Here is a 144,179-nt window from a genome sequence, read left to right as displayed (position 1 = left end):
AGTGTGGGCCTTGGACATTACTGTTAACCGAAAGTGTCCAATGGCTTTAACTTCGGTTACAAACTAAAAATCAGCTGTCGCAGTTTCTTGTTTAGGTTTTCAGATTAAGTTTTTTCAAATACTTCAAATGAAATGATATTTCACAAAAATTGTTGTTCTTGTCGATGAACTCTATAATCAATCTGTTTTCATACTAAAAAAATAAAATCTATACTAATTTCCTCACCAATTATGTGTGACACTTTATTGCAAAAAAAAAGAAGAAAAAAGAGAAGAAGTAACATACGTATACATCAGTAAATAATTACAACACAATAATACTTACGTATCCCTTGGCTTTATCGACTTCTTGGGTTGCCGGTCTACCTTGCTGCGCTTCATCTTTAAAAGGTTTACCGTAAACAACGGCCGCACACATCACCACGAGACACAATAACTCCACTCTTCTCATCTTGTTGTTTTACAAATAATCCTCACTGGCGGGAAATTCAAATCAACTTGACTTTAAAGCTGTATCGAGCTCCCTGCCTCTGTCACTTATGGTCTTAACACATGTTTGCTCACACTTTTTATACTTACCGAATGGGCGTGGTTTCTGGCTCCCCGTCGATGAATGTATCGCGTGAATACCTGTGCAGCTTATCGCAATGCAGTGACACAGCGTATAGGGGATGGTAAGGATGACGTCATGTCCCGAGCATAATATACCCTATATGGACTTCCGGGTAAAAGCCGTGTGTTACGTTTTGTTGCTTGTATTCAACGACGGCTGTTTCATTTATTCCATTTTAGTCAAACTTGTACTTTTAAACTTGTACTTTAAAATGTTCGTTATTGTGTGCAGATTCTCGATATTAATGGTAATTTAGTATAACCGATTCCAAAATCAGACTAAAGGATCTTGATTTAAAAAAGAAATGTTGGATTAAAAAAAAATTGGTTTATGGTTGATTATGGAGGTGGCCAAAGGTTGAAAAGAAAACTTGAATCATGCCAGCATTATCTCCTTATTGGATTGTTTTAAAATGTATTAAGGTTTACTCTAATGACGAATTAAAATGCTGCATTTTTTCCGAGGCCACTGAAGAATGAGCAATCTATAATGATTATCTTTAGTCATGTATTTTAAAGGATGTGATTCTGTGTTTTAGTAGTCAGGGTAGATATAATTGAAAACAAAGGTTTTATGAATTAAAAATTAAAAATTACATAACAATCCGGCAATGCACTTTCACTATAGGGTCACGTAATACATCAAACGACATTCTGATAAACGTCATGATTAACTTACCGGTGCAGTATAATAATAAAGCTTTACCATACCTATGTTAGATCTATGTGTCATTTTCTTTTTTAGAATGATCAACTTCCTATGAGGAACTATACGGACCTATATCCCTCCTTTGTAGTAGCTGTAATATCACATCTTGGTTTATCCCAAGAACCGAAATACTTGACTAAAGACCAACACATGAAATAACAACAAAACTTTCAGTTCCAATCGGTCATCTGATTCACTGAGAAAAGGTGACATCCCCACTAACTTGTCGGTTGTCGCTATTTATTTAAGAGTGTTTAAGAGTGGTTCGAATCCCGGTTGTGACACTTGTGTTCTTGAGCAAGATACTTTACTATAATTGCTTCTCTTCACCCAGGGGTATAAATGGGTACATGTGAAGGTAGATGTTGATATTGTGATTGAAAAAGCCTTTTGATCGATCGAAACGATTGCCCAGGTTGTATACTCCCAATGGAGCTGAGAAACATTCAAAGGGATGTTATTGGCCCTATGACCAGGGCACTATTTTAAAGCGCATTGATACGGTTATGTGAAATGCGCTATATAAGAATTTAATATTATTATTAAATTATTAATAGGCTAAAATATTTCAAGGGAAGTTTCCTCATTGAATATTTATAACATTTATACAGGTATAAATCTATGCAATATATTTTCAACCTTTTTAAATGTTCGCGTGCTGTCTTGAAAATATTTATAGCTATCCTGAACCAAAATAACTGCATTGGTGTAGGCCCCTATACAGTGCGTGAACTGTTAAATCTTTGTGATAAGTTGAAACAGAAAAAATGCAATTGATGAGCTACCTTTCATTGCACATCAACCGATGAGTCACAAAAAGTTAAACCCAAGTTGGGTTTTCTTCTCAGGATGATAAAGGCAAATGACTGTTGATCTGCATACAATACTGCTTCACCGCATTGTTTGTAATGCCGTTGACCATTTGTAACACCATTCGACCGCAACGGGTTCGTCTCAGAACTCGGTTAACCTCTCGTGCTTGATTTACTCTGCACGTGTTTTAACCCTAAGATATTATGTGGTATATTTTGTTTTTCAAATATTTTTGTGAAACTTCTAGAACTTCTGGGAAGCCTCGAGCAATATCATCGAAAACATTTTTTTTTGTCACAACATACACATTACATTTTGTTTTCTAAACATTCACTGTGACTTGTTCCTTCCATGGATGGAATTTGTCTGTTATGATGTACACCAGTACACTGTTCGTGGAAAGATGAATCAATTATGAAGAAAGAAACAACTACACATCTGTCTGAGTGTCTTTCTTTCAATAAAATTATGATTCTGCGTTTCCAGAATTTCTTTCACAATAGGCGAGTTTCATTCTTGTTTGAACAATATTCTAGAAACACATAAAATAGTTAACGGCTTCAAAGACCGTCACTGCACTACCGGTACCTTCTTGACCGTTTCTCGAACTTGATACTATTTTATGTTACACAATCTTTAATGACGTGTAAGCGAAGAATATGATTCTTTGTATTCGATATAACAGAGGTTTTTGTGGTCTGCTGAAGTAGACTTTAATCTTGAATGAAGTGGACTCACTGTTTTTACTGTTACAATAGCGTTATTTGTTTTGAGGGTTAACCTTTTTGTCATTAATGCACGGATTGTGTTCCTGTTTTATGAACGGACCTTTTTGTGATTGCGGACATAATATTGCGGATTAAGTACATGCGTGTGTAAATGATCTGTGCTTTATTGCACGTACCAAGAATTGCCAATGCCAGTAATTTTTAGTCATCCTAGTTTTATGTAAATGACACCATACCTGGAATGTCACACATTTCTTCCAAGGTGTTTCGCATAATGATTAAAACTGTGTTCTCTTTAACAATTGAGACAACACAAAAGAAAATGAAATACGTGGTTACAGTAAACCATACGTGGGAACAGAAAAAACCATTAGTTTGTTTTACCCTTCACGGAGAAGCGCTGTATACTCTACTTTCCCGACCTTTGTTTTGTCACGGAACATTTAAAGCAATGTATAATAATATAGACAGTACTTTATAGACATCGGTGTAAGGGTGGAAACAGGGTGGGAACTGTTCTTTGCCCTAATGCAAAACTATCATCTATTTAGCCAGTTTCAACTATTCTTAAATTACATATTTGGTTGATTTGTTTCCATTTGGAAGTCATTAGCCAAAATATAATTAGACAGATTTTAACAAATCTATACTTCCATTAAAATTGAACCATTGAACTCTGTAACGTCTGATGTTTTGACAATGGGTCGTCTGCGTGTTAAAGATACATCAGTGCAGCCAAACCGTAATCTTTACCACTAATGCAATGCAAAACCAACCTCTGTATTAAATTTTTTTAAAGTTCTTAAAGCCATTATACACTTTCGGAACAGGAAAACAAAAAATTCACAGATTTACAAATAACTTACAGGGTTTACAGAAGGTAGTGGTGAAAGATTTCTCTTGAAATATTATTCCATGAAATGCTTTACTTTTTGAGAAAACATTAAAAGATAAATTTTCGATATCGAGAATTACGGATTTATTTTAATAAACACATGTCATGACACGGCGTGCGGAAACAAGGGTGGGTTTTCACGTTATTTTCTCCCGACTCCATGACCGATTGAGCCTAAATTTTCACCGGTTTGTTATTTTATATATAAGTTGTGATACACGAAGTGTGGGCCTTGGACAATACTGTTCACCGAAAGTGTCCAATGGCTTTAAAACCTATATTTGGTTGCTTTATTTTCATTTGGAAGTCATTAATAGCCCAACTATAATTAGACATATTTTAACCAATTTTTACTTCCTTTAACATTGAACTCGGTAAAGTCTGATGTTTTGATAATAGGGTTCGTGTGAGTGTTAAAGTTATAAATGGTTGACTAGCCTGTGGCGATTGTAAGTCGACCTACATATGCGGTGTATAAAGCAAACACGTTATGATTAAGAACATGTTGTTCTAATTGATATGAGAGCAGGTGACCGGAACAAAGTGGTCTCTAAAATACCCTTCTAGGCAACTTCTGATGTGCTGTGGCTTAGCAAAGTGATACTAACTCTGGACGTTTTTTTGATTTACTAATTTACTAATACTGATACAAAGAAATACGTTTCTAAAATATAAAATATTTCGTTTCGCTTCGGACAAGATAATGTTAAAGCCACTGGACACTTATTGGTAATTGTCCACGACCAGTCTTCTCACTTGGTGTATCTCAATAACAAACCTGTGAAAATGTGAGCTCAATTGGTCGTCGTTGCGTGAGAATAATGGAAGAAAAAACGCCCTTGTTGCACAAGTTGTGTGCTTTTTTATATGCTTGATTTCGAGACCTCGAAACCAAGTTTTGAGGTTTAGAAATCAAATTAAAATAATTATTTTAGTGAGAAATTACTTCTTAAAAAAAAATACGTTACTTCAGAGGGAGCCGTTTCTCACAATGTATACTACCATCAGCTCTCCATTAATCGTAACCAAGTAAGGTTTTATGTAAATAATTATTTTGAGTAATTACCGATAGTGTCCGGTGCCATTAAGTGATTTTTTTTTTCAATTAATGTCACAAGAGGTTCCTATTACTTCTCTAGCAAAACGTGACAGTTTCCACAAACTGCAACTCCAAACTCAAAACATTTCGTTATGGTGCCCTTGCTCTTGAGTTTAAAGTGAACTTTCTGGTGGATTGTACCCTCTGATACGATTTTAATATTGCGACTGGTTTATCGTGGTTGGAATGCACCTGGTCATTGGCCTACTTACTATTGTTTCTAATATATAAAATCTGCTTGTTGAGTGGCAACGCTGTTGTTGAAAAATTGCTAAGTCAACCGTACAGTTAAGTACAGAACTAGATTTGTTCCGCTTTTATTTCAAAGTTTTATAATAAAGAGCATGTGTTATGCGCGCTTTTACAAAAGAGGCACTGTGAAGTAAAAACAGCAGGGCTTAGGTTACATTGTCATGGAAATATTACACTAGGAGTCGATGGTATTATTCAAGGATTCTAAGCAAACTGGCAAACGTCACATATTATGTTTTTTATGTAGGCCTATGTCCCTTTATAAAAGGTGGGTGTTATATGAGAGACGGTTTAATTTCATCTGTGATGGGATCTTGTTTTACTTTTAATACGGGGTCACACACACTAATAGTACAATGTAACTGCAACCATTGTGATAAGTAGGATTTATATCGAAAGAAACACAATTTGGCTTGTGTCCGCGTACTATTTATATGTGTTTGCAAAAATGTAGAGTATGTTAATAATTAAGTACTAGACCGGTGGTTCATTTAAAGGCAGTGGACACTATTGGTAATTACTCAAAATAATTATTAGAATAACACCTTAATTGGTAACAACTAATGGGGAGAGGTTGATAGTATAAAACATTGTGAGAAAAGGCTCCCTCTGAAGTGCCATAGTTTTCGAGAAAGAAGTAATTTTCCACGAATTTGATTTCGAGAACTCAGATTTAGAACTTGAGGTCTCGAAATCAACCATCTAAACGCACACAACTTCGTGTTATAGGGGTGTTTTTTCTTTCATTATTATCTCGCAAGTTCGATGACCGATTGGGCTCAAATTTTCACAGGCTTGTTTTCTTTATGCATATGTTGAGATACACCAACTGTGAAGGCTAGTCTTTAACCATTACCAATAGTGTCCACTGCCTTTAAACACGACACGTATTGCGATTGTTCTTTCTATGGCGGTGATGTGATTATTTGAGAAACTCGAACGAAGACTATGTTTCTTTCTGTCGAACTCTTGTGAAATTGGAATCTTTTATACAAAGCTACTCATAGTAAAAACATAATGTGTCAGGTGTACTTAATGGTCATTTTTGTTTAAGTCAATTTGGACAGCAACTCGCACAATCACTCAGAATTACGATCTTCTGAGTCAATGGGCAGTGTGTCCGACAACTGATGTCGACATTAAGTCCGATTGTACGACAGAACAGTTTGTCGACGAACCATTTCGTCAAACCCATTGTTGAAAATTATCATCGGTAAACATATCGTATGGGATGATATTTCGAAAGTATGGCTACAAAAGTTAAGTAATCTTTGAAGAAAAAACTTGCCAAAGTCATACCAGTAAAGAAAATGTACCCTGTGGTGGCGTAAACAGAAGTCAATGAAGTCACACATAAACTTGTCGTTGAGTTTTTTTAATCAGAAAAAGCTAATGGAAAAAAAGAAAACATAATGTGTGAAACTCATTTATTTGCAGCGCATGATACGTCAGGTTGATATCGCGTGTAAAATAAAGCAAAGTCATTGATTGTGATACGAGTTCTAAATATCCAGGGAACCCGTGATATAGCTGACTGGCGACGGGCAATTCGAAGTAAAACCACCCGAGGTCAGAGTCAGGCGGACCATCGAACCCGGACTTGCTGCTCGCGTCATGAGAGGCGACAGCTTTTAGGTATTCAATGATTGTTTGTTGTGTTCACATCTTAGGAATCAAGGATTTAAACAAAAAGAGGACTGATAACTCGAAAGTTAACGACCGTACAGTGATCTATATATCCACTGTGATCAAACTGTGTTTTAAATTCAAAAATTTTCTTTTTATTTATTATTATTATTTATTTTAAATCTTTAGACATACACAACAGCTACAAGTTGTACAGGGGCTGTCAAGGTTTAAACAAAAGTATAAAAATTGTCATCAAAAGATGTGTAAAACCAGACCCATCAACGATAAAAATATAATTATACAATATAAAAGGTGATTGCACTGAAACATTTAAAAATCACACAAAAGAAAACATTAAAACACAAGCAAAACCAGACTATTGAAAACAAAAAACTACACCCACAACAAAACACCACAACGATAAGAGGAAGGGACAACGATTTAAAATAAAAACCATCGAAACGGACTAAAAACCCTAAAAACAAACAAAATAAATTTGGCACAGAGTACACCCTCACAGATTCATGCCAAACCCACTGATAACTTCATCGGGATAAAGAATATTGGTTAGTTTTTTACCGCTGTACCAATACGTGAAAATCACTTGATACTCGATATTTCCGAGTCTTCTCTTGCGAACAGGAAAAAACATCTATCCATTCTGGAGCAACTGTCTCCACGTAGACCACCGAGCCTGTCCGGTCACCTAGTATGAATTATGTGGTTAGCAGTTGAGGAAAGTAGTTTGACCGATAGAAGGTTTATTATAATAACAAGTTAAAACAAAATAATAACCATTAAGCTTAAGGAACACGTTGCCTTGGATCGGTCGAGTTGGTCTTTGAAAAGCGTTTGTAACCGTTTGTTATAAAATGCATATGGTACGAAAGATGTTTAAAAAGTAGAAAATAATGATCCACACACATTTGCCTCGAAATTGCGTGGTTTTCCTTTTACTTTGCGATTTAACACGGTCGGCCATTTATGCGAGTCAAAAATTTGGCTCCCATAAATGGCCGACCATGTTTGTCGACGAGGATAAAAGGAAAATCACGCAGTTTCGAGTGATACTTGTGTGGATCATTATATTCTACTTTTAAAATATCTTTCTAATCATATACATTCTATAACAAACGGTTACAAGTGCTTTTCAAAGACCAACTCGGCCGATCCAAGGCAACGTGTTCATTTAAGCTAACATAACAAAGTATGATACATGTTCAAAATATTCAAAATGGCAAACAAAAACGAGTCTGGATATGACTTACAATTGAGGAGATTATGTTACGTAATTAATTAATTGTATTTATTAATATTTTTAAAGGAGGTCATAATAAGCTTATGGAATAGTTCATCTTGAACGATCAAATACACAACTGTAAAACCTCAAATTTACCCCTACTTGACGGTGGATAAATGACAAAATAGTTGTTGTCGATGCACATTGGAAAAAGTTTGTTAAACCGAATACCTGCAAATTCGAGGAAGTTGTGATCATCTTACCGCTGGGCCATTATGTTGTTGTTTTGATAAAGTATAAAATGGGTATTGAAAACCAACTTGTGAATAGCGCGAGAGGTTGGGCGTTTTGTTCCCTCATAAAATAGAAACTGTGATTTTACTATATAACTGTTATTTAGTTTATTCCTGCCCACAGGTCTGCACCTGGTTCACATCATTAGTAGAAAGAAAAAAATCAGCCAAAGAAAAGTTTGAGGTAAATCTTTATGAATGTGACAATTTCAGACGCCTCCCCGTGGCTATGTGATGGGGGTCAATGGTTGCACGTGCGAACCATAACCCCTTGTGTGATACCGTGGGTGATAACATAGGGAAAGGACAACCTCTAAGGTGATACACAGTTCACAAACTGGTTTGCCTTATACGATAGGTAGTCAGTATCTTAGATTATTGCAAAGTAGTGGTGGTCGATTATACATGCATTTGATGATTGCCCATTTATAACTGACGGCATTTCCCAATGAGATGAATATGATATGTCAAGAATAGCTCCGAAATAGTTATTTAGACCTTATGCATATGACGTCATTTCAGTAGGGCGCCCTCACCTAGAGGTCAAAAGGAGGTTGTTCATTGGCCAATACTGTGCGCCGCGCGTACAAATCTGTGTGTCTCGATTGTTTCGTCACCGTTTTTTCTCTAAGATGGCGGCTGGATGACATCAATGCATAAGGTCTATAGACAGAGGGGCAAGGCTTTGCATCAAAGCAATTGCACTCTACTTGTGATAGACTATAAGTTTAGCTTGAGACATGCGATTGAATCTGATGATATTAAAACAAAATTGCCTACTTTAAGTAGGCAACTTTAACCTGGGTCTTCTGATGATGAAAGACTCGATCGTCATCATCATCAGAAAACCACTCGCCCGAAGACGAGCAGAGTGTGGGTGGCCCCACCAGCCACACTGACCCTTCCAGAGCCATCACTCGTCCCAAAAAGATTTACACATGGTTGTCCCATGAAAATATTTTGTCCTCAAAATAGTTGTACTCGCAATTTTACAGTTAAACTTATTCAAAGTGACTAAGACTGAAGCACCGCACATCATTACTTGAGGCTGGAAGATAAAACATTGGCCTATTGATCCTCAAAATGTTGTATTTTTTAGTTACATAATGTGATCCTGGAACATGTACCAGGAGGCCTTGTGATCAATTTGGTCAGCGGCGGTGTACCCCCCCCCCCCCCAAAAAAAAAAAAAAAAAAAAAAAACAAAAAAACTGGGGAGTCTAATTTCGGTCAGTATTTTTTTCTTCATTATGGTCCTTCAAATTTAAACATGCCTTGAGCGAACTGCTTTGGCTTGGAAACTCTTTTGTTGAATCTCACTAGACATGGTAGTTCTTGGCTGGCAACCTTATTCTAGTAAGCATCATGTTGCATTAATTGTAAGTACATTTTGTGCTTAAAGGCAGTGGACACTATTGGTAATTACTCAAAATAATTGTTAGCATAAAACCTTACTTGGTAACGAGTAATGGGGAGCTGTTGCTAGTATAAAACATTGTGAGAAACGGCTCCCTCTGAAGTGAAGTAGTTCTCGAGAAAGAAGTAATCTTCCACGAATTTGATTTCGAGACCTCAGATTTATAATTTGAGGTCTCGAAATCAAGCATCTGAAAGCACACAACTTCGTGTGACAAGGGTGTTTTTTCTATCATTGTTATCTCGCAACTTCGATGACCAATTGAGCTCAAATTTTCACAGATTTGTTATGTTATGCATATGTTGAGGTACACCAAGTGAGAAGACTGGTCTTTGACAATTACCAATAGTGTCCAGTGTCTTTAAGCAGCTCGTTGAAATAAGACCAACATGTGAACACTATTTGGGGAACTTTCTTATTGAACAAACAAACAAACCTCTGGTGAGGCACCCCAATCGTTCGTGACTGTTTTAATTGGTAAACCATACAGATCAACAAGTTTGTCAAAAGTGCGCCCTGCGGCAGAATGATGTCTCCATGTTCCCCTTTTTTTAATGAGATCATATTTCCTCAGGATTATGAAAGTAAAATTCAGGAACCTCTGATCCGGATGTGATAACTGGAACTGACGTAGATTTGAAATGAAAGTCCACTGCCAGATGTTGGACTTTACATGTATATCATTCATGATGAGCTTCTGTATTCAAATAGCCAAGTTCCATAGTTGCTGACAAGCAGTAGACAATTCCCAACAACATACTAATAATGGGCGTTTGTTATGCGCCAAAACAATGCAATCTAACAAGATGTTTAAGGCGCAACAAAAAGCAAACAGGTGAACAACAACTATCAATGGGGGTGGGGAGGAGTATATGCAACAAGATGATTAAAAAGAAATTTATAAAAAACAGTCGTTTAAAAGAGAAAATAAAAATGTCAACAATCAAAATAGAAATTATAGAAATTCTATCTTGAACAAAAGAAACTTTTCTTATCACAACTCGTTATCCTTACCATTTTCTACTTTTTTGGAGCATTTGTAAGATCACTTTATACCGTTATAATCAGACTATTGATTAACTATAAATAGTGTTTACCTTCAAACCTTGGTTGTGTGTGTTTGGATTGAGGGAAAACGAAAAAAAACTGAGTTATTTGTTTACGGCACTGACTGCTTTTATTCTCAAATTGTAAAACATAATAAAATAAAGCCTGTAATTATTATAAGATTAATGTTTTATTACGAGGTTTTCTCACAATTGTAATTGAGTCACAAAAAACAACACGTTATACTCTCAGGGGTTTATTTATTTGCATCAAAGAACGACACAACGATGGAACCCTTGCTCTATTGTAGAACTAGGTTAAATTTCGTCAACCGAACAAGTGATCTATTTTGTACCGTGGGAATGTTTACTGTATGTCAGACACCAAACATGCCAAACATGGCATCGCTGTTTACAATACAGGTGTAACAATGACTTGTTAACCAACCACATTCTTGACGCGTAACTGCCAGGCGAGTCAGCAAACAGAGAATGGATTGGGCATTTCCCAGATTACAGAACATGATGTAATCGTTGCGATGTTAAGCCTATTGTGTTTTAAACTCGAAATAGGGATTGTAGTTTTGCATTGTGGTTTCGAAAGAGGTTTAGAAGGAAGGGTGGGGTATATGAGAGCAGACTCTTAGGTTAACCCCAGTCTTAGGTTAACCCCAGTCTTTGAGGATTGTATGCTTATTATTTCATTGACCACTTTATAATTGTGACGATCGATCATGCATGGTAGCTGTCCAGATTATTACAGGGATGTGGTTTGGCAACAACTCACTCCCTGTTAGGTTGTGGTCATAAGATTATTGCGTGCATGACCTACTTCTTTACGTAATGCCCATTTTCGGATTCCAAACTACATTGAAACTATCGTATAGGTGAACTACAGCCCAGATATCAGAGTTTTTATATTGATTAAATATCAACTGTAACTTACTCGCTCGGACTTCAGTTTTTAGAGTAGACAAAGACCAAATTGAGTATGGAATATGATTTGAACCCGCGACTGAGCCCTACCGAGCTATGGTATGAAGCTTTTGTGTTAACGGTCTCCCCATCGTCGTCTGTTTGTCGGGTTGTACTTACTACTAGATTATTGTATTACGGACTTTGTTTATAACAATTGGCAAGGTTGTTAAGTTAACCATGAGGTGTCTATAGCTGTTATTTATAGACCCATTACTCGTGTTTTCTTTACAAATACACATGGACAAAGGATAATGAAATGGGAAATATTCAAGATAGCCTACTTTATAGACTGATGCACCAAAATCACAGACTCTCGTCTCTAGCTGAAACATTTTGCACCAAGTTGCATTTTAATTAAGCTGCAAATCAAAGACTGGCCTTGACTTGTTTGAAAAGTGTACAATTTTGTGCTTTGGGATTGTTGACTATCCACATGGGGCTTTTGAGGGTCTGAACACTGGCTCTACTTTGTCCAAGAGGGCTTCCCCAGATGGAGCCTGGCCGGTTTACTCATTCAGGGGTTGGACGACCATAGGATCAAAGTTTTAATTGGTTACATCATCAATTTCGTAATCGGCGGGGAAATGCCCCATCCATTCTCTTGTTGCTGACTCGCCGCCGGGCAAGCGTCAAGCATGTGATTTTCAAACATTGGGGGAAAAAAAGAAAACTAGTTTAGTCAGCCATTGATTGTATTTCAATAGGCTTGCTTGGGAGTCTATTTATTTTTTAGGGTATGTGGGTTTAATAGGGGGGGGGGTATGATTTGGCAAACCCCAAAATGTCTACAGACATAGGGAGTGTTCACATCTCAACCCCTACCCACCCTCAAACATCCACAATCTTAATATAAATCAATTGCGTTTTTACCTTGGTATGTACTCGTACTGTAGAGGCATTGTCCTCAGCATTGTATGGGCGCTGTCCGTCACTCATTGAGGCAAAGAATCAGTCATTATGCCTCTATACAATGGGATTTTTATTTAAAGATCACAAACAACACATTGTCAACCGGGAATATAAATAGGTTGGGCCAATGTTTGGGCAAAACTTGCGGTTTTCTCACTCGTTCATCATCGTCCAGGGAAACTTATGGCTATAAGAATAGACGTCTGAAGCCATTTTGTGGTTTGTATTATTCGTTGATCTAGAGGTAATTGCTTGACAACTTGACGACGTAAACATGTTGTTTTGCTTACCGTGTGACATTTTTTGGACACTTCCTCTCTTATTAAATTTTAAATGGAACTGTTTTCACGAGGTCATCCTTAATAGCTGTGTGTACAGTTACAGGCACATTTTTGAACAATGTAGGTTAAATGCGGGGTATACCTTTGGTTTGTGGAACCGTTCGAGGGTTTGAATTCATAAATGCACAGGCCTACAATAAAACAACCTGTGAAAATTTAATTTCAAACCGTGATAGCGTTTTTGAGATATTGCCGAAAATCGTGAGCGATTATGTCGCAAACATGTACATAATGGAATACACATCTGAGAAAAGTTGCATGCAGAAACGTTTCTCATCGAAATGTTTTTGAATCCCTTTCTCTCAAACTACTTTCAAGGAAATTGTTTGCCAAATTGTTAAACATAGAATTGTTGAATCATCAACAGCTATCTGCAGTGCAATTCTTACCAAGTGTACGTTTGTATTATCATCAGTTATTAAGTAATGACCAGAGGTAATAAAAGGTGCGCTGAAGAGGAACAGGTCAGTGTGTCTATTTGTTTCCTGAACTTTGTATTAATTTGTCCCACGCGTGTAAAAATAAACTTAATGACTTCCGTGGGAAAATGCTCAGGCAGATCGGAAAGAAACCGAAAGAATAAGAAGTGTACGTCATTAAAACATCCCCCACCTTTTCTTCACACCAATTTGCTGTATTCATTATCGTGGGAAATAATTGTGTTGGTTAAAATGTCATTAAGCTGTTTAGCAGAAAATACTGTGTAGAGCATTTTTTCTGCTAAGCACTTGGGCCACCTAAGCGGAGAATACCACTTACTATAGTTAGAGAATAATTACTGAAGCAAAACTCCATGTTGGAACCAGTGGCAACAATGTATTATTTCCAACATTTTGGCAGGTAACATGTTTCAGCTAAACAAGATTTCTCTAGCTTTATTAGCCATTGTGCTTATCAGAGCCCCTGGGCGGTAAATCATGCGCAGTGACAATGCTATCACTAGCAAAATCATACACCGAGTTGAAAAACGTTAGTCGGATTGAAAATGTGCTTATTTTCTTGTATTTTTGTATTAACGAATCGTTATGAGTATGACGTGTCCTAGCTGCTTATGGTTTTCGATTACGCAACATCCATTGTTTTAATCCCGTCAATCAAATGCTGACTTGAATAGTTCCATAAATCTGTGAATTTTAAAATCATCTTTAAAAAGATACAATATATTAAGCATTTTTATTCCGAAATAAGTGCATAATGGTCTGTGTCATCATAAAAGTTCCAGAATGCGGAGTGGATTTTGAAGGTAATTTGGAAAAGATAATAATTTGTATGCCACCTTTACTTTCTCGAAAATGTAGTGACACAGAGGCAATGATTTTCTAAGTGATGATTCAACTTGTAACTTCATACAGTAATGCAGGAATGCCTTGCACGCAGTAATAGTTGAATGAACACTCTAGTGCATAAACCAACATGAATGAATGAGTCATAATGCTATAAGGAGTACCGGGAATGCACCCCATCGTGTATCTCACCCAAATATTATTAACAAGACAGACGACCACAAAACAATTCAATACACATTTAACCCGAAAACAAAACAAAAAACAGACGATACACCAATAAAGCCAGTCTTTGAAAAAAACATGTTTCAAATTACAATTTGATACGGTTCAGTTTATACTCTATCCTGAAATGGTCCAGGGTGGTGGTACATTGATGAATTGGTCCATTGATGAATTTTAATTCAAAATCAAAACTTAAAAGTTTTGATTATTTTGGGATAAAGCTTGACTTGAACCTGTGACCTCCGGATTAAAGGAATACGTTGCCTTGGATCGGTCGAGTTGGTCTTTGAAAAGCATTCTGTAACCGTTTGTTATAAAATGCACATGTGTAGAAGGATTTTGTAAAAGTAGAATATAATAATCCACACAAGTATCACTCAAAACTGCACGGTTTTCCTTTTTACGTCGCGAACTATCACGGTCGGCCATTTATGGGGGTCAAACTGTTGACTCCCATAAATGGCCGACCGTGTTAGTGGCCGACCGTGTTAGTGGACGCAATTTGCGAGGCATATTTGTGTGGATCATTTTATTCTACTTTTACAACATCTTTCTATAAACCATATGCATTTCATAACAAACGGTTTCAAACGCTTATTATAGACCAACTCGTCCGATCCAAGGCAACGTGTTCCTTTAACGTGACTTCGCTCTCGCCGGCGGTCTCCCTGCTTTGTTACATGTTCGGGAAATAAATTTGTCTTGGGTTGGAGCAAGTGTTTAGATGGTTAAACAATCGTGTACATTTGTTTTTTCTTCTTCAATGTTATCATATATTTTTTACACGTAAGGCTAGCTATAACTTATGTATTTAATTGGAAGTAAATGTGTGCTTTCTGATGCACTGCCATATTTTTGTAGTTTACCGTAAAAAAACACCTTGTGGCCTGACCTAGATTTATGGCAGGATTAAAACATGGTTAAATTTTCACGATAGTCTCCGTGTTGTGGCATGCCACTTTTACTTCTACTCGCACTTTCATGGTTCGTCACTTTAAAAACGATGCCTGGAAAAAAAGGTTTTTAAATTGTAACATTGCTTGTTTAGAAACACCCTTTTGTGTATAAAAACACCCTTTTGTAACTTGTTCAATGCTTAATACAACAATGACAGAAGTTGTCATAATCTGTGACTCAATTGTTAATTTCATGTTCACATCCTTTGACAGAAATTTATTTCTGAGTAGCTGCTAATGTCGCTCTATTACGTTTTCCAGCTTCATAAAGAAACCAAGCCGTAACGAACTGCATAATTGTTCAAAACTGTTTACTCACAAGCACTCGGTGTTATTTCATGTGTGCGTTTGAAAAACTAGATGATTGGAACGAGCGTCCTGTACAGTTTCCTTGAAGGTGCTCTCTCTCGTGTGTATTGCATTCGGTAGTCTTGGTCAAAGACTTCACTATCTCATACTCGTAGCGTAACGTAACGTAACGTAATTCAATGTAAGGTAACGTAACGCAACGAAACTAAACGAACGTGATAACCCGACAGAGGGCGCACTAATCTTCTTAGTTACATTTCGGAAGCTGGAAATCGAACCAAGAATAGACTTGCACAAAGCTAGCGGACGATTCGGCGCGCTGCCAATGCTATAGCGAGGCTGTGAAATAATCCGGTTATGCGAAGGTCTTGAAACCAAGACTATGCATTCGGTAACCCTGGGTACCGCTGGATTCTCGAGTTTGGACGAGTAACTCATCTATGAAAAGCATTTCAAACCGTTTTTTTTTTTTTTTTTAATATTCGATTATGTTTTAATAACGATCCACACAAACATGCCTCGAAAGTACATACGTGGTTTCCCTTTTACTTTGCGAACTATTCCGGTCGGCCATTTTAAGAAGTCAATAACTTGACTCCACAAAACGGAGTGCAATAACTTGACTCCAGAAAACGGCGTGCCATGTTTGTTCACGAAGTATATTAAGGAAAACCATGCAGTTTCGAGGCATATTTGTGTGGATCATTATATTCCACTTTTAAAACATCTTTCTAACCACGCATTTCATAACAAACGGTTTTAAACGCTTGTCATGGACCAACTCGACAAATTACTCGAGTATTAGAAAGAGTTCAGTGAAATCGACGGCTGCCAATCTCCATTTCTTCGATTTAATGGTCTTGCTAACAACTATCCTGCACTCAATTGAATTACTTTTTGAACCATTATGAATCGAACAGATCATTTTGTGCGCTGTTTCGACACCCGTTGCGCCACTGTGAGCTTTAAATATTGCGCACTTGGTGGCCCTAAGAGGGCCTTCAACAACAAATCGACGGCAAAAGTCGCATTTCACAGCTTGTAAAATTTGGTAAAAACTTGGTATTGAACCCAAATGAATCTCACTGAGGGCGCTATAACATTATCTCTCTCAGAGCCGTATATTCTCCCAGATGACAAACTTTGACGAGTCATACTCCCTACAAAATATAGAGAATTGTATTTGCTCTCTCTTGCCGAAACCAAACCAAAAAAGAGCGCGGTCCAAAGGTCGCGTTTACATTCCAAACTTTGTTATGTTTTGAAAAAAACAAAAATTGCGAATAGAAAGATTACCAATTCATTGAATTTAATTTGCAATTAAACACCTTGATACTAAACTAACTCCCTATGGTGTGTAACTACGAACAGCCTGCTGCTTTGGCACAGGAAGAGAGTGTAGTTTTATGTCAAAGAAACGAGTCATGGTCAACCGGACTTGCACTAAATAGTTCTTTTGTATATTAATGCTATTGTAATTTTGGAGGTCAGTATTTTTGGTATATGAAGCTATAGTAGGCGTTGGTCGGTTGGTTGTACCATATGTCATGGTACTATTGGCTGTGAAGCCGTGTTGACACCTGATAACGTTAACTATGGAGAGTTTTACTGCTGCTTTCAATTCTTCTACATGCCCGAACGACATCGTTTGTATTTTAGAAACTACTTTCGTTATTGTGGTAGCTTTTCTGACTTTGATATCAAATATTATGAATATAGTTGTTCTGTTGACGACACCGGCCCTTCGAAACAGCCACGGCTACTTCTTGCTGTCTCTCAGCGTGGCTGATTTAGGTATTGGTGCCGTTGCTGCTCTGTCTATCTACCCGTCCGCTACTCTCCAAAACAGTCCGGACTCCTGGCCGTACGGAGACACCGTTTGTTTGATCTCGACATACGCAATGCAGATTTGTCTCACAAACTCTGGACTCACATTGACTTTTATGAGTATTGAGCGGTACATAGCAGTCGCCCACCCACTCAAATACTCAAGACTAGTAACGAAAAGAAAAACACTCCTGGTTATCGCTATAGGATGGATAATCACAGTGTTGGTCTTCGGTGTCGGTGTTCGGAACCACATCTATTTCGGGTTTGTATACACATGCGTTCCACTACTGAAGGATGGATTTGTTGTTGTTTATATAGTTTTCTTTGTTGGAACCCTGCCTGGTCTTATAGTTATTGTCATAACCTCAGTGATTGTCAGAAAGAAATTGGAGAAGAACGCCAAACAGTTTGCGAACCCTTCACAATCCTCCTCGAGTCAAGACACCCATTCATCTCCTGGAACATCACCCAGGACCATCAAACTGTTCCGAATGGTAAGGATTATGGCAGTCGCTGTAGTAGTTTGCTGGTTTCCATTTTTCGGCTTACTTCTTATAAACATCTCCTTCGGTTTATATGTGCCCCAAGTAATCTACTTTCTAACATTCTGGATGCTGGTTTCCAACGGTTATGTCAACTCTTTCATCTATTTCGCCATGAACAAAACATTTCACAGCCGCGTTGAAGAGGTTTGGAAGCAACTTACTCCTTCGTGCTGTCGTCGATTGAACGAGTTGGAAAAAAACTTAGACTGTACTTCCTGTATCTGCAGCAAAGGCATACAAGTGGAACTGAATACATCTGGGAACAATACTAATAAGACACGAGACAACTATGTAAACTCTGTCGAACTTGTGAAAATAAAAGTACAGGGTGTCGACAACGAGGGATTTGGAAAGTGAACTTTGTGTCAACCGGACAACAACGGTTACTATAATGACACCAGGTGAAAATCAAACTTGTAAAAAACTCTAAAGACCGCACCCGTGGGTTGTCTTATTATAAGAGAAGACTATCTGTGTTTTGATGTTTTGATTGGTCCGAGGTGACTTTTGGCAACTGCACCTTTCGTTCGTCTGCATATGAAAGTAGGTGAAAGGTGAAGGTGGACGGGGATTGATCTGGGATTGAGGCTACTCTCTGGCGTAATTCACGAGCCTTGAAGTGCGACGTCAGGCTACTGTAATGAGGTTTGGTGTAAATCGAACGTATACAAAACTCCAACACCGCAACCGTGTCCTAGAAAATACTATCATCAATTGAACTCTTTGAAACTCAAAGCAGATACTTTTGTAAAAAAATAGCAGCATCTATATTAAGCTGATAATTTCATATTAATTTGAATAATTCAAGAAAAATCCTGTTTTGGTTTTATGTCATTGCTGTAATTTAAGAATAATTATATTCAAGGTTATTTCACGATCTTTTCGTGACACACGAAAAGTTGGGACGTAGGGTACACAACTAAAAGTAGTTCCTGTCGGCCTTCCCAACAAGCACCAACTCGATTCCATTAATGGGAAGAAGGCGCATAGCACGTCAGGTGCTCACACGAACTTGTATACTGCGCACATTTTGCAGGCAGCCTACTACACAAATTGAGCATTTTTAATGAAAAGGAAAACAACATTCTCAAAAGATTACAAGATTCGCACAGAGGAAAGCAAATGATGATATAAAATTATAACTACATCTAATTCAGTCTAACGTGAGAGGGGACAAATTTCCTCTTCGGACAGAAAACTCTAGCCGTGGGACAGCATCCCCTATGAATATTCTAACCCCCAGACCTAATTGCGGGGGACAGAATTCCCTGTGACACGGGCCACGTATTTGGCTCGCATGTTCTGCTGGATTCAAATCAGTGGTTTACTGCGTTTTAATCAAAGATTATAGAGCGCCGCGTCTTGTGCCTTGCGGCGCTTGATAACATTTGGTTTTAATGCATTTATTCTAATATCATCAATACATAAATGTATCATGACAAGTTTTAACATTCCCATGTTTCACGTAAGATGTTAGTGTTACACATGAACAGAATGAGTTGCTCAATATTCAACCGATTGTCAATAGCCATGCGGTTGGAATAAAGCTATACATGGAAAACACTTTCGCAATATCACATTTTAAACATTTAAAAAAATACTGTTTATCTCAGACTCAAATAATAAAATAATGCATTTGCAATAACTTTTGATCTCACATTTTATGTTTAAAGATCAACATTATAGATAATTTAACTGAATCAATAAAATTATGCTCATAGATTATGTTAACATTTCTGTAACAACTGATTGAATTTGTTTTATTCACACTAAAAGGCACTGACCACTATTGGTATTATTCAAAACAATTGTTAGCATAAAACCTTACTTGGTAACGAGTAATGGCGAGCTGTTCCCTCAGAATTATTAACGTAGGTTTTGAGAAGAGGTACATTTTCACAAAATACTTCATGCCTGAATAATTAGGCCTCTGAAAGCACAAACTTTGATGACCAATTGAGTCCAGCTATTCACTGATTCATTATTTTACGCATAATGTTGGGAGACTGGTCTTTGCCAATTAACGAAGATGTCCAGTGCCTTTAAACTTTGACCGACCTAAAAACGTCTATAGTCTGCGGTGAAAGACACATGGACACTATTGGTAATTGTCAAAGACCCGTCTTGTTCTCACTATGTGTATTTCATCATATGCACACAATAACAAACCTGTGAAAATTTGAGATCAGTTGGTCGTCGAAGTTCGAGATAATAATAAAACACCCTTGTCACACGACGTTGTGTGCTTTCAGGTGCTAGATTTTGAGACCTCAAAATCTAATTCTGAGGTCTCGAAAGCAATTCGTGGAAAATTACTTTGTTTTCTCAAAAAATACGTTACTTCAGAGGGAGCCGTTTCTCATAATGTTTTATACTATCAACAGTTCTCCACCACTCGTTACCAAGTAAAGTTTGATGTTAATATTTATTTGTAGTAATTACCATTAGTAATTACCAATAGTAATTACCAATACTGCCTTTAAATAGATTTTTAAAACCTTGGCAAGAGTGCCACTTCACTGTGCGTAAAATTGCTCCCTTATTGTCGAATGCAACCTATTTATTTTGTAATTACCTGAATTAATCTCCCCTCGTTAAAATGTTGGCTGCCACGGTGCTTGACATTGACTAGGGATTAACCGTCAATACAAAATGTACTAATTTACAGAAGATCAATGCGCCCTCATTGTTCTTTGGGTCGATGCACCTTTCAAATTCGTGGTATTTCCTTTTTCGAGTTTTCAAGTCAAATTCGACCTTTGGACCGCGGTCTTTTCTGATTTGATGTGGGCAGGAGAGAGCACATTATAACAATTATCTCTGAATTTTGGAAGGACCTTGGCTCGTTAAAGTTTGTCATCTAAAGAGAAAAAGATACGGTTCTGGGAGAGATAATGTTATAGCGCCCTCAGTGAGAGTCAATTGGGTTTATACCGAGTTTCTTTTACTAAGTTTCGCAAGTAGTCAAATGCGACGTTTGCCGTCGATTTATTGAAGTCCCTCTATAGGGCCACCATGTGGGCTGCGCACTATTTCAAACTTTTAGTATGTCAGAACCATGCAGCGGACGAGGGGCAGGGCAGAACCCTTGTCTACTCTTGCCTCTTTTTTTCCACCAATTTTGTAGCCTTGCTCAAGGCAGTTGAATTATTCACTCCGAAAAAAGACCGCCGCTGTATAAAAACCCACCCGTATTCACTGTGCGTAACATCGCACGACACGATGCCCCCGTACACTATCCGCATGCGGAGGCCGTCAGGCCGACAGCCTTGTAGGGTCTGTGTTGAAGCCACTGAACTCATTACTATAATAAGCGAAGAGTTCCCACGGTCAGCTCATTACCATAATGCCCGCGAAAGACGAGACATGTCTACATCACACACAACCACGCATGATAGGCATGCGTGATTGGACGTCAAAATGAATAATTCATTTGCTTCCCATCCTGTGTTGTCTGATAGGTCTGACGAAAGATATACATATTCATGAGCTGCATACTAGCATATCCGAGAGCCCCCCAATTTTTTCCACGTATGGAATTTTTTCAATACAACACATTAAACCCGGAAGTTACAGACCCGACAAGGCCTGACGGCCTCCGCATGCGGTTAGTGGTACGAGTGCGGATGACTGGTGTGCACAGTAGTCGTACGATGTGACAGTGTGTATACACGGGTTGGTCATGCGGTGTGATCGCACGCACCACGCACAGGGTATACGGGTGGGTTTACAGCGGCGTCTTTTCGGAGCGAATAATGCGACTGCCTTGAGCAAGGCTACCAATTTTGTCGAAACTATGCACACAATTTAACCTAACCGATTGTGTTACTACAATTTCACAATACAAAAGTAAAGATAAAAATATAAAACAAACTAAGTGTGCTGACGTATTTAAACAAAATGAAGCTTTTAACAAAATGAATCTTAGAATCTACATAAGTGTATAACGCGAGGATTTGCCTCTAAATATGCTCTGTTTATGGCGGGATAAACAAAATAATGCAAAATCTTTAGAGTTTTGGTTTATTAGATTACAGACACTGAACACTATTGGTTATTACTCAAAATAATTGTTAGCATAAAACCTTACTTGGTTAACAAGCAATGGAGAACTGTTGATAGTATAACACATTGTGAGAAACGGCTCCCTCTGAAGTAACGTAGTTTTCGAGAAATAAGTAATTTTCAGTTTTCCTCTCGATAATGGGTACAACTATTAATCACAGACTCTCCGTTTTGGGTCTTTAGAGGGCGCCAGCACGTTTATTCATAGCAATGGGTGAACGATGGATGAACCCGGGCTCTTTTCAAACAAGTACTATTTTTAACAGGTAGCTTGCAGGTAAAATAAGCATGTCAATGACACAGGTACTTTGTTTCCAGTACAATGTCTACCACCCCAAAAACAAATTATTGGAATGATCATTGTTTTCCTGTTTGGAGAGACTGTCTGGAACTGTTTGCCTGTAAATAGTCTCACGTGCACTTTATGTGTCCAGTACCAGCTTGCTGAGTTGTGTTCTTAAAGTTCCCAGCCCATGTGCTACATTCATGTTTGTTGTGTGTGTGTTTGTGTTTGTGTTTGTGTTTGGAATTCAGGGCCAACCCACATTGTCCATTCAAGGCCTTTTTTATCGGGACCTAACATTGGTCAGCTCATCACACACGTACAAAGCCGCTCGAGTTGTTGCCACAGTTCATCCACGATGACAGGCGAGGATTATTGTTACACGTTGTTATAAGCTTCTAGTCTGGACACCGTGGTTATATTAACCCATTTACCTTATTCCCTGCGAAGATTGAGATCCGTATGCCGTTATACTCGACCGTTTCAGTGAGTCCTTCTTTATATTATGACAAGGAATACGTCAGGAAAGCGTGATACTTGCACCCGAGAGTAGTGAATGACGGTTTTTGTAGTGACACTTTTTTTGAAGAAACGGCTTTCCTAGCAGAACGTAGAACATTTGGACATTGCTCCATTTCTCCCAAAGACGATCACATCATACTGATTCACTGATTGAAACGTCGAGTGTGTAATACACCACCGTCTCTTTTCAACTTCAGAGATATATACGTGATGTAAGAACAAAATCTCAATAGATCTGTAGTTATTCCTGCTCGATATTGTTTAAAGTTACCTGGAAGTGGTATTTTGTCAAAATAAAGTTTTTTTTTCACTAATATAGGCCCTATGTGTTTTGGCGAGCGAAATGTGAATTAACAGTTAACTAAGGTTCTAAAACAATTAGTTCTTATCTTATTTACAAATTTAAGAGTAGGCCCGACCCGAAATGGTGCTGTTTGTGACGTCAATCGAGGCGCGATATTAAAAGAGAAAATGCTGCACAGTGCTGAAAAAGACGTCGGACCGAACCACTATAGGCACTGTTGCTCTTGTGAGTCTTACCAATACCAGCCATCCATGCAGACTGACCCCATCTTTAGTTGTTTTGCTGCATCTTACACTTGGTCGGATGCAAGAACAACTTTTTTGAAAGTTGCACGTGTTTACTCTACGCATCAAGGCAAAGTCTGCCTCGATTGACGTCACAAAAGGGATAGGTTTTTTTTTACATATAAATCGGTACAAACAATACAGAAAAAAATTTGTATTGTTACTTAACATTATACTTTTATGTTTGAAAAAATTAAAATTCTATTTCCAGGTGACTTTAAAGGCAGTGGACACTATTGGTAATTGTCAAAGACTAGCCTTCACAATGGGTGTATCTCAACATATGCATAAAATAAGAAACCTGAGAAAATTTGAGCTCAATCGGTCGTCGAAGTTGCGAGATAAATGACAGAAAAAACACCCTTGTCACACGAAGTTGTGTGCGTTTAGATGGTTGATTTTGAGACCTCAAGTTCTAAACTTGAGGTCTTGAAATCAAATTCGTGGAAAATTACTTCTTTCTCGAAAACTATGGCACTTCAGAGGGAGCCGTTTCTCAAAATGTTTTATACCATCAACCTCTCCCCCTTACACGTCACCAAGAAAGGTTTTATGCTAATAATTATTTTGAGTAACTGCCAATAGTGTACACTGCCTTTAATGGTTGAGAATCATTGATTGGATTCTGCGGTTGCTATAATTGGTACATGTTTTGCTTAGCTGATCATTATGAATTACCATCTACGGGAATAATTTTGCATGGTGCAACAACACTAAAACGAGCAAAAATTCATTCGCTAAACTAAGTATAATGTTTTATAAAACCCACATGTTAAACCCACATGTTACCCTTGAATTATAACGTTTTGAGGTTCATGTAATTAATATATTGGGTAAATAAAGCAATATATCCCAACCTGAAGTCTATGTGCTTACGTTTGAGGCGACAGAGGCGTTGAAGTTCGTCCTATTTAGCTGGGAGTTTTGAAGAGTGCTTCGATGTTAGGATAATACAAACAAATAATTCTTCCTTTTTTCTAGGGTAATTAGAAAGAACTCCAAACGGCTGACCTACCAAATATTGAAAAGAAACCCGAAGTTTAGTTGTCTGTAAATTTATTTGATTGGTTTTCGAGAGGCTGTGAGACTTTAATCGTTTTGTGGGTAGTTTCGAACACCTGGCTATAATTTAGCATTGCTCGGTACGGGAGTTGATTTTGGTGTGTGCACCCCGAGTGCAGATATTTGGTATGACGCCCTCAATGTTGGGATGTATACTTGAAGGGTTGTAGTTTAGTGACCAATGTCCCAGTTATGTCAATCAAAACTAGATCAATGTGTTAAGTCAAAGATGAACAGGTGGGGTAGCAGGTCTTTAGTGATCGAGACACTTCCTCCTTGTCGGCTGGCGCTACTCTGCTAATGGCTGTTTACCCTCCATCCAATGTCCGGATTTGGATAGCAATTAGTTCTGGTGTGCGTGTGATATTTAACACTTCGCCCATAATGGGGTTTGACGTGTCAATTTTCGTGGGGGCATCGAGAGCGCCTCGCTAGTCCATATCAGGTCCCTCGCATACCTTGGCCTCGGTCTTGCACGTTGTTATTTCCTGTTTAACTTCTATCTTAGCCTTACAGTTTTCATATGGAGCCCTGTCTGGATTTTCGTTTTATATTTGAGAGGTATTTCTAAATTACTCGCCGCTTGATTTGTCCAATCTACAAAAGTGAACGGTTAATCTAATTGTGTTTCCGTTCAGTGAACCTTTGCACCACCCTGAAAAGAAAAACATCTCAAATCTTGAAATTGGAATATATTGATAATAATGATATCCTGTGATGTTTCGTTTCAGTGAGAATATCAATGTGGTCGGATTTGCATTGTGGTATCTTTCCCCACCTTCCACCTCTAGGACCCCGGTTCGAATCCCACTTGGGGCACTATGTGGATGTGGTTTTCAGTCCCCTGACTGCGGTGGGTATTGCTTTTTGTCTTCTTTTTTTATGCAAGTCGCCAGACACACAAGGCCTGAAGGCCGCTTTGAGGTAAGGGCTACAATTATTTTATTCCAGAGGTCGTTGCCACCTACTCCTAGGGCTGAAACAGGGTTACCCCCTTTAACAGTCCATCCGGATGTAGACTTGGGTATCATCAATCTGAAGCCTGGCCGGTAGAGCAGAAAGCACGTATACCTACCCAATTTTACGTAGCAAGTGTCACGACCGAGATTCGAACCCACACTCTGCTGATCAAACACCACATCTTGAATCCGATGAGTAATTTTCTGGGGCTGCCCTACCCACATATTTATACTGGAACGTCCTTCCATGTCTGCTCTCTCCATTGTGGTATGCTATATTATATAGAGTGATTCAGATTGCCTTTCTGAGAGTCATTAGCTTCACAGTCAGATTAAGTTTCTAATTCAATTTGTCACTCTTCACTATTTACAAGTAAACAAGTGACAAACAAATTCATGTGTGCTCTAAAAAACATTCAAGTTTATTGTACAATTAATTACAAATTATTGACCTATCACAAATATGTCAGGTACAGAAATAGTGTTAAACAATAATAGTTGAATGAAATGAATTTAATAGTTGAAATGATCGAGAGCAAACGGATACATCAAATCGATGCTACTTTTAAAATGAGGTTGAAGCTCATTTACCAACAAATATATTATATCTTCATCACTTTGTTGTAACAAGCCTGACGTATGTAGACCAAAGCTCATCATGTTCTGATCATAACAACATATTGAAATATTATTCCATTTCCGATCTTTTTCTCGAGCGGAGATTGATCTTAGAGTGGTGTATGCCCACCCCCCCCCCCCCCCCGATTACAGGAAGTTTGTCCCCTGAATGTTCTGTGTATTTTTATCAAAATATAATCATCAAATCGAAGTCGCATTAGCTGTGTAAAAACAATCAATGGATAAAAATGAACTGTGTGTTTTAATATTTTACAGCTGATCTTACATACTCAAAGGTTGGCCTAGAAGTAGAGATAAAAAAAAATACCCTACGAAAACCATCCAAATAAATACGTCAGTATTTCTTTAAAGGCAGTGCTTGGACACTATTAATAATTACTCAAAATAATTTGCAGCATAAAACCTTACTTGGTAACGAGTAATGGGGAGAGGTTGATAGTATAAAACATTGTGAGAAACGGCTCCCTCTGAAGTGAAGTAGTTTTCGAGGAAAAAAGTATTTTTCAACGACTTTTATTTCGAGCCCTCAAATTTAGAATTTGAGGTTTCAAAATCAAGCATCTGAAAGCACATAACTTCATGTGACAAGGATGTTTTTTTTTCATAACTATCTAACAATTTCGACGACCAATTGTCAATGAGCTCAAGTTTTCACAGGTTTGTTATTTTATGCAGATGTTGAGATATACAGCAAGTGAGAAGACTGGTCTTTACAATTACCAATAGCATCCACTGTCTTTAATAGCCTAATTATATTCTATTTATACAGGCGATATTTTGTTATCTAATGTTTTTGTCTATAAAAAATACCCTTTCTTATAGGAATCAAATATAAGTGGTAAATCCTGTCCTCGACAAACTGCATCAAAGAATAGGATATCACTCATTCCTGTGATGTCGACCAGTCTTATTTTTGACTCCACATCGCCTCGTGGCGAAACCAACCTTATTAATAGCCACATTGTGGTCTTAACGAACATTAATGGTGTACTGGTCTCGTGTTTTATGCTGGATGTTACAAATACCCTTTATTTTATAGAAATGCCCTAAGGCACCAACTCAATGAGTGCGTCATCAGCTACCTTCATCTGATTTCCGACTTGTTGACCTTCGGGAAAATCTGAAAAATTGTGCGTGTTAAGGCTGCACCGGACACTATTGGTAATATTGTCAAAGACTAGCCTTCACCGTTGGTGTATCTCAACATATGCATACAATAAAAAACCTGTGAAAATTTGAGCTCAATCGGTCATCGAAGTTGCGAGATAATAATGAAAGAAAAACAACCCTTGCAACACGAAGTTGTGTGCGTTTAGATGGTTGATTTCGAGACCTCAAGTTCTAAACTTGAGGTCTCGAAATCAAATTCGTGGAAAATTACTTCTTTCTCGAAAACTACGGCACTTCAGAGGGAGCCGTTTCTCACAATGTTTTATACCATCAACCTCTCCCCAGTACTCGTCACCTATAAAGGTTTTATGCCAATATTTATTTTGAGTAATTACCAATAGTGTCCACTGCCTTTAAAGGCTGCACCGGACACTATTGGTAATTGCAAAAAAAAACAAGGAAAAAAAACGGTTAGCATACAAACTTACTTGGTAACAAGCAATGGAGAGCTATTGATAGTATACAACATTGTGAAAAACTGCTCCCTCTGAAGTATATAGCTTTTGCGAAAGAGGTAATTTCTCACTTAAATATTAAAAGACTTCAGGCCTGAAGCCTAGGCATCTGAAAGCACACAACAAGGGTTATTTGTTTGTATTCATTATTCTCTTGCAACTTCACCGACCAATTGAGCCCAATTTTTCACAGATTTGTTATTTTTGATACACAAGTATGGACAGTTTATTTATATCATATACCAAAGGTCAGCCCTTGTATTAAAAAAAATGTCCCTACTTCCAAGGACCAAATATCATGCCTGCTTCATGAACCTGTTTTGTATTTAATTTTTGGGTTTTTTTCTTTTCCTTTTACAATTAACTGTGTATACACAGCTGGTTAACTTACGAATGATTGGAAGTGTCTAACAGGTGGTTTTCCACGATATAAACTGCGTCATTTTATACATCAAATAAGATGTTTTGAATTGTAAACACTTGAAGTATACGTTATATAATTGTTCTTGATCTGAGAGCAATACAAGAAACATGAATACATATTTTGATTATTAATTAACATTTAATATATGTTTTATTTGATTCATCTTTTAGATCGTGGAACTTGTTCAAGATAGTCACTTCAGTATTGGGAGATCTGGCAATCTACAAAAGGAGCACCAAGGCCGACAAACGGAATAATTGAATCTCAGCTCATTCGACCGTAAACTTAACCCGTATGTTTTGGAACCTTGGTTACTTTTTTTTTTACTCACGATTATATTTAGGACTTTGTTGCCATTGTGTTTTAATAATTGTATAATGTCCAAAATAAATACATATTTCCCTCAATCCATCGAAGATGATTGTAAAAGGAAATTGCGTCTGCTCCACTCATGCACTGTCAGCTCCTGTGTTCTAAATATATAGTAAATTGTTACCCGGCACAGTCATTGCCGAAACGTCGTATCGATCCTGTCCATTTGGTTTTCACAGCTTGGTTATGTCTGGTGAGTTGGTCTTGAGTATTATAATGTACATGCCCACAGGAAAACACACAATCGCTCACCCCAACAGCCAATCAAGTCAAACGGTCACAACGCTTATTTGCATAACCTACAGGTTGGCGAGTTTGAAGTTGAGCATGAAGATCGTCTTGGAGAAAGCGCCCATGTTGTGTCCCCCAAACGGCTCCCAACTGAACCCACGCTACGGGCACAGTGGTGTGAATGTGGGTGACATCTTGGGAGCTTGACAAGGTTCGTGGTGCTGGTGAAGTTGTTACCATCTTGATGATATCTTCACCGGCTACGGAGTCCTGTGGATGGTTCCTAGACGGACGGACACCAGGTAGCAGGACTACAACACGGTGTGTCATAACTTCAGTCCGCACCGCAAGATATCGCAGCTTCATAAAACCAGGCGGTAAGTCATGCTTTCTTCTGACCCATTTCTCACTGCGGTTTCTTGAGCACTGTTGTATCAGTGAGGAAGAACCTCCCTGGTTGTATATAGGCATACATGAACCTACATCCATCTCTGCCTGTTTTGAATATAACAAACTCTATTTGATATTATGTATTATTGTCAATTTGATATTATTATGTATTCGACACCGCCCCCCCCCCCCCCTCATTCCCCAGATCCGTACAACTAAGTTTAACCAAATGACCTAGGGTCCAAGGTCAGGCCGTGGGGGAAGAAATCCAAGGTTTAAACCAAACATAAACTAATCTGTTATTGTATTTCGGTAATTATTCATAAATCTAATAAATAAACGACACCGTGTCAAAAAAAGTCTTTGGTAACTGACATGCGAAGAAGTGCTTCATTAACAATTTACAGAAGTTACTGATTTGTCTTAAATGGCGCCTTCGTTGCCAGATGTTGTTTTGCCTCTGAACATTAACAGGGGAGTCATTCCCTAGTCGTGAAGTGATCTGTTGGGATGAGGGCCCCGTGTTGACAACTTGGCAAGATGCGTTTTTTTCTTCTTCTTTAGAGGGATCGTTTATGTAATGTAATCACTTCTCATCGGATGTGTTATCGAAGAAATCATTTGGATTGTATCCAACTTATGTACTTTTATAAATTGTGGGTAACATTTGAAGTGGCACTTTATTATTTGTTTTTGTTCAAAGGAGGGAGCTATTGTTTGCAAAGAATCTGGTGGATGATTTACTTTTAATTTTATATAATATTATTTTTGGTGGTTTTTACCACTGTGCGACGAACACTTCCTGAGTCTTTTAGGGAAACAAGTTCACGTGAATTATACTCGGATGAGATTCGAACCCTCAACCCGGCCATGCTGGGAATATTTGCTACAATCCCACTCAAGAAGTGTGCATGTAATCAAGGTTTTCTCTCAGAATTCGGGAAAACACAGAGCTCGTTGGTGTAAGGGTAAAAATAAAATAAAACTATTGTGTATCAACTTTATCACGAATGGTACCAGCTTTTGACTTCAAACGGCCCATATGCTTGCACCAATTCAAACAGGAAGTTACTGTGTACACCAATAGCGTGACACAATCCTTTCTTAACAGCTCGTCATTAGATCGATCACTATCATTTACCATATGTTCGTCGGGAAATGTCAATGTTTTTATCAATCAAACGGAGCATGCAACAGTCGTTTAATGACAGGTAGTTAAGCAAATGTAATTGTAAACATATCTCACCAGCTTGGGTTGTCATTAAATTATTTTTTTAATTGCTTGGCAAGGTTGATAAAAAAGACGTAATCGTATCAGACTGAAACAATAAGAATGTTGTTTTGACAACCGTAATTCTTGTCTTTGTAATGAATGTTTCGCTATCTCAGTCGGGTTTATGTTGTCTTATGAGCTTTGTAAATCTATTAAAGATGGAGCATGCTATAAAGCGGAATGCGAAGCCTTTTACGGCCTGGGGTCCGGGCCCGCCTAAGACACGGATCTATGACACAAGTTTTAGGGGGCAATTCTGTCAAAGAGTGGATGAGTGAGTGTGAGGTCTTTACGGCATGGGTCCGGTCCGGGCCCGTTTCAGGGCCCCGTTTCAGGGCCCGGAATTCTGCATTCTAGATGCTCTTTGGTGTAATCTTAGGCCAATAAGAAGCATAAAGTATGGAACAGAACATAAAGCCTAATGTGAGCAGCAGTATAACCTTTTGGGTTAACAGCATCTTCAGGTGCGGATGTATGACACAAGTTGTAGGGCGCAAATGTCAAAGAGTGAGCACGCGAGTGTGAAGCCTTTACGATGGGTCCATGCCCGCTTAAGGGCCCCGGAAAATTTCGCATTCCAAGAATTGGCCAGGGCCAACATACCCGGAACCGGATAAATTCTGACCATGGAGCAAGGAGCCAGATCGACTCTGACCCGTGAGTTATTAGGGTAAGCACAAATTTGGAGTGCACCTCAGATGCTTAATTGCGTGTGATGAGTGATGATATTAGGCCCAACAAAAGGGCGACTCGTCAGAAGTTCTGCTTTGTGGGGCCTTTTTCGAAGTTTGAGATATAGATGTCATTCTCCAAATGTCATGGTTCAGGTTTGTGAGTTGAGTCAGCACAGAGAGTTCATATCCTAGTGTCCACACTGTTGTTGTTTTTGTTCTGTTGGGATCCCTTCAACCATGCTTCAACTGGGTGTGTTTTCTACGTTGATTCCCTATTGGAAACTTGGAAGTCAATGGCAGAATTACTGATTGAGTATCACAGTTTCAAGAACGTACGGTTGTGTTTATATAGAGCAAGGACAGAGCAACAAAGTGATAGATCACCACGCTCTGTGATTGCCCACTGCCCTGCATTGTCCTCCATCATTGGTGCAGCGGTACATCGAATGACCAGATGGATTTGTAAAACTCTGATTGACGACCTGTAATATACCCACAATCCCCCAACCACATGAACCAAATGTATTATAAATATCTTAAATTAAAGCAATGAACACGCAATTCAACATTTCAAAAAAATGAGCAGTTAATGTGTCCAAGTTGAGTAAAGCTGCCGATCTTTCGATTAGAGTGGCAGCTCCTTATGCTAACTCTTTTCACAGTTGACAAAATAATTTGCCCAAAATCCAATGTTCTGTTAACACAAGTACGGTAATGTAAAATACAAGTTAATATGTAAAGATGATTCTTATCCGTACAGGTCAATATGTTTTTTTTAACACCTGCATATAGCGGAAAATAACTTCCATGTAGCTATCATAACACAGTGCAACGTTTGGGTTGAGGGATTTAAACCGGTAACAACTTTATTTCCCAAATGGTTTACCTTTTGATGAGTTACTGTAATGAAGTCCTGTCATCAATCCAGCTGGTTAGCAAATGGATCACGTATTGGGAAGCTGGGTATGTAATCGCTTCGATGCAGACCGTTTGAACGGAAGTGACCCTCTTGTCGAGGTCCGATCTGAGTAGGGCCAGGGGTCTTACTGGGTAAAATCTGGAACTCAGTGATCTATACTTCATGTCTGAATGGTTATAGAGGGTAGACTTTCAACCCGGAGGAGTTGAGGTCAAATGCATATGGAACTCTTGTGGAACATGAATGTTGTATATAATTTGCTTGTTACATGTTTTAAGGAGTTCACTATGACTCGAGAAAGCAGACAAGGAAACAAGTCTGTGTATGAGTCCTATATGCCTTTCTCGAGGCCTTCGTCTCTTGGACAGGTTCCATACAGCCGCGATCCAAGATCGGGGGTAGCGGCTCTATGAAACTGTCCAAGCCACGAAGGCCTTTGCGAAAGGCTATTTGACAGCGAAAATTAGTAATTATTTTGGTTTAAAGGCAGTGGACACTATTGGTAATTGCTCAAAATAACTATTAGCGTAAAACCTTTCTTGGTGACCAGTAGTGGGGAGAGGTTGATGGTATAAAACATTGTGAGAAACGACTCCCTCTGAAGTGAAGCGGTTTTCGAGAAAGAAGTAATTTTCCACGAATTTGATTTCGAGAGCTCAGATTTAGAACTTGAGGTCTCGAAATCAACCATCTAAACACACACAACTTCGTGTGACTAGGATGTTTTTTTCTTCCATTATTATCTCGCAACTTCGATGACCGATTGAGCTCAAATTTTCACAGGTTAGTTATGTCTTGCATATATTGAGATACACCAACTGTGAAGGCTAGTCTTTGAAAATTACCAATAGTGTCCACTACCTTATACACTGATATGCGGGGAACTTTATATCCCAGTTATCCCAGTGCCTCCCGACTATATTGCAGAAATTGAAATATGCTACAGGCAAATCATACTCCAAAATATTGCTTTTCATGATTATACTTTTAGTTTTTGAATTTGTTTCGAATGAAATGTAAGTTCATGAAGTACCAATACTTTTGGCTGATCATTAACAGCACTCTCATTTAAACAAATATTTGCCTAACTTGTCGACGGCTCACTACACTGTTTTACTGTAAACTGAGGCTGACAATCATTTCCGGATCGTGTACCTATATGATGAACGGAATTGGATTGAACATGCCAACCTTTAAGAACAATTAGAACACTTTCCAAAGATTTGTAAGAACGCCATGGTGTTAACATCGTTGTCAGGTTTGTGTCGATGGTATGTTTCCTGAAACGTAGTCGATAGAAGAGCGTTGTTCGGCAGTGTAATTTCTCTTAAAGGCAGTGGACACTATTGGTGATTACTCAAAATATTTATTAGCATAAAACCGTTCTTGGTGACGAGTAATGGGGAGAGGTAGCAGGTATAAAACATTGTGAGAAACGGCTCCATCTGAAGTGTCATAGTTTTCGAGAAAGAAGTAATTTTCCATGAATTTGATTTCGAGACCTCAGACTTAGAACTTGAGGTCTCGAAATCAACCATCTAAACACACACAACTTCGTGTGACAAGGGTGTTTTCTTCTTTCATTATTATCTCGCAACTTTGATGACCGATTGAGCTCAAATTTTCACAGGTTAGTTATTTTATGCATATGTTGAGATACACCAACTGTGAAGGCTAGTCCTTGACAATTACCAATAGTGTCCACTGCCTTTAAAGCCGCGTGTGTTTGTTTGTTTGTTTGTTTGTTTGTTTGTTTCGGTATGCTCAATATTTTGGATTTTATATTGAGCTATTGAGGAAGCGGTTTGAAATACAAGTCTTTAATTGGTACAGGCATAGAGAGGCTATCTTTCCGAACCGTAATGCAAGCAAAACTCTAGAGGGGAAAACACAATTTCCTGTGGTAAACAAGTCAGTGATGAGAGCAAAGAAGCTCAGATTAACCATGGATAAAATGACAGACGTAATTTCTGAATCTGAGCTTGCGAAGAAGCACAGTGTTTATGTTGCAGAGTGATTGGTCCAAGCAGATATGAGGTCACTCATCACCCTTCATATCTCAACCCCGCCTTCCCCACCCATTACCCATCTTATCGCCCCGTCCCTGACAGTTTCAACCCACATCCCCCAGTCCACCCCTTTACCCAACACTTTAAAACCAACAATATTAGTTTCAATTCTGCCTTGTCGATGACTGGCGGGTGTGACGAAATTCAAACGCGTCCAGTTTCCAAGTTAAGTCAAAAAGACTAAAGAGAAAGATCAATCACGCAATTAAGGGCTGTTTGAGTTTCAACTTGTAAAGCTTTAGTGTCAATTTGTTTAGCTTTAAAAACAAACTAATTTACATCAACCATGGCATCACAACGCGTCCTTGGAGGTAACTTTATTAACCACAGGGGCAATGATTCATGTATCTTTTCTGTATTAACGATGTACATGTATGTTTTCATGGACCTTTAAAGGCAGTGTTATTGTTAATAACTCAAAATAATTATCATCATAAAACGTTTCTTGATTACGAGTAATGGGGAAAGGTTGATAGTATAAAACATTGTTGGAAACAGTTCCCACTGAAGTGACGTAGTTTTCGAGAAATCAGTAAATTTCCACGAATTTGATTTCGAGACCTCAAGTTTAGAATTTGAGGTCTCGAAATCTAGCATCAGAAAGCACACAACTTGGTGTGACGGAGGGTGTTTTTTTCTTTCATTATTATCTCGCAACTTCAACGACCAATTGAGCTCAAACTTTCACGGGTTTGTTATTTTATGCATATGTTGAGACACCAACCGTGAAGACTAGTCCTTGAGAATTACCAATAGTGTCCACTGTCTTTAAACGTAAGTGTATTGGTGTGGTTTGAATGTTAAATGTAACGGCACGGTGGAGGGAAAATATCCCTGTACGAAACTGCGTGTCACGCGGTCTGGCGTATCAAACTCTCGGCTCTAACCTTTTTAGTGCGGGTTCGAATCCCGTTCATGACACTTGTGTCCGTGAGCAAAACATATAACCATAAATTGCTTCCCTTGACCTAGGTGAAGATTCCATAAAGAGTATCGAGGCACTGTTTGACTAACATCATAGCTCCATTATTTACGCAGATAAAAGCTAATGGAATGGGGCCTCGTGATCAGGGATAATATTGGAAGCACCTTCTAGTGATAGGATAGGATAAGGATCATTTTATTAGCAACTATAGTCGGGTTGGATTCGTTATAAACTACATCAAAAGTTACAAAATACATCACACAAGCTTTAAAACCAATCATTCACCTATTTTACAAAGTTGCACCTGATTGTAGAAAAAAGGAAACGTTATTATTAAAAAATTGCCAGGATGTTTTGCAAATAGGAAGTGACATTCGCTTTGTACACTTAACACTCATTTTGCTTTGCATCTTCTCAGCTGATAAGCTGTATTCTTCTCTTACTTGTCACACAGGAAACTAAGGGACATTCTTTAACCAAAAAAAAGTGCTAGAGGAAGTTGCAACTTAGCGAAGCTACATGTCTAATTTCAGTTCCATAAGACACAAAACTTTTGGTACAATCAATATTGGACAATTGAATTTAAAGAAGACAATTCGGGTCTTTCGCAAAGCTTTTTTTATGATTAACTAGATTAATCTGGAGCCTTATGCTTGATGTGGCGGGGCAGGTGTCACCATGGTGTCACGAACTAAAGCTGTCCAAGTTTAAAGTTAGAAGACAGTTTTTGGCAGTTGTCAAGGAACAGTACTCTCACTCGGTATATTCAATTGGTCATCGAAGTTGTAAGAGAATAATGGAAGGAAAAACACCCTTGTTGCACAATTAATTTGTGTGCTTTCAGATGTCTATATATAGAGGCTTCGGGCCTACAATATTTTATTATTTGAGATATATTATTAGTTACCTTTTTCTCAAACATTACGTTACTTCAGAGGGAACCGTTTCTCACAATGTTTTATAATATCAACAGCTCTCCGTTACTTGTTTCCAAGTAAGTTTTTAACACCGTGATAACCGATGGGTGTTTGCAAGGTCACACTCGCTGCTTGGTATCTCCCTTGGTGAAACAGCTGTAGACATTATATTAATTTTCTTGATTTATTTGACTCTGAGGCCAGTTTGAGAAAATAAAATTTTATTATGACTTTCTATGGTGGGTCACCAGACGTAAGTGCAAATATCTACCGAAGCTGTTGAAAGTGGGAACATTGTCATCAAACCTGCACAACATTATCAACTGGGATTTGGACAAGAAGGAGACCCGATATTGGGCGGAAATCAAGTAAGATTTCCTGCCTGGTTGCTCTCTAGTTCACCCGTTACCCCCTCTTCATGATTTGTAGTCCACCCGGCCCCCTGTTGACCGTCCCATGGGATGTGACACATGAACAGAGTGAGGAAACAGCCCTGGAACCCATGACATCATTAGTATCCCATGGTACCACGTGTCATATTCTTAAGTGGTTACGGTTCATCAGTCAGTTTACTCTATATGAAGTATTTGTTTACCGTGTTATATAGTTTTCTTGAGTCCACCTACTTACAGGTGAACCTAACCTAACCTCGAACCCGTATGGTTCCAAGTGTTCCTATCCTTCCTTTGTAATCCTAATTTCTGGTTGTGGTCTCCCGAGGCCCGCGAGGCTGTTATAGAAAGCGACCAGATAGAATGTTACAATCTGTTGAAACGGAAACAGCACCATGGAGGAAGCAAAGATGTAGAGAGGAGTACCTGGACGTGTTAAAGGTGTCATGCAATGGTTGCTAATGATCCCGAAGGTCGGTGACCTGACTTCAACGTGTGTTGCGAGTGGGCGGTCCAGCGTAAAAGACTTTAATAAATTGAATCATGAGTGTGGGTTCAATTCCCGGTCATTTAGTAAGACACCTAACCACAATTTGCTCTCTTAACAGAGGTGTATAAATGAGAAGCGAAGAGGGTTGAGAGTCACGGAATTGAGTTGAGGAGGCTCGAGGAGTGGCTGTTTGTCTGATGAGCAAGGCAAATAGCCTTACTGTAAAATAGTAACTAAGCGCCTTGCTCTGGTTAAGCCTTGTACACGCTTTTCCTGTACAATCGTTTTGGTAGTCGTGGTCCCAGACGTCACTCTCTCATACTCGTAACGTAATGTTATACGTAACGTTAAATAACGTACCGTAACGTAACGTAGCGTAATGACCCGACAGAGGGTGCGCTTATCTGCTTTAGTTCATTTCATTTGACGAATGTCTGTATTAACCTGCATGGAAATCGAACCAAAAAATAGACTTATACACCAAGCTAGCGGGCGATAGCGAGCTGCCCATGTAGTGAGGCTGATTGGAAATAATACATGCAAAGGTCTTGTAATCAAGACTGTACTTTGGAAACCAATTACGACCCTGCCCAATGAATGTCAGTAAATTGGTTGCCGTGTTACATCCTAGAGCCGCCAACCGGAACCCAGGAACGAAGTGACAGGGTGGGATTTGTGTGCAAAAGGGTTTACTTTAAATGAAGTGAGATGCTAATAGTTTAATTATAAGAACTGCGTTTTATTGTTTGAACATCCATGCTTTCCTAGTTGACCGTTGAAGTGCTCTTATTTTGGTGCAACTATCGAAAGGCACAACCATCGAAATAAGGGTTTATCTTTCATTTCTGCTCTCCTAAAATTGTTCAAGGAAGTGCCCGGTTTACAAAAATGACTCCGTCGCGGTGAACGACCGCTTGGTCATCACAATAAGTGATTTTAAATTAAATTGGCACGAGCGTTCTTCACCATGCATGAAAATACACTTGAAGACTAAACTGCAAATGGAAACTGTTATACGTTGCTCATGTTTTAGGCGCCAACGTTGATGAAAAGAACGTGCTTTATTGTGGTATACATGGTTTAAGAAATGATTAACACCACTCTGGTGCTACCGGTGTGGCTAACGAAAGCATATCGGCTGATTATAGCCATGTTAACGTTTGGCGGTAAACCTGATACAGTTTAAAGTAACCACGACGCGTAAAGTAAGTTTGCACACTTAAGAGTAAAGTTTAAAGGGTTCCTGGTGGATGTCCTCACCTGTTTTCAATCATCTGTCACAGTTTGAACGCAAATATAGAAACAGCGTATTTTTTTATATCTTTTTTTTTTTAGGTTATACTGTACAAACTGTACTGTTCGTTTAGGTGACATTTATCAATATTGCACAACATCTTTTGTTGTCAGTGACGTCGTTTGTAAACACTTTCCCTTCGGTAATTTTGAAGGCAAACCGACTCTGGCCAATGCATGACAGTTTTAACAGTTTGGTGCCGTGTTACATTCTAGCTGCCAACTAACCAAGGAACGAATTGCATTGTGGGGTCAAGTAGGGTGTGAATGGGTCACTTTATAAATCAGGTACACTATAAAAACTAAAGAGTTGCATACAACACTTGCGAGTTGGTCTATAAAAAGGGTTTGTAACCGTTTTTTTTAATAAAATGCATATGGTTGGAAAGATGTTTTAAAAGTAGAATACAATGATCCACACAAATTTGCCTCGAAATTGCGTGGTTTTCCTTTTACTGCGCGAACTAACACGGTCGGCCATTATGGGAGTCTCAAAAATTTGACTCCCATAAATGGCCGACCGTGTTAGTCGATGAGGTCAAAGGAAAACCGTGCAATTTAGAGGCATGTTTGTGTGGATCATTGTATTCTACTTTTACAACATCTTTCTACCCATATGCATTTTATAACAAACGGTTACAAACGCTTTTCAAAGACCAACTCGACCGATCCAAGGCAACGTGTTCCTTTAACATGGAACACTCATTCATATCAGCGACGTTATCTGAAAATAAGTTAAGGGCTCCATCATCTGACTGATCGTGAATGAAACCGAGAGGTCGAAAGCATCACAGCACGAATCGTACAGACTGATTAATATTGTTGATATTGATTGCATACACAGCTTCGTATTTGAGATTCACACCTGTTTCTAAGTTCTGAATTACAAAGACTTTAAAGGCAGTGGACACTTTTGGTAATTACTCAATATAATTATTAGCATAAAACCTTACTTGGTGACGAGTAATGGGAAGAGGTGATAGTGTAAAACATTGTGAGAAACGGCTCCCTCTGAAGTGACATAGTTTTCGAGAAAGAAGTCATTTTCCACGAATTTGATTTCGAGACCTTAGATTTAGAATTTGAGGTATCGAAATCAAGCATCGGTAAGCACACAACTTCATGTGACAAGGGTGTTTGTTTCTTTCATTATTATCTGGCAACTTCGACGACCAATTGAGCTCAAATTTTCACAGGTTTGTTATTTTGTGCATATGTTGAGGTACACCAAGTGAGAAGACTGGTCTTTGACAATTACCAATAGTGTCCACTGCCTTTAACATAACTCATGATCATGTGTTGCCACTTCCATACCCCTTGGGTCGTGTGGGGTTACTGTTTTAAATCCATTGCGGGGGTAGGGAAAATGTCTTTGCGTTCCCGTGTCTACCCTTTCGTCGCCAAACTGTCCTTTCTATGGTTCTATACTTCACAACAGGAAACTATATTATCTTCTCGAAACGAAACTCCCAGGTGCCTGACCAATTACCAGGGAGTCTTCGCACCATTTACTGACAACACGTAATTAATGCGATTCGTCCACAAGAAAACTAGACGCGTCTCGAAATAGACTTTGTGCTAAAAAAGCACAAAAGCCGCAAATCTGTCAAAGAGTATAGAATTTGCACTTGAATTTGTATTATATCCTTTCCTCCCTGATCCTAACTTTCACATTGTTACGATCGGATCCCATGAGATACCTTACTTGCAAAGAGATTAGTCGGAAATCCTTATTAGGTAGTAATCGTCCCAGTGTTGAAGTATAGGATAAATTATGTCTTTAGGTTATACTTATATAGCTTCAAAAGATGAAGTAATGTATTCAATATCCGATGTTGAAGTTTATGTCATCTGTCTGCACAGTAAGTGAGTGTGGGCGACAGTTATTCCTGGCGACTGTGATAAGATAGGAAGTAAAGGAGTACTGAAGTCTTTGATTGTGGCGGTCGTTGTACAACATTCATTGGAGACCCTCATTTCCATGGAGGTACTCTGTATTATCATGGAGGAAGGAAAGTCCCAATAGCACACCAAGTTCCAAAACACATCTGAGAGTGTTCTTGCAGGGCATTCTATCCCCCATACTTGGTGAGCGCCCTCTCGTGATTTGTTTCCTAACTAGTTCAACAATCGTGACGAGTAAATGGAACCAATTTGGAAATCAATGTCTACTGGTTGATAATTGTTTCAATCAGAAAAAAAAAACTCGAAGCTATCTGTTGGTTTAAATCACCCAACAAGCCTGTATCGATAGCCTCACGTCCCACTGATTTATAGGTAGGTTTCCTATCATTCCAGAGTTTACTCTAAACTAGTTTTAAGACTACTTACAATTCCACCAATTTCCGAAAGTTAAATATTACGGAACCTTTGTAAAATAATCTGGAGTTATTCGTTCCATTCTTTAGAAAACGTATAACCACCTCTGGATGTTACAGATGTTCACGTGCGAGTGTTTTTCCCTTCGGACGCTATAATAATTATGTTCACACTATACCTAAAATTTCCATGCGTCATACGTGTGCGTTGCAATTTACCGCACAAAATAAAAACATATACCTCAATATTTCCCGCCCGAACACGGATCCCTAACCTGTCGATTTTAATGGCCCAATAGACATTCTCAAAATTGCATCCTTGTTTCCAGTAGACACATATTTCCTTGAGGAGCACCCCAGTCTTTAGAAACTCCACGTGGAGACCTTTTATTTTCCATTTTTGTTTTTTCCATGATAATAATAATAATAATAATAATCCGTTTTTACATAGCGCTTTTCACACCCGGAGGGCGTCCCAAAGCGCTTCACATTATTACCCCTGGTCACTGGGCCTTAAATCACTCCTTAAACCCATCTCAGCTCCCTGGTGGGCAGTATACAGCCTTGTGCAACATTAATATGCGCTACTCGGCTAAATCAATCACAAGAACCATCTCTGCCCTCGCAGGTACCTATTTACCCCTGGGTGGAGAGAAGCAATTATAGATAAGTGTCTTGCTCAGGGACACAAGTTTCACGACCGAGATTCGAACCCACACTCTGCTGAACAGAAGCACCAGCGCTTGAGTTCGGTGTTCTTATCCACTCGGCCACGACATCCTACAGAAGGTCTCTGAAAATGAGCCCCAAATCACCTATTCGAGGTCATCACGCAGCCTCAAGTGAGGTTTCTAAGAGGCATTGGACACTATTGGTTATTACTCAAACAAACTTTTAGCATAGAAAAATACTTCGTAACGAGCATTTGAGAGCTGTTGATAGTAATAAACATTGTAAGGAACAGGCTCCTTCTGAAGTAATTTAGTTTTTGAGAAAGAGGTAAATTTTCTCAAATATTTAAAGACTGCAGACCTGAAGCCTTTTATTACATCAGGCGTCTGAAAGCATATACATTACATTTGTGCAACAAATGTGTTTTTTTCTTTCATTATTCTCGTGCAACTACGATGACCAATTTGTTACGTTATATGTTGGGATACACCAAAATAACTGGCTTTGGCAATTACCAAAGGTGTTCAGTGCCTTTAAAAACACCATACACCATGGCGCCACGACCTTGTTTTTTGTATATTTGTCTGCGTTTTGTTGTGGATACGGCCGCAAACTTATTAGGATACAAACATCATGTTTGCCCCCCCCCCCCAACCCGCAGTTTTTTCGACAATTCTATAAAAAGCTTGTCTGAGACAAGACACTCTCCAATAATAATCCAAAATGCCGGTTATCTTGTTGCTTCTGGCCGACTCAAGATATCTTTTATGAAGTTGTCTTTTTTATAGCAAAACAAAATTGTGTTCACATAAAATGGCTATAAATTAAGATGACTCTCTGTCTGATATCGTAAATCATGTCAGCTCATCTTAACGCAATGTCATGACATGATAGAAACAGAATCATTATAGGCTTAATCCCAGGACCCGTTGAGGGACAAATTGTGGGTCTTGACAGTGTTTTCGGCTCATGGCAATTTGGTGATAACTTGGGTCTCCTTTAAACACTCCAGTATAAATATCGGTGAGAAACTTGGACTTTGAGAAATTCTCAGTGGAGTGCGTAATCTTTGGTTAAATTCACCAATAAAGTTATGCATTTTCCTTGAGGTTTAAGGGCATACAATAAAGGCAAGTGAAACTATCCCGGAGGTTGGGAGGCATTCTCCAGGCATGATCGAGTATCAAACCAAGCAGGGACCACTAAACTCCTCCAGGGCGTGGAATAAAGCCCCCGTTGGTGCCGGAGTCAAACACCGCTTGCAGTTCATAGAACTCCACTCGGCTCTCTGTCTCCTATCAGCGGTATACCCTCTTGATACCCGTAGACAAGGCCGTGCCCTTGATATAGCTGCATTGAGGGTGTAATGGCCACATTAATGACTATCCAAATAAATACACTCTCTTCAAGTTGAATGTAACCCGACAGATCATCAGATTACTGGGAAACTGAAATCTCGTGTGAAGTGAACTTTCCTCTCTCGGATTTCATGAGACCTGGGGCTACAATGAACATTACACGGTGATATTGAACAGTTGGCTCAAGTTCAGCTATCTTAAAGACCTACTTGAACGAAAACGTCAACAGTCATCTTTGCTGAAATTCGTGTGTTAATCAATAAGAACATTGAGTTTACAAGTGACCAAACAGATTTAAGTGTGTAAAAAAAAACAATTATTTTGAATCTGTTAAGAAAGATACGCGAAAAGTCACGTTGTTACTTATGTTACGTCATATGTGTATATTAGCCGATTTGTTGCAGCATGGAGGTATAACAAAGTAACACCCTACAAATGACGTACAAATATTGAAATTTCGACGCACGTCGGCAACGGCAGAAGTATTTCTAGCTTTTCAAGTGACCTTGAGGTTGGGGCCTAAATTGTTGATCGATATTTTATGAAAATTGTAAAATGTGTTCAAAATTAAAATAAAATAAGATTAAATGTTATAATTAAACACAATATAATTTCATTCCCGTTTTAATGCATCGCTCAAGTATAGCTGTGTAGTTTTAAGAAACGTCCAAGATCAAGGGGCAATGATACGAATAAACTGAATTGGTTAGAATTCCTGAATTTTCAATGCACCTTTTAAGTAACACACGGCCAGTCTGTCCCAGTAAAAGCCAAAGTTTGACTTGGAGTCAAAATGTTTGTTTACCCTGTTTAATATCATCTTTAATTTATCTTCTTTTGAGCGTTAAAGGGGATACGGTGGTGTGACCGACCGAGTACGTACTCGAATCGGTTTGGTGAGTGTCTGTATGTGGGTGGTATTTCATCATGTGCACGAAACGATCTTGTTTCCGTCTGTCGGCATTTTCTGAGCTGATGGAATTTGTCCTGGAAAAAAGTTTAATGCAATCTTTCTTGGATATTTGAAAAGCTAAAGGGCCATTTGTTGTCTGCATATTGTGAGTGGTGGATAGCTTCGCTAGTCGATCTCGTGCATCTGCAGTATGTCTCTTGATATGGGAAATGGATTGGAAGATTATCTGTAATCATACCATCTTAGACGTGATCCTGAGCCAAGTGTAAATGCAGTCTCCTCTTTGGACAAGGTGAATGATTAAGACGTTTGGTTTGAGGTTCAAGGAGAGTTTATATTAGAGCTAAACACAACCAACATACGTAGTCGGTATGCACTTAATCACGCCAGAATGTCCAGTTTAAAAAAAAACACATGTCATTTCAATACCTTGCAGCCTACTTGGAAACTGTAAAAACCGACGTAATATGCTAGACAGTATTCTTGATACGCTCTTCACAAACTAGTTTTTGATATAAAAGCACATAATATATAAGCAAAATTGTCTGCTGAAACAACTTATGAAACTTACTGTTTTCGAAACCACGGCTCATGCTTTGTCTCCGGCTTAAACACCGGCCGCCTGGTTGGAAGTCCCACTGAAGTTACGAGGCTTTTTGGAACAAGTTATATGAGTTAATAGATGTTAAATTTGCATCGGGGATAAAGAATATTAATTTTTGGTTTTTACCCATACACCGATGTGTGTTAGCACTGTATACTCAGTACTTTCCCGAGTCCTGTGAAAAAATATCACAGGCATGTTATTCGGATGGGATTCGAACCCACGACCCTTGCAATTCTAGAGCAGTGTCTTGGAGTCTTGGAGTTAATATTCTTTATCCCCGATGCAAATTTAACATCTATTATATCGTTGCGGTACCCGCTGCCAAAACATAGGATTCGAACTGCCTCTAGCTGCCGGGCAACCTCGGTAGTCTAGTTGGTAAGACACTGCTCTAGAATTGCAAGGGTCGTGGGTTCGAATCCCATCCGAGTAACATGCCTGTGATATTTTTTCACAGGACTCGGGAAAGTACTGAGTATACAGTGCTAACACACATCGGTGTATGGGTAAAAACCAAAAATTAATATTCTTTATCCCCGATGCAAATTTAACATCTATTATATCGTTGCGGTACCCGCTGCCAAAACATAGGATTCGAACTGCCTCTAGCTGCCGGGCAACCTCGGTAGTCTAGTTGGTAAGACACTGCTCTAGAATTGCAAGGGTCGTGGGTTCGAATCCCATCCGAGTAACATGCCTGTGATATTTTTTCACAGGACTCGGGAAAGTACTGAGTATACAGTGCTAACACACATCGGTGTATGGGTAAAAACCAAAAATTAATAAGTTATATGAGCCCGAGCTTATGTCGAAGCCACTGTTTCGAAAAGAGCCAATGTTGAACCGTGCCTCTAGATAAGGATGACTATAGCTGAAGAATAAAATTAATACATCGACGCTGATTTTCAATTCAATAGCAAAAAGTTCAAACTTACCACAAGTTTAATTGTCGCTGCCTTTTCAAGTGTAAGGCACCATTTATCATACGCTATCGCTATGTTTAGAAAGCTATTATAGCAACAGTGGTCAACATAATTCACCACAATTTATATTATGGTGCGATGTGCGGGTAAACATACGTTATAGTAATCCAGTTAATTTCCTGATTTGTCAAGTCAATGTCATTACTGTGCAATGTCCATCCAGCACGCTTTATTTCAGAGATTTTATTTTAAAGTAGACTTTCTTGAAACAGAAAATAGAGTTTGCTGTTGAAACTGCTACCAATCGAGTGTAAACGTATAGCATGTCCTGACGTTTCGACCATAGCATGAGGGTCTTATTCGAAGCCTTCGAATTAGAATGGTGGTTTGTTAGCCGTATGATTTTAAAGGCAGTGGACACTATTGGTAATTACTCAATCATTATTAGCATAAAACCTTACTCGGTGACGAGTAATGGGGAGAGGTTGATGGTATAAAACATTGTGAGAAACGGCTCCCTCTGAGGTGACATAGTTTTCGAGAAAGAAGTAAATTTCCACGAATTTGATTTCGAGACCTCAGATTTAGAAAGTGAGGTCTCGAAATCAAGCATGTGAACGCACACAACTTCGTGTGACAAGGGCGATCTTTATTTCACTATTATCTCGCAACTTCGACGACCTATTGAGCTCAAATTTTCACGGGATTGTTATTCTAGCATATATGTTGAGATACACCAAGTGAGAAGACTGGTCTTTGACAATTGCCATTAGTGTCCAGTGTCATTAAAACAATCACATGAATTTGAAGTATTCCTCTAACATCATAAAAACATCAGCCATTGCTAAATTATGGTAAAGGGCCTCAATGGGACGAATAAGTCTAAGTTTTGGGTTTTTTTTTGGCCATCCTTGAAAAAATGTGTGCAGTACTTTAGTCGGGTGTTCTATTTTGGTTTATCTTATTTTCTACTTTTCTGTATGTGTCGTTACAGTGTTGTTGCTGTATTTTGTATTCGAATAGATCCACTCAATCAATCATAGAGTCGAAATGAAGATTCCTCCTTTTAAGGAGGAATCTTCAAAAAGCATTCGAAGAAGACTCCAATAAGGTTGTAATGTCACCAGACCACTAATTTGGTTCTGCACTCTTGAGACACAAAACAGCCGTTGTGTCAGACACAATGGATTTAATAATAAGATACGTGACGATACATACTCGCACGGATGATCAGAACCAACGCAAATTTTTAAGAACCTAATGACCTTCCATGTTCGACCCCCGGTCTGCTTTATTATAACACCGTCAACAAATCTGTTCACTGAATCTTTACCACCTGGGAAGGTCCGCTCAACCTCCCACCGATGGCCAAAAAACAAAGTTGACACTTTTGTTGCGATCACTCCGGTCTCAATTCAAAAACCTTTCAAGGGAAAATCTGTGTATTTATGTAGGGTTTTACCTTGGGCGGGATTTTAAAAACGAATCTTGCAGTCAATGAAGGATCCGAAATGTGGTGACTTAATTACATAATTGGCGTTTCAGGTTTGATTTCAACAAGTTAGACTTGCCACTAGTCACCTATCATAACTGTGTCATTTGGTAGATAAGCCAAGTCCCCCCAGCATGGGATCGTCTTCAATGTCACACAGTGAGGATGCAATGAATGCATCACCTTCAGCATCAGAGAGGACCATTGAAACTTACCACTAGGCAAAGGTTGATCTTTCAGTAAACTTTTGCACACGTATTATTATGCTCTGCACTGACTGCCGCTTGTGTAGTCCGTACAACACTGGGGGTTGAAGGACTGACTGCTCCGAGTCGTAGGAACAACCCGTCTGGGGTTTTGCGTGGTGAGCTGAGATCGTAAATGAAGTTATCGACAACTGTGTAACTGTAAGTTACTTTTGAAAAACTAGGTGAACATTTATTTAGCGAATGTCAGGTTCTTAATAGAAAGGTTTTGGATTTGTGATACTTCAACATTTAGTAATATTGGTTCAGCTTACACACCATTGGACACTGTTGGACACTATTGGTAATTTCTCAAAATTGTGTAGAGCTGTTGATATTATGAGACATTGCTCCCTCTAAAAGTAAGATTGGTTTTTTGTTGAGAAAAGTGCCTTTAAGGAGTTATATGGGTGTGGTCGACTTAATTTCTGTGGATGTTGAGTTCATGAATAGTTATAAGCAAGTTCAAAAATGTACATAGTATACAACATTTATCAAGCTCAGCTGGTTATCCAAACACAAGTGTTCCATGTTTTAAGCAAATTTGTTGCTAGCATGAAACATTTACCGTCGGATGTGTTGCCAGACATTTAACCTGAACTTAGGCCTGGTAGCTTGTGTTGGGTGGAAAAGTAATCACACGCCTTTGGTCGGAATATAGCTTGCGTATAGTCTGCTGATGCTTGCAAATCCAAACCAAATGTTTGCATTCAGGTCGAGAGTACTCGTGTTGCGAGCTCCTGTACGATGTGTGTTGCTCGTCAAGTCTTGTGAATACGCTGCTCAACGAAGCCGGTATTTCCAAACATTAAATTGCAACCGTTTAAATGGGGCCAAGACATGTTGGTAAGGACGGATGGTAGAAGGGGCATACTTTGAGACAACTGGTTCTGTTGCACTCGATGTGCAACTTTCTAATTGGGATCGTATGTTCACACTTTTTATTTGAAGTAAACTTAAAAACTTTAATGCTGTGATTTTTTAAATCGTGGGTACAGGGTTTACTTATGGTTCAAGGCAACGAACACGTGATTATTGTCAACGACCAGTGATCCTGAATCTTACTTGGTGTTTCCAAACATATGCATAACAGAGCAAATCTGTGAACATTTTGACAAAATGTTGAGTAATTTACCAATAGTGTCCAGTTCACTATATTCTGATATGAGGAAAGACAGTCACACAGCATTAATTTTGCCATCTTTATACTCGGATTGTCTGTTATAGTCCGATGCACACAGAAAGTTGTCCAATAAGAAGGAATTGTGTCTCTTGCACTAAAAAAGCCCAGCCCAAGGGCTGTTTCTCAAATCTTAGAAAAATTAGTTTACTGTCGATGAAAATTGGGTTTGAATGTTACCTTTGATTATGTACTCTGCAAATTATAGTGCATCTTTATAGCATTGGTCTGAGTAGCACAAGTCCGTGGACTGGCCTTCATATTTTTTATAGAACCACTGCATCGATGAATGCATTAAAATATTATTCATGTAAACGCTCGCTTCGATGACTGTAAATAATGTTACGAGACGTGAGTGACACCACAAGGTTAGCTCTTTGGCCCCCAAGGACAACTTGTTATCAAGAGTGGCGTAATAAATGTCTATCCACTGGCTATGTTGCTAAAAGTTCCTGCCCAGAATTGACAAGCTTCAATCATCATATCTCCATAATGCTTGTAATCACTTGTAGCTGTATTTTTGATAAGCCTCAAATAATTGATTAATGAGCAACGATGAACGTTTTCTGCAAAATCAAATAAAGACTGATAAGAAGTTGACCAGTAGGATGGAAAGAACCGTAAGGTTCAAGGGCGTTTTTGCATACTCAAATTGTAGTCAAAACATTTCACTTGGGATCCCGTTGTATTGGATTCGGCACACTTGGAATTTTGTAAAAGAGTCTGGTTCCCGAATCGTACCCCCAAAATGCCCCTATAACATTTTCCAGAAGTCCCACTAGTGTATATACGGAGGAGCATCAGTGGAGTCTAAAAACTGTTTGTGGGGAGATTCAAACACAAAAGGCACCACTTGGTAGTCGATTTTAAAGTATCGAGGTTAGGCAACTTGGGGGGGGGGGGGGGGGGGGAGGAGGGATAACACTGAGATGTGAATGCCCTGCACGATCGCTGACCTTCCCCGTGATATAATAATTCGGGCCATTGACTGACGATAGCGCATTTATGTCTGGTCTGGTTTACGGAATGAGAAACCGTATTCGTAGTACTACTTGGGGGTTGATTCTAATCCACATTGTGTATAGCAGAGGCGGGTGATTGCCCTGAGTACTGTTGCATGCTTGAACAGATGGCCTAAAAGCAGTTGTAACCGAGACTGAGTTGTGACATTTCATATATCAACAATATATTTGTTTGTTTCCCTTTGTCGTCTTGGAAAAGCGGAACTGTCTGTTGAGAAGTGACCTGATATGCGAGTTTTAGTTTACATAACAGGAATGGCAACATGGCCCTTAGGTAAAAAGGTAACATTGTAACATTATCACGAAAATTATCACGATTTACTAAAACGTTTACCAAAGACTGGTGGTATTTCACGTCTGGATGTTTCCAATTGGATCTTTTCAAATTGTCCAACCAACGTCCATTTGTAAGATCTACTGATAGCTAAAAGACAGTAGACACTATTGGTAATTGTCAAAGACCAGTCTTCTCACTAGGCGTATCTCAACATATGCATAAAATAACAAACCTGTGAAAATTTGAGCTCAATTGGTCGTCGAAGTTGCGAGATAATAATGAAAGAAAAAACAACAACCTTGTCACACGAAGTTGTGTGCTTTCAGATGCAAGTTGATTTGGAGACCTCATCTAAATCTGAGGTCTCGAAATCAAATTCGTAGAATATTACTTCTTTCGAAAACTACGTTACTTCAGAGGGAGTCGTTTCTCACAATGTTTTATACTATCAACCTCTCCCCATTTTTTGTTACCAAGTAATGTTTTATTCTTATAAATATTTTGAGTAATTACCAATAGTATCCACTGCCTTTAACCAATTTGAGGAACTACCCGGTAGCATGTTTGAAAAACACATCAATCCATTCTTCCTGAAGTATTTGAGCGAAGCGAAAGGTGTTTATACATTTTAGCAAGCCACGAAACAAATTTTACGCATGGTCTCTTAAGAAATCAAACTTTGACAACGAACAAAAGTGTGTGTAACCGTGCGGCAAGCTGAATAAACAAATGGGTAACAATACAAAAGAAACAGTATGACGTAAATCAACCACCACCCTCCCGAAAAGTCAGACCAAATGACAAATATTTTGTTTGGCCTAATTAAAAAGATCACTTATTGGTTAACATAAAGGTACTGGACACCTTTGGTATATGTCAAAGACAATATTGTCACTTGGTGTATCCCAATATGCATGATAATTCTTTGAAAGTTTGGGCTCGGTTCATAATCGACGTTGCAAGAGAACAATGAAGGAAACACCCTTGCACAGGTCTGTGTGTGTTGTCATATGCCTAGTAAAAATGCCTCGGGCCTGAAGTCGTTTTATATTTTAGTGAGAAATTACCTCTTCCTCAAAAACATAATAGTACTTCAGAGGGAGCCGTTTCTCATAATGTTGTACACTTAACTATCAACAGCTCCCCACTGCTCGTTACCAAGTAAGTTTTGATGCTAAGTTTGTATTACCAAATAGTGTCCAGTGCTTTTATTTAAACACAATAATATGTGCAGGCTGTGGAAACTTTAGGGGGCATGTCTCTTCAGCTCATTCCACACTGCAATCTTAATTTCCTCTTGTACGATAAATAGTTCCCTACCCTCTATTGACCTATCTGTCTTAAAGCAGTTTCCAAGGAAACCTGGCTGATCTTAAAAATGTTAAGAACAAAACATCAACAACACCAAATATAGCCAACGACGATCGTGATTGGTTGAAAGTAATGATAATGGAGCATGCGCAGTGACCTGTAGCCAACCTTGTCCAGAGCAGCGATCAAACATTGTGGGGTTATTTTGTTGACTGTTTCAACACTTGAATGGTTTATTTTCCCGTTTGGGTTCTATTAGGGGAGACATGGTGCTACTGGAGTTCCGATGGTCGATGCGGCATGCTGCCGTCGTCTTCACAGCGGCGTTCTGCTCCTTCGTACCCGTCGCGATGACGCTGTCGACGGGGGGAGGACAGTCATCTCACCGGGTAGTGTTGCCTAGATTGGACCTGGAAGAAAAGGTAGGTACCTAGTTTGCTGTTTTCCTTTTGTTCCATAATGTTAATCATCACATTTGGTGTCTCTTATTCTTATTGATGATGTTAAACTCAGTGTGGTGCCAATTATCCATTGCTTCATGGCTGAGACACATTAAGCCCATTTTACACGAGAGCAATTTACCAAGGGCAGTGGTGGAAAATTGTACAAAATGTACATCGCATGAAGGACAATATTTTAAATTTGTGTTTCCAGGGTCCTTGAAATTCTTCTCCAACATTCATGTGTATAAATATGCCTTACTGTGTTCGGACTGACACGATTTATTTTCCTGGAACTGTGAAACCAAAACAAACAAAATACCTATAGTGACCACTATACCCATTACACCGTCCCATATTGGAAAAGTCATTTCATTTCGGGGGTCCCAGTGGTGGTTTGCCCTTGACACGTCGTAGGCCTACCTACCCCTGGAATGGCCTTGTTTATGTCTGTGTGCATAAGATACAACAGCTGGTATCTAAAATGCTGAATTTGTTAAAAATTTGTATAATATAAATTATATGAGTATAAGATCAAATACTAGGCCTATAAGATGCTTTGTAAGATTACTCATTCTGTCAAAAAAATGAATTTCACATTAACAGTTGCGGTGTTGTCATTGTGTGAATTGACTGGTATCCTTGAGCTGGTCTGGTCGTCATTGGTCTTAAATTAAGGGTAGTGGCAGCGAGTCAGCAACACTTTTGATAAGGAAGCAGTACATTTGTGTGGAGTTTTTAATATCCTAAAATGGCTGGATTTTGACGGCAGTATAACCCCGACTTGGTTAGATCGGGTCTGATCGGCATCGTCTTCGTAAGGGCGTAGAACTGCGTGAACGGGTTTTCAACAACCCCGGTATGTTGTACCTATCCATAGAGTAAGGATATGATTCTACACCCTTGATCTGATCAACTCACCTTCAACCAGTTCAGATGTCTTCCTGGGTTTTATTGTTAGATCTTTTTTCCTCGGGTAATTTGCAACCGAGGAAAGATTTGTAATCAGTTGATGGTGCCTGATGACTCAATTATGAATTGTTGGTGCCGCCAGGGGCAACTGGATGCATGCTGCCCTTAACATAGCCCCCCCCCCCCGCCCACATTCATGTCTCTCAACGTTCGGTGTGTTCCACTTCAGATTGAAGCAGGTACATCGTTCTGCTTCATGTCACTTTCCCGTCCGTTCATGACTTAGTCAGCTGAGTTGTAATTAAATAACCGGTTTCGGTTGTTACATACCTACACGGAACATTCATGATGGAGCATTCATGACACAGAACATTCATGATAGATTTACGTACCACATGAGGGACCTGCTTTTAACATTATGTATTCCGAGAAAGAAAATACACGGATCGATTCACCTTCGAAGGGAAGTTTGTTGGTCATTATTTAACAAGGTTGCTTGAGATGAAAGACAAATTAGCCCAGACGTCCTGAAGATTAATTCCTTCTGACATGTTTTCGTTTTTTCTTGACATGTGTGAAGACGCTGTATTGCATCAGCAGACGGTGATCTATTTCAACATTTGGAAACGATATAAAGATAAACATTCTGTTATGGGCTCATTGCACGATTGAGTCGAAGTGAAACGTTCCCAGTGTGTTTGATGTAGTATTTCATGATGTGTGTTCAATATAAGGCATAACATTCTTCCTACTTGCCTTGGATTGGACGAGTTGGTCTATTTACCCATTTCACCTGACGTCATCATCAGAAAAATCTTGAATGCGCCATACTGGTGGGCAATTTCACTGTGCGTTTTTATATATAACTCTATGCTGCGCGTTATGCAGTGAAGTGCACATTTTAGGCGACGCGGCGTTAATACACGTAAACCTAACTGCCCACCAACATGGTGAGCGTGGCATCAGTCGCCGCGTGTGATACGCGTGCAAGGGGTCTATACCATAGATGTAGAATTATAATAACTAGATCGGCCGCGCGTACATACGCGCCATTGCCTGTGTAGAACAAGTCTTGGTTCGCCATGGACGCGGTAAAAATTTCACGTTCGAAAGGCGACGCGCAAAAATGAACACGGGAGATAGGCCTTTGACGCGCTAAATGTCACGTGCTGACGGCAAAAAGTCACGTGCTGACGGCAAAGCACAGAAAATGTACACGGGAGATAGGCAATGGCGGCCCCCATGCCAGAACCCGCGTATGTACGCGCGGCCGATCTAGTTATTCTATTCTATATCTATGGTCTATACACCAATTCAGGCGCGCACCGGGCGCGCAAGTTTTTAGTACCGCGGCCATTGCTGCGGTGTACATGTGCCTAGTTTTGTGCACAGAGACATTAAATTAAGCACAAAGGAAAATACTGGAATTCTGACAAAATCTCATTTTAGTGACTATTTCATGCAGTTTTCGCGTATTTTCCCCCTAATTCATCTAAGACAAGCATCGTTTTCAAGATGATTCGGTTTCTATTTAGTTGCAAATTTTGTAGTCAGTGATCTTCGTTACTATATATCATGATGTCCTGTTAAGGAAAATGTGATAGTCGTTGAGGAAAACATTTCATGTCCATAAAGAGTGAAAAGGAACATGATTTCCTCATGTGCACAAAACTGGGCACATGTACACCGCAGCAATGGCGCACGGTGCTCAACACTGCGCGCCTGAATTGGTGTATAAGAAGTGTTTGTAACCGTTTGGTATGAAATGCATATGGTTGGAAATAATAATAATAATCATAATTTATGGGCATTTATAATGCGCCGGTATCCATCTAAAGATGTTCATGGCGCAGAGACACGATAAACGGGGAAATGTTATGAAGTCCTCATTAGATGAGTCTTGAGGGATGTTTTGAACAAAGCTATTGATGGAGAAAGTTTAACATGATCCGGCAAGTCGTTCCACAATGAAGGGGCAGCAGAAGTAAATGATCTTTCACCCCATGATGTTTTGGCCAGGGAAAAGATGCTGTAAAAGTAGAATACAATGATCTACACAAACATGCCTCGAAATCGCACGGTTTTCCTTTTTCCTCGTCGACTAACACGGTCGGCCATTAAATTATGGGAGTCAAATTTTATGAGTCCCATAAATTGCCGACCGTGTTATTTCGCAAAGTAAAAGGAAAACCACGCAATTTCCAGGAAAACTTGTGTGGATCATTGTATTCTACTTTTAAATCATCTTTCTAACCATATGCATTTTATAACAAACGGTTACAAACGCCTGTTAAAGACCAACTCGTCAGATCCAAGGCAACGTGTTCCTTTAAAAACTGTCTCGATAAGCCTTTTATTCGGCATCTGGAAGCACAAAAAGTAATGAAACAAAAGGGTGGTTTTTCTTATCTCAAGATAAGACTTACTTGTCTTTCTTTGTAAAATCCGCCCCATTGAAGCAGCTCTATGAAAATGGGCCCAGAGTTTTAACACATCTGTGATCTTAATTGTATCTAAATATCCCTCCATAATGGACTGTCTGTAGACTGGAGCGTACAACCATGGAAGGACACCACCATGGGTGGATGAAAGGAGGCGTTAAACCAAAACCGAAGGGCACGTCTGTCGACCCAATTCCTACCTAGCCAGAGGTCATGCAACTGGGACCATCCACTTTATAACACAGTATTGGATATGTCAAGACCCTATACGGTATATCAAGTGTAACAATTTCACAGAGTTAATGAGCTTAGCCTCTTGACATATGGAACAATCGTAACGTCACTTGGGACGATTGGCCCATCGGCTATTAAACCCAACTGGGAATCCACGTTGTCTATTATACATTGACACGACGCACCTGATCACAAATCGGTACTTTTGATGGAGGGTTAATAAGACAATATTTCTCCATTGCTCGCCAAAGCCTAGTTATAGGCCCTCTACGATTATATACTTTATGTTTAGTTCGTCTCAGATCATGCAGATATGACCGTTGTTTTGAGGCCACTGGGATCGTTAGACAACACCGCAGCACTGGATCGGCACCTTAAGGATCAGGAAATTGCTTGTGAAGAGTGCCCTCTTTTGACCGCTACTGCCTCAGGCGGTAACTGTCCATATTTAGAATGCAAGCACACTTTCTGTACATTTTTTCTGAATTCCCGTCTCCATTTCAAGTGGAGTTCCATATTGCTGCCTATCGGATGATGTCTTCGTGCTTTTATAGCTTGTTGAGAGGCCATGGTCATCCATTTCTCCTTTGCATACGTCACTTGCGTTTAACGAGCGTAACAGTTATCTACTAAATCGGTTCAGCCCAGTGGTATCAGAGTTCATTCAAAGTCTAGTCCTGTGTGGTTGAACACACTTTACGTGAGTGAATCTCCCTCAGGTCTTATGGCATATTGAGTATTACAAGAAGGTCAGGACAGTATGACGTGAAGATGGGTTGTATAAATAATGCACAATCCTCTTGATATCGCCCTATGGTGACATTTACACATGGTTTTACGTTCCCTCAATGTGGCGTATGATAACCCATAAGAAGCACTTTACCAAAGGAAGCAGTATTCATAGCGTACGGTTCAACCCAACGCATGCATGCACATGATAAGGAAGGCCCAACCATAACGTAGGAAACATTAATAGGCATCAAACTTAATCACCAATTTCCAAAACATTGATTGAGTTATTTAATAGTGCGTGGTTGCAAAAAATGTGCTAACATTTAATTACGTGTTTCCAAATCATGCGAGACCACATAATCGGGTATGATCACATGGATCATGCGATACATTAACTATTTTTAGAACATGGGGATTAAGCCTGATGGAACATTCGTTTCATTAACAACGTTTTGGAGTTTTTGATGAAGACTGCGCAGGGCTGCCGTCTACGATGTTGAAGTCACCCCCTCACTCCGAACCATATGAATGTTAAAGACCTGCTTGAACGAAAATGTAAAGTCCTGAAATTTGCTGAGAATCATTAACAATGTTTTCAATCAATAAGAAAATCGAGTCATATGACTATAAATAGATTTTAATTGTGTTAAAAAAAACAATAATTTCGAATACCTTATCCAGCGCTTTTCTGTAAGATTCGGAAAAACTCCAAGACATGACGTCAAAGCATTGTCATTTTGTCGCGCGCCGTCAACGCCAGAAGTGTTTTAAGTTTTTCAAAACCTTGAGGTTGGGGCCCAATTTTAAAATCGATAATTACGAAATATTCAGAAGTGTACATATTTCAAACTTATTTTAACCAAGTTAAAATAGAATTTCCGTTAAAAACATTCCGCCCAAGTAGCTGTTTAAAGGATGGGTTTTAACGTGGCACTATTGGTAATTACTCAACTAAATTGTTGGCATAACAACTTACTTGGTAACAATCATGGAGAGCTGTTGATGGTATAAAACGTTATGAGAAACGGCTCCCTCTGAAGTAAAATAGTTTTTTGGGAAGGAGGTAGTTTCTCACTCAAGGAATGTTATTAAAGGATTTTAGGCATGAAGCTTTTTTTTTACGCGTCTGAGGGCACACCATTTTTTCAATAAGGGTGTTTTTTATTCATTATTCTCTTGCAACTTCGATGACCAATGCGTCAAAATTTTAACAGATTAATTTTCTTAATTTTCTGCATGTTGGGATACACCAGGTGAGAATACTGCTTTACCATAGTACAAATGTGTTCCTCATAGTGTAATTTTTTTCTCATTTTTAATCTCTATATATTTTTCTGTAATTCGACCTCTGGTCGCCATTGGAATTTGTTTTTAAAGCAATAATGAATGAATGAATGAAAATGTGCCTTTAACGTCAGCCTCAAATTGAAGTCAGAGTCGGCACGTATTCTTTCAACTTTGACTGTATTTTTACTTGCTAAGAGGGGTGACCCCGTTTATGGCCCTTTGGCTCCATAATGTGTAGGCTTATTCTGATTAATTACATCCGATCAAAATTGAAGATAAATCCCGCTAGATGAATAAGTGGAAAGAAAGGCCAATATAATCCCATTCCGGTGTTGTCAGACTAGGGGTGCCCGACGGCCGTCAGTCACCGGGACAGAGCGCCGATTTGTTACCCAAAGTTTAGCTGTCTGTTTCCCCAATGGGTTTAACAGCTGATAACCGGGAACAGTCAAAAAATGGTGCAAATGAATGCCCCCATTTGTCTGTCTATACTTTGGGTTTGCTTTTATGACCCCCAAATAAAACCTGAGGGGTTTCCCTCCTTTTTATACATTAGAAATTATTGACAGCAAAATGCATCATACAGGAAACAGTTTTATTCCCGTACATAACAAGAAAGTTTATCTTTGTTGTTCTTTTTGGTTGCAGTGAAATGCCCGTCGGGACCGTTTTATTATTTGATCTTTACGCAAATTAATCCCAAAGAATTATTTTCGACGGGTGCTTTTGTGAGATTCGTCTTTTGAGTTTTTTTTTCCTTCCCTCCTCTTTTCAAATTGTACCGAGTTGGTTTTCCACCGAGTTGGTTTTGCACTGGGGTCGTTTGAAGTCATGCTAAAATGTTGATGTCGCGGATTACAACACAGGTGTTTCTATAAAGAGTCCGGTAAATCTCCACACACGACGACATTAATGTCAAATTAGTCACACCGTTTAACTAAGAGCTCAACCATGAAGCTGTCTGAAATTCAAAATCATGTCAGTTTTTCCTTAAAAGGCAGTGGACACTATTGGTAAATACTAATTATTAGCATAAAACCTCAGTTGGTAACGAGTAATGAGGAGAGGTTGATAGTATACAACATTGTGAAAAACGGCTCTCTCAAAAGTAAGAAGCACAAAATGCTTTCAGCCAAAATACCACATACACATGTATCATCTGCGACTGGTATCCTGCATTTTTTTTGCTCAGCAAATTTGCTTAGCACTAACTGCTACATTTTGCAGAGCCTAGCTGGCGCGCCAGAGAAAAGTTATATGGCTCGACCATGGTGAAATTACTCAGATTCACTTTTATAAATCGAACGTTACATTTTATCTGTATTTGATCAATACAGTAACACAAGTAGTAGGATTTGATATTTTGCAAGAATCTGTTTGTGTGTTTATTGGCTCGCTGTAACTATAAAACGCATTACGTGGCGTGGTGTTAATGCAGAACGAGGGTGGGCGGGGGGGGGGGGAGCTGGGGCAGGGCAGCAGCAGTGATGGTTCGTTGGGGATTTGGGACAGCGAGTTGGTTCCTAGAGCCTGGTTCACATCACATCGGTGCTTGACACCCACCCCAGATGTTAGTCAATTCACCCCATGCACAATGAGCACAATAGAACATGATTTATATGAGGCACCAGGTAAACAATACCAAACTGGCCTTAATACATGAAACGCCTATTATAATATTACGCCATTAGTTCATTCAAGGTTGCTTCAATCATTGTTAGTTCGTGCGTCCATCAATCACCGCAGAAATTATAACACTTTTCCCAATATTGTCAGCAATCCTCCTGTCTTTTATCAATAGGCCAGACTGATATTGGGTAGGCCTAAATATTGAGGGTGACTTTTGACAAATTGGGTCACCGCAGCAAAGGAGGTCACGAGGTCATCACTGATACATCATCAGTCTTGTTGGAAGTGCTATTACGCGTTGATTATGATTAATCGTTGTGTGGTTTAATGAGTGTTGTAATAATAAACCAGTGAAGGCTGGCGATCAAGAACTTGTTGACAGGGTCTCCGGTCAGCATGTAATGGTCTGACCCTCTTTTTCTGCTTGCCTTTCGTGTTCTCCTTACTTAACGTCGACATGTTATTTGCTGTTAGTGTTACTGACTGTTTATGCTATTATTAATTATACTGAATGCTTTAGTTAGTGAGAAAACAAACTAATATTTTACACTTTGATCCGGAGGTTATTGGTTCAAGTTTCCCTCCACAGTCAATACCTTTGATCGAACCCAAACCATTTACAAACTAACTCGGGCAGTTCCCATTGTGGTTTATTACTTCAATTTGGTCATGTAATACATTGATTGTGTAATTGTGTAAAGTGTCTGGTTCAAACTGTGTAACGTCTACAATGAGCGTATGCGTTATAGACCTTATCGCAAATACCAATGCGCAAGCGCAGACTGTTGAATGAGGTGCATTGTGGGATAGATATGGATCAAATTTGGATACCAGCTAGACCACAATGCACCTAATTCCAAGCGTTACGCGCGCGCCCCGGTATTTGCGAAAAAGGTCTATGGAGGCCTGTAGGCCCTAACAGATGTAAGGCACACCACCGAGAGCTAGACCGACCGTCTGAAAGTCTTTCGCAACGGCGTGGTATTTTAACGATTCATCCCAGAGTGAGTGGGTTTGGCATTCTGAACATAGAATGTACGAGGTACACCTGATATTCCCGGAAGGTACACCGTATATGAAAGGTCTTTGCTTACTATTAACAATATAGTTTTAAAGCTCCGTGTGAGCTGTGGTATAAGGGCTCCGAATAAGGGTAATATGGGTGCGTTCGATTAGCTTCCCTGGGTCTACTCGGGTGAGCCCCTGACAAGAGCTTATGGGTGCGTTCGATTAGCTTCCCTGGGTCTACTCGGGTGAGCCCCTGACAAGAGCTTATGAGTGCGTTTGATTAGCTTCCGTGGGTCTACTCGGGTGAGCCCCTGACAAGAGCTTATGGGTGCGTTTGATTAGCTTCCCTGGGTCTACTCGGGTGAGCCCCTGACAAGAGATTATGGGTGCGTTCGATTAGCTTCCCTGGGTCTACTCGGGTGAGCCCCTGGCAAGAGCTTATGGGTGCGTTCGATTAGCTTCCCTGGGTCTACCCCGCGGTACTCACTCGGGTGAGCCCCTGACAAGAGCTAATGTTGGAGGAAGACATGAGCTAATCGAACGATCACACTCGCCCTCTAGTGACGGCATGCAACTGAGGCCAGCTCCCAAGTGACACTGGGGGCTGACCCGGGTGAGCCCCTGGAATGACGTCGGAGCTATTTGAACGCACCGGGGGAAGACCGGGTCGACCCAGGGAAGCTAAGCGAACGCACCCATTGAACACACCGGTTATTTTGATTGAGAGCGAGCTTTAGCGACTCTGGTTTGTTTACAGGTATCAGCTCACCGACACTACTATTCCATTGAGGTACATCGTCTAAATGCTTCGGCAATAATATGGTATTTTAAAGAACTCATAACATAGTGGGCAAAACCCGGTTCATACTGCAATGCGAATGCAATTCGAATTTTGACGTCAAAGTCCTGTTTTGCAGGAGTTGAGCACATTTTATCTTTAAAGAAAAAAATCATATTTTAAAATTCATTGTATATTATTCAACTCGTACACTTGTTAATCATAGTTATTGGGCAAGGTTATATGAAAATAAATAATTATTGTTATAACATCATACATCATACATACATAACACATAAAATAAACCTTAGGCAAATTCAATAATCAGTAAACATAACAAACACGTGTTATTTTACGCGGGAAGAGTGGGCCACGCAGTCAGCAGCAATAGACGGGTACGGGAGCCAGACTGCAGGCTACAAAGAACAATGATGACAACCCTATAAAACGCATCCAGTTTAGGACCATTGATGGAATATTAGAATCAGGGATAAAGAAGACAATCATTTTGGTTTCACCCTTACACCAATGTGTGATAATTACTCAATGCTTCGAGTCATATTTAGTATATTTAGACCCGAAGGATCGACCTCCACATTTTAATAGAGATCACATGTCTTAACCGCTAGACCAATCAGGGCGCCAGGAGACAGGGGCAGTTCTACACCGCGGCTAGCAGGACACACTAAAAAACTCCTGTCAGAATTGATTCTTTTTCGAATTACTTAAAGACCCTGTACACTATTGGTAATTATCAAAGACCAGTCTTCTCACTTGGTGTATCTCAACATATGCATAAAATAACAATTGCCTGTCAAAACTTGAGCTCAATTGGTCGTCGAAGTTGCGAGATAACTATGAAAGAAAAAACATCCTTGTCACACGAAGTTGTGTGCTTTCAGATGCTTGATTTCGAGACCTCATATTCTAAATCTGAGGTCTCGAAATCAAATTTTTAGTGGAAAAATACATTTTTTTCGAAAACTACATCACTTCAGTGCTAAGACAGTGGACACTTTTGGTAATTTCTCAAAATAATTGTTAGCATTAAACCTTATACTTGAAACGAGCAATGGACAGATGCTGATGGTATAAAACACTGTATGAGAAACGGCTCCATCTGAAGTAACGTAGTTTTCGAGAAAGAAGTAATATTCCAAGAAATTGATTTCGAGACCTCGCAATTAGATTTTGTGGTCCCGTAATTAAGCATCTGAAAGCACACATCTTCGTGTGACCAGGGTGTTTTTTCTTCCATTATTATCTCAAAACTTCGACGACCAATTGAGTTCAAGTTTGCACAGGTTTTTTTATTTTGTGCCTATCTTAGTTGAGATACATCAAGTGAGAAGACTGGTCTTTGACAATTACCAAAAGTGTCCAATGTCTTTACAGCAGCCCTATGAAAATGGACTCGGGTTTTGATTAATCCAAATATATTCGTTGGAGTGACACATACCTAACCATGCATTCACCCTTCACTTTTAACACCATTTCGTAAACCCATGACAAAAAGCGGGGGTTCAATATAATTAATTATTTCCCAAACCATGGTGTAACAAGTTGCACTCTATGTCTTAAAAATGTTACGTTAAAACGGTATTTGCACGTGGGTTTTGTTAATTATCCCGGTGCTCGTTTTCCGTTACACGTCCCAAGTGGGAATAACGATAATTTTCACTGGGGAGCTGATCGCCTTGACTCAAGTTCGCTCTATTTTAAGAAATGTGTTTGCCTAAGTTTAAACGCTAAAAATGTTTAGTGCTACCTCACGTTTTCGATTTCTATTTTTGAAATGGTGTCAGCAGTCACGTATGTCTCTGTTGTTTTAAACATAAGCGAACTGCCAAGGCCACTTCAAGAACTACTTTAATGACCCGGATAATCGTAATTATTTTGTTGAACTTACATGTGAAACTGTTACAGGAGTTCAAACAGAGGGTATCGTGCTTTTGTTAATTGTCAAAGACAAGAATACTGAATCGGTGTGCCTCCTTACAATAACCAAACATGTACATGAGTCAACATTTTGGGCTCATCTTCTTGGTCATCGAAGATGCAAGAAAATTATGACAGGAGATAACACCATTGTTTGCATAGATGTGTGTGCTTTCAGGTGCCTAAGTCAGATTCAAAGTTCTGGGGGGAGGGGGGAGTTAACCCTTTCTCTAAACCTCGAATAATTCAAAGGAGGTAATTTCTATTAATGTTTGATAATATCAACAGCTCCCAAGTGCTCTTCTTTACCAACCAAGTTTTCATGGTCATTAATTTACCAAAGGTAATAATTTTGTATATATGAGTGGAACATTCTTTGTTATGCGCTTTGAAGCACAATATAAATAATACCTTTTATTATTTTTATTATAATAAACTGGTATACTGTTTTCAGAAGAAGAAAAAAAAAAAATTTCACCAATTAACGGGTGGTGTGCAGATTATGGTGTTCTCCATAGGACACCTAGCCGATCGACGCGACGCGAATGCACGGGGTCACGCGATGCGGCCGCACAATGTGACACCATGGAACAACAGTAGAATTTCTTGTCATCGTCTATACAAAACATAACAAACGAACTGTAGGAAATAAAGCATGAGCTAATGCCACCCGTTTTCCACTTCAACCTCGTTCCTAACATTGATAATGAATTCCTTGATTTATTCCAAGATCGTTTGTGCTGCTTATCCCCATAGCAAATCCACATGCTTGACATGGAGAGTGCAGTTGACTTGAAATAAATGACGTGACAAACCAGTGAGTGTCCGTAAGTGTAAATGCGACACATTTGCGACTCTAATGTTTCAAAAGGTTATGACACCACTTAACTTGTTCATGTGCGTGTCGCAACATTCAAAATAAACCCATGTGCACATTAATACCTTTCACACATGGTTTCAGACTTGTTTATCTGTTATCCCCCGCAGGAGTTTGAATATCTTGAAAGAAATGGTTACGTCACAGGGCACGTGACGAATCCGGAAAGGACGCCACCAGGCGGTGAACACTTCGAGGAGGATGCCGAGTCGGCTATCAAATCCTTCCAAGAGTTCTACAAACTACCCGTGACTGGAACGATGGACACGGACACAAAAGCAACAATGTGGATGCCCAGATGTGGATTCCCAGACGTCGCGGTCCTGGAGAAAGGTGGAGAAGAAGGGGCGGGGCATGAGAGAGAGGCCAAAAAGAGGAGGAGGCGATACAACACTGCAGGGGGATGGTATAAATGGGACCACACGAAGCTCACATACTCGTAAGTGTGTTTACCGGGAAAAGGTTCAGCACCCTGTCCGCAATTTACTATGACATTATGAAGGAAGGCGTGTCTGAATAAGGCATTGCTATGGCTGGAACGCCGAAAGTGGCCTAAATTCAGTATCACCCTTACAGCCAATGGCCATAGCTGTATCCAGTGGCCATAGTCACATTCAATTGGCCATTCAATGGCCATTATACAACGGCCTTAGCCGCAGCCAATTCCAATAGCCGCAGCCAATTCCCATAACCGCAGCCAATGCCCATAGCCGCAGCCAATGACCGTAGCCGCATCCAATGCCAATTGCCGCTTTCAATGCCTATTGCCGCAGCGAATGCCCACAAAAATATCCGCAGCCAATGCCCATATCCGCAGACAATGCCCATATCTGCAGCCGATGCCCATAGCCACAGCCAATGCCCATGTCCACAGACAATGCCCATAGCCGCAGCCAATGCCCATAGCCACAGCCAATGACAATTGCCACATCCAATGACCATAGCCACATTCAATGGCAATAGCCACATCTACTGGACCAAGCAGCAACCAATGACCATAGCCGCAGCATCCAATTGACAAAGCCGCAGCCAACGGACAAAGCCACAACCATTGGGCATAACTATGGCAATAGCCGCAGCCATATGACCATTGCCGAGCGGTTAAGAGCACCGGATTCAAGTTTGATCAGCAGAGTGTGGGTTCGAGCCCCGGTCGTGACACTTGCTACGTAAAATTGGGGACGTAGTGCTTTCTGTTCTATCTACCAGCCAGACTTTGGATTGATAATACCCAAGCCTACATACATATGGACTGTAAAGGGGGTAACCCTGTTCCAGCCCTGTGGTGGCAACGGCCTCTGGAACAAATAGTTGTAGCCCACACCTTGAAGTGGCCTTCAGGCCTTGTGTGTCTGGCGACTTACATGAAAAAAGCCGTATAGCCAAGTCACGTGATTCATATGCAGCACTGCTCTATAGCAGTAGTGATGATGTTTTCTTGAAGATCCTTGACATAGTTGTTGCTGAACCAGTAAATGTCATCCTCGCTCCCAAATGAAAGATGTAGACATCTGTAAGCAAATGTTATTACAATCACATTCAGCTTTTAATGTGGCATGCGTGTCATGAGACGGAAATGAACAACATGGTTATTCCAAGCCATAATCTCCCAAGTTGTTTTTTTTATTATTAACGAAACCATTGCAGCTGTTGATGGTTTATTCTACAATGACATTGCTAATGTAGGTTCTGACACTTTCTGCTGCTACATAAAAATACCGAGTATCATTACATGACGTCCAAAAATAGCGTTGAGGCGCAACAGTTGCTGGTTTTCGCTATCGAAAGATTCTGTTTACTGTCATGCCGCCTATATCTTTGGGCAAAAAGAAGCAAACGAATTCACAACGTGACGTCATTTTGTTCAAATACACGATGGCAGTTCATTCGGAAAACATCTATGGTGGAATTGAAAATCTATGATATTTGTTTGTTTTACCGAGTTTTGTTATTACCAGAGGTTAAAAAATCGCTTGTTCTATTAGGTGTCCTGGGGTGGATTTCACACAGAGTTAAGACTAGTCTTATCTCGAGTTATAGGACGAGCTACTCGTCCTAACTTAGGACTAGCTTCAAGTTTGTTACTATCTCCTAGGTCTGCTAGTCCTAAGTTACCAAAGGACATTTGTATTTCACTTCGAAGGCGAAACTTAACTTTTGTATAAAAATGTAAAATGTGTGTGAAGTTTTACAACTTTTCCGCGGGCCGGGTGGGGGAAGGGTTCTTGGACCTCCCCGTTCTCCTAACCCTACAGGAAGAGGAAAGACACTTTTCACCCTGTCCAGGAAGCAAAGTTCTTCAAATCACCACGTGGGGGTAAAACTATCAACAAACTGGGGTTTTGGCTCAAAACAAGGGGCGATACAGGAATACTTGATATCATCAAACCTTTCTCCATTGATGTTGTTTTCTGCTCTGTCATTATGTGTTTTAACATACAGCGATGACACAGGGTAAAAACACATCCTTTATAAGTAGCTGCAGGCAGCGTGTGGGAATGTCTGAAACATAAAATAACCCCTGTGGCTAATTGATGTTTCTACCGAGATTCTAGAGCTCTTAAACCGAGATCTTAAACTGTCAAATATCTTAGATTCCTGGTTTTAAAGATGAAACACTTTTCTCGAAGTGAGAAGATGGACATGTCCTATTGAGACTCTAGTAAGACACGTCTGTGTATTTTTATATACATCAGGGTATCCTGATCCTATAACCCAAACCACGTGTCTAAGCGCAGACTATGCCTAGGCTAGGCTACGTTTGGGCTTAGGCTGCAAATAGGTTTGAGCTACAGTTAGGTACATTTTTTAGTTTGGGCTATACATGAATGCAGAGGGTTGGGTTGTGAGTTAAGGAACCGCAACATGTCTGACCATTAATGTTCATTTGCCCGTTAGGGACCCTCCTGTATCTGTTTGAATCTAAGCTTGTAAAATAACGATTGTTTTTATTAGTCTGACGAGTTGTGTATAATAATATTGCTGATTGTGTCCCGTGCATCCCGTATCATAAACATTGCTGGCGTTTTAGGATCAATCATTCTGTATCCATAATTGTTTCCATATTTTGTGTAAACGATGATTTACTTTAATCATATCTTTCCAGGATTGTAAACTTTCCGTCCCGAGGCAAACTCAAACAGTACGAGGTGAGGTACGCCATCAAACGGGCCTTCGAGATCTGGAGCAACGTCACCGCTCTGGAGTTCCGAGAGTTAGACAGATCCTCTGAGTCTGATATTCGTATAGAGTTCCTCAGGGGGAGCCACTCCAGAGATAAAGACCATCCAATGTTTGACGGACCAGACGGGGAGCTGGCACACGCCTTCGCGCCTAATAGTGGGTGGGGCGACGTGGATGGTGACGTCCACTTTGATGATGCGGAGATCTTTAATATAGAGGACAGCGAAAATGGTAAGAATACCTTATCGAAAATACTCGGTAGCCTATCCGCGTTGAGGCATGGAATGAGGGTCATGCTGGTCTAGCTAGTGATCGAGTTTGATCGCTAGCTACACCAGCATTCACCTCTTTCAACAGGTAGCGCTTGATGCGCATTGGTACTACTATGAAAAAACGGCGAAGTAGCTGGGTGTTGCACTGCACAAACGGTGTTTAATTTGACACCAAAGTAGCTTTGTGTAGAAAGTAGTTCTATTTCAATACCCTTTCGTGTAAATTTGATTCCTTTTGGAGGATATCTACATTATGTAAATTTGAACACCAGTGTCGGGGGACTTGTTATATCCAAGATGTTTTGTAAATCGTGACAATGAAATCACAAACAACTGCATGCTCAATTGGTATACACTGCAGCCCAGTGTAAGCCAACGTTAAAATGTGTTAGATTTATCCAACATGGAGAATGCACTGTGCAAATTGTTTGATTTCAGTAGAATCTCCTCTCACAACATGACCAGTGCAGTATCTTGCCTGCCAGTAAGTTCTCTGGATAGTACAAGTCCAATACCTCCCATCTGGAGTAACCACCCTCTCTCAGTTTCAAGGCACGTGACACCCACTCGGTAACTCGACAGTAGACTTATAGTCTCCACACACAAGATTAATGCCAGTCTGCTACGCACCGATACCACATAATCTCTACCCAGTCGTACCTTACATCCCAAACCCGTAACCACGCCCTCTGTATTCTAAACGAATTAAGTTGTGTTTTCAATTGATAAGAAAGATTGTTCTCAGCAAATATCCCCAATGAATGGAGTAGGCACTTTATTCCAAAATCAATGAGTCTTTTATAGAGAAAATCCCGTTTTAGTCCGTTTGATAACCGTTGAACTTGTTGACATTGACCATGGCCCGAATAGGACAGATCAGCGACTATATAAACTGATCTCTCCTCACGTGCTGGGAATGAGAAAGGGGAAGTCGGTGTTGCTACAACACTCTTTCATTACATCGAGCAACAAACTGCATTGCTCCATGTGATTCACATGTCATTATCGGAATGAGTTTTTATGAAAGTTGGAATTTTGAAGAAATAAAATAGGATAAAAGTCTCGTAATTGAATGTGACAGGAGTTTAGTGCAGCTTGTGACGGGATTCTGCATTTTGATGATACAAAAAGGAATGTGCCACACAGTTATAAGAGTATGTCATGATGACGAACAAGCTATCTGGCTATCTAGGGCTATTGCAAAATACAGATAAAGAACAACACCAATGACAGCCATTTTCAAGTTTTTTAAATTTGTCTGATATTCTAAATGTATTTTTTTCAAAGAAGACATCAGTGATTGTCCAACAGCCAATTTTGTGACATCATGCTTCTGTATCATAAAATGTACGATTCCCCCAAATGTTCCCGCCATCTGGCACACCATTTTGTTATGTTCGCACCACGGGTGAAGCTCTATGAATTTGGGACCCGGCTTGGGCTGAACATTCGTGACTGTTAGCAAGTCTGGCCCGACCATGTCAAATATAATGTTTACAACGACCCCATAACCAAGACAGTTAAACAAACGGTTTTTTTACAGGCCGCCCAAAAACTCATTTCACCCGTTCTCATAAACCACTAGCGGCTAAGAATTTTTAGTGAAAAAAAAAGACTTATTGTTCAATTTCGCACTCGATCTCAAGTCGACCGGATGGATCTTGTTTATACAAAGCAAAGATAAATTGTGGGAAGTTTATTTCGTTTCTGGCAGTGTCAAAACAACTTGAACTTGATGAATTGGTTTTTTTTTTCCACTCCTGCTTGAATCGTTAGCCGCGGTCAGCATTGGTGTTTAGCACACTGAACTAGAACACTTTGAAAATGTACGCCGCTATTTACTTAAACTCTCCGGCCCGGTGTCCTTTATGTTTTGCTGTATTTATTTTAACATTGTGAAAAATAAATTAACCAATTCTTGAATGGAAACCGCATGGTTGGCTCTTCAATGTCAAGCAGCCATCATGAAAGTTCACAAAGGAAAAGAAAGTAATTCGAAGGTGTTGTTTGTAAAGAGCTAACTTATCTTGAAAGCTTTTTTACATTAAGCCTCCAGGCGTAACACAGCTGTCTTTATCGAAGGACAATGTTACGCGAATTGGAAATGGGATTGTAGTGATGGTTTAACATAGTAAACATAACCCGACACGTTGGCTCACCATTGCTTGTCAAAAGAGAGAATATTCGTTCAAAATCCTGGAGAATATCGGTGGAAAGTTGCCATCGCACCGAAATAACGGCTTGACGGCTTCGTCTCCGGTTTGTCTCCGGCTTTGTCTCCAGCTAAGGCTTCGGATTAGGCTCCGGCTTAGGCTCCGGCTTAGGCTCCGGCTTAGCCTTCGGAATAGGCTTCGGAATAGGCTTCGGAATAAGCTTCGGAATAGGCTTCGGATAGGCCCGGCTTATAGGGTTCCGTCGCTCATTTTGAAAAAATGTGCGCCGTGGTACACTGGCGCCAAAACAATTACAAATTTGACTGAAAGGGCGAACATGTTTGGGGCACAAAGCAATTTCATGCTTTGTTATGGTTCGTGTATGGGCTATTCACCGCAGGTGATCAACATATTTGAACTCCGAAGGTTTTTACATTGTCTGTGTTTTTGTTCGTATGTTGATGTACTATTTGATACTATGCGTATAAATAGTTCAAGACTGTAGTAGAAACCTTGCCCTTCAGTGATGTACGGGACCTGGGTTATGTTACAGTCGTTAAAGTACAAAGTAGGCCTACCTGTTTCCGATGGATAATAACGTGGCTTTGCCCGATCATCCACACTACAAATCAGTTGAAACATGACATGTTCGTTTTTGCTGAAGGCTGGGCATGATTTCATATGCAGCCCAGGCCAGACAACTTATATGACCAATCGTATAAACCCTCTAAGAAAAAGTCGTGTCTTCGTTTGGCTCTGGGACCAGCGGCTTGCGATGAATCACAACAAATTAAAGGTACTGAACACTATTTGTGATTACTTAATAGTTGTTAGTATACGGCAATATATATATATATATATATTGTTGTAAAAGTAGAATACAATGATCTACACAAATATGCCTCAAAATTATGTGGTTTTCGTTTTACCTCGTCGACTAACACGGTCGGCCATTTATGGGAGTCACAAAATTGACTACCATAAATGGCCGACCGTGTCAATTCGCGACGTAAAATGAAAACCGTGCAATTTTGAGTGATACTTGTGTGGATCATTATATTCTACTTTTAAAACATCTTTCCAACCATATACATTTCATAACAAACAGTTTCAAAGGCTTTTTTATAGACCAACTCGTCCGATCCAAGGCAACGTGTTCCTTTAAGCTGAAGCTTAATATGCATCTGAGACGAGCACACAAAGTAATGCAACAAGGGTGTTTTTCTGTCATTGACATTATTATCTCGCAAATTCGATGACCAATTGAGCCCAAACTTTACTGGTTGGATATGTTGAGATACACCAAGTGAGAAGACTGGTCTTTGGCAATTACCAATAGTGCCCAGTGTCTTTATACATGACACATAATTGAAACGTGTCCAGAGCCTTTAAAGGTTTACGACCGTTGCAATCATTCTATTGGGAACAAACAAGGAATGTTGTTTTCGTCAGAGAGAATGTGTGACGGTTACTTCGTGTTGTGCACGTTTGTGGTGTGGTTCCCAGACCAGATGTGGAACTATGTGTCATTGCCGCTGGGAACCATTTACATACTTATGTCACTTTGCAACGTGGACCCTATATTTCATAGTCGTACAAAACAAAAATATTAAACAGCCCAAACAAGAGCAACTGTAATCAAATGGCTTGATATAACATTGTCAGGGGTAGACCACACGTGCCCCACTAAGAACGTAAGCCTACAATATGTTATGGGTCTATTTTTTTCTTTCTGCATCATAATATTTTCCCTTTGGTTTATCAACGGGGTTTATCATATGACTTTATCCGATGAAACAACACCTCGGGTTGGATATTAAATCCGTTCACAGATCAAATACTTACCCAGTGGCAACATTTTGATCTTAGATGTTTTGGGGATGGAAAAGTTCGCCAGGAAAGTTCACACCTATAGATGTAATAACTATCCCTGAAGGTGTGCCGGTATGCCGGTACTTAGATTAGATTATCCATATCAAATAATCGCTGAAAATTTGAACAAATTTATTGGAACACCCCTTGCCAAATCAAAAAGATTTGGCCGATTTGGTTTTCTGTTTCAATCTGTTTAAATCGGATAATAAATATCTGTTTGTAGGTGAAATGGAAGTTTACAAGGTCAACAAATTGTGTTTATGTGGGTCACACTATTCAAATATTAATTATTATTGGGTTTTTTTCACGTGTTGAATTGAAGCCGATAGCCGTCTGCTGATATGGCATGTACTATTTTATAAATAAAAATAAATACAAAAGTTGACCTGTGCATGCCTTTTAAAAACTTCGGCTAATTTCTATAATAGGATAATTGTTGAACTCTTTGTTTGCATCTCGGCTTCTGGATTAATCCGAATTATAGACGCACCTTTGAATTTGTTAATTGCTTTACCTCTAAGCCAGTATTACCCTCGTAAGCTACAATAAAGCTTCATTCAAGCGAAATCATTTATCATTAGGCCGCAAGTCAACACTAAACCCAAGCACGCACCCAGCCACATTTTTATATTCATCGACAATCACAAATTATGACCATAATTATTGTTAGACAATCTGACCGCATTTTAAACCCCTAATATTGCCTTGTAACAACAAGAGAAACCCTTGTATAAATAGGTCATTTTATCAGTATGAAAGGGGTTTTCAGTTTGTATTGATGTTTGGCGGTTAATAATTATTTGGGTTTAAAGAAAGAAAACAGCCGTTGACCCCACGTGGAGTGGACCTTAAAGCGGTTAACACCTTCAAACTGGCCTCGTATTGTCGACTGCCGTGACCTATCGGAGTGAACTGTTGATATACCTGTAAATAGTACACAACTATTCATTACTTAATACACAATGTTTTCTCCTTTGCGTCCTGTTTAACCCGACGTCATGGGGCGTTTCATGGCCGAGCAGTTATGAACACCGGATGCAGTCTCAAAGCGTGGGTTCGAGTCCCGGTCAGTTCACTTGAATCATTGAGCAAGATTCTATAATACTATAATTTGCTTTGTACTTCGGATGCGACAATAATACATGAGTCGTATGTGCAAGGTTTGATAGAGGACGAAAACGAACTCAGAACACTTCTCGTGAAAGAGGAGGGGTTAAAGGGAAGGTACACGTTTGGTAATTACTCAAAACAAATATTTACTTGAAAACTGACTTGGTATTCGAGCATTGGAGAGCTGTTGATAGCATAAAAACAGTGTGAGAAACGGCTCCCTCTGAAGTAGCATAGATTTTGAAATAGAGGTAATTTCTCACTAAATTAATAAAAGACTTCTAGCTAGAAGTCTTTAATTCCTATCTGAAAGCACACAATGACAAATTCGTCCAACAAGGGTGTTTTTCCTTTCATCATTTTCTGCCAACTCCGATGACCAAAATGAGCTCAAATTTCCACAGGTTTGTTATTTTATGCATATTTTGAGATACACCAAGTGAGAACACTGTTCTTTGACAATTACCAATAGTGTACCTTCCCTTTAACCCCGGTGTTTCTGGTTCACACAGCAAGCACCCTTGTTTACATGGTTTCTCGAGGTAGCGAGCTACAGTAAAAAGTTCGCTTGAGGCATCTTTGGTTTCAATACCAAAAACAATAGTATTATTTAAAAAAAACTTTAAATCTTGGTTTTGGTTCACTTTCTAATGGTAACTTCGCGTTTCGAGCAAGCATGGTTAGATGAACCCACCACTTTACGGTATTATGCAATTTGACTTCCAAAATGGCATTAGCTCTTGTGACGTCATTGCGGGGGTCACAAGTGTGTGCAACTGAATTGAATCTGCCGGGGCCTGTAGTATAATAATGACTGTTGTGTTTAAGTACATACAGGCTAACGACATAGCTTATTGACCTAGCTCCTCGATGCAAAACGCATTTCGGCAAACTGCGGTTCTCTAATTTCCATCTTTATGGGGGAGTCATTTTAATGGCGGACATGGTAAGCACGTGTGAAGAGCGCGATGCACCGTTGCATGGGTCAATGTACAAGTTAAAGAGAATCGATTGGATGCATGCCCTTCAAGTTTTCAGATGGGGATTTGTAAGTTTGGGAACGAAATAGCTTCCATTTTCAAATTAAATGAAAAGGGGAGTACCCTTTAAAACAAAAATTATTGATCTGCATATTATTAGACTATCTATTTATTTATTTATTAATTTTTTTGCTTAATAACCCAAGACTTTCTGCCCTGTAAGCCTGATTTGGCCGTACCTATAGATAGGTATGTCCCCTGACTACCTGTTCCATCAACGCATGCCTTTACCTGGTTTGTTCTGTTCACCTTTTTGATTTCAGGGTATAACTTTTTCCAGATCGCAGCTCATGAGATTGGTCATAGCCTAGGTCTGGATCATTCCCAGGATCCCAGAGCGCTCATGTGGCCTCATTATCACTACGTTCATAACTTCAAACTACCCAAAGATGATGTAGAAGGAATACAATCTCTATATGGTAAGACTTCGTGTTCTGTTGTGAATAAGGAACTAGTAACTAAGACGTGTTGTTCTGTTTTGAATAAGGTACTACTTGTAACTAAGACTTGTTGTTCCGGTGTGAATAGGGAACCAGTAACCAATAATTCTTGTTCTGTTGGTTTTTGAAGCCTGTTTGCCTCAAATTATTTGTGCAATCATGTGTGTTGTATGATTTTACCCTTACACGATATGTATTAAGCAATTTTAAACTCACTTTCCCGAGTCCCGTGAAAAAAAAGGCAAATCAATGAGTGTTGTAGGGATTCGAACCTACGACCGTGGTATTATACAAGAGCGTTTTGCCAATAACTAAGTTAGCCGGAAGGTTCGAATCCTAAGCAGTGGGTATCGCAACGATTCAATAGATGGGATAGTAGTCTGAAGTCAAATAGCTCCATATTACGGTATACCCCCGTTTGTAGACTTGTGTCAGTCAATCCAATATTAAAGTAAGCTGCGTTCCAAAGAGAGGACCAGTCGGGCCCCTAGTGGTTCACATCACACTCTCGTTCCAGTCGCCCGTTCCAGTCGCTTCCAGGCCTTGACAATACACCAGGGTCTCGGCTGTTTTTGTCATGAATTCCACAACTCCCTCACTTCACCTTTAAATGCATTGGAGACTACTGGTAATTACTCTAAATAATTGTTAGCATAAAAACATGTTTGGTAAAAACGAGTAATTGAGCTGTTATAAAACATTGTGAGAGTTGGATCCCTCTGAAGAGAGTTATTGAGAAAGAGATAATGTTACACTCAAATTACAAGACTTCAGGCCTGAAGCCTTTTATTTGGCATGAGAAAGCAAACAACTTTTATGCAACAAGTGTGTTTTTGTCTTTCATTATGACAAATTGAGCTTGTTATGTTTTATGCATGTTGGGATACACCAAGTGGGAATATGGTCTTTTACAATAACCAAAGGTGTTCAGTGCCTTTAATGAGAAGACTGATGTCTATAAAAGATTGATGTGTACTGGATGGCGTGGTATAAATCGGGATACATCAAGAAGTGCAGTTCGAGTGTACCTACACTGAAGTTTTAAAAGGATAACACACAGCAAAATAAGAGACATGAAATTGACGGTATTGGTTGTAAATTTTTAACACCAAAAATAGATTAATACATTTTCTTAACATTACTGCACACTTTCCTCTAAATATCTTTGTCCAAGATATTTTTTTGTTCTTCAAAATAACGCGTGTTTTGTAACCTAATTTATGCAACTGTTTCCTAACATTAGGTCCGAATGTGAATGAAGTCTCGAAACAAACACCAAAGAAGGTGACGTCACATTGTACTCTCGTCTTCGATGCCGTCACAACGATAGGGGGCATCATCTATGCTTTCAAGGTAATTCCTGTCAATGTGTGTGCGTCACTTTCTTCTCATTATGTGTTGTCTACTGATTCAAATTTTGGGGCAAAAAAATTACATCTTTTTTACCAAACCACTTACTTCTAAGTGAAATGTTTCTCAAAGTGCGTTGCCTTATCGAAAGCTGCTGATTTGGCACTGGCACTGGACAACAATAGTATTTTTTCTGTCATTATTTTCTCGCAACTTCAATGACCCAATGGAGTTCAAAGTTTTACACATTTGTTATTTTATGCAGATTTCGTGATACACCAACTGAGAATACTGGTTATTGCTATTGACAAACGTGTCCAGTGCCTTTACGAAAAGTTGTTATTGCCATTCAATTTAAGAGTGATTACCAAACGTTTACCTTCCCTTCAAGTAACTTTTTCCTAGAGTGGAAAACTGTCTGTCTGATGTTTACCAATTCATTTCGCTATTATTCCTATTGGTGGAGAGCGCGTCAAGTGGGGGTGTTTGAACGATTTATTATGACCAGCTGAAGCTGTTTATTACCGGTTGTTTTCTGATACTACGCGCTAGTCTTGGTGCAAGACGTTTCTCGTAACGGGCGATGCGGGCGCTGTTGGTGAGTAAGTTGGCCGCGCTGTGTGTGAAAGGAAAATGAGGAACGTCTTGCACCAAGAATAACTACGCGCACGATGCATATCCGAAAACTGTTTCAGTCATAAAAATGCAACACACGTACAGAGCTCAAAGACGTCGGAAAATGGATAAGTTTTACATGGTTTTACAGCGTTTCTTACTTCATTACGCCTTTTAACAAAAAGTGCATTTATGACCTGGAATAAAAGAGTAGCGACTCGTTCTTGAACTGCCGTTTAAAACCTTGCAGGGTCGTGGCAGTGCGATAAAGGCCTTCGACTGACAACTCATCGCTACCCTTTTATTCCCTTATTTATACCATAGTTTGCACAATATCTTTAAAAAATAAAAATACACTAAGGCTGACATTTCCACAAGTTCTTAGCTGTCAGAGCTACTAGAAAAAAAAAACGCTACCTAAAAAATGCTATTCTTGAAGTTACAATTGCTTTAAATGCCATTGACTAATAGTGTCTTGATTTTGTTGATTTAGAGTGGGCGATTTTGGGAGATAGCTGATGGGAAACTCATTACCGATCCAGAGGGTCTAATGACTGATGATTACTGGTTTCATCTCCCATCTCAAATCAACGCTGTCTACCACAGGAGCGACGGCAAAACAGTCTTCTTAAAAGGTCAGTAGAAAAATCAATGGGGGACTTTTTGGACGCTAGGTGGCAGCAGACATCAGGGCAAGATTTTACAAAGCACTAGATTCCTAATATTATTAGTAACTGTTAGTTCTCTGTTGACGGAACAGACGTATCCCCATATACTGTGTTGTTTGTCCTCTCATAGCCTTCCTTGTTTCTTTATAGTTTCTTCCATTATGTGCATTTTAAAGTGCATTGTGGCTATGCGTTTTTGATAATTTTTATGTAAGTAGCACAATATAAATATTTATTTCAATTTTTTATTTATCTAAGGTTTACGGTTTCTCTCAAAACAAAAGGGTTGAACTATAAAAAGGGGAAACCAGTTTTCTATATTTACACTGAAGGACCCAGTTTGACAGAATTGACCAGAGAAAGGATAATAACTTAAAGGGATTTAATGCGTATATAGGAAGTATCCACAGCTTGGCCATTTCCTCCACACTAACTTTTTGGCCTAATTTTTTATTTTCCCTAGCTCACATTTCTTGAAATTATCAAGTATTCTATTTTCGAGAACGCCAAGCCCTTTTTTGAAAGGGATTATCCTTATCGTCAAAAACTGTTTCTGGATTCCATCAAAAAACTCTCTTTCGATTTCCTAAAATTGTCCTGATCAAAATTCGATGATACTAAAAGCTTTCTAGGTCAATGTTTACCTCCCTCAAGGCCAAAGCGTAAAATCTAGTCCCATGTGTTTTTAAATCACTGGTCTCTTTGATCCACAGTAGTTATGTGGTACGAATGCCATCACTGTTTCTAAAAGTGTTTCTGATGCAAGCCAGACCCATAGGTTTCATGTTATGTCCAGTAGTGACCTTTTTACCTAATAGAAGTTGTCTAACTTGACAGGTACTAAGTACTGGGTGTACCACGGTCAATACCCTCTACCGGGATACCCACGGCGTCTGGCTGATCTAGGCTTACCTACCGCCGTAGATGCGGCACTCACGTACAACGCAGATAAGACGTTCTTCATCAAGAAAAAACAAGTCTGGCGATTCGACGAGAAGAGGCAGTCGGTTGATCCGGGATACCCGAAGAAGGTCCGCAAGATCTTCAGGGGGTTACCGAGGAAGATGCATTCTGCATTTCGGCATAGTGATGGTAAGCTTAACAATCTACCCAATCATTCGTTCGTTTGATTGTAATGTTTAGTTGATCTTCCCATCAAGGGAACTCGGCAAACTCCTTCAGGGAGATACAAACGCCAAGCTGGCAATCGGCAATCTCTCTATATACAAACATGATTATGAGTTGCACAAACTGTGATTCAGTAACTAGAAAACAATACCCATTCTAGTCAGTGTTAAATCAGTGGTTTGCTTTGTAGAATTCAAACCCACAACCTGGTGGCTGCGAGTCAGGTAGTCTAACCACTGGACCACGGTGTCAATTTAAAGGACACATCCCCCTTGCAGGACATCACAGGCTAGCCCTGTCTGCATTTGGTATGCATTGACCCTTATCACTTAAACGTCGATGGGAGGCCTGCAATTTTACGTGACGAACTCCTCCAGCTTGGCGAGCAATATAATGATGACGTCACCTAAGAAGTTTTTTTTTACTGGAGTCAAATTAAGGCGAGGCACACTGCAAAGTAACACAAGTTCTCTCAAAATAGCACAGCCAATAAACTATCATGGTGATGACGTCAGGGCACTTGGGGCGTGGAAGAGAGCCACAAGCAAGACTTGGTTAAGACACCGAAATGTTTAATTTCCGTTAATTTCTTATTTTGATGAGATCTATACTATTTTTATTTGCTATATAGACTTTAATCTTTAACAAATTAATAGTAAAACATGCAAACAGCATCAGGGTATACCCTTATAAGCTTATAAGCTTTAAATTGATAGTTAGTGACAGCTGAAGTAATGTTTTGTACAATCGCAATGAAACAACCTTGAACTCAACAACTAAAGTTTATGACTGCTTAAAGAGGATTAATGACAATCCATGCTTTTTAATAGCATCATAAGTCTTCGAGATCTGGTTTGAAATACATCGTGCGGTTCAATTTAAAGGCAGTGGACACTATTGGTAATTACTCAAAACAATTACTGTCATAAAACCTTTCTTGGTAACGAGTAATGGGGAGAGGTTGATAGTATATGTAATGTAGTTTTCGAGAAAGAGGTAATTTTCCACGAATTTGATTTCGAGACCGCAGATTTATAATGTGAGGTCTCGAAATCAAGCATCTGAAAGCACACAACTTCTTGTGACGATGGTGCGACAAGGGTGTTTTTTCTTTCATTAATATCTCGCAACTTCGACGACCGATTGAGCTCAAATTTTCACAGGTTTGTTATTTCATGCCTATGTTGAGATACACCAAGTGAGAAAGCTGGTCTTTGACAATTACCAATAGTGTCCTGTGTCTTTAAAGGCATTTCACACTATTGGTAATTAATAACATTTATTGTTAGCATAACAATTTACTTGTGACGAGCAATTTAGAGTTGTTGATAGTATTAAACATTTGGAGAAAAGGCTCCCTCTGAAGTAACGTAGTTTTTGAGAAAGAGGTAATTTTCCCTTTCTCACTCGTCAAATAATAATACAATTGTGCTCTGAAAGTGGCGGTTTTTCTTTCGTTATTCTCTCGCAATTTCGATGACCAGATTGAGTCCAGACTGTTCACAGATGTGTTGTTATATACATGTTGGGATACACCAAGTGAGAATACCGGTCTTTGACAACTACCTATAATGTGTCTAGTGCTTTCAAAAAGATCGATAGAGGGTGCGTTCGTTTAGCTTCCCTGGGTCGACCCCGGTCTGCCCCGGTACGTCCGAATAGCTCTGATGTCATTCCAAGGGCTCACCCGGGTCAGTCCCCAGTGCCCTGCTTGTGGAATGGGTCACTTGGGGGTGACCCGATCCGAGGTGCATGGCGTCAACACGAGAGGGCGAATGTGATCGTTCGATTAGCTGTTGTCAGGGGGCTCATCCCAGTGAGCACCGAGAGATCGACACGGAGAAGCTAATCAAACGCACCCAGCACTATGATGTGAGACACATCATGTTACAAATTATGAACCTTCCAGCGAGTTTAATCTGTTCAAGACAGACAACAAAACCGTTTCCAAGTGATCAATCCAGTCATAATCACTATGGCTCACTTGGTGTGTAACTGCCTATAATATCACAAATTATTTTGAGGAAATTCTGCACAGACGCATTTTGGGGGTGTGCCTGTAGGACACAGGGGCCTAAGTCATCGACCTTGTGTGATGAATTAAAACCATGCGTTGCCATGCATCAACGTCTGGTATATGGTGATATATTCTAAACTGGTATGAGAACATTAATGTTCAGGAAGATGAGTGATTTAAAAATAGAGTCGAGTCGTCGTCACGATGTGACTTGTTTCCCCTTGTGGCCATTCTTCATCTACTTGTGAGTCAATCATCATATTGAGCTGTGTAGCTAAATCCCAGCTTGCAGGGGGGCTTTACAGCATACATAACAGGAAATTTAGATTGCCTTATATCCTTGGACATTAAATTGGGCAGGGTTCAAAACATCCAAGTTCAAAAAAATTGTCCAGGGCAACATTAAAGTACATTATACAACATCGAATTTCGGGGAGTCCACTGGGAACAATGACTTGTTAAATCGCACAATTTACAAAAACTTACATCGTGGGTGTGATTATGTTAGGACAAAATAAGTTGGATCGTACGGTTACCAAACAGCGCCCTCTATCGAGCACTTTGTGGTACAACTTCAATTTGACGCATTTCCGTAAGTTTAAAGTAATGTTCATGTTTGTGAACCTTTTACTCTATTTCTTTTTTTCCGGCAGGTCAAATGTACTTTTTGAGCGGTAAGAAGTACTACGAGGTCAACAGGAGAATTCGTCGCGTCGAGAAAAGCTCCCCGGGATTATTTACTGTGGACTTCATGGGGTGTGATTCGGTCAAGAATTGATCTCAATCGTAGCTTTGTATAATATTTAGTTTTTTGTAATAAATCTATACGTTTGTATTATATTCGAAATTCTTAAATCCGGATTACTAAGCACACGTACTACACAATCACGCACTGTAGGCAAAATGCCTGTGGTAGGCAAAATGCCCGTGGTTGTCTTTCTTTTGTAGACGTTCCGGTATAAGAGACACATATTATACTAAGTAATGGACTTGCTCAAAATGATCAAAAGAGAAATGACGTGTCATTATGTTTAGTCATTCGCCCTTTGCGCGGTCAGCCATTTGCTTGTAGAGCCTGGAATTTGGGACAGCAGTGAGGAGAAGCATTACATAACTGTATTGTCATGGTTATGTAAGGAGACTTTACAAAACACATGCATAAATACAGCACAAATAGAGCATAAGCCATGCAGGCTCGTGGCGGATCTGTGCAAATGGCGAATGGAGCAGATTGTCTTTTACTCTGAGTGTTGTTAAGGTAAGATAGCACATTAATCAAAGAAAAGAAAAGTAAAGAATAATATAATTGCGTCACTTAGCCTTGATGCAGTCCTTCTAACGGCTATATACGACAGAATGTTGTGGTATATGTTTCACGTGTTCGCCTTTATATAGATCATGCACGGCTTAGGTGAGCAATACGTCTGATCGTAGATTATGTGGTTGTGGAAAAAAAACATGAATCCAATTGAGAAAAGTACACTAAGCATTCGCAACTACCAAAGCCTCTATTGCAAAATGGGTGTCTTTCACAAGAAAATAACTTTAAATTGCACGAAATGCTGCTCCTTCCCACCGTCTAAAGATTGATGTAAAAAAGCACTGTACTCATTAGCAATGATTTAAAGTCACATCGTCATCTTCCTCTTTCGAATAATATCATCTGAAATTGCGATAAATTTTGCTCGCGCAATTGCGGGAGACCGCTTCATAGAGTGATAGCTGAGTGCAGTTTCACAGTGTGCTTTTTTCGAAAACGCGCGTGCAGCTTAGATAAATACACTATTAAGCATTAATGCCTCCCAGACCAATTGCCTGCATTGTGCTTGAGTCTATCATCGACGTCACAGTGAAATATGTTTTTGCAATTTTTTGTTCCAAGGGACTGTGGTCTTCGAACACTTTTAAAACAGTTAAAACAGTTAAGTGCTGAAATGTGGCGTCGCTTAAATTTTGTGGGCGTTCGAAAAGTTTTGCAAATGAACACATACAGGAAGCCCTTCCACACGTTTTTATTTTATGGCGTTACGTAACTACATTCTGTTCTAGAACGTCTCACATCTAAAAAACATAATACATTTTAATGATCTATTTTGAAATCTTTTGTAAATAATGCTTTGTACCGATACATATAATCAGTGTGTACATATCTTGTTCAGTTATTAGCTCATTTTTGTGTATTATTGAATCATGTGTGCATAAGTAAGTAGTGCGTAATGTTACTTTGGCCAAATAGGGAGCAACCACTCTTAATGGCAGTGGACACTATTGGTAATTTCTCAAAATATTTTGTTGCATAAAACCTTACTTGGTGACGAGTAATGGGGAGAGGTTGATGGTATAAAACATAGTGAGAAACGGCTCCCTCTAAAGTGACGTAGTTTTCGAGAAAGAGGCAATTTTCCAGGAATTTGATTTCAAGACCTCAGATTTAGAATTTGGGGTCTCGAAATCAAGCATCTGAAAGCACACAACTTCGTGTGACAATGATGTTTTTTCTTTCATTATTATCTCGCAACTTCGACGACCAATTGAGCTCAAATTTTCACAGGATTGTTACTTTATGCATATGCTGAGGTACATCGTGTGAGAAGACTGGTCTTTGACAATATTGCCAATAGTGTCCAGTGTCTTTAATCGGGCTGACATGTGCTTCATGTGGTTCATATGATTAAGCTCCGATGGGCTGTCTTTATACATAGATTTATTGTAATTCAATAGAAGAAATTATATTATGAATTGAACAAAAATTATATCAATGTGGTACTGGCCAACTTGGCCTATTATGGTGTCTTGATTTCTTCTATTGGTCGGCTATTGTTGTTGGTGTGGTTTAACTAGACTCTTACTAATGAGCCACGCGCCAAAAACGCTCGTCGTCCGTTTTCCCCTCGGCTAACACCACCAGTCGTTGTTGAACAAGCCAGTGTGGAAAACCCTTTGAGACAGCGGACCGGTTTATGTTGTAAGAAATCTGGCGGGTAAACGACCATGTCCTGGCCAATCAAGCTTTAAATGATGTTTCTCCAGCATACACTCTTAGAAGTAAGGGAAATGGGATTTTAACTAAGTACATACACATAGTAATTTGAACCAAAACAAGGCCTTATGAGCCAGTTGGTAACCGGTGGTGTAAAACGCACTTAATGTTATAATATTTTGCACAGAATTTTGTATTTTAAGTAGTCTCCCGAATTCCGAAATCATATCCACGCCGCGGCAGTAGAATAAAAAGCGAAAATAACGAATTATACACCGCAGTAAGTAGATATAACACACAGTGATGGTTACCTCACTTTGCAAAACCAACATCAGTATTTTATGTTACATGTATTAGGTTATTGCAGAGTAAGCAAGCCCACTCTCCTCTTACCTCTTCAGTCTCCTGACGATGACTAGAGCAAGCTAGTAGAAACGTTGAGACTAATTCAGAACTGACTCCGCGGCAGTACAGTTAATAACGATCCTATAAGCTAAAAGAGGAGTCCAGTCTATTTTCTATTTTGTAGATACACACATGGTGTTACAGCAAACCAAACATACATTGCAGAGTTATTTAAACTCGTTTACATGGATATCCGGCCTGCATTAGGCTTCGCAAGTCTCGCACCAACTTCAAGCGCGATATTTTCTTTTACAAAGAGCAATAATTTGCGCAATAATAAACCAAAATGTCCACAAGCCGTTAAGAAAAGAAAGCTAAAATATTCAGTAATAATAAGATTCCTATTTTGTAGTTTTATTTATTTGCGTGTTAACGTTAAAAAAATAATGTACATTCCCATTAAAGGAGTTTTCCTGAGTTATCGAATCACTTTATGGACTTGACATTTATATAGTTAGTTAATTTGCAGTTTTGACAGTTTCTTTGAAAGCTACCAGAATCTAAAGTTAACCGATTATAGGGTGACTACTGGTATACGTTAATGACATTATCCCGATGGCAAAACAATGAACAACACCAACAAAACAACACTGACGGTCTCTCTGCTGATCATCAAACCAATAATATCCAAGTATACCGCCCTCAATGTTTACTGTCGTGTAGTCAGTAGAGTATTGAACCCCCATCTTTATCCGCAAGGATAAAGACAGATCCCTGCTGGCAGATCCAGTGATTCCATTGGATACTGTGATATTGGATCAACATGCATCCATTATGCCCTAACAGTACACTGCTGTCACGTCCGCAATATAATTTGACTGCGTGTCTCTATCTGAAATGACTGGGGTCGAAGATTAAACTTCACGCCGGTTTTGGAGTTGTTCACGATCCTCGAAGTGTGACGTCAGATGTACAGTCTACCCCCACATTGGCGTGGCCGTTGATTCTGGGCTTCCCATTTATTTCCTTTGTTTCTTCAAAAATGTTGATTACTATGAAAGAAAGGAAGCCCACACTTTGTGTTTTGTTGTAGATGTGTGTCCCCCCCCCCCCCCCCAACCGCGCAGTCGTTTTGCTACTGAAATTTTCTAAATTTGAAGAGCTTCTGTTTTGTTTCGTTTTGGGCCGTACAGGTAAAATACGTAGATGTTATTCTAAACAGTTTTCCTTGGGGGAGGGGGGGGGGCGAGTTAAGAAAGAAAAACACTTATATGTATAAATAATAATGATTAAAATCCTTTTAAAATATTCAGTGTAAACAAAATACATCCTGATGATCCCGTGTTGAAAATCCAATTTGCTAAGCCTACCACAATTTGAAAAGAAAAATTAAGTTCAGTTGTCACAAGCATTATTTAGTTTGTTTTCCAGTGACTGGGAAATGTTAAATTATTTTGTTGAGATTTAAAGAGTGGTGGTAATTATTAAAACATTAACTTTAGCATCGGTTGGCTATGGAAGCACATAGTGTAGTGCACCATGGGGGCTATAACAGTGCACCCTCGGGTAAGCTGTACATTGGTATAGCGCCCTCTTCTGACGTGACCAGAAGAAAGGCGGTCTTGCTTAATCGTAGTAAATTAAAGTTTTGTTGAATTAACCAGACAATAATAGTTTCGAATCAAGCATCATCCTAGCCCTACTGCTACCAGTGGTTTAATTTGACAAAAATAGGCTCAGCAGATTTATTTTTTTAGGTCTCGCCCTACTTACAGCCAAGAAAGTGCACACTAAATAGATTTGATTGGTTCCCACGTGGTGATGTCACTCTGTTGTTATTGTCCATTTCAAAATATCGGGTGCCTTTCAAGAATATCGTGGTTTCTGCAGTGAAAGAAAGAGAGATATGGGAAGAAAGCAAACAAAATAAGATGATAAGAAAAACACAATGAAGTCTGGACCTGCTGCATACACATTTTTGTGCACCTTTTGTTGTAGGTGTTGAGAAAGCTGCACCGTTTGATTTGTTTAACTGTTTTTGTTTTTTCCAAAACCTTCTCTGCTGCCAATTCTACAGTTTTAGGTTTATGGATTGAGTGCCAATTAATCTTACTTGACTAGATTTCTCTGTAACTTTATCGGACTGGTAATCATAAACCTTAAAAAAATGTAGATTTAATTTGAAAGCCTACCTAGTTTGATGTTCGATACTTCAAACTTTAGCCTTAAGAACATACCGTGATTGCTTAGCTCAATAATATCTTGAAATGTCCGTACCGGAAAGTGATATCAGTCTTGGAATCTCATCTTTGAACGAATTGAAAGGGCACTTCAATCGGAAAATCTTAAAGTCAATGGGACATTTTTGAAGAGCACCAAGACCAGGGGCAACTGGGGCAATGGCTTCCATTGCAAGCACGTGTAACTCATTGCTTGTTATATTATATGGTGTTGTTCCTACTGTTCTGTTTCAAACTTGTTAATAGCCTACCGGAATCCAGCATCTCGCCTCCTGTGATCCCCGCCGGTAGGTCTCCCCAAACCTCGCTGGCTGGCTTGGGGTACCCATGATCCACAGTCCCGGCTCCTTCGTCGTACAGCCACACCTCAGAACCTCGTAATAGATAAGCCTTATTGGGTGCTAGGTGGCTGGCCCTCAGTGCAGTCATTGGTCTCTTCACACCCATGCTGCTGATTTGCCCCGGACGACCCTCCCGATTCTTCCCTTTGTACACGTAATATTTGTCCCCTTTATGTTGGAAGAAGAAAATGACTTACATTAAAATCGCTGTGGTACATGCTGCAACCATATAGGATTCAAACTGCCTCTAGCCACCGGGTTGCTCGTTGGTAATGTGTTGCGAAATCTGCTCTGTCAATGCAAAAGTCGTGGGTTCGAATCCCACCCGATTTGATTTTCTCGGTTAAGTACTGAGTATACAGTGTTTAGAAATACACGTCAATGTAGCCAACACATCGATGTAGCACAAACCTAAACCAGTGGACCAGGTTAGACTGTATAGGACCTGCAATTACAAGGTTGTGGGTTCGAATCCCCTAGCTAAATGCTCATTTTAAAATTACTATAGAAATGTCGTCTATAAAATCACAATTTCTTGATTTGTGCAATTCATAACCATAGACGTTAAAGCCATTGGACCCTTTCGGTACAGACAAAACAAAAAAAGTTCACAGATTTACAAATAATTTACAGGGTTTACAGAAGGTAATGGTGAAAGACTTCTCTTGAAATATTAGTCCATGAAATGCTTTACTTTTTGATAAAACGGTAAAACAATACAAATTCTCTTTAGCGAGAATTACGGATTTATTTTAAACACATGTCATGACACGGCAAAACGCGCGGAAACAAGAGTGGGTTTTCCCGTTTTTTTCTCCTGACTCCGATGACCGATTGAGCCTAAATTTTCACAGGTTTGTTATTTTTATATAGAAGTTGTGATACACGAAGTGTGGGACTTGGACAAAACTGTTTACCGAAAGTGTCCAATGGCTTTAAACCAATGTTTGTGTGAGTGAGATTGGTTGTTACCAGCTTATTGTTTATATCCCCTTGTGGAAGTTTGCCGAGTTCCCTTGACGGGAAGCTCACCCAAACCAATGAACAAACAAACAAACAAACAAACAAACAAACAAACAAACAAACAAACAAACAAACACACCCAAACCATCACCCATTTCTGAGAAAGTAATCCCTAACCCCCAATTACCTTTAAAGAAGACAACATTGCCATCATGTCGCTGGTACGCGGCGGTGATCTTACTCGGCATCGCATTCCAATAGCGTTTGGCCGATTCACCTTTCGCTGGTGACAACAATTGTCTATCTTTGATACGAATACGCCATACCATGTTGTCCTGCCAAAATAAAAGAGGGAAACAATAAGGTCGCCGTATATTTAACCCCCTATCCCCCACGCTTTCCCGCCTCCGTCTTTTTCTTGGAGCTGATAGTGATAGGGGAACAAAAGACTTGACAACAGGGTTATTCTCCGCATCTTAAAACTTGCATAAAAGTATAAATAGTTCCAGACACTTTTTTTAAGCAAACCCTGTTTGAAATCAAGAAAATCCTTCGGAATATGGAAAGTTTTACTTAAAACCCTGTGGTGAAGCATCAGAACCCATGACCTGTTTTACCTGGTGGTACTATTTGTCAGGTTCCTCTGATTGTTGACATACAATTTGTTTGTTTATTTTATTCAAACCATAGCCTTCTCAAATGGGAGACTTTTTGTACAGCTGGATAGAGGTCCCAAACACCCGTCCACGATATTCAAGAATTTGTATCATTTTTTGCACGTCAAAAGCAAAGGGCCAACAAATGAAATATCGCAAAAAAAAAGGGGGAATTCAACTTACTCTGAAGGCAAACAACTCCGTGTCCATCTTCAACAATGCCGTGTAAGGTTCTTGGCACATTGCAGCGGTGGCAGCATCAGGCAGTTGCTTTTTATTTCTGCCGTCTTTAGGCTCAGCTCGACCCACTGGCTTGCTCATCGCAACCATTCCGGTTTCAGACAGAGAGCCGTAACCTAGACCTTCAGATCAATTTGAAGGAAAATCAGAACATAAGTTGCCAAACGGACAGTGATTGAGATACGTATTGATGTATGAGACATTTTCCCTTTACAACACAGGTACTCAATGTGATTTGGAGCACTGCTGCCGATCCACTGGGGCGAACCCTTTCCCTGTATAACAGGTGCACATGGGTTCTTTACGGGCATTACACAGCACACGGTACCTACGGCTTTACGTCCCATCCGCAGAACGCAGCAATAATGGTTAAGCGTCTTGCTAAAGGACACAATAGTGTCGCGACTCTTGAACCCACACTCTGCTGAACAGAAACACTGGACCTTGAGCCCGGTGCTCTTATCCACTCGGCCATGCCATGCCATAAAACTAATTTCCAAACAAAATGTTCAACAAATTACTATAATTAGCTAAATACGGAATTCGTATCATTTTTAGGCACAGGCTGATAAGCATTGGATTTATAAACAAAACTGTGTACAAACTTACCATAGATTGATTGGATGTTTTGTACGTCAAACTCTGGTAGTGTATAGCCTTTGGTAGGGGCATTCTTGTAGTAAGGCCACATCACACTATTCTCCATGTAGGAATGACTCAGTCCAAGGCTATGTCCAATCTCATGAATGGCGACCAGAAGCAAAGCAAAACCTATACGAAAATTCGTATAATTAAAACCATCGTCAGAGTATTGGGGTTCTTTCTGATTATGTTCAAAGAACCATGTTATGTTTATAGACCTGTGTTGCTGAATTTAACGCTAATGTAGAAAAATTTTCCACAATGCAGTTTTATTTTATTTTTTTACTTACAACGAAATATTTTCATGTAAGCACATTATTTGTTTTGTCTGGGTTGAATCTTGTGTAATGACTTCTCTTGAAGGCATTCTCACAGACGATTCTCGTGACAACATTTATGCAAAATGATTGCCAAAATGTTATTTATTTATTTTATTTTATTTTAAATCTTTAGACATACACAATAGTTACAAGTTGTAAGGGAGCTGCCAAGGTTAAAACAAAAGTATAAAAACTTTCATCAAAAGATGTGTAAAACCAGACCCCTGCCAACGATAAAAAATATAATTACAATATAAAAAGGTGATTGCACTGAAACATTTAAAAATCACACAAAAGACTTGTTAACTTGTTTCTAGTAAGAGATTGCAAACTTTTGTAACTATGGATTAAATATGGATCTTAATATTGTATTGGTGGAATGATTGAACAGCTTCTTTCTAAGAAAACAACACTCATTAAGGTCAAGTGAGAGGGAGGGATTCCTCAGGATGGAAGGAACATGGATACATGTGTGTGCGAACATTTTTTAGAAAGAGATTGCAAAGTTGTGTAATTTTGATTTGAGATGGATCTTAATATTGTATTGATGGAATGCTTAAACAGCTTCTTTCTAGGAACAACACGAAATGGGTCAGGTCAGAGCGAAGGACTCCTCATGGGAGAAGGAACATGGATACATGTGTGTGTGCGATAATTTTTTAGAAAGAGATTGCAAAGTTGTGTAACTTTGATTTGAGATGGATCTTAATATTGTATTGATGGAATGCTTAAACAGCTTCTTTCTAGGAACAACACGAAATGGGTCAGGTCAGAGCGAAGGACTCCTCATGGGAGAAGGAACATGGATACATGTGATGTGCGATAATTTTTTAGAAAGAGATTGCAAAGTTGTGTAATTTTGATTTGAGATGGATCTTAATCTTGTATTGATGGAATGCTTAAACAGCTTCTTTCTAGGAACAACACGAAATGGGTCAGGTCAGAGCGAAGGACTCCTCATGGGAGAAGGAACATGGATACATGTGATGTGCGATAATTTTTTAGAAAGAGATTGCAAAGTTGTGTAATTTTGATTTGAGATGGATCTTAATATTGTATTGATGGAATGCTTAAACAGCTTCTTTCTAGGAACAACACGAAATGGGTCAGGTCCGAGCGAAGGACTCCTCATGGGAGAAGGAACATGGATACATGTGATGTGCGATAATTTTTTAGAAAGAGATTGCAAAGTTGTGTAATTTTGATTTGAGATGGATCTTAATATTGTATTGATGGAATGCTTAAACAGCTTCTTTCTAGGAACAACACGAAATGGGTCAGGTCAGAGCGAAGGACTCCTCATGGGAGAAGGAACATGGATACATGTGATGTGCGATAATTGTTTAGAAAGAGATTGCAAAGTTGTGTAATTTTGATTTGAGATGGATCTTAATCTTGTATTGATGGAATGCTTAAACAGCTTCTTTCTAGGAACAACACGAAATGGGTCAGGTCAGAGCGAAGGACTCCTCATGGGAGAAGGAACATGGATACATGTGATGTGCGATAATTTTATGATCATGTGAACCCATGCCTCGGTAAATTCTTACAATCTTCTTTTTGTCCTCACCTTCCGTGCCGTCTTTGGTAAACATATCCTCATCATCGAAATGTATGTCACCATCCAGATCTCCCCAGTTACTGTTAGGGAGGAAGGCGTGTGCAACATCGCCTCCCGGTCCATCGAAGTACCTCACGGGGGGTTCCTCCTGGTTGTGCCTCCTACGGGCAAACTGGATCTTAATATCAGCCCCATCATCGGAGGAACTTAACACCTCACTAAATGTCAAGGGTGTGACGTCACTCCACTTTTTGAAGGCCTTTCTCATGATTTGACGAACGGTAGTGGGCTTTAAAGCACCTTTACCAGATGGGTAATTAAGAAATCTGCAAATCAAGAAAGAAATAGTTTGAAAATCGGAAAAACTTAATTTTGTTCGGTGATTTGGAGATCACACGCTGATTTCACGTCGACTAGAATTAGTATTGTCGTCTAGTTAAATTGAATCACAATTTGTTGATTTGTTCAATTTATAATCATAGACGTTAAACTAGTGTTTGTATGGGAGAGATCGGCTGTTGTCAGCCTGTCGTTTATATCCCCTTGTGGGAGTTTGCCGATATTCCTTGACGGGAAGATCATAGACAAACAAACAAAACAACAAGTTGAGTTATTCATCCACATTCAAAAGCCTCCTCAAGACAATTCTGTTTCCCCAACCATCCTAGTTTGTTTGTTTTTCTTCTGTTGTCATAGTCTCATGTAAAGCGGTCTGTTCTTCGTAGAGCGCTATATAAATGCTTCATACTATTATTATTTTTATTATGATTAACTCAAACTAAAATTCCCTAAATTTAACACAAAGAAACGCTTTTCGAATTTATTGACAACGTATCGTGACTGTGTTTTCACATTGAATCTAGAAAGCATGCACAAACAAAAGTTGGGAGCTTGTAAAGATAATTTTTTTAAACTACAAGGTAAATTGATCTAAAAATGTTAAGTATGAGAAAAAAAGCTCACGTGTAATTGACATCAGTGTGGAACCAGCGAAATCTGGTGCTCAACCCTGAAACACTAAGCTGTTGTGGTACCAGTGCGTCATCGAGGCCCTGTGCTGTGGTGTCAATAACATCAGGGCATCCACAGCGAGGCTTGCGGGTCAACTTCAGAGTATTCGGGTCGAGTTGTCCCGTTGGTGGAAGATTAAAGAATCCCTGCATCCTCTGGAGTGCGGCGACAAAGCGAGGATCTTCTTCGTGGATGATGATGATACTCCCTCCATCTTCATTCAAATATCCATACTTCTTTAAATAGTTCTATAAAAGACAAGAAAACTGGAGTAAGAGACATCATAAGGACAATGAAATAAGCTGAGATGGGCTGGACACACTGCCCGAAGAAATTACAAAACATGTACTAAATATGTTTATATTAATACAGTTTTTAAATTTTAATGTGTTTGAAGTTGCTGGGCACCTCTGAAAAACAGTGTTTTACTGAGAGGTTTCCCCAGGGTTAAGAAGAAATAAATAAATAAAATAGATAAATAAAACAACAAGGGCAACCAAGTACAGGGAAAAGAGGTAGACAGAGAAGAAGATGGAGACATGACATCAGGGTATATGCAGGAACAACATGGACATGGTCTGCAAGAAATAGAAATGAATGGCGTCTTCGTGAGGAGGGCTACATCTTACACTGGATGAACTAAGCTTATGACGATGATGATAAAAAACAATAATTAGGTTTTGGATATTTCACAAAAGAAACAATAATTATTCGAAACTTTAAATTTGGCAGAAATGCTAAGGTCACCAAATATATTAACAAAAGAAATGAAAAAAAAAGAAATGAAAAGAAAAAAAAGAAAAAAACACACGAAAATGCCTCAATGAATCATTTTGGACGGATTTGTCTCTTCATGAAAACGCCGACGATATGTTGAAACTTTTTGGTCGGCTCATTTGCTGGAAGCTTTTTGGCCGGCTCAATTGCTATAGGCCTACCAGAAAACCTAGATGCAACTTAAAGGTTCTCGAATTTTGATTTCATGTGATTTTATTTTACAAAAACATTGTAAGCAGTTACAATTTACAATCAAACCTAGTTCAAGAAATACATCCTTATTGATATTATTGAATGGAAAAGCAGTTGTGTAAACAACAAGTTTACACCTCGGGGAAAATATTGTATAGTTTTCAATCCACACGCATAACCCCCATAATGTTGTTGGTCTTACCACAGTTTCTGAGACGACAACGGGGGACGTCTTTTGCCGATTCACCCGCCGAGAAGAAGGTCTGGCCTCGGTGCTCGTTAAAACTACGAGGCACAGAACGGTCAACGCTATATCAAACTTCATGACCAAAGAAAAACGGACGATCATACAAAGTACAGATTCTCAAACAATGCGATGTGTACTGTTGGTCTGGAGTTCAGCTGGTGTTGCTTTTATACTGGGAATGCTCGACCACACAGCGGCCGGATATTGTAAAATCAACTCTTGGTTGAGTGGAGTTTGTGATATCACCATGGCAACATAAGGTGTGCCAGTGATACCTTTCGCCTCATCATTGTATTGTCTGACATATGATATTATGGGGAAAGTCTAACATTATGATAACTAAGTTTGAATGCGGTCACATCGCTTACAGGGAAGTTCACATCATGATGATTGACGAATTCGGAGTATGCCCTCACTTCCTCTAGTTCTAAATCAACACTAAGCAACCAAATATTTAACATGTCGTCAAATCTGCTATATTCTTCGTTCCTAGTTCTCGTCCCTTGCTTCTTATAGAAACCGGGTGAAGAATAGCATCGTGGAAAAAGAATATAATGTATTTTACCCATACACCAATGTGTCTCAGTTCGTAGTAAATGCCTCGAGAGTGTGAATTGAAACATCCAAAGGAATTTTACTTGGATGGGATTCGGACCTCCGAACAAACTAACCAAGAACAGCAGTCTAATTGCTTGCCAGGTTAAAGGAACACTATGCCTTGGATCAGTCGAGTTGGTCTTTGAAAAGCGCTTGTAACCGTTTGTTATAAAATGCATAGGCCTATGCTTAGAGAGATGCTTTAAAAGTAGAATACAATGATCCACACAAGTTTGCCCCGAAATTGCGTGGTTTTCCTTTTTACTTTGCGAACTAACACGGTCGGCCATACGGGAGTCATGGCCGACCGTGTTAGTCGACGAGTTAAAATGAAAACCACGCAATTTCGAGTTAAACTAGTGTGGATCATCATATTCGACTTTTAAAACATCTTTCTAATCATAATGCATTTTATAACAAATGGTTACTAACGCTGTTCAAAGACCAAATCGACCGATCCAAGGCAACGTGTTCCTTTAAGGTTAAAGCAGCAAGTACATGTACCATTATTGTTTTAACCATTTATTTTTATGCTTAGCAGGAATTTCTACCCAATCTTCCTAACTGACTTTCCGAAATTCTGCACACCATGTTAATTGGGAACACCATCCCAATCACCAGCCACCTCACCACTTTGTTTGACCTGGTTTGGTTACAATTCCCCCGTCATCATAAAGAGAGTTCAGGAGGGTTTGTGTGGTGAAGTTCCGTAAAATAATAAGCGCGTATTCAGAGCGGAAACAATTAAGACACGCACTATCGTCTGTCAGGAAAAAGATGCCATATCCTGTCCTTTTATCAAAGAAAACATAGTATAGGTTTTACTAGTTCAGGTTCAGCTAAACAATAATATTGACACCTTACTTTTGGGAAATAATCATCAACGAAGAAGTTCACTTTACCTTTTATGATTACCAGACCCTTTAAAGGCAGTGGACACTATTGGTAGTTTACTCGAAATAATTATTAGCATAAAACCTTTCTTGGTGGCGAGTAATGGGGAGAGGTTGATGGTATAAAACACTGTGAGAAACGGCTCCCTCTGAAGTGCCATAGTTTTCGAGAAAGAAGTGATTTTCCACGAATTTGATTTCGAGACCTCAGATTTAGAACTTGAGGTCTCGAAATCAACCATCTAAACGCACACAACTTCGTGTGGCAAGGGTTATTTTTCTTTCAATATTATCTCGCAACTTTGATGACCGATTGAGCTCAAATTTTCACAGATTTGTTATTTTATGCATATGTTGAGAAACACCAACTGTGAAGGCTAGTCTTTGAGTAATTACCAATAGTGTCCACTACCTTTAACACAGACAGTTGGCTTCTAGTATGATTATACAGTTAAGTTACGATATGTTAAAACAGGTACAGGCTTTACTTTTTGTGTTCATGTTTGAAAATCATCGGGCGGTTTTTTGTTTATCACACGCAGTTTTGTTTTAGAAAAACGAGAATACGGCACACCCCCTCTCGCGTTCATCAAGAAAAATAATTCGGCCGCAAAGCTTGTGTTTTTTTTCGGGCCACTGCAAACAGATAGATCATAAGCGTTCATGTCTTTTGGCTATTGAGCCAATCCTTCTAGGAAAAATTCATAAGGTGGGGTTTTGCTTAGTTTCTTTTGGGGGGTTATGGGAGCAACATGACTCAATGGATGTTAATAAATCAAAACTTCTAAATTTCAACCTGTTGAAGGGCGCGGCGGGGGTGGAGGGACTTGAATAATCGGTTGGTATGTGGGTCATTGTAAAGTCTGCAGATATGGTTTTTTAAACTTAATTAATTGACTGCTAAGACACCCCCTAAACAAACACCTTGGTGCCGCCCGGTGCTGTCCCCATGAAATATTTACCGCTTTAATTATTTTGTGTGATTACCAACAATGTCCAGTTCCTTTTTAGACACTGGACACTATTGGTAATTGTCAAAGACCAGTCTTCTCACTTGGTGTATCTCAACATATGCATAACATAACAAACCTGTGAACATTTGAGCCCGATTGTTTATTGAAGTTGCGATATAACTATGAAAAAAAAAAAAAAAAAAAAAAACCTTGTCACACGAAGTTGTGTGCTCTCAGATGGTTGATTTCGAGACCTTAAATTCTAAATCTGAGGTCTCGAAATCAAATTCGTGGAAAACTACTTCTTTCTTGAAAACTACGTCACTTCAGAAGGTGCCGTTTCTCACCATGTTTTATACTATCAACCTCTCCCCATTACTTGTTACCAAGAAGGTTTTATGCTAACAATTATTTTTAGTAATTACCAATAGTGTCCAGTACCTTTAATTGCCTTGTTTTCCAAAAGAGTAGACACTACTTAGGGGCAGGATCCTTCATGGTCAAGGTCATGAAACACGTTCACCTTGATGGAGTACTTTGTAGTAAACGAAGCGAACACGTAGAATTCCTGTGAGTTAACCTACCTCCGTAGTCACTACAGCAAAACCGGAGGTAAGCTCATCAGAAGCAAAACGAGTTCTAGTCTGCAATCAATTGAACGACGAACAGAATCACTACATTAATTGGTATGGCATGGTATTATTGGTAATTACTCAAAAATGTTGTTAGTATAAAATCTTACTTTAGCGAGTGACTGTGAGCTGTTGTGTTAGTATTACAAGTTATGAGAAACGGCTCCCTCTGAAGTGATAGTAGTTCGGGAAAGAGATAACCTCTTGATCGTCTCCCCTCACACTAAACCCTGACAATGCATAGGGAAACCAATACCTATTCGTTCTAGCCTCCCCACCCTCACACCATGGAGGTAGCCTCACACCCAATCCTTTCAACCATCCCATAATAACCCCGGAGCCAAATCCCTGCACCCTCCACCCTACCCTCCCACCCCCACCCCTGGCCGGGGACGTAAATTGTAGTAATGTTCTTTAACAATAAATTACTTTGTTTACACTGGGTTAAAGGCAGTGGACACTATTGGTAATTACTCAAAATAACTTTAGCATACAACCTTACTTGGTAACGAGTTAAAGGGAGAGGTTGATAGTATAAATCATTTTGAGAAACGGCTCCCTCTGAAGTTAGTTTTCGAGAACAGAGGTAATTTTCCACGAATTGGATTGCGAGACCTCAGATTTAAAATTTGAGGTCTCGAAATCAAGCATCTGAAAGCACACAACTTCGTGTGACAAGGGTGTTTTTTTTTCTTTCATTATTATCTCGCAACTTCGACGACCAATTGAGCTCAAATTTCCACAGGTTTGTTATGTTATGCATATGTTGGGATACACCAAGTGAGAAGACTGGTCTTTGACAATTACCATTAGTGTCCATTGTCTTTAAAGAGTTACGTCGTCTCGGTGACACTCCTTTCGAATGGGTTTCCGTTTTCACCCTGGCCATTGCACCACTTATATGAACTCACAAATGAAGCAGCTTTTTACAAACTTGTCGATCCCAAAATCAATTCAAGGGCAACAACAATAAAACATAAAAAAAAAGAACTCAACCAGACATTTCAAACATTTAACTGTCTGGAATAACCTCACTTTCTTAACAAAACTGTCTAGACAAAACTTTCTGAACACTTGTTTGCATTTTCAAAGGCTACTATACAAAGCTATTTGAACGATAATGTTCTGAACGCTTGCAATTCAGTGCATGACATAATTATTTTCTGCGCTACACCAACTTTTTTGTGTGATCAGGTGAAGTTCAAGTTTTGTAAGAGAATTCAAACGGAGGTTAGTGTTCATAACATTTACGGCGTGGGGTTTCGGGCCCGCTCCAGGGGCGCGGGTGATATTAAGGCCGTAGGTGCTCTCTGGTGCAATAGGGAGTCTGATGGGGGGGGAGGGGGGAGGGGGGTGGGGGTGATGTGCCCCCCCCCTCTCAGATGTTGGAATAAAAGGCCTATTTCAACCTGTGATGCACCATATTTTGCTTTTGGTTATTGTATCTAAAAAATAAAAACAACTCATTCATAGCTTCGTATCCATATTATTTCTGTATATTTATTTAATGACTAGACGGCGTTTCATCCCAAACATAAACAGCACCGTCAAGGATGGATCCACAAAAGACATGTTTGGGGGAGAGGAGGAGGGGGGCAAATCTATTAAAGATGAAGCATGCAAGTGCGAAACGCGGAGCCTTTTGCGGCGTGGGGTCCGGGCCCGCTTAAGGGCACGGGAAAATGCATTTAAGATGCTCTGTTGCAATCTGAGGCCATTAAGAGGCATAAGGAATGGCACAGAATATTAAGCCTTTAAAATGTGAGCAGCAGTTGAACCTATTGGTGAAGATCTATTACACAAAGTTTAGGGGGCAAATCTGTCAAAGAGTAAACATGCGAATGTGAAGCCTTTATACGGCGTGGGTCCGACGTAATTATACAAACGTAACAACATCAGACAACAGTGCAATTGCGTTAAACACACTTTTTATTGCTGAATAAATTCCTCTATAATAAAAAATACAAAAATAAAAATACACAATGAAAACGGAATCTTATGTAACTTGTATTTGAACATTATGCACACTAAAATTCCCCACCCAAAGAGAGTATAAATCACAATTTTTTGATATCAAGTGAGACCTGTATCTCCACGCCCCTTCCCTCACCTACTCTGAAATACACCACTATACATTACAAGCCGTAGTAGGGCCCAATTTCAAACAGCTGATAGTAGAAAATATTACTAAGCAATATTGTCTACTAAGCAGAAATTAGCAGGGCACCAGTCACAAATTGAACCTGTGACATGATGGTTTGGCTGGTAACCCTATTTTGGTAATTTTTTTTTTGCTGAAGCAATTTAATAGTACATGGAGTCACATGGTGACAATACCGTTTAAAGCCATTGGACCCTTTCGGTAAACAGTGTTGTCCAAGGCCCACACTTTGTGTACCACAACTTCTATACCAAATAACAAACCTGTGAAAATTTAGGCTCAATCGGTCATCGGAGTCGGGAGAAAACAACGGAAAAACCCACCCTTGTTTCCGCGCGTTTCGCCGTGTCATGACATGTGTTTAAAATAAATCCGTAATTCTCGTTAACGAGAATTTATATTGTTTTGCTGTTTTCTCAAAAAGTAAAGCACTTCATGGAATAATATTTCAAGAGAAGTCTTTCACCATTGCCTTCTGTAAACCCTGAAAGTTATTTGTAAATCTGTGACTTTTTTTTTTTTGTAACCGAAAGGGTCCAATGGCTTTAATGGACACGAATGAGAGTTAAAGGCAGTGGACACTATTGGTAATTGTCATAGACTAGCCTTCACAGTTGGTGTATCTCAACATATGCATAAAATAACTAACCTGTGAATATTTGAGCTAAATCGGTCATCAAAGTTGCGAGATAATAATGAAAGAAGAAAACCCTTGTCACACGAAGTTGTGTGCGTTAAGATGGTTGATTTCGAGACCTCAAGTTCTAAATCTGAGGTCTCAAAATCAAATTCGTGGAAAATTACTTCTTTCTCGAAAACTATGCCACTTCAGAGGGAGCCATTTCTCACAATGTTTTATACCATCAACCTCTCCCCATTACTCGTCACCAAGAAAGGTTTTATGCTAATAATTATGTTTAGTAATTACCAATAGTGTCCACTGCCATTAAAACTAATTTTTAGGACGGACGTAAGCTCTCTTATTGGGAAGTAATGAAGGCCAGGACAGTGCCATGCGCACTATAGTTTGTACATTCGGTTCCTCAATAACATAATTGACTCCAAGTAAAATTCAGATCATTGAGTGATAAGGACAGTGTTTTGTTTGCTGGGAATGTTTGTTTGTTGTATGTTTCTTTGATTGTTTGTTTGTATTTTTTGTTTGGGAAGGTTCGTTTGTTTATTTGAGTTTGTATTTGTTTGTATTTGTTTGTTGTGGGAATTTTTGTTTGTTTATTTGAGTTTGTTTTGTTTAGGTTTGGGGGTGTGTGACTGAGTCGTAGGCCTTACATCAACTCTTTCAATCTTATCTTCTAAACAATGTCGTTATTGCTTTCTGTTTTTAAAGCCTTTAAGACATTTGCATAAAACATGCGACACTAATTCTTCTCTACATCTAAACAGCTGCATAACAACTATTAGCATTATCTTATGCTCTAGGCCTATAGTATTCAATCAAACGGTAAACATTAAACCAATTCTTGTCTCTGGAATACAGCATCACCTTCAACCACGTTACTTCCTAGTTCTTGCCGAAGTTGAAGCCAAGTCCGCGAGTCAGACCGAGCCGACGAAGTTTCAACATGTGTTTTGGAAGCTTGGGTTCCTCTTTGGACAATACAGACTTAATAAAAAAAAAAGGAAACTTGATAAGAAGCAGAAGATACAAAATTAGTTTGTTAATATGAAGAAGAGGGGAAAAACATTTGTGTGGACAGACAGTAGCCGATTTCACATAACGCTAGGGTTAGTCCTATCTCGAGTATAGGACAAGTAACTCATCTTAACTTTGGGTTGGTTCCATGCGTCCTAACGTCTATTGGTTATAGAACTTAACTCGTCCCAACTCCTAGGATCAAGTTTAGGAAGAGATTGGTGAAATCGACGGCTAATATAAGGATTTAAACAATTGAACGGTTCCAAAATATAAACGTATAGATTGCCCTTAAAACGTGTCACATTAATATTGTAATTTCATGTGACCATCGTGTTGCCTTCAGTAGTAGCTGACCTGTTTAGGGGACGCCATTTTGTTTGTTGGGTATTTGTTCGCTCGTTTCTTTAGCAAATAGTGAAATACTATACCTGATGACAGGCATCTGGTACATGGAAGACGTCTTTATCACAGATACCTAGCTTGAAGTTGCTAACATGGATATTGCTGATGTCAAGCTGCTCATCTACAAATTGAAGAATTTTTTCAAATTATTAGTTGTTAGTACAATTTGTGCAGGATGTACTTTTGGTCATATTAATCCATACAAGTTAACGTCATAAAACATTACATGGTAGATAGCCACGGGTACGACACATTGTAGGAATTACATCAGTCAATTGAATGTAGTTTTAGAGAAAGTTGGGCAACCCAAAACCTGAATCTAAGAAAAGGCTTCAGGCCAGGACCTCAGGCATCTGAAAGCACACGACTCTAGTACAAAGTGGATTTTTTTTTACAATTTATTTTTTGCAGTTTCAATGAGCGATTGAGCCCAAATTGTCACAGATATTTAATGTTGTGCTCATGGCAGGATAAACCAAAGAGCTTTCGGACTGAAAATCAATCTAATCGACTGAAACTGGGAACCAAATCAACTTAAGTTGTCACTTGTATAAACCTTAAGCTTTAAGAGTATGCCTTTAATTATGTCACTCACTTTATTCATAGTTACTCAAAAGTCAAAAGTTATATTGTAATAATACCATGGAAATGTCGTGTTGTAATCATTTCGTTTATGGTACAAACATTGTCATAACAACAGGGTGACGTAAAGGCACTGGACACTATTGGTAATTACCCAAAACAATTGTTAGCAAACAAACTTACTTCTTGGTATTAAGTAATGGAGAAACGGCTCCTTTTGAAGTAACGTAGTTTTCGAGAAAAACTTATTTTCAACTAAAATATTTGAATTTGATTTCAATACCTCAGAATGATATTTTGTAACACGAGGTTGTGTGCTTCCAGATACTTGATTTCGGGACCAAGTCGAAATCAAGTATCTGAAAGCACACAACTTCGTGTTCCAAGGGTAAAAGCTTGTCTTCCACTAGTATCTCGCAACTTGTTATTTCAGCATTTTTATGCATTTTTATTGAGGTACATCAAGTGAGAAGACTGATATTTGACAATTACCAAAGGTTACCAGTGTCTTTAAGGTTGCACTGAATCGTGACTGTGAGCTAAACATACCAGTTTGGGAGTCAAATGTTCTGTACACATAATGAATGGGTATACACTCGCTCTTCTGATGCACTATCACCGCTTGTGTGGTGACCGAATCGGACTCCTCGGTGGCTTTCCAAATATCCACATCCAGTGCACGGTCGCCAAGGGTTGTGCTGCGAACATATTCGGCGTCCTCTATATAGGATTAAGTGAGATTTGAAAGTTTTATGAGAGGTTTGCGCTAATACCGTGTGGGTATCTCTTTTTGAGAATTGTGAGAACAAGCACTAAACCCAAAAAGAGATTCAGGTGGTGTTACCGCAAACCTATATAGTTTTAATAGGATTAAGACAACATCCATGGTTTATCAAAAAACATCCTCCAAATGGTGGGGCAATAGTATTTCAAACGGCAGAGATTTCAAAGGGAACCCTTCGGCAATACAAGATAATCTATTCTAGCTGTGACGTATAACTATCACCGGGAAAAGACTGGGAACATTATCTTGGAGATTTCCTGAAAAAAAAACTGGTTGCCTAAAAATTACCACGTGTAAACTAAAACAAATAAATTAGCTTTGTTTTTAATATTTATTCTTCTAAAAACCACTATATAGGCAGGTTTGTTTTGGTCGCTCGGTCCAAGTTTTTACCCGGGGTACAATTAAATTACTCAAAACAAGCATGTACTTAAACTTTCATTAACAAATTCAAAAACCAGTAACAAATTACCTGGAAGGCAGTAGTATTCGAAACCTGTTTCTATCGTATGTTTGTAACATGTTACACCCATCGCCTCTTTGAAGATGGTGTAGGCCTCGTTCTGCAGAATTAAAACAAAACAAGGTCACCCACACAAAAACGATTTCTACGACACTTTTTAGAGATTGTTTTGGACCAGAAAAGAAAGTTCATTGTTCAAGTGTTCAGTTAGACTTGTGGACAAGTCGTGAATGGTCTGCCGCGGTGAGATAGTCGAGTTGTGGTGGTGCTCTCGCGAGATCACAGCTCTCACGAGATCACTGCTCTCGCGAGATCACTGCTCTCGCGCGAACTGCTGGTTGCTGATATCGGGACCGTAGTCGTGGCTCAGTAGTTTCGCGGGGCCAGCAACCTCGCGAGAATACCGCTGGAATCGCGGGGTGACAGACATTTTAACGACTTGTCCACATGTCGAGTGTTCAGTTCAATAACATAAAATTGAGGCATGTTTTGGGAGAAATCACGGAAAGGATGTGGGGTGAAGTGAATTCCTTTGAATTGTTGCATTCCAATATCCAATGACCTCACTGGTAGGCCTACTGTAAAACCAAAACATGTCCTTTTCCATGCGATTAGGAACGGGACCAGTCTATTTTTTTTACTGCCTTTTTATTATTTTAGACAAAATGTAGAGGGCACACTACTCTGCAAAACTTTGTTATAATCAAGGTTTAAAAAATAATATTAATAATAATAACATGCGCTACCTGTTTGTAGTCGATAATTGTTCTTATGTACTCTTCGGTTCCGTTTGTAAAACCAAGACGGTAGCTGCTTGATATCTTTTCTTCGATGGAGTCATAGGCCAAGAAAACTTTGAACAAAACCTCCAACAGTTGGCCTTCTTTTAAGGAAGTGGTCGCACCATCTATGAAAATAAAGTACCCTCAAATGTTGACATCTCATAAAACATTTTGTTGGAAATTTATAAATCGTCCATAAATGTTGTGATCATAGCTGAATAAGAAATAAAACTAATCCCGTTAAAACACTTCTCCTGAGATCATTACAAGTCCAGTTATGATCGAAAATAATATTTACATAATCATTGATAGTAGACAAGTACTGAGTATACAGTGCTAACACACATCGGTGTACTGTATGGGTAAAAACCAAAATTAATATACATAATCATTATTATCCACTTTGGAACTGGTAGGTAGGTTTGTTTTGGAGATTTGGTTATGGTCACCCTTGTTTAACTCATGGAATTTTGCTATGCATTCATGTGCCCGTTAAAAACTGTTATGAGTCAAATTAGTAGGGTTAAAAGAACATTACAGAACTGGTTTTGCTAACAAAACATTTGCTGGCAGTGTAAGCACTTTATATAATCCACCATATACATTAAAGGCAGTGGACACTATTGGTAATTACTCAAAATAATTATTAGCATATAACCTTTCTTGACGACGAGTAATGGGGAGAGTTTGATGGTAAAAAACAGTGTGAGAAACGGCTCCCTCTGAAGTGCCATAGTTTTTGAGAAAAAAAGTAACTTTCCACGAATTTGATTTCAAGACCTCAAGTTTAAAACTTGAGGTCTCGAAATCAACCATCTAAACGCACACAACTTTGTGTGACAAGGCTGTTTTTTTCTTTCATTATTATCTCGCAGGTTTGTTATTTTATGCATATGTTGAGATACACCAACTGTGAAGGCTAGTCTTTGACAATTACCAATAGTGTCCACTGCCTCTAACTGACAAACCTGTGGAAGTTTGAGATCGATTGGCCATCTGGGTCGCGAGAAAATCATAGTGAAAAAACGATTACACATTTTGCATTGCATCGATGCCAAAACAAAAATGAATAAAACGCTCACTGAGAGATAAACGCCAAACGCGAAATTAGATTATTTATTTCTCATCAAATATGACACTTCAGAAAGAAATATTTCAAGGGATGTTTTCTAGACCGTGTAAGTTTTATGTAAACCTGTGATCTTCGCGATTTTTGTTTCTTGCCAATTCTGTAACGTTCCTTTAAGTGTTGTTAAGTATGTGCTCTTATTGACTAAAATCACACCTAGAAGTACCTTTACCGTTGTTGTAAGCCATCATAACTCAACAGATCAGTTTAAACATAAGTTGGCCAGTCCCACCACCCCCTCTCCCCCTCTCTCTCTATTTAAGTAAAATCAATATCTACTTTAAGGAGAAAGGACAAGAAAGAATAGATTTGTGAACAGAATGTACGAGCCGAAGGCGAGTAGGCCTACATCGTAGTCACGAATCTACACTATTCTCTGAATTAAACTATTCCCCTTATTGGTGACAGTTCCAATGAATCAGATTGCTCAATAGTAACAACACTAGTTGATTTATTTACTTAAGTTTATAATAAATCTTTACTCAACTGTAGCTTCGGTTACAAATCCACACTTAAGTGTAGATTCGTAAAAACAATCTACACTTTCAACAATACAGTGACGTCACAGAAAGAGTTCAACATGTTTTAATCCGTCTTCAGCAGTTTGTTTATAGAAAGTTCGCATCAGCAGTGGACCCTTTAAACAAATTTTTTTGCAGATATAGGCCAACGGGGTTTTCTATGGCGCGGCGTTTTGAATACATTTTGTCGTGAGTTATAAAAGGGGGGAAAATAAGTCTAGACGAATTGAACGAACGTTTGTAAAGTTGTGTATAGTTCACTGTTGTGACTTTTTATGTGGTTTCCAAAATCATGAGGTGCGCCGTGCCTGGTTAAATTCACACCAGTGAATAACAACAGTAACAAAACCTTTACTTTAGTTTATACCTATAGATGGTAATTCGGTTTCTAATTTACAAAAGAGCAACGGACCCTAGAATTCATCCAGGCACAGTTTGAACAGGGCTCGCCTCATTATGAGGAGTCGAAATCGGGGAGCCATCAGTTCGCGCGAGAGTAGTGATCTCGCGAGACCACCATCTCAGCGCGTGGGGCCGATTTAACGACTTGTCCACAAGTCTATGCATGATGGGGCTGAGCGTTTTCTGGATAGACCAATGAGCGTGCTTGATACGTTTGCCCATTCCAGCGCCTTTGGAAAGCAAGGCACTGGGGACGAGCGAAGGCACAGCAGTGTACGAGGTCAATATGTGTTGTAAACAATACATATCGTGGTCTGTAAGCATCCAATAAACTTCGTGTTTTTCAAATTCGTGCGAAGTTGACACTCCTCATAAAACATGGTAAATGAATTTCACTTAAAGGAACACATTGCCTTGGATCGGGCGAGTTGGTCTATGAAAAGCGTATGAAACCGTTTGTTATGAATTTCGTGTGGTAAGAAAGATATTTAAAAAAGGAAAATATAACGACCCACAAAAATATGCCCTCGAATTGCATGGTTTTCCTTTCACTTAGCGAACTAACACGTTCGGTCATGTTATGGAGTCAAAAACTTGACTCCACAAAATGGCGTGCCGTGTTAATTCACGACGTAAAAGGAAAACCACGCAGTTCGAGGGCATACAATTATTTTTGTGGGTCGTTATATTCTACCTTTAAAACATTGTTCTACGCATTTTATAACATACGGTTTCAGACGCTTTTAAATGGACCAACTCGCCCGATCCAAGGCAACACTACAATAACTCAAAATAATGATCGCCATATCAACTTACTTGGTAACGAGAAATGATGAGCTGTTGATAGTATAAAACATGTTTGGAGAGAGTTAATTTCTCACTCGAATTATTAAAAGTCTTCAGGCCTAAAGGTTTTTTTAACATTCAGGCCCTTTGCACAACAATATTGTGTTATTTTCTTTCAGTTTTAGTTTCCCTGTATCTTCGATGGCCAATTGAGTCAAAATTTACACAGATTTGTTAGTTTTATTTTATTTTATTTTATTTTATTTTAAATCTTTAGACATACACAATAGTTACAAATTGTACAGGGGCTGTCAAGGTTAAAACAAAAGTATAAAACTGTCATCAAAAGATGTGTAAAACCAGACCCCGTTTATGCATAATGGAAAACTCCAAGTGAGAAAACGATCTCAATCTTCTTCTAGTCGTCAGTTGATGTATGGACTACATAAAGTGCTTACCCTGCCAGCAACTGTTTTGTTAGCAAAAACAAATTCTGTAACGTTGCTATAATGAAAGTTGCTAAAATTATCTCAAACGTTTCAGCGCTATACTTACATAAATCTTGGGTAAATGAACTTGGACTGCAGCATGGCTTCGGTTCATCTTCCTTCATCTGCGACGGCTCGGCAGATACTGAAGACACCAAGATGAGTGAGATTACAAACATGTACATCTTGAACTTGAAGTGTGGACTTGACTGTATATCTCTGAGCAATGGTTTACTTAATATTTTTTAGATCTGTGTGAGAGAGTGCATAATGGTGAGGTGGTTTTATGCCAGTTATTGTGTGTTGATCAATGGAACGTACGTGACTGAGTTTGCATCAACAAGCAGGATATAGAAAACCTTGATAATGGAAGAAAAAGTTTTCAATACTTTCCAAAAATATAACTTGACAACGGGGAAGGATTCGGCATTATGGTGCTGGTTCTATAGTGACGTTTTTCAAATCCTTTTTTTTTTTTCTTTTTCTTTTTTTCAGAAATTGATAAATTACAGCCTTTATTGATCACGAATTATTATATTTAAATGCAGTGGACACTATTGGTAATTACTCAAAATAGTTATTGGCAGAAAACCTTTTTTTTTCATAACGAGTAATGTTGAGAGGTTGATAGTATGAAACACTGTAAGAAACGGCTCCATCTGAAGTAATGTAGTTTTTGAGAAAGAAGTAATTTTCCACGATTTTTATTTCGAGACCTCAGAATTAGATTTTGAGGTCTCGAAATCAAGCGTTTGAAAGTTTTGTTTTCTTTCATTATTATCTCGCAACTTCGAAGACCAATTGAGCTCAAATTTTCATAGGTTTGTTATTTTATAGTTTTATGCTTAATTATGTTGAGATACACCAAGTGAGAAGACTCGTCTTTGACAATTACCAATGGTGTCCAATGTCTTGAACTGATTTTGAAAAGGAATTTAACTGCTTCATTGAAATAAATAAATAACTGCTACATGAATTGGCAGTTTTACGATGTAAAAGTACTTTGTTAACATAAATATGGCGTTGCCCGCTTCGGCGATCAACAAAGGGAAACAAATTTTGCTCCGGGGCTCTCGTTCATTTCACATTTCTTTTGTATTGAAATATCGCGACCCTGGATTTACCCCATCATAAAGTGGCATGATTTTCTCCAAAATTGAAATATAAATGGCGTTGCTTTTCACACCATCCTACAACGGTATGGTAAGTGATTAAAGTAACACGTTGCCTTGGATCGGACGAGTTGGTCTATTAAAAGCGTTTGAAACCGTTTGTTATGAAATGAATATGGTTAGAAAGATGTTTTAAAAGTAGAATATAATGATCCACACAAGTATCACTCGAAATTGCACGGATTTCCTTTTACGTCGCGAACTATCACGGTCGGCCATTTATGGGAGTCAAAATGTTGACTACCATAAATGGCCGACCGTGTTAGTCGACAGGGTAAAAAGAAAACCACGCAATTTCGAGGCATATTTGTGTAGATCATTGTATTCTACTTATACAATATCTTTCTAACCATACACATTTTACAACAAACGGTTACAGAACGATTTTCAAAGACCAACTCGACCGATCCAAGGCAACGTGTTCCTTTAACAAAGCATACCCGAAAAACAGTTATTTTCCACCCCGTGTCCCACTCCCCCCTACCCACACACAGCCACACACCTACACGCACGCACCCCCACCCACACACGTGAAATCCTTGTTCACATGATACACTTTAAGCGAATATATCTCACTCATAATAGTATTTCTCGTTAAAGGTCTATATGTACTTTTTCCTAACACAAAACACAATGTCCACAGATTTACATTAAACTAACACAGTTTGAAGATTATGATAGTAGAAAGTTTCCCTTAAAGTTTAACTTACTGAGGTGCTGTAGTTTTTGAGAAAATAGTTTTTTTTTTTACTATAAAAAAACCTCAGTTTTAGCATGTCAAAACGCATTCACCGGTTATGCTATGATTATGGTAGAATACCATAACTGGTTAATGGGATTTTACATGCTAAAGTAATTTTCGTCTCATATTTTGTGACTTGTTTTACTCATTTCTCAAAAACTACAGCCCCTCAGTAAGTGATATTTGAAGGGAAGTTTTCTTATAGACTAAAGTTAAAGTCACCTGGAAATATATTTTTTTTTCTTTCAAACATAGATTATATGCTTACGAACAATAAAACAATTTTTTTAGTAATTGTTTGTCACGATTTATTTGTTTAAAAAATATATAAAGTTGTTTGGGGGGCTGACTCCGCCTACCCTTTTTGTGACGTCAATCGAGGCAGACTTTGCCTGCAATGCGTATAGTAAACACAATTCAATAAGTTTTTTTCTGCATTCAGCAGCAATACACCTGGTCGGCATTTTTGAAACGTACAAACTCACGCTTTGTCCGTACATGTACTTTGCAATTGTGTTTACTCTACGCATTACAGGCAAAGTCTGCCTCGATTGACGTCACGAACAGCGCCCTCTCGGGTCGGGGTCTACTCTTAAATTTGTAAATAACGTAAGAAATGATTCTTTAAAACCTTAGTTAACTGTTTATTCACATTCCACTCATCAAAACACATATATTAGTGACAAAAGCTTTATTTTGAAAAAATACCACTTCCAGGTGACTTTAACGTAAATCTGTGGACATTTTGAAAAAGTACCCGAATCCTTTAATAGCTGATGCAAAATCTGCTGCAAAATACCAATAACAAATGGAAAATAACAAACACAATTTTGCATGCAATTTGTGTATTTATTTTTCAAGAAATTCTAACAATACTGATTAGTTGCTGTTCAATTTAGAAAAAAAATCGCAAATCTACAAAATCTCAGTAAAGTGTAATGTTTGCCCCGTCAAAATGAATCCCTCAACCGCCCCCCCCCCCCCGAAAAAACCTCCCTATTTAATAGGCCTGGTACCCCGCAGCTTAATGGTATGAAACGACATTTAAAGACACTGGACACCATTGGTAATTGCTAAAGACCAGTGTTCACACTTGATGTATCTCAACATATTATGCATAAAATAACAAACCTGTGAAGCGAGATGAAAGAAAAAAACACCCGTACAGTTGTCACACGAAGTTGTGTGCTTTTAGATGCTTGATTTCGAGACCTCAAATTCTAATTCTGATGTCTCGAAATCAAATTCGTGGAAAATTACTTCTTCCTCGAAGACCATGTCACTTCAGAGGGAGCCGTTTCTCTCAATGTTTTATACTATCAACCTCTCCCCATTACTCGTTACCAAGTAAGGTTTTACGCTCATAATTATTTTGAGTAATTACCAATAGGGTTCACTGCCTTTACAACTAAAATCGTTTATTAAAAAACTTTAATCGTACCAAATGTATCCAACTACCATCTAACTAAGTTAAAGTCTCAGTACTTTGTTTGATTTGCATTATACAGTTTTGAACACTTAACGTTTTTTCAATTTTATGTTAATCACCTTCCAAATGTCCATAAAGGACGAAAGCGAGTTATACCCAACTATAGTACAACATTTAAGAATGCAATGAAAGCTACGTTCGAACAAGCACAGCGTCAATAATTACAAGAAAGTCTGTCATTTAAATGGTTGGCGAGATGTGCTGAAACTAAGGAGAAAACCGACAAAAATGCAGTAATAGTTGTATTTAAAAGAACACGTTGCCTTGGATCGGTCGAGTTGGTATATTATAAAAAGCGTTTCTAACCGTTTGTTTTAAAATGCATTTGGTTAGAAAGATGTTTTAAAAGTAGAACACAATGATCCACACAAATATGCCTCGAAATTCCACGGTTTTCCTTTTACCTCGTCGACTAGCACGGTCGGCCATTAATATGGGAGTCAATTTTTCCATAAACGGCCGACCATGTTAGTTCGCAAAGTAAAAGGAAAACCACGCAATGTCGAGGCAAGTTTGTGTGGATCATTGTATATTCTACTTTTAAAACATCTTTCCAATCATATGCATTTTATAACAAACGGTTACAAACGCTTCAAACCGAGACCTGCCGTCGATTTCACAAAACTCTTCTTAACTTAAGACTAATCTTAGGACTTAGGACGAGTCCCAACCCTACACTATAGCATGCATACCTTAAGATGTATCCTAAGTTGGGACGAGTTACTCGTCCTAACTCGAGACAAGACGAGTCCTAACTCTTTGTGAAATCGACGGCTGCCCCTTTTGAGGCTCTTAATCTTGTTTAATATAAACGATATCTGCATCGTAGTGGCTTGCTATGGCGGCCTACATGAACTTGCGTCCATGCGAAAACTTGTCCAGAATCTTCTGCATTGCCAAAGTAGGCGCCTTCAAAGCATTGCCCTGAAAAAAAAACACAAACAAAAAACAAGAAAATGATGAGTGTACATTCATCAAGGAAATTAAAAAAGATGGAACGGATGGGGTTAGGTGCACCAATTGTTTTTGAAAAGGTACAAGAAATACTAAAGTTTGTTTGTTCCCTGAAATATTATTTCCCCGTACTGTTGAAAAGACTTGAGAATTCTAAATGAATATTATAAATTATATTTGTATATGTTTTAATCTATTTAGCATTTTGCAGTGTGTGCTATAGGAGACTTATTAGTGGGTAGCACCTTGCGGATCCGTGTGCCACATGGTCAAAACGAAGTTGATTCAAAAGAGAGGCTCTCAATCGAAATGTCTGTTACAGTTCGCCGTATCTGACGTTCGCGGTGGAGAGGGGGGACCCAGCCACGTCGGCTCTTTCAGGAGCCAGGCAAAATAATGAAGTATATATGCTGTTATGTATTTTTGTTCTTTAGGCTTAGTTGTTATTTACTATCAGTAAGTTAAATGTAAACGAAACCGGATTGAACTAAAGGTGACAAAAATCCATTGTTGCCTCGGGCAACGATTCAAACATAATCCATATACAGTAATTATACGTTCAACAAGTTTAAATTGTGTTTTGAGGGAATTAATTACTCTTTACAAATATCAACGCAATGGGACAGTTTTCTATGGGTGCGTCTGATGAGCTTCCCCGTGTCGACCCCTCGGATGAGCCCCCGACAAGAGCTAACCGAACGATCACTCGTCCTCTAGTGGTGACGTCATGCACCTCCGCCAACCCCAAGTGACCCGTTCCACGAGCAGGGAACTTGAGGGGCTAACCCGGGTGAGCCCCTGGAATCGAACGTACCGGGGTAGACCGGGGGTCGACCCGGGGAAGCTAATCGAACACACCCATTATATAGTCTAGCAATCTTCAATACAGTACATTCATTTCACTTTTCTACGTTAGAATGTGAAATTAAAAGTGAAAATAAAGTGAAAATAAAGTGAAAATAAAGCGAAATATTAATTTGAACATGCTTTGAGGTTAACATGGAGAACACTTATAAGTCCCCTTTTCCATTTGAATTATATAACTAACCTATCAAAACAGTTTTGATATAGGTTAGTTATATACAGCTATTTGTGTCACGGGTGCAATGCAAATGCCGTTTCTGCCCGTACTTATTCCGAGTGTCACATAATATATAATAACTAACATTGCATATTCCATCTTCGCCATGCAACTTCACTTCGACTATTCAAGAAAGGTGATTAAGACAGAAAGACTTGACTGTTTTATTACACCTTTCATTGGAACATCTTGAGTTTGGAATTCTTTGTTGCATCTTCTGTTGGCGCTTTGTAACCTTGGGGAAAAGGCGCCCATAATAAATGCTGATATATATTATATATGTATTTGCGTATGTATGTATTTACGTATGTACGTATGCGTGTACGTATGTATGTACATGTAGTATATTTACCGGTCGGCAGGCATCTGGAACCTTGAAAAAGCGTTCCCGGTCACAGATTCCTAGTTTGAAGTTAAAAGTTTGCGTGTCCTCAACTCTGAGCACTTCCCCTGTGGCAAAAACAATACTTATCATTAGTTCAAAGAATACACCGGCAGCTTGGGTGCTGCGTGTACTAGTTATAATGTAATAAGAACGGCACTGGATCCCTTTGGTATAATTGTCAAAGACCAGTCTTTTCACTTGGTGTATCTTAATATGCTACAATGACAAACCTGAGAAAATTTGAGCTCAATTTGTCATCGAAGTTGCGAGATAGTAATGAAATAAAAAACACCCTTGTCACACGCAGTTGTGTGCTTTCAGATGCTTGATTTCGAGACCTCAGATTCTAAACTTGAGGTCTTGAAATCAAATTCGTGGAAAATTACTTCTTTCTCGAAAACCACGTCACCTTAGAGGGAGTCTATTCACACAATGTGTTATATTATTAACCTCTCCCCATTACTCGTTACCAAGTAAGGTTTTATGCTAATAATTATTTTGAGTAATTAAGAAGATAACCAACCTGTAGTAGGGTTAATGTAGGTAGATACCCGGCTGACTGGCACGCACTCTTTACGCCCTACAGTCAACACAGTTTGAACCTCATACTCTGGACTTAATTTTCGGGAAGCAAACCAAGAATCAACCAGTAGATCGTTCTCACCAATCCAGGACTCCTTCACAAACTCTGCGTCATCTAATAATAATATTAATAACAAGCTCTTATACATTGCGCATTTTACAAAAATTCACTTTACATAAGTGCGCTGTACATTTTAGTCCGCTTTACTCTAGGTCATTGGTCTAGTTCGTTTAATATTTCCCAGCTTTTTAGGGGGATACGGCCCTAAGCTGCTGTGACGCTTCGGATACTTGTTCAAACATAATATCAACGGGTTACCTCTACCCTCGCAGCTACCCATTTATTATACTTCTGGGTGAAGAGAAGCAATTTATACAATAAATAAAAATGTATACAATGCTCGTGGACACAACTGTCATGACCAGGATTCGATTGTTAACACAATCGCAGGATATAGTTCTTTTAAGTTAAAGGGAAAACATACCTGAAATACATTCTTCCGCAAAGTTTTGGTCAATATGGTAAGGAAAGCACTGTTCGTCATCTCCAACTTTAATGATTACGTACAGCACTTTCTAAAACAGATGTTTCGCAAAAAAAATATATCATCAGATAAAACTCAATCGGTAAAAACAATTGCTTTTGTTAAACACTCTATGAAAAGGTTCAAATTATTCATGTAAAAGATAAAGACTAAGCTAATGTTGTGTGTCTTCAATAATACAAACAATACGAGGAATTAAAATTGTGTAATACAGCAACTGTACACTCACTCAATTAATCGATCGTTCAATCAATCGATCATTGCCTTTAATGAAATTTGTTCAATTATTAATGCACCAATTTTGATGTACTTCACCTGTCTGTACTTTAAAACAAAGTTGTTTGTCTACTAAAAATTAATGCTGTTGTCATGTTGTTGTTTTTTACTTTGTGTTTGTGATTGAATTATTGTGTTAAAAAGTATAAAACACTTCACCCATCATTTTGAAACTGATTTTACCTCCTTAAAATCTGCTATATGTCTGCCCAGCACTTCGGTACCATTAAAATACTCCACGTCGTAGAAAATAGACAACTGCTGAGAAATTGCGTCATATGCACGCTCGGTGTTGGCATATTCGACTTTCAGCTCTCCGTTTGGGGCAGTGTTTATGATGTCAACTAGATTACAAGATTACAAAAATAATGTGTCAGTTTTGTTTCGTCACCTAATTGAGCCATGTATGCTCTCCAGTGCTGTCTTGCTGTGTTTATTATTGGTCTTGAACATGCTGGTCTTTGTAACGGTCGCCCCCTTGGTCTTGGTCTTGGTTTTGGTCTTGGTCTTGATCTTGGCTTGGCTTTGTCTTGGCTTGGCTTGGCTTTGTCTTGGTCTTGTCTTAGACATTGGGCCAATTTCATAGAGCTGCTTTAAGCAAATCATTTGCTTAACCACGAAAATAGCTCGCTTATTTCCACATGTTACTGGCCAAAATGTCATGCCATAAACATTGCTTGTGACTGGTATTTAGCTGTTGTTTACTAAGCAGAACGGAGTCTTGGCCGATCTGGTTTTGTGGATGTTTATTTTGTTTAAGCCAAACTGTGTGCTTAAAGGAACACGTTGACTTGGACTGGTCGAGTTGGTCTTTGAAAAGCGTTTGTAACCGTTTTTTATAAAATGCATATGGGTAGAAAGATGTTTGAAAAGTAGAATACAATAATCCACACAAGTTTGCCTCGAAATTGCGTGGTTTTCCTTTTACTGTGCGAACTAACACGGTCGGCCATTTATGGGAGTCAAAAACTTGACTCCCATAAATGGCCGACCGTGTTAGTCGACGAGGTCAAAGGAAAACCGTGCAATTTCGAGGCATGTGTGTGTGGATCATTGTATTCTACTTTTACAACATCTTTCTACCCATATGCATTTTATAAAAAAAAACGGTTACAAACGCTTTTCAAAGACCAACTCGACCGATCCAAGGCAACGTGTTCCTTTAAGCAGCTCTATGAGATTGGGCCCTGGTCTTTTCCTTACAAAAAAAACCCCCCGGAAGAGTCGTATATGAATCTTGTACGAATTAAGGAAGTGGCGAAAATTCTATACGAATCCTATATAAATCCTATAGGATTCTATAGTTCTATAGGTATTTCGCCTATGATAGGACTTTTTGTAAGGGTTGTCTTGGTATTGGTCTTGTTTATGCTGGTTATGGTCTTGTTCTAATTATTGACTACACCACTGAAGTTGTCCAACCTGAGTTAAAAGTAGAATACAATAATCCACACAAGTTTGCCTCGAAATTGCGTGGTTTTCCTTTTACTGTGCGAACTAACACGGTCGGCCATTTATGGGAGTCAAAAACTTGACTCCCATAAATGGCCGACCGTGTTAGTCGACGAGGTAGAGGGAAAACCGTGCAATTTCGAGGCATGTTTGTGTGGATCATTGTATTCTACTTTTACAACATCTTTCTACCCATATGCATTTTATAAAAAAAACGGTTACAAACGCTTTTCAAAGACAAACTCGACCGATCCAAGGCAACGTGTTCCTTTAAGCAGCTCTATGAGATTGGGCCCTGGTCTTTTCCTTACAAAAAAAAAACCCCGGAAGAGTCGTATATGAATCTTGTACGAATTAAGGAAGTGGCGAAAATTCTATAGGAATCCTATATAAATCCTATAGGATTCTATAGTTCTATAGGTATTTCGCATATGATAGCACTTTTTGTAAGGGTTGTCTTGGTATTGGTCTTGTTTATGCTGGTTATGGTCTTGTTCTAATTATTGACTATACCACTGAAGTTGTCCAACCTGAGTTAAAAACCGCGTACTTAAAAGTTGCAGATGAACTCAGACTACACTCAGTTTCATGAACAAAATGCATAATAATATCATGAAAGAATGACTTACTTACCATTTCTGAAAGTGAAATATCGCGGAAGGCAGCAAGGCTTGGGCTTTTGAGCGATCGCTCCAACCAACAACATGCACAAAACTGCATAAGACCACATCTTGAAGAGAAATCGACCCGGGAACTTTAGTGTTTCAACACGGCGGACAGATACTCACGAGTACTGGTTAGACTTTTAGAGGTGAGACTGTTTGCGTGCCAAGAGCTCAATGGCAGTGGGGGTGGTTTCAGATAAAAACCCAGAGACTGAAGTGTGTATTGTCCTTTGATGCAGTTGTTATTCTGCATTGCATGACCTACTTCGTTTCATCCGAGGCTTGCACTTTTTAAACAAGAGATCTAGGGACCTCGTAAAAGTTTTTTTGTTTTTTTTCGTAAGCAAAAAAGAACGTAAAATACATTAAATCGCAGTAAAAACATCCAACAAATTTATACAAAAAAGTCGTGAAGTTCATAATACCTCGTAAAAGTTCATAATACCTCGTAAAATTCATTAAAAAAAAATTCATATTGTGTAATTTCAGCTTGTAACAGAACGTATTGCGGTACCTGGGTGGATTCTACACAATATTATTCATATTTATATTTTAATGAGAAATCACCTTACAATACGAGGCTACAGACTACCATTTTAAGGTGAGGACTATACACTCAAATGGGATGGGAAACTCAACTATCAATAGGGGCACATGGCCATCTACTCGGCTGAAACAGGGTTACCCCTTCATAGTACGTAAGGATGTGGGCATATGGGTGTCATACATACCTGGGTGTCAATCCGTCTTAAAAAGTGGGGGGGGGGAACATCGTAAGTCATAACATTTTCGGTGAGGGTCCGGGGTCTTACACAGTGCAATATTTGAGTGTCATGCTGATAGAGATGGTCAAATATATGAGGGGACATTTGATATGGTGTCCCCCAACCTTCAAAATGGGGTTGGGACACGAGTCCCTCTTACTCTTTTTTAATGAGGGGGTGCTAATCTGTGAATGATAGAGCATTCGGGTGTTAAGCTTTACGGCGTGGGGTCCGGACCCGCTGAAGGGCCCGAAAGCATGTTAGATGCTCTGTGGTGCAATATTAGGCCGATTTTGAGGAGGGGGGGCATTAAGTGTCCCCCATCCTTCAGAAATGTTGTCATCCGTTTCCCCCCAGGATTTGTGCCCATGGCGGGACATAGTGCATAGTTGAGCTGGTCAAAAACATGGGGTGGGGACACTTGATATTGTGTCCCCCAACCTTTGGGGGAGGTTAGTATTATCCCATGTGTCGCCCCCCCCCCCGATTGGCGCCCATGCATCCATAACAGCCATTTAAATATGTAATAATACCTAGTAAATTGTTTTGGTAAATGGCAGGGGGTGAAAATGTCTATATCGCCGAATATATAGTTTGCATGAAATTTCTTTTGACTGTGTGCCTAATTACATTCCTGTACAAACAAAGGCATAATTTACCCAAATATTTCCCGTTATGATCTTCATTTAAAAAAATGTAGGGGGCTATATATAAATTATGTCTTTTACCTACAATTATTATCGATGTTACACACGACAAAAAATAAAACTGCAAATTCAACATCATTTTACTTATTTTTGTATGCATTTATTTATTTTCTTTAGGTCAAAATATGCAGCTTATTTTCTTATGCTTTGGTTGTTTGCACAATTGTGGGGCTAAAGGCCCGGCACACAGGCCTCGATATCGAGAACGAAAACGAGAACGTTTAATAACGAAAACGTTAACAAAAACGTTAAAAATGAACGCCCTCGATTGGTTGAGTGAGCGTGGACGTATTCTGCGTGGAGCATTTCAACCAATAGACTGCGTTCTCTTTGCGTCGTGATCGTTATCGTTTTTGTTTAATCGCTGCAGTGTGACTTGGCCTTTAGAGTACCTTTTAACTCGTGATTCAACACGACTTTTGCAGTATAAATGGTCCACTGTATGGTCCAAACTGACATTTTGGTAAAATTAAATGTCTGCCAAATTTACCAACCATGAGTTTATTCATTAAACAAAATCTGTTTTCCGATCATAAACAAATAAACAAACAATTAATGTAAACGCCAAGTTACAAAACAATTCTATTATTCACTACAGTAATCAATTACTAATAACAGAAGTTAGCATCCAAGCCCAGTGCAAAGAAAGATAACATCAAAAGGTAATTAATTGTTATTAAATGTAAACCAAACCTAGAATAAAAGCAATTATAGTCTGTTCCCATTGTGATGTGGACATTTGGACTCAAGTGGTCATCGAAGTTGCAAGAGAGAAATGAAAGAAAAAATCACAATTGTTGCATTAATTTGTGTGCTTTCAGATGGTCATATTTCAAGGCTTCAGGCCTAAAGTTTTAAATTATTTGAGGGAGAAAACATCTCTTTCTAAAAACTACGATAATTCAGAGGGAGCTGTTTCTTACGAAACACGTTTTTATAACACCTCTTACCAATATTCTGCCTTTTCATTGGTTAGAGCGCGTCACATGGTATGTCATAGTTTTACTAGACGACGGCCGTGTGATAGTGCATCGGTTTGCCGTGCGCTAGTCCGAAGACTATCACACGGCGTGCAGTACCCAGACGTCCGTTGCGTGTACGAGGATGATACATTAATAGTCTAACCATTTCGGATTACATGACACTACATGCAGCACAGTAAAAGTTTTTGCAATCTGTATTCGCGTCGTCCGTGGGTTGTAGCATTCAAGTCTGTAACTTAATAATAATAGTACAGTATTTAGAAATGTTTGGGGTGTTATAAAACAAATATTGACTGCTTTTACTCGTGCAATGGTCAAAACTATGACTCCCTCGGTGCATGATCCCCGGCAGTTTGATCCCTGGAGCGTTCTATTTTCCCTCGGCTTCGCCTCGGGAAATAGAATGCTTCGGGGATCACCTCGGGAGTCATAGTTTTAACCATAGCACTCGAAGCAGTCAATATTTGTATACTATCAACAGCTCTCTATTGCTCGTTTTTATGCTAAAAATATTTTGAGTAACTACAAAATAGTGACAAGCAGTTCGTCTAGGAAAACTCCAGTGAGAAGTATCATCAGCATATGGGTGCATGTGGAGGATCTAATAAAAGATTTTCAGCTTCCTACCATACCCCGGGCTCTGACGAAGTTGAGACGGTATTTTAGTCGCTTTGACACCCTGAAATAAAAAACAACATCCACCGGTCAAACATTTTCAAATTATACCAAATCAACACAGCGGAAATCTGAGTTTCTCCTAACATCACAAGGCTTGACAGACACATCAATGTGAGGACTACACGTGCTTGGTTTGTCGTTTCTTTTTCCAGTGCAAAAAAAAAAAAAAAAAAAAGATAATGGTTAAGTAATATTTTATTTGGAATCGGTATAGCTTGTTTTATCAAGTCTATATGTTTCCGTCCCTCGGAGTTATCGTTATAAACGCACTTTAATAGGCTTGGCCTGTCGACCCAAATCAACTGTAACCAGGGGCATGATGCCACCTATCTCGAAGCTGGGTTACCCCCTTCGCAGTCCGTAAGGATGTATACAAGGGTATCATCCACTGTGATCATGGTTGGTAGAGCACAGAATGCATTACCTTCCCAACTTTATAGGAAGTAATTACGGTTAAGATGCTTGCTCAAGGGCACAAGGGACATGACCGGGATGTGAACCCACACTAAGTTGCTGACACACCGCCATCAGGGGCTTAGATCCAGTTATCTACCCTGACAGTTTATTAAACCCTATAAGCATTTCTGAAACTAGCTCAACTGCTTGGGAGTATGCGGCGCCGGTGTCACATGCAATTATGTCCTCTATGCAATACTATCCGGAGGACATTATTGCATATGCAATAAAGTCCACCGGGCGGTTTTGCATATGCAATCGTGTCCGCCCGGACGCTGCTGCATGGTACAATTGTGTCCGCCCGGACACATTTGCATATGCAGTTGTGTCCGCCACGGTGCAAAATCGTCCTTGCAGTAAACTAAACACCCGCCATTTTTTGTACAAGCTATCGTGCATGTCATGGTTGACATGCGAAATGTTCGGCCGTTTGGTATTCGATCGCTGCAATCATAAAATACGTGAATATTCATGCTGCAATACGTAGGGTCAGTGCATGCAGGCTCACTTACGCGCGCATACCATGTAGAGTCATGTACTTGTCCGCCGGAAAGTTTTTGCATAGCCCCGGACACGATTGCATATGCAAAAGTGTCCAGAGCGGACAGTATTGCATGGCATACACAATTGCATCTGACACCGGTTACTGCATTTTCACACAGTTTGCTAATCATTCACATGAACAATCTTTACCCTTTACAAACCCTGCAATATAGTGGGATGAAAAGCAAGTGAAGTAAGTGTCTTGACCAAGGACACAAGTGTCACAACCGGGATTCGAACCCACTCTGGCAAATCAGCCATCAAAACTAGAGCTCTTTGCGCTCTGGATCACTATCTATTTATTTTGTTTTTTTTAACTTGGAGTGAAATACTGCAAAACTGACCTCGCACTCTGCGGGGAGCTTGAACCAACGGCCTGGATCATCGATGCCTAATTTGAAGTCGTACCAATTTACAACATCAGATTGAAGTTCCATTCCTTAGACACAAAATGACAAATTAAATGAAGCTATTTATCTTTATTTTTTTTATCTGCCGTAACGGTAACCACAGTATTACCAAGCTTTCTGATGTGATCCGAGGATAACGTAAACAATAGTATGGTTGGGTGGGGGCTATAGTTGCGAATTATAGGCGAATTGTGTTAAAACAAACATAGAACAATGTTGTCCTAACTTCAAAAGTTTAAATAATGTTGTTTTTCTTTGTACCCCCCCCCCCCTTCCCTTATGTGTTGAATTTTATTTGCAATCCCTTCGTTGATAAAGTCAGATTTTAGAAACCTCGGATTTAGGAACATTGGATGTTGGATGTATTTATTCGCTTATTATAAAGTGTTATTCGATTATTATTACTATTGTGTGATGTTAATGGTTACCAGTGTTGGAATCGACTATTCGCATGTGTGAGCCTAGATCCACACATCCGTCTGTTTTAACGGAGAAATGCTGATGAGTTGTATGGCTGTCCTCCGTCTCGGTAATATACCACTGGTCTGCGACGAGAGCTCTGTCACCTAGAGAAGCTTGACCGATAAATACAGCATCATCTGAACAGAATAAACATAACAAAGATATCTCATAAAATCGGCACGATTGAAGACACTGGACACTATTGGTAATTGTCAAAGACTAGTTTTCACAGTTGGTGTATCTCAACTTATGCATAAAATAACAAACCTGTGAAAATTTGAGCTCAACCGGTCGTCGAAGTTGCGAGATATTAATGAGAGAAAAAAAAACACCCTTGTCTCACGAAGTTGTGTGCTTCATTCAGATGCTTGATTTCGAGACCTCAAATTCTAAATCTGAGGTCTCGAAATCAAATTCGTGGACAACTACTTCTTTCTCGAAAAAATTAACACATCTATTATAAAGTTTTTCATTTTTGCAAGTAAATTTTTTGATAGCCCGATAGTTGCAGAAAAGCAAGCTCATTTGAATCATTAAAGTCATTTCAGAAGACTCATTTAATTCGTATAGACAGTGATTTTTATTTTGGGCGCCATCTTTGATTTAGATTTTTGATCTGTGTTTGACACATCCAAGTGATCTTCTTATTTTTAATGTATTATAGGTTGACCATTGCTCCATGGGTTGACGTCTTCACACCGTTTCATCAATGTGAAACTGATAAATGCAGGTCCTAGCCAAAGCGATGCGAAATATTTTGACCACAAAACCTGGCGAGTACTCTGTATTTATAATTCAAGAAAAAGAAACTAAAGACAGTTTCATAATTTGTCATTAAGTATGTGAACGAAATTTACCTGGAACGCAGCGTTGAGGGAAGTTTCCTTCTAAGGGGAACTTCTGGCATTTGACAACACCCTTCTTTGTGGTAATATAATACCCTTTCAGCTGAGTGGATAAATTTTAAAGGGAAAAACGCAGTTAAGTAGTACTTATAGACGTGTATAAAGGACATGGTTACAACAAAATTCTGCCCAGTCGGCGGGCGAACTAGTAATCCTTTTCATTAACAAATGTTCACAATCAAAAAATGATTATAATTTCAAGACAAGAAACATCAGAATACCTTATTGTAATCCATGATTACTTTCTCCGTGCCATTGGATAAATTCTCTACTATGATCTCGTGGCCAATTAGCTCGTTGATAGAGTCGTAAGCCACGCGACCTTTGGTGAATATAGTGGATAGCTTGCCCGTGTCCAACACCCCAGCAATATTGGCACCTGATGAGCACAAACACGAACAAGCAAGCCTTATAATTTCAAGATTTTGAAACTTTGCATGGTGGAAGTTTAACTAAGAGAGGTTTGCAATACACCATTTAACACGTCTCCAGGAGAATGGATTCCTCTGAAAACGATCATCAGAGCAAACTGATCGAAACACAGTCGTTATAACGACCGGTTCTTTTCAGCACTAACACTACTCACAGAGATAATTCACATAGTGTTACCCGCAAACCTCTCTTCGGTTTGAAAACAAGTATTATAAGTGTGTTAATGTTATGACTAAGTACTTTAAAAGGGCCTACTTGCGTTTGGTAATGACTTTGAAAACTAATGGCAAATGTACGTGGTTAGAAGGCTTCTGTGATACTTTAAAGGCAGTGGACACCTATTGGTAATTACTCAAAATAATGATTAGCATAAAAACCATACTTGGATACTTGGAAACGAGTAGGTAAATAGTATAAAACATTGTGAGAAATGGGTCCCTCTGAAGTGACATAGTTTTTGAGAAAGAAGTAATTTTGCACGAATTTGATTTCGAGACCTCAGAATTAGGTCTCGATATCAAGCATCTGAAAGCACACAACTTCGTGCGACAAGGGTGTTTTTTCTTTCATTAATATCTCGCAACTTCGACGACCAATTGAGCTCAAATTTTCACAGGTTTATTATGTTATGCATATGTGAGAAACACCAACTGTGAAGGCTGGTCTTAGACAAATTACCAATAGTGTCAACTGTCTTTAATGCTTTTTGAGAAACATTTAACTCCTCGCACTGTACGTTTAATGGAAAAGATACCACAGTGACGCTTTTAAGATTCTACGTGGACATAAAATCAGTATTTGAATCGGAGTTTTCTCTTTGAGATGAAATGTTCACATGTAGATTTTATTTTAATACCCCTACATCGTCACAATAAGATTGAAACAATAGAACGGTTTCCCAAAGCTGCGTTGACTTTATAGGCACTGGATACTATTGGTAATTGTCAAAGACCAGTATTCTCACTTGGTGTATCTCAACATGCATAAAATAATAATAACAAACCTGTGAAAATTTGAGCTCAATTGGTTGTTGACAACTTTCTCGAAAACTACGTTACTTCAAAAGGAGCCGTTTCTTACAATATTTTATACCCCAGTGCTTGTTACCAAGTAAGTTTTTATGCTAACAATTATTTTGAGTGTCCACTGCCTTTAATAATGCCCTATGTGCAGAGGGAGTCACACATAATGCCATTATTTTAAAGGCAAACTGACACTTGGTATGCTATTATTTCATCCTCAAATGAAAATCAACAGTAATTCGCTTGTTTTATTCCATTATATGCAATTTTGGTCTGCAATGAAACATAATTATTTTCTACGCCACCTTTGTATAGTTTCTAATAACATTTTGAGCATCGTGAGTTCATTTTTGACAGTAGTTTGAGAATGGTTTGGTTACACAAAACAAAAGTTATTCCTTATGCTTATTTTTTTAAAGTGACGAACCGTAGAGGAGCCAGGTACAAAAATTTATATCCATGACAAAAATAAACTTACTAAAATGTGCGGTATACTGTGCTGGAGCGCAACAGCGTTCAGGATCCATAGGACCGGCCTCATTGGGGTGGGTCGGGCCGGCCTCATCGGGGTGGGTCGGCGAGCCGGATATCGGCGGGAGTCGCGCGGCCGACACGGTGATCAGGATGCCGAGGAAAGCAACAAAATACATTATGGGCCTGTTTCGATGATCTGACACTAAAAGTTCTACAATGTTACCTTGCAGAGCCCCAGAGGTGTCAATGTACGGTTGCGATAAGTCCTTTGCTCAGCTCATAGCTGGGTAAATCAGGCGAAATATCAGCTACCCTGGTAAGTCTATGGCTTAGGGTCAGGGTGGGTCATTTCATTTCAATAAAATAAGTGCCTACAACCCTGGGGGGTGGCCTATATCGATCGGGACTGATTTCTAGTCTGCCTTTCTATAACAACAAAATCTTCTGAACAAAAGAAAATCTTTTGAAATATAAATCTGTAAAAAAGATTAAGCGACACGCACATGTTGGCCTCGTTCTTTTTAAGAAATTGTTTGCCTATAATGTCATAAGCAATGTCAGGTTTGGCTCTTGCATCACCTTGGCATTGAAAGGCAAAATTCTGCCAGCTTTATCAAAAAATCACCATGTGAAAAACTAATACGACGTCGAACTCAGTTGGCTTTGCCTTTTCGACAAATAAACAGCCAGCAACGGTTTATTTGGCAGTAATTCATATTATTTATTCGTTGTTATTATTATCTATAGATTGTGTTAAAAAAGAAAAGTATCGTCCGCCCCTTTCCTACCCCCACCCTAACCCCCATCCCGCCCCCCCTTCCCCCAAGTAAAAATGGGAAAATGTCTGGTAAACATTGCCACCACTAGCCCGCTTTCTAGTTATGTTGTGCATGCACAAAACAATTTTATTGTTCGGTCTGTAGGCCTAGCCTTGAGGCGCTTTTTAAAGATTTTTTTAGCCTCATCTACCACCACTAACACTAACAGTACAAAGGCCCAACACGAACACGCTCTTAAAAAAAATACCATTGTGGCAAAGGAACCATTTCCTTTTACACAAAGCTCCAAAAGTGCCACCCTTATTTTGATGTTGCTGTCAAACATCTGATTTTTTCTCCTTTTTTGCGGATTTGATTTGATTCGAAAGGCCTGCCACTCGCTCATTGAAACCGAATAAACCTAGCATAAGCTGAAACATTCATTTTCTATAAGCTTATTAATTTTTCACAAAATTAAATAATGTCCACATAAAAAGAAAAGGGCGCCACCATGTGATGTGTGGTTCTTCCAGACAGTCTGGTTCTGGGACCCTTTAGTTTCAGCGTTAAAACGAACAGGTGACACGACATTCTATAAGTGAGCAAAAAAAAACGTGAAATCAATTCAGTGATTGTGAAAACTAAACATTACTTTTTTGGGTCAGGTTGTTATTAATTTGCACTTACAAGTAGTTGAAGGTGAGTAAATAAGTTATTTCCATTGATGTTTCTAAGGTTTTTATATACTGATTTTGCAGATCAACGGAACTTTTAAATACACTTTTGACTTTATCATTCAGTTTTCAGGATAACTTTCCGTATTGCGCCACCACCTTTTTTATTTTATTTTAACCCTTTTCACAAATCTTTACAAAGAAAAACTAAAAATAAATAAAAGGGATATCTCATTGGGGTAAATTAGAGGATAACTTTCCGTATGGCGCCACCACTTTTTCACTCATTTTTACAAAAAGGGATATATCAATCGGGTAAATCAGATACTATTAGGGATGTCAGTTGAAATTATAATGTTTTTTTTTTTGCTTTGCAATGTGGCTATAATGAAAGAACACAGTGATAGGAGTTGTTAGGTGGTAGTTTGAAGAAAATCGGTCAAGGGATTCCAAAGTTATGATTAATTTACAGGTCAAGTTCAACAAGGCCGTTGCTAATAGCAACTAACGTAAACAATAAACAAACAAATAACAATGTTATCAGGGTCCTAATTAACAAACTAAGGTTTCAAGTCGCACAAAACCTAAATATATTACTTCCTTGCAAAAAGTTTTATGAGAATAGAAGAAATAAAACAATTTGATTGCTAGGAATTTAAATTAACAAGTTTTAAAGAAAGACCTAAAGTCCCGAGGGATTAGTGAAAGGTGTGAATATTGACTTTTCACTGCTTTTTAAACAAACAAACAAACATTGAACAAACCCATGTTTTCAAAGGAACATATCTCAAAAAGTAAATGTCTGACAATGTTCATTTTTGGAGCACTAATAGAAAAGTCAGGTGCCTCAAAAGAAAATAAAGAACAACAATAACAATCCATTATCTTATTTATTGTTTGTTTTTTAAATATGCAAATTATGCCTAATTGCGGGTAATTTGATCCCGGTTTTATAAATAAACAATGAATAAACTTGTGTTTTCAAAAGGGAATATCTCAAAAAGTAAATGTCTTACTACCTTCATTTTTGGAGCAGGAATAGGAAAGTGAGATTCATTTCAGATAATTTAACAAAAAAACAAAAAAAACCATTATGCTGTTTATTGTTTTGTTTCTTAAATATGCAAATTATGCATAATTGGTGGTTATTTGAATCCCGTTCTATAATAAACTCACGTTTTCAAAAAGGAATATCTCAAAAAGTAAATATGTCACCACCTTCATTTTTGGACCAGGAATAGGAAAGCAAGATACCTTTAGGATATGTATGCAAAAACAATATCCACCAACTAATTTGTTAATTAATTAAATTTGTTATTTTTTTTAAATATGCAAATTAGGTGTAATTGTTGTTTCAAGAATTTTCATCAAAATAAGGGCAGTTGTTGTAGAAAATATGTGTTAAACTTAAAGTTATTTATTAATAAAAGTAAATGTTAATTAAAAATCAAAGAAAAACTGAACTGTGTTTAATTTGCTCCAACTTACAGACTGATAATTGTTTTATACAGAAGCTAGGTTGTGCACTGACTCTACTGGACGTTTCAGTTAAAGTTTAGTAAAATTGAAAAAAAAAATGAGAACTGAATTCTGAAAACCGAACACTAATGACACTGAAAGAGTATAAAAATCAACTCAAAAGTTTGTTTTTCGAAGATAATATGAATACACTCTATAAACAACCAAAATTTCTCTAGAAAAAATTTAAAATTCCCGCTGTTATTCTTCAATTTTGGTAAACAATACTTGCGACACTTTCCACACGTCCGATCTTAACCTTGGAAACGTCAACAATGCACACTCAAGCCCGATGGTCGGGCGTCGGAAATCTTGACGCGCGATCATAAAAAGACATGGTTTTTAGGCCTCAGTCTTAGGATTGCGCGCAAGTCTTCCGTCGCGCGACCATCGCGCGACCGACTATAAACCGGCCTTCTCACGGGGGACGCGGCGCTGTAGTCTCCATTTTGCAAAACCATTGCGCAGCATACAATAGTCTGGTTTCGGCCCAATGACGTCACCCCGTAAACAGCTTTGCCGTGTGCTGCATGCGTTACTCTTTATAAGAGGTGGAAACCAGACAACTAGCTGTATACACAACCTCTGTACCGGATAGGTGCATAAAACTTGAGCAACCCCTCGTGTTGATTGCGCTTTCATCGGAAACTGCCTCGTTCTTGAACTTTGACACTGCTGTCATTCGTTAGATCACGAATGGGGCTTTCCAACGGTATGCAACTGTATCGCGGGCTGACAGGCTTTCATTGCGTTTAATCAAACGCTACATTTGTTCGGTGTTTTATTAATTCAAGATCATGTTTATCGCCCTGACCCGGGTTAAATATGAAAAGATAAACATCTAAGCTTCATTTTAAGGGGAAGTATGACAATATTGGGACATATTTCGTGAGACTACAACCACAACGAAAAACTTCATCACGCTCGGAAACAAAAAGTTAATAAATCGACGGGACGCAGAAAAGCGATGTTTTCAGCGCAAAGTACGGATTTAAATTGCCCTATTCTAGAAAACTAAAATTATAGTAAGTGTCAAATTCAATCAAGTACTACATCAAAGTGGTCTTAATACATTCATTTTGTTAAAAAAAAAATTATTCTCCTCCATTTTGTTAAAATAATTTTTGGAAAATGAAACATTGACACTGGACGTGAAAAAGTTCGCCATTTTTACGCGTGTCACGTGACCCGTTTTGACATCCCTAATACTATATTATTTCATTTCGAATGAAAAAGTGGTGGCGCCATACGGAAACTTTTCCAAATTAGATACTATATTATTTCATATCGAATGAAAAAGTGGTGGCACCCATTTTTTTTTTAAGCCTGACACTGACAGTGACATGCATTGTTTGTTTGCTTAATTTAAAAAAAGGGCAAGAGTCATGACTCGCTTGACTGGGTATTGAACCCACATGTTGCTGCTGACAATCATGACAATAATAAGGTATATCGCTTTGTTGGAAGACATATGGGGCAGTTTGCTATGCGATGTATATGTGACTTACTTCTTACTTTAATCTATCGATGCAAGTTGTAACTTGTAGGGCAATGCCAGTTCATCGATCGAGGGGTTGTCATGTGCATTTGTCCGTAAAAACATAGGTTTAATCACTTGCATTGCAATGATTCTGTTCATGTCATTTGCTGATCAGTGTCAAATAGGGATGGTAGATTTTTCAAGTGGTTGTCAAGTCTGTTTTTGAAGGAGTTAACAGATGGAGCAGAAACCACTTTCTCCGGTAGCTCGTTCCATTGAGTCTACCACTCTGTTGGAGAAAAAGAATTTCCTCACATCCAGGTGTGCATAAGTCTTGTTTAGCTTTAGGGAGTGGCCCCGTGTTCTCTCTTCACTGTTTAGGTGTAGGAGGTTAGTTGCGGTGTTGTAAAGGCCATGGAGAAATTTGTACACATCAATCAAATCGCCTCGCCTTCTGCGGTGGGTCAGAGATGGTAATTTAAGGTGTCGTAGTCTATCTGCATAAGGCAAGTTCTTCAAGCCTGGTACCATCTTTGTAGCTCTACGTTGGACACTTTCCAGCCTCTTCTGCTCACTGAACCTGTATGGTGACCATGCAGCTTGACCATACTCCAAGACGGGCCTAACAAGTCCTTTGTACAGGAAATAAAAGTGTCGTCATCAATGCATATGAAAGACCGTCGGATTACACCCAGTAGTTTGTTGGATTTGGAAACAGCACTGGAGATGTGGTCCTTAAAAGACAGGTGGGAATCTACGAGTACTCCAAGGTCCCTTTCCACTTCAACTTCTTTCAATGTGACCAATTTATTGCCATCATTCATGCAATAAGCATGACTCGAAGGAGACCTGCCTATCTTCAGCACCGAGCACTTGTCAGGGTGAAATCTAAGCTGCCATTTCTCTGCCCATTCTTGCATCTTTGTCAGGTCGTCTGGTAATTGTTGTGTTTCTTCCTGGGTGTTGCATCTAGCATATAATTTGGTGTCTGCAAAAAGCTCGATTCCAGAACTGATCGAGTTAGGAAGGTCATTTATGTAGATTAGAAACAGCAAAGGTCCGAGGAATACTTCCTTGTGGAATTCCGCTAAGAACCGATGACCAATTCGAATGACATCCATTAACAACTACTCGTTGTTGTCTTCCAACTAGGAACGCCTTCATCCAACCCAGTACCTGTCCTTGGATACCAGAAGATTCTATTTTTTGCAACAGACGATAGTGTGGTACTGAGCCAAAGGCTTTCATGAAGTCCATGTAGATGGCGTCAATATTGCCTCCATCTTCCAATATACTTGTCCAGTCATCAATTACCCTGTAACAGTTGAGTAGTGCAAGAACGCCCAGCAACAAATCCATGTTGGTGCTCATAATAAAATGTTGTTTCTTATCATTATGTTCTTTTATGTGTTTCCTCACCATGCACTCAAGAACTTTGCATACAACACATGTGAGGCTTACTGGTCTATAGTTCTTGCTTTCATTTTTGTTACCTTACACTTAAAGATGGGAGTAACATTTGCTGACTTCCATGACATGTTCTCATGCACGACTCGCCCACGCATCGCCTGTATCTTTGTGTGGGTTCAACAGCGCCCTCTTTTGATATTTTGCTATAGTAGGCCTATTGGCGATAAACCTTATATTATAGGCCTACCAGCACTTGTTGGGTCTGGTGAACTAGACTGCTCTACCAGAACATGCCTTCAAAACACCTTCTCTCAAGCACATCACCCAGCATGACTAAGTATCCGCATAAGCACACCCAACCCTACGTGATCGACTCCACCAGGAGTGTTACATAGTAACTTTCCAGATCCAGATCCATGCCACGTGGTACATATACAGGTACCCCGTGTTGTGTTTTTGGTCCAAAGTAAATCTCCAGGAGTATAATTATTTTTTTCCAATTTCAATTACAGGTAACCACAGAAAGTGAACCCAAAGATGCCAACATCTCCAAAGCGTGAAGGATACGATTTCTGGGAGAAGACCCTGGGCAAACCTCGCCTCTTGGTGGCGCCCATGGTTGATCAGAGCGAATTGGCATGGAGACTTCTAAGTCGACGCCATGGGGCTCAGCTTTGTTACACGCCAATGTTTCATGCAGCGGTGTTCTCACGGGATCCTCACTATCGTAGTGAGGCTTTGGCATCGTGTTCAGAGGATAAACCACTCATTGTGCAGGTAGCAAATCATCACAAAGTTTGCACGGTCATTCTTCTGTATTTTTCAAGTGTAGAGGTCAATTTATAATATCATTTTTTCTCAATTTATTTAAAAATTTGATTGGGAAAAATTTCCATCATACATTATGAATTGTTATTTCTACCTTAGTTTCAAATAGATGAACTGCATCAGGGAAAATTAATATTATGTTTGTTTTTTTTATTCAAACTGTGAATCGGAAAGCACAAGTGCTTTTAAAATATGGGAAAAAATCCATAGGCAAACTACTACTGGGATTCAAAACCTTTACTCTGCTATTCTGGAGCAGATTTGTTCAGCTTTGAAAGGGCAAGGCCATTTTCAATTTTGCAAAGGGCTCTTGCACTGGGAAGATTTATTCAAATATGTTTCATCACATCAGACTTGTGATGTGTCAAGATGTTTAACTGATCTCTCTACACCTTTAGGTTTTCTTAAAAGAGGCAAACTTGCCATCACAGAGATAAGCAAATTTGGCCCTTGTTATGGCAAGTCTTTTAGATATCTACATTTGAAATGATGTACAGACATTCCATAATCTTTAGGTTGTTGGTTCAAATCCCGCTTTGTTCAACTCCAAATGACCTTGACTTTTCGTACAATATCACCCTTGTTATAAATATGTTTCTAAACTTGTGAATATGTATATTTTTTTCAGTTCAGTGCTAACGATCCTGATGATTTTCTGCGTGCTGCTTTGTTGGCTCAAGATCACTGTGATGCCGTGGATCTGAACCTGGGATGCCCTCAGGCGAACGCCAAGAAAGGTGGGCGTGATTTGTTTATTGTATTTTTTTTTATCCAACCGCACAATTATTGAATTAGTGCCAATAACAGTAATGGATTAAGATGTGTGAGGAAAACCCAAACTCGGAAGAAGAAGTAATGGATTAAGATGTGGGAGGAAAACCCAAACTCGGAAGAAGAAGTAATGGATTAAGATGTGGGAGGAAAACCCAAACTCGGAAGAAGAAGTAATGGATTAAGATGTGGGAGGAAAACCCAAACTCGGAAGAAGAAGTAATGGATTAAGATGTGGGAGGAAAACCCAAACTCGGAAGAAGAAGTAATGGATTAAGATGTGGGAGGAAAACCCAAACTCGGAAGAAGAAGTAATGGATTAAGATGTGGGAGGAAAACCCAAACTCGGAAGAAGAAGTAATGGATTAAGATGTGGGAGGAAAACCCAAACTCGGAAGAAGAAGTAATGGATTAAGATGTGGGAGGAAAACCCAAACTCGGAAGAAGAAGTAATGGATTAAGATGTGGAAGGAAAACCCAAACTCGGAAGAAGAAGTAATGGATTAAGATGTGGGAGGAAAACCCAAACTCGGAAGAAGAAGTAATGGATTAAGATGTGGGAGGAAAACCCAAACTCGGAAGAAGAAGTAATGGATTAAGATGTGGGGGGAAAACCCAAACTCGGAAGAAGAAGTAATGGATTAAGATGTGGGAGGAAAACCCAAACTCGGAAGAAGAAGTAATGGATTAAGATGTGGGAGGAAAACCCAAACTCGGAAGAAGAAGTAATGGATTAAGATGTGGGAGGAAAACCCAAACTCGGAAGAAGAAGTAATGGATTAAGATGTGGGAGGAAAACCCAAACTCGGAAGAAGAAGTAATGGATTAAGATGTGGGAGGAAAACCCAAACTCGGAAGAAGAAGTAATGGATTAAGATGTGGGAGGAAAACCCAAACTCGGAAGAAGAAGTAATGGATTAAGATGTGGGAGAAAAACCCAAACTCGTAAGACGCCCATACAAGGTAGGGACTGAAGACCCAATCCGTATTGAAGGCTCCGGTCTGAGTCTGGATTTGAACCGAGGTCCACAGATGTGAAAAGCAGGCAAATTAGCCCGGTTGGCCATTTTGTGGAGTCAACAACTAATTGGCGTGCCGTGTTAGTTCACAACGTATAAGGAAAACTACACAATTTCGAACCATTTTAGTGTGGAAAATTATATTACATTTTAATATATCTTTCTAACCATACATAATTATGTCATATTTTATAACAAACCGTTTCAAACGCTTTTCATAGACCAACTCGCCTGATCCAAGGCAACATGTCCCTTTAAAAAAAAGGAAAGGGGTTTGCACCGCTGTGTCTGGCATGGTTGTGTCTTTAATAAGACTTGATTGTTATATTCTTTATTGTAGGTCGATATGGAGCCTTCTTGCAAGAAGATTGGGACGCAATCTTTAACATTGGTAAGAAAAGACTCTCATTGTTAACTTTCTTTTCGACACGCAAACTTGATTTGTACTGATCAATATATTACACAGTGACTAGTGACGTATTATTGTATAATTGTATTACACGATGAGGTTCTGTTATTCAATTGAAAAACACACACGACCAACAAACTTGTCTCGTAATAAGTTTACTGGCCTACACTTCAACCACTGACCTCAGGCCTGTTGTCCTTTGTAAAAGTAAAATTCTTTTTAACGATTACAATTTTTAAATCTTGCTGCAGTTAGTCTTGCTCATAAGCGCCTGGCCGTCCCCGTGACTTGCAAGATTCGCATCTTTGAAGAGACCAGTAAGACGATAGAGTATGCTAAGATGTTAGAGAGAGCCGGTTGTCAGATGCTGACTGTACATGGCAGGACGAGAGACATGAAGGGTCCAAAGACTGGCTTGGCTAACTGGGATGTCATTAAGGCGGTCAAGTAAGTCATTTTACAGTCATCTTTGAATTATCAAATCAAATGAAGATTGTGTAAGATTTACATGAGGTGAAGCAACCATAATACGACACCTTGAAACGAATACACGAAACGCAGATATTGCGGCCAGACCATTTCAGAATATCCCTTTCCTTATACTTTTTGTTGAGGGTGTGCTAGGTTATTGTTTGTTCATTACACAACACACACAACTTACGGCCTACATCTCAGACCAATTAAGTGTCTTGCTCAAGAACACAAGTGTCATGACCGGAACTCAAAGCAATTCTCTGACAGTGCGAGTACTAATGCAACTAGATCACTAGGCAAAGACACTCTAAATGTCAAACAGTTTAGTGTGGAATGTCCATGAATTATGATACTCTGATTTGGGACTGAGCTCTTCTAGTCTGGGACCAATTTCATAGAGCTGCTTAAGCAACACGAAAATAGATCGCTTATTTTTCACATGTTACTGGCAAAAACTTAATGCCATATAAGTTGCTTGTGACTGGTATTTAGCTGTTGTTTGCTTAGCATAACAATTGAGTTGAGTCTTGGCCGGTAATCTGATTTTACTAAGCAAGGATTTTTTTGCTTAAGCAACATTTTGTGCTTAAGCAGCTCTATGAAATTGGGCCCAGATCATTAAGGGAATGTAAGTGAATTATCCTATTGCCCTTGTGCACCAAGTTTGATCATTTTTTCTCATTCAAAATTAACACTGTGCTCATAGCGGCACGCTGCTGTCAAAACAAACCTTACTTTTATGGAGAGTAAATTTTTGATGATCTACATGTATGAAATCTTGTTTGAAAGATTTCCAATGGTTCAACCAACATGAACCATTTTTCAGTCACATTTGCAACCCTTGTTTTCCCACAGACAAAATCTGAGCATCCCTGTATTTGCAAATGGTAACATCCAGTACCTGAGTGATGTGGAACGTTGCATTAAAGAAACGGGGGTGGACGGAATCATGACAGCAGGTGTGTTTTTTTTTGTTTTTTTCTTCAAAAGTTTATTTAAAATAGTGTCTTTTGGCTTCGGCGACTAGTGACATTGATTACTCGACAAGTTGCGCTTCAAACAGTTAAGACTTTGACACTAGTCACATTTATTATTTATTATAGTTGCCAGGATGCGTTGGAGCATATTGTTTGCACAATAGTAAAACTCACGCTGAAAGAATTTGTGAAGTATCACCGATATGTGAGATGGAAATAAGTCACCAATATGAGAGGAATCACCAAAGTGGAGAATAATAGTTTTTGCCTTAACGATAACTGTTTTATTGCTCAACAACTTTAACTCGTGAACTGCAATAACAATTGTGTGTGTACCATTGAGTACAGTAAACCAGCTAAATGCACCATGACCTCATTTGCATAATGTTGCTGTATGGAGCGCCTGCTAGGGCACATTTAGAAATAAAACAAATCACAAAATTGTCTCTACAGATTGTTTCACTAATGTCTGACTGTGTTTCGTAAGTAAACTATGTTAATGTGAAGAGTCGTGAGCGACACAATTGGTTTACCAAGCAGGTAGTCGTGAATATATTTGTAGTAGATTCAGAATTATTTGTCAGCAGAGACTCTCATCCATTGACTATTGATTGATCAGTTATTGCTCAGTAAACAACAAAACAACTCAATTGTTGATAATTGATTGATTGATTATTCATTGATGATTGATAAATAAATACATCATAATAACATCATTATCCTCTCTGTTTGATACACATAAACCGCTTTTAATATCCTGCAATTGCACATCATCAAGTTTGAGTTATTTCAATACTTTTGCCTTTTTTTGCTCAGAGGGAAATCTTTACAACCCCGCACTTTTTGAGGGAGTGCAGCCCCCTGCGTGGGAGATGGCTGAAGAATATTTACAGCTTGTTCAGCAGTATCCATGCCCAATGGCCTTTGTCAGGGGGCACCTCTTCAAACTTTGGCACCACAGGTAAATCTTAACACTCTCATTAAATACACAGCTTTAAATTCAGTACGTTGAATGATAGAAAAACTACATGTATGCCAGCCTGCACAGTTAACAATTTCCCTTGTATAGCAGATCAAATTGCTAAAATGTATCGGTTGCTACGGAAAAAAACCAAATTTGCCACTCAATATTAGCATTCAGTTTGCAAAGAACAACTTCAGTCTAAAGTGTTTGCTAAACAGAAATGCTGGACAAAATCATTCCTTGCTGTAATATGATATAATGTGGTGAATACATACAAAGTACACAGTCAACCCTTCTACTAACGGACCATTCAATATTATTCACTGAGGTTTTAAATGGTAGAAAAACTATGCCAGCCTGTTCGAAGTCAAAGTACACAGTCAACCCTCCTACTATCATCAAATGTGGTTCTGAATGATGAAAGGCTTAAGGGTTGTATGGCTTCTGACTTGTACCCTCAATCCAAGCTATTGACAAAATAGGGGCACCGCCAACACAGGACTTAGATTGCTCAGTTGGTAGAGAGCAGGCACGTTAATCCAGAGGTCGTTGGATCTAGTCATTTTTCTATGCTCAACCCCAAATGTTATTTTTTTGTAAACCTCTAAATCTACTATGACGTCATTAATACATTCATGGATATCACTTTGAATTTGTCTACTCAGCCTGACGGTCCACCATGACCTTCGTGCCAGGATGGCCAACGCAAAGACTCTTGATGACTTCATTAGCGTCAGTCAAGACTTAAGACTTGTCTGCGAGGAAGAAGCCAAACAAGACGTCCAAGATGACGGTAAAGGGGTTCCACACTGGCGCTGTCAGCCCTACATCAGACCAACGTAAGCATCGTATGAACTCCTAACCACTGTAGAGTATTATTATTTGGTTATACCCTCACACTGATGTGTGTAAAGCACCAAATACATAATAATATAATATCGAAGCCTTATGTAGCGCACGTATCTACCAAACAAGGTACTCAAGGCGCTGAGTATATACAAACTTTCAGAAAGATAGGTAATTGCAGTGATGAATTCTGAGACCCAATTATTTAGCACCTTATAAGGGTTTACAAGGTGCTAAGGCGCATTAAGCAGCCTCAACCAGGAACACCGGGGCGAAGTCCTTCTCTTTTCGATAAGTGCACTGGGTTCTTTTACATGCGTTACACAACACATGGGGACCAACGGCTTTACGTCCCATCCGAAGAACGAAGCAATGGTTAAGTGTCTTGCTCAAGGACACAGTGTCACTGCTGGGGATTCGAACCCACACTCTACTGATCAGAAACACCAGAGCTTGAATTCGGTGCTCTTAACCGCTCGGCCACGACACTTCCACTTTCCTGAGTCCTGTGAACAAAGTTCACAGGCATATTTACTTTGCTTGGATGGGGGTTCAAACCCACAACCTTTGCCATTCTACAGCAGATTATCACTAGACCACCAAGATTGGCCCGGTAGCTAGAGACACGACAACGTTGATAGATCATTTAATATTGGATGCAAGTAAATTTTACTAATGGTGGGTATGAACAAAGAAAAACTCACTACAACAGAGTTTGAACCTGCCATCTCTAGATTCAAGTCCTGGTGCTCCCATGTTGGCCGTCTCCATATTTTGTCAATAACTGTGTTCCCTAATAGTTTATTACTTGACAATGAAATTAGTTTATCAATTTTCCTTTGAAGACCTGAGGAGACGAAGCAAAGAATGTTGGAGAAGAGTCTGAAACGGCCGCTGAGTGAAGGAAACGAACAGGAAAATGAGGTTCCCTTCATGTCCAAGAACGCTCTGAAGAAACTAAAGCAATGGGGGACAGTACATAAAAAGAAAGGTGAGTGCTGCAGAACTGGTACTTTTAAAGAAATGGACTACCAGGGGTGAAGCACAGATGTATTACAGGGTAGATGGAGTGTCGTGTTCGAGCGATTAAAGACACTGGACACTTTTGGTAATTGCCAAAGACCAGTCTTCTTACTTGGTGTATCTCAATATATGCATCTCGAAATCAAATTTGTGGAAAATTACTTCTTTCTCGAAAACTACGTTACTTCAGAGGGAGCCATTTCTCACAATGTTTTACACTATCAACAGCTCCCCATTACTTGTTACCAAGTAAGGTTTTATGCTAAAATTATTTTGAGTAATTTCCAATAGTGTCCATTGCCTTATAAGTACACCGTACTCAAGATTTTACTGTTTCTGATCAGTGTAGAGTGTGAGTTTGAGTCCCAGTCTTGACACTTGTGGCCCCGAGCAAGACACTTAACCATTATTGCATCGTCCTTTGGATGGGATATAAAACCGTAGGTCCCATTTGTTGATTATTGCATTCTTGTGCTTTCTGATAGGTTGGCTGTAGGTAACTCCACAGCATCTTGTCAACCGTTGCACTGATGACTGACTTATGTTTAAAATTTGTGTCAGATATTTGTAACATGAAAAATAACAAGCACTTTGAGATGACCTTAATTGTTTTTAATTGTATGAGAACTAATTATCGATGTGACTATTACTGAATTTAAAGTTGAACACTACATGTATGTAATAATTTGCCATGTTTACAGGACGGCATTTTGATCCATGTGGTACGTGTAGCAACCCTCGTGGTTTGAGTTGTGTGTTCAAGCTATGCAGAGCTTGCTGTAAAGACAAAGCACGACAAGCTGTGGAAGACTGCCCGAGTAAGTGTAAAAATATTCTTTAAAAAGAAATATTCTTTCTTCTTTAAAATATTCTGAACAATTCTTGAGAAGCGTTTGTTAATGGTTATTTATCGAGTAAAGGTTTATCTGTGTTTGTGGTAATTCTGGTTGTGAAGCCAAAGACTCTCAGAAAAGCAAACTTAATAAATGTACTAGCCAAGAACCCAATGAAGAGAAGACAGGGAAGAAAGTTTCAAGTTTATATAGGGGAGGAAAACTGCAAAGCGTGTTTACAGGGAAAACCCATGCAGTCAGGTAGGAACTGAAAACCCCTTTTAACATAGTGTCCTCGGCAAGAATCGAACCACACCAACCTGACCACACTATGAGTTGGCCAGGATTGCTTTGAGGCTGAATGTTCACTGAATACATTAAAGCCATTGGACACTTTCGGTAAACAATATTGTCCAAAGGCCCACACTTCGTGTATCACAATTTATATATAAAATAACGAACCTGTGAAAATTTAGGCTCAATCGTCATCGGCTTCGGGAGAAAATAAAGAGAAAACCCACCCTTGTTTCCGCACGTTTCGCTGTGTCATGGCATGTGTTCACAAAAAATCTGTAATTCTCGATAACGAGAATTGAAATTGTTTTCATGTTTTCTCAAAAAGTAAAGCATTTCATGGAATAATATTTCAAGATAAGTCTTTCACCATTACCTTCTGTAAACCCTGTAAATTATTTGTTAATCTCTTAACTTTTTTTTTATCTTTTTTTTTCTGTACCGAAAGTGTATAATGGCTTTAAGGGTGAGATTGTATGCAATCAAAAATCCTGAGCATTTAATTAATCGCATTTCTCTTATATTATTCAGCTGATGTTGGGCACAAACGTTCAAGGTATTGTAGTAAAAAGAAATTGTTATAAATTTGTGCCTTATCTCTTGTAATTATTACTGAATCATATCTGGGCTTTTATGTTTGTTTTCAGGTCACAGATTTTTGTTCAAAACAAAGATTGAGCGCAGGAAATACTGGGAGGCTCAGCAAGCTGCCAAAGCACTAGAAATGCAAACAGAAATACCAACGGAGGAGCCTAGGTGTAGCCTCGCAGCTACCCAAGCTCCCATGACTGGTGACCTCACAGCTACCCAAGCACCCATGACTGGTGACCTCACAGCTACCCAAGCACCCATGACTGGTGACCTCACAGCTACCCTAACAGACATGCCCGGTGACCAAACAGCAGAAGCGATGCAGGACAGAGTTGAAAGTGAACATGATGTGGCGGAAGACATCAATGATGAAAGGGCGCCCTCTGGAGACCTACTGACCGTCTCAAACATATCTTCTGCAGTATCGTGACATCTTCGAATCATGGAGAATCGAGTATATTTTGAAACTATTTTTATGGCGAGTTTTGAAGTTTTCATTTTTAAATGTGAATTTCTTTCCCGCTTAAGCTGATTCAGGAAAGTATTATTTTAATAGTTTAATATTTTAAAAATGTCAGGTGGGTCGCAACACTTTGTCAAAAGTGCTCAAATTTATTATTTCAATGCAATTACTCAAAAATATAAATTATAAAAAAAACTTCTATCCATATCTTTTGAATGTGTTTGTTTTTAAGCTCTGGAGTAGCGCTGTTTTTGTAAAGAGTACATTTTTACACTTTTTGTGAAGTTCACAGATTTGTCATTTAAAGTAAGAGCCGTTAAAAATATTGGTCTTACTGGTTGGATGGTGTTGCTAACCAAAGGAAAAGGCACATAGATGTTCTGCAATTGTTTTCTAATTTGAGCACTGCATATAGCAGTGCTCAAATTTTGGGTAAAAACCACAAGACTGCAGAGCTTGTAGCTCAAAACTTTTACTGGACCAGAGAAGTTGTTACAAGACTGGAATCAAATTGAGTAGAACACCAAGTACACGATTTGACATTTAAAAAGGCACTGTACACTATTGGTAATTGTCAAAGACCAGTGTTCTCACTTGGTGTATCCCATCATAAGCATAAAATAACAAGCCTTAGAAAATTTGGGCTCAATTGGTCATCGGAGGTTCCGAGAAAATGATGAAAGAAAAAACACCCTTGTTGGACGAATTTGTGTGCTTTCCAGATAGGACTAAAAGTCTTTTAATATTTTAGTGAGAAATTACCTCTTTCTCAAAATCTATGTTACTTCAGAGGGAGTCGTTTTCCACAATGTCTTATACTATCGGCAGCTCTCCAATGCTCGTTACCAAGTCCGTTTTTAAGTATATATTTGTTTTGAGTAATTACCAAACGTGTACCTTCCCTTTAAGCTGTTTTTCTAAAAGAAGATTTATCTCGTTATTCTGTATGGGTTTAAATACTCAAAAGAAATTGAAAGATATTTGTATTTATCAACTTTAAATTTAAAGTGCAGTGAGACGTTATTGTTCAAAAACACAAGACTGCTGTAAGTTTCCTGGACAACACTAAATTCACTGGCCTAGGGCCATGAGGTCAAGTGTTCATTTTGAGCCTTTAAATACAAACGTCAAAAGTGATCTATCAACTGAAAGATTGTAGTGTGTTATGCTCAAGTTCCCCCCCCCCCCTCCAGTCCTGCAGGAAAAACCCACATGCATATTACTCAGGTGGGATTCGAACTCACAAAAGCAGTACTCAAAACCTGATGCCAGTCTGAATCATGTATTTCTATTAACCCCAACACTGTTGTCACAGTCTGGCCATAGTCTGCCATTTGTGAAGAATGCTTTAAATCAAGATATTGTGCATATCGAACTGTATATAAATGCATCATCTAAACTTCACTACACACTCTGGACTGAAAATGGCTGAAAATCATGTGTGCAAGGCTATAGCCTTGTGTACTTAAATAATGTTGCTTGAAAATGTGTACTATAGCCTTGTGTACATGTACTTGTCAAATTTTGCCTGAAAATGTTCGCAACATATCTTCTGTAAGGGATTTAGAGGAAAATCTCAAAACATTGTTGTTCACTCAAGCTTATAGCCCATAAGATATTAATTTGCTTTTTCTCAGGTACTTTTCTTTCAATTGATCTTAGCAAAACAAAGTACATATTAAATGAAAGAATTCACCAAGCCTTCAAGTAATATCTGTTTTAAAGCACAACGTTTTTGACAATCATTCCAAGTTTGTTTTTAATTTTAATAAATTAGTATACATTGTACAAGAACAATGGATTACTTTTTATTTACACTCGTATTTATAAATAAAAAATATATTATTTTGATTTTTCAAACACTGATCATGGATGTTACATTGTCATCAAAACACACAGTAGTATAATGGGATGAACCTCTTGTATAAAGTAATATATAATAAAGAATTCTTCTTGTTACAAAAAAACAAAAGGATTAAAGTAATTACTAATATTACAATGCACTTATGTGTCAAATGTTTTTTCTTACATCTGAACCTTTATAGAACACCAACAAAATTACACAACTGTTAGTTTCAAGAAGGTACACCATTGCATTGTATTGGTAACAATTTAGTTACATGCAAATATTTTTAAATGTAAATATCAGAAAATCCCACACTAAATTTCAAAAAAGGGCTGTTTCGATTTTCACAACAGAGGGGTTTACCTTTGGTAAATATAAAAAACTACTTGCTATAAGCACTGCAGCTGCCCATAATGTATTACATTAAAGGAACACGTTGCCTTGGATCGGACGAGTTGGTCTTTGAAAAGCGTTTGTAACTGTTTTTAATAAAATGCATATGGGTAGAAAGATGTTGTAAAAGTAGAATACAATAATAATCCACACAAACATGCCTCAAAATTGCACGGTTTTCCTTCAACCTCGTCGACTAACACGGTCGGCCATAAATGGCCGACTGTGTTAGTTCGCGCAGTAAAAGGAAAACCACGCAATTTCGAGGCAAATTTGTGTGGACCATTGTATTCTACTTTTAAAACATCGTTCCAACCATATGCATTTTATAAAAAAAGGTTACAAACGCTTTTTATGGACCAACTCGTCCGATCCAAGGCAACGTGTTCCTTTAAAGAAAAGATTCCCTTGAAAGGAATGCAATGGGATTTTTAGTCTCAGAAATGTTTCTCAGATTGTGTATTCCAATTACGGAGAATTCTTCCAGCGTGGACAATTACTGTTCCAGATTGTTGAATTCTTCCAGCATGGACAATTACTGTTCCAGATTGTTGAAGTTTCCAGCATGGACAATTACTGTTCCAGATTGTTGGTGATATCTCAAAGATGCTACCACCTTTTTAAATAAGGGAATCAATGTGTGGTGAAGGGGTTTTCAACTAGTGGTTTAATCCCAACGAGGCCTGGTTCTTGATCATTTTACCGAGACGAAGTCGAGGTAAATTATCAACAACCAGGCCTCGGCGGGTTTAAACCATTAGTTGAAAACCGATTCAACACACTTTGATTCCCATTCATCAATACCTTTTCGGTCAAAAACGGCAACACTTTTGGTAAAAATAGTAAAATAAATGCAAAAATTATAATTGTTCAATGATTTCTTTCAACACAACACCCCTCCAGCTATGAAATGGTAAGGCCCTCAGGTAAACAACTCCTTATAAGGGAATGCTGTGCGCATCGCGCGTATCGCTTGATGTAGCACAACTGTTTCAGCCGTTGCTCTCGACCAACAGGAATGAAGAAACTGTCTTATATAAGCACAGGTGCAAGCACGCACGTACATGTATCAACACTTTTTACTGCTCATAAACAGGTTATAGGAATAGCGAAACTGTCTGAGGTATTTATGAATGAAATATCACAGGTTAATTTTATTGTACATGTATCTACATTTATATAGGATTAAAAACAATCAAATTGTTAAAATAACCCCAGGTATTATTTTGCATTGTACATGTACATGAAACAACCAAAGGAACACTAGTACATTATCAGGAATGTCTGGTAACACCTTTACAACTGACTTTCAATGGACCCTTCCCATGAAATATGCTAATCACATTCACGCATGCGTACAGACCCTGTTGGTTGGCAAACGCCATAGAGTTGTGCACTAAGCAGAGGCGCAATCGCAGCGCGATGTTCCCTCATTGTGCCAACCAAAACGTTAGTGCGCACGCGCTATGTGCAATTTACATATTTCATGGGAAGGGTCTATTAATGTTATGGCACAAAAGTTTCAAGGTTTTAAATAAGCCTGTGGACATCATTGTCGAAGCATGGGATCCGATTTCATGGCTCCACATAACCCTGGAATTATATGCTTATGACTAATAGAACTAAGTGCTGTACAAAAAGTTGTAATCGCAGAAATCTGTTGTAAGCAGCACAACGAAATAGGACCACGCATTCACACTTTTGTGACAACGAATACAGGAAATTTACAGACCTGTGAAAAGTAACGCTCAACCAGTCAATTGAGTCATGAGAAAATAGTGCAAAATCCCATCATCGTTTTAACACTGTATAACATTAAATTTCCGAGTTGTGAGACCAAAACTACACTTTTCTCATTTCTCTCAAAACTAGTATTTCAGCCAACAAAATTCAGCGGCAGTTTTCCACCATGACCATACCCTATACGTGTATAAGTTATTGTGTAGATCTTTGAATGTTGTGTTTTACCAATGTTGGGGCACACAATATTGGCAGATGCTACACAGACGCCTGGGGAATTCAAAATTTAGTGTTAACTTATGACCAATGTAAGTCAGAGTACCAGACACTCAAACTTCACTTGCACAGAAGACGGCTGATTAGGAAATACTTGTAAGCTGTAAACACTAAATCCATTAATAGGCTGAAGCTTATTAGGTGGCACATAAAACATTCTGTCAGAGCCAAAATGTTGACATCGTTTGATTATAACAAAATTGACCAAAGGAAGGCACTTGCAGATTGAATTTAAAGTTAGTTGCTCATAATATATTCAATAAAATTAGGATATTAATATAATGTTATCTTAGTAACCCAAATAATGCATTAAGTAAAATGGGAACCAATGATGTCCCTTTTGTTGGTTTTGAGGAAACCAATAAACGCAGACTCTGGACTCAGAGAGTGGTTTTATAAACTAATGTAGTACTATGGTTAAAAGCATTATGCAGAATTGGTAGAGCTTACAAAATAGTCACATACAGGGTTCATGTTTGGGTGAGCAACTGTACACTGAACATGAAATAGCAAACCTGTAAAAATCTACCCTTAATGCGTTCTGCGAGTCAGGAGAAAATAGTTTAAAAAAACCATGCACAATTCTCAGCCTGTAAAACACATTGTCCTTAATTTTGGTTGTAACAACCGAACTCGACTGTTCAAAAAAAATGGTTCTAGTATGAACTTAACAATCAGTTAGCTTTGAGTCCAAAAACTAATCAATGCTTTTTATCCCTACCAACAAATGCAAAAAAAAAATTCCCAATTTTATTTTTTAAAGTTAGTCCAGGAACTAGAACAGATCTGGGGTGCATTTTGGCGGCTGTAACCAATAATTGTTTCTGACATCATAACCAAAACGGTAACGGAGCTCACAACTCGGTTATTGTTTCAGTCTGAACAGCAGAACCAACGACCAACAACCGAAACACTTTTTGGTTACCGCCGCCAAAACGCACCCCAGGTCAGGCTACAGAGACGGGTCTCCAGACCAGGACTAAATATTGAAAAAAAAAGAAAAACAGAAAGTGAAGAGCAACATCAATACTTTTTACTGTGTCATTCGGTATTCAATGACACAGCTGATCAACCCAAAATGAGTTAATCAGCTATAAGTTGCAGGCCTATAAAAACCACTTAAAGGGTCTGGGTACTTTTTCTAACACAAAACAAAATGTCCACAGATTTTCTTTAAACTTACTCGGTTTGAAGATAATGAAGGTAGAAAGCTTCCCTAAAAATATTACTTTCTGAAGTGCTGTGGTTTTTGAGAAATGAGAAAACAATGCCACGAAAATATTAATGTTAAACGTATTTTCGTGACATTGTTTTACTCATTTCTCACAAAACTACAGCACCTCAGCACGTAATATTTTCAGGGAAGCTTTCTACTCTCATTATCTTCAAACTGTGTAAGTTTAGTGTAAATCTGTGGACAATGTGTTTTGTGTCCTACAAAAACTACCCAAACCCTTCGATGTGAAAGAAAAGTGGCAATGGAAGAGCAGGAATAAAAAAAAATACCTTGGTACTGACTTGTCTTTATGGAAGTAACGTCGTATGTTGAAGCACAAACTTGATCATATTCGGGAGATTGAGTGTGGAGGATGTTGGAAATCTCTGGCTTCGGTCTTTTCTACCCGCAGGAAACATAAGCAGAGCTGGGTAGGAGGTATGGGTTAGATGCCACGGAAGGTCATTGGCATCACCATCAATTCTGGGCAGGGAAACGGGAAATTAAAAGATTTCTATCAAATCATGAAATAAAGTCACTCTTTAAAGACAGTGGACACTATTGGTAATGACTCAAAATAATTATTAGCATGAAACCTTACTTGGTGACGAGTAATGGGGAGAGGTTGATGGTATAAAACATTGTGAGAAACGGCTCCCTCTGAAGTGACGTAGTTTTCGAGAAATAAGTAACTTTCCACGAATTTGATATCGAGACCTCAAGTTTAGAATTTGAGGTCTCGAAATCGAGCATCTGAAAGCACACAACTTCGTGTAACCAGGGTGTTTTTTCTTTCATTGTTATCTGGCAACTTCGACGAGCAATTAGGCTCAAATTTTCACAGGTTTGTTATTTTATGCATATGTTTAGATACACCAAGTGAGAAGACTTGTCTTTGACAATTACCAATAGTGTCCATTGTCTTTAAAGGAAGGGTACACCTATGGTAATTTCTGCAAAGATTAATGACCATAAAAACTTCCTTGATACAAAACACTAAAGAGCTGTTGATAATATAAAATATCGTCAGAAACTACACCTTTATAGGTAATGTATTTTTTGAGAAAGCTGAAATTGTTGCTTGGGGTAAGCTCAGTGCACGTAGATCTGTGAACAGTTTTTTTTCGATGTCTTTACGATGTTACACACACCCAATTAAGAAACATTTTCTTCTGCAAATGTGCAAGCTCATGTGACACACACCGTTTTGTTGTTGTACACAATAAAATATAAAAAATTTAAATGGAATATTTACCTCGCAATTATAAGATTGGATGATTTCTGGAAGACTTTGGCCAGCATGAGGTACAGATGATGCATTCTCTTGCAGAAACCACACCACGGTGCATAGTACAGTAACAGCACATCCTGGCAAGAAATCAAATCAACCAGATCAATTCATTAACAATACCTAGTTCCTACTGTTGCATTTGATTACAGTAATGTTTCAATGTGCTTTGCATAAGTGCCCTGCAGCCAATTTCACGAAACGCTAGGGTTAATCCTATCTCGAGATAGGACGGGTAACCTGTCTTAACTTAGGACGGGCACATTGTGTCCTAACGTATAAGGATACGGAACTTAAGTCGTCCCAAGTCCTAGGATTAATCCTAAGTTAGGATGAGTTTGGTGAAATCGAAGGCTGGTCAATGGGCAATAACATTCCCTGAATCTTACTTATGTATTATTAGCTCCCAGGAGAGAATACAGCCTCGGGCTGCCGTGGTGCTCCGAAACTCAATTTCAACCTGTACTCTCATAGGTACCCATTTATACCTCTAGGT

The 144,179-nt window shown here is 39.0% G+C and overlaps 9 protein-coding genes across 9 annotated transcripts in view; 3 read left to right on the top strand and 6 right to left on the bottom strand.

Moving 5' to 3' along the window:
- The window catches only part of LOC117292897 (collagenase 3-like), a 10,819-nt gene extending 10,262 nt beyond the window's left edge, over positions 1-557 (bottom strand). The window contains exon 1 of the mRNA XM_033775074.1: positions 326-557. Within this exon, the coding sequence (XP_033630965.1) occupies positions 326-451 (126 nt within the window). The 5' untranslated portion in view covers positions 452-557. The remainder of the gene's footprint in view (positions 1-325) is intronic.
- Positions 558-17,280: 16,723 nt separating this feature from the next.
- On the top strand, positions 17,281-19,692 carry LOC117292806 (beta-2 adrenergic receptor-like). Its single transcript, XM_033774970.1, has one exon. The coding sequence runs from the start codon at positions 17,330-17,332 to the stop codon at positions 18,464-18,466; it is 1,137 nt and encodes a 378-aa protein (XP_033630861.1). The 5' UTR covers positions 17,281-17,329; the 3' UTR covers positions 18,467-19,692.
- A 30,669-nt stretch (positions 19,693-50,361) lies between these two features.
- On the top strand, positions 50,362-80,992 carry LOC117292650 (neutrophil collagenase-like). Its single transcript, XM_033774782.1, has 9 exons — positions 50,362-50,389; positions 50,799-50,961; positions 62,926-63,254; positions 65,922-66,229; positions 72,712-72,867; positions 74,132-74,241; positions 75,347-75,488; positions 76,359-76,613; positions 79,320-80,992. The coding sequence occupies exons 2-9, from the start codon at positions 50,806-50,808 to the stop codon at positions 79,442-79,444; spliced, it is 1,581 nt and encodes a 526-aa protein (XP_033630673.1). The 5' UTR covers positions 50,362-50,389; positions 50,799-50,805; the 3' UTR covers positions 79,445-80,992.
- A 2,391-nt stretch (positions 80,993-83,383) lies between these two features.
- LOC117292406 (matrix metalloproteinase-24-like) lies at positions 83,384-91,897 on the bottom strand. Its single transcript, XM_033774435.1, has 8 exons — positions 91,137-91,897; positions 89,918-90,213; positions 88,964-89,280; positions 87,041-87,202; positions 86,375-86,553; positions 85,723-85,870; positions 84,483-84,740; positions 83,384-83,875 (listed from the first exon to the last, which is right to left on the bottom strand). Exons 1-8 carry the CDS (start codon positions 91,281-91,283, stop codon positions 83,757-83,759), a joined length of 1,626 nt encoding a protein of 541 aa, XP_033630326.1. The 5' UTR covers positions 91,284-91,897; the 3' UTR covers positions 83,384-83,756.
- Positions 91,898-97,756: 5,859 nt separating this feature from the next.
- Positions 97,757-104,714, bottom strand: LOC117292105. The gene is made up of 6 exons (XM_033774027.1): positions 104,481-104,714; positions 101,052-101,212; positions 100,315-100,405; positions 99,608-99,778; positions 98,503-98,597; positions 97,757-98,041 (listed from the first exon to the last, which is right to left on the bottom strand). The coding sequence occupies exons 1-6, from the start codon at positions 104,596-104,598 to the stop codon at positions 97,940-97,942; spliced, it is 738 nt and encodes a 245-aa protein (XP_033629918.1). The 5' UTR covers positions 104,599-104,714; the 3' UTR covers positions 97,757-97,939.
- A 3,708-nt stretch (positions 104,715-108,422) lies between these two features.
- Positions 108,423-113,958, bottom strand: LOC117292776. The gene is made up of 6 exons (XM_033774925.1): positions 113,725-113,958; positions 111,823-111,983; positions 111,304-111,394; positions 110,760-110,933; positions 110,204-110,301; positions 108,423-108,740 (listed from the first exon to the last, which is right to left on the bottom strand). Exons 1-6 carry the CDS (start codon positions 113,819-113,821, stop codon positions 108,663-108,665), a joined length of 699 nt encoding a protein of 232 aa, XP_033630816.1. The 5' UTR covers positions 113,822-113,958; the 3' UTR covers positions 108,423-108,662.
- A 2,703-nt stretch (positions 113,959-116,661) lies between these two features.
- On the bottom strand, positions 116,662-121,882 carry LOC117292724. The gene is made up of 6 exons (XM_033774869.1): positions 121,597-121,882; positions 119,886-120,043; positions 119,617-119,707; positions 118,726-118,896; positions 118,232-118,326; positions 116,662-116,889 (listed from the first exon to the last, which is right to left on the bottom strand). The coding sequence occupies exons 1-6, from the start codon at positions 121,766-121,768 to the stop codon at positions 116,812-116,814; spliced, it is 765 nt and encodes a 254-aa protein (XP_033630760.1). The 5' UTR covers positions 121,769-121,882; the 3' UTR covers positions 116,662-116,811.
- A 798-nt stretch (positions 121,883-122,680) lies between these two features.
- Positions 122,681-137,316, top strand: LOC117292803 (tRNA-dihydrouridine(16/17) synthase [NAD(P)(+)]-like). The gene is made up of 11 exons (XM_033774967.1): positions 122,681-123,049; positions 127,945-128,209; positions 128,889-128,997; positions 130,391-130,441; positions 130,711-130,906; positions 131,789-131,892; positions 132,727-132,871; positions 133,540-133,713; positions 134,566-134,711; positions 135,445-135,561; positions 136,518-137,316. The coding sequence occupies exons 2-11, from the start codon at positions 127,970-127,972 to the stop codon at positions 136,889-136,891; spliced, it is 1,656 nt and encodes a 551-aa protein (XP_033630858.1). The 5' UTR covers positions 122,681-123,049; positions 127,945-127,969; the 3' UTR covers positions 136,892-137,316.
- A 5,265-nt stretch (positions 137,317-142,581) lies between these two features.
- LOC117292836 (thioredoxin domain-containing protein 11-like) overlaps positions 142,582-144,179 on the bottom strand; it is a 12,080-nt gene continuing 10,482 nt past the window's right edge. The window contains exons 9-10 of the mRNA XM_033775002.1: positions 143,651-143,763; positions 142,582-142,878 (exon numbers count right to left, since the gene is read on the bottom strand). Of these exons, the coding sequence (XP_033630893.1) occupies positions 142,704-142,878; positions 143,651-143,763 (288 nt within the window). The 3' untranslated portion in view covers positions 142,582-142,703. The remainder of the gene's footprint in view (positions 142,879-143,650; positions 143,764-144,179) is intronic.

Source organism: Asterias rubens, chromosome 7, assembly GCF_902459465.1.
Source record: "Asterias rubens chromosome 7, eAstRub1.3, whole genome shotgun sequence".
In the NCBI taxonomy this organism is placed as follows: Eukaryota; Metazoa; Echinodermata; class Asteroidea; order Forcipulatida; family Asteriidae; genus Asterias; species Asterias rubens.
Note: the sequence above shows the minus strand (reverse complement) of the source record. Positions and strands in the feature narration are given on the sequence as shown.

Excerpts from the sequence above, each read along its gene's own strand:
- LOC117292803 (XM_033774967.1), top strand. The coding sequence starts at position 127,970 with ATGCCAACATCTCCAAAGCGTGAAGGATACGATTTCTGGGAGAAGACC. Across the intron at positions 128,210-128,888 it reads ATAAACCACTCATTGTGCAG|TTCAGTGCTAACGATCCTGA; the intron begins GTAGCAAATCAT and ends TATTTTTTTCAG. Across the intron at positions 131,893-132,726 it reads GGACGGAATCATGACAGCAG|AGGGAAATCTTTACAACCCC; the intron begins GTGTGTTTTTTT and ends TTTTTTGCTCAG.
- LOC117292650 (XM_033774782.1), top strand. The coding sequence starts at position 50,806 with ATGGTGCTACTGGAGTTCCGATGGTCGATGCGGCATGCTGCCGTCGTC. Across the intron at positions 50,962-62,925 it reads GATTGGACCTGGAAGAAAAG|GAGTTTGAATATCTTGAAAG; the intron begins GTAGGTACCTAG and ends TATCCCCCGCAG. Across the intron at positions 76,614-79,319 it reads TGCATTTCGGCATAGTGATG|GTCAAATGTACTTTTTGAGC; the intron begins GTAAGCTTAACA and ends TTTTTCCGGCAG.
- LOC117292806 (XM_033774970.1), top strand. The coding sequence starts at position 17,330 with ATGGAGAGTTTTACTGCTGCTTTCAATTCTTCTACATGCCCGAACGAC.
- LOC117292776 (XM_033774925.1), bottom strand. The coding sequence starts at position 113,821 with ATGTGGTCTTATGCAGTTTTGTGCATGTTGTTGGTTGGAGCGATCGCT. Across the intron at positions 111,395-111,822 it reads ATATAGCAGATTTTAAGGAG|AAAGTGCTGTACGTAATCAT; the intron begins GTAAAATCAGTT and ends CATCTGTTTTAG. Across the intron at positions 108,741-110,203 it reads TTCCAGATGCCTGCCGACCG|GGCAATGCTTTGAAGGCGCC; the intron begins GTAAATATACTA and ends TTTTTTTTTCAG.
- LOC117292105 (XM_033774027.1), bottom strand. The coding sequence starts at position 104,598 with ATGTACATGTTTGTAATCTCACTCATCTTGGTGTCTTCAGTATCTGCC. Across the intron at positions 99,779-100,314 it reads CGAATACTACTGCCTTCCAG|AGGACGCCGAATATGTTCGC; the intron begins GTAATTTGTTAC and ends AATCCTATATAG. Across the intron at positions 98,042-98,502 it reads TACCAGATGCCTGTCATCAG|TCTGTATTGTCCAAAGAGGA; the intron begins GTATAGTATTTC and ends TTTTTTATTAAG.
- LOC117292724 (XM_033774869.1), bottom strand. The coding sequence starts at position 121,768 with ATGTATTTTGTTGCTTTCCTCGGCATCCTGATCACCGTGTCGGCCGCG. Across the intron at positions 120,044-121,596 it reads ACAGTATACCGCACATTTTA|GTGCCAATATTGCTGGGGTG; the intron begins GTAAGTTTATTT and ends TGTGCTCATCAG. Across the intron at positions 118,327-118,725 it reads AATAGTCGATTCCAACACTG|GAATGGAACTTCAATCTGAT; the intron begins GTAACCATTAAC and ends TTTGTGTCTAAG.
- LOC117292406 (XM_033774435.1), bottom strand. The coding sequence starts at position 91,283 with ATGATCGTCCGTTTTTCTTTGGTCATGAAGTTTGATATAGCGTTGACC. Across the intron at positions 89,281-89,917 it reads CACACTGATGTCAATTACAC|ATTTCTTAATTACCCATCTG; the intron begins GTGAGCTTTTTT and ends CTTGATTTGCAG. Across the intron at positions 85,871-86,374 it reads CGGAGTTGTTTGCCTTCAGA|GACAACATGGTATGGCGTAT; the intron begins GTAAGTTGAATT and ends TTATTTTGGCAG.